This window comes from Drosophila miranda, chromosome 3 (genome assembly GCF_003369915.1).
Source record: "Drosophila miranda strain MSH22 chromosome 3, D.miranda_PacBio2.1, whole genome shotgun sequence".
In the NCBI taxonomy this organism is placed as follows: Eukaryota; Metazoa; Arthropoda; class Insecta; order Diptera; family Drosophilidae; genus Drosophila; species Drosophila miranda.
In genome coordinates, this window is record NC_046676.1 from 5,283,465 (window position 1) to 5,427,643 (window position 144,179).

Here is a 144,179-nt window from a genome sequence, read left to right on the forward strand (position 1 = left end):
CAGCATTTGATCTTGTGGCAAATGATCCCGTATCTGGTCTAGTTGGTCTATTAGTTGCTCGGGAGACACCAGCGTGGAGCTTATTCTCCGATGATGAATACCGATTAGGACATCAGTTATGTCGGACTGCATTCGTTGGAGAGTTGTTGTGAGCAGGGTTAATTGTGCTATTATTCCTAAGTACGCTTGAGTCAGATGATCGCTGTGATATGACCCTCTTTCTCGGTTGATAGTAGCCATATGCTGTTCCAAAATTTTTAGGCGATTATCAGTTGTTACTTTGTCTTTTCTGACTACGTTTATTGTCGCGTCGACAATTGATGTTTGGTTTTGGAGCAGATTTAGTAGAAAGTCTTCATTGGTTTTCACTTTCTCAATTACTTGAGTCATCTCTTCTGCGTATTTTGCGTCGAGAACACCAAAAAGACTGCTTGCTACATTTCCTATGATGTCCAGCGGCAATCTGCGTTTTCGAGAAGTTTTCATTAAAACGCTTCCTGCTTGTAGCTCGTTATGCACATGTTGAAAGTGTTGAACTATGGAGTTACATGCCGGAACATTTTTTAATTCAGGGCACATGTATCGTAACTCTGAAATTCCAGCAGACATTAGTTGCATATCCTTCCAATATGGGTCCAAGTCATAGTATACGATCATGGTCCACTCAGACGTTGCTATTCTTGATGTTCCAAGTTTCTCATAGAATATTCCAGGCTTGTTTGCGAATTGTGTCACATTTATTGACTGTGACAATGCTAATGGAAGCATGAGCAACAGCACCACTAATGTTGATGTTAATGTAGGTGACAATTTTGTTGTTCGCTGTGTGGGTGGCTCATCAATCACCGTGGTGTCACTGATCACGTTGTGGGAACGTTTGATTGCCACTCGTACGTGGTTGTCCTGTCCAGGATATGTCTTAATGATGCGACCCATTGGCCACTTCATTACAGGAAGGTTGTCTTCCTTAACCAAAACTAATAATCCTCCAGGTACGTTTGGTGAAGCGGTCTTCCATTTATGCCGAGCTTGCAATTCTTGGAGGTATTCTGTAGACCATTGTTTCCAGAATGAATGCTTTAGGCGCGATACCAATTCCCAGCACTTGACCAATGTTCTTCCTTGATGATCAGTATTGACGTCAGGAGGCGTTGTCAATGGTTCACCAATCAAGAAGTGTCCTGGGGTGAGCGCTGTTGTATTAGTGGGATCATTTGACATTGGAGTGATGGGTCGAGAATTGAGAATTGCTTCAATTTCGATTATCACTGTGTTTAGTTCTTCAAATGTCAATGAGGTTGTGTTGGTGGTTGTTATCAACAGCTTTTTTGCTGATTTTACAGCCGCTTCCCAGAGGCCGCCAAACGATGGAGCCCTGGGAGGAATGAATTTAAAATCCACTTGCTTTTTGTTGCAATGATTCGTGATCAGAGCACTTGCCTTTGAGCTGAATATAGAGTCTTCTAATTCTTTAAGCTGGTTGTTTGCACCCACAAAGTTCGTTGCATTGTCGCAATGAATAGTTTGGCACCTCCCACGTCTGCTTAAGAATCGACGCAGGGCGGCCAAGAATGCATCTGTGGTCAGGTCGCTTACCAGCTCCAGGTGTACTGCCTTTGTGGAAAAGCAGCAGAACACGGCGATGTCCGCCTTATCTGGTCTTTTGCCTCGGATCTTATGGTGGATCGAGATTGGTCCACAGTAGTCGACGCCTGCATTAAGAAACGGGCGTGCTTGTGTGACTCGTTGTGCTGGGAGATTGCCCATGATCTGGTGCATCAGCTTTGGTCTAGCCTTGGTGCATCTAACACAGCTGTGGATGATGCTTCTAGCCATTGTCTTGTCATTGATAATCCAATATTGTTGTCTTGCGATTGCCCTTAATGCTTGAGCACCACAATGCATGTTCTCCTCATGTAGCTCCCGCAAAATCATTTTGACGATTGGGTCATTGTAAGGCAGCAAAACTGGGTGTTTTGCGTTGTATGGAAGTACAGCTTCTTCAAGTCTACCACCAACTCGGATGAGCTCATCGTCTCCTAGGAAGGGAGATAACGATATGATCGAGCTCTTTCTATCCACAGTCTTATAGCGTTGGAACTGTTTTAACTCTGCTGTAAGCTCGACTTGTTGTATGGTTCGCAGGATTATAGTGCGGGCGTGAGTCAGTTCTTCTGCGCAGAGCGTCGTGGTGTTCGCTCTGTTGGTTTTGTAGCAGAAGCGTAACATATATGCCACAATGCGTTGCAGTTTGTGAAACGAGTTGCTATGTCTGCAAGTATATAATTCATCCCCAAGTGCGCTAGGTGTGATTGGCAAGCTTACATGCTTAGCTTTTCTCTCAAGATTGCTGGGTTCTATGTTGGGTGCCTTCGTCCAGTTGTCTCGAGATCCGTGCAGGAATAATGGTCCATATAACCACAGATTGTGATCTGCCAGTCTGCTTGCTGCGATTCCTCTCGACAGGACATCGGCTGCGTTGTTGGCCGATGACACGTGACGCCATTGTGACTGGTTTGTTAATGCCTGGATTTTGGCTATTCGATTTGCCACAAAGGTATGGTATGTTGATGACGATGCGTTTATCCAGGATAACTCAACGGTGGAATCACTCCAAAACCATCCTGAAACCGTGTTAATGTCCATGTGCAGATCCTGTCGGACTCGGTTTGTGAGCTCGGCACCGAGGACTGCAGCACAAAGTTCTAACCGTGGTAGCGATTGTTTGGCTGTCGGCGCCACACGTGATTTCGAACAGAGCAGTCTTACTGACACTTGGTTGTTTTTGTATGTAGCGCGTACATATACTGCTGCGCCATATGCTCGTTTTGATGCATCTACAAATGTATGGAGTTCTTGGGTAACTGGAATTTTACCATCGTAGATATGCCGGGGAATTTGCATTTTGTTCAATGTTTGTAAGTCGTCCCGGTATTCTTTCCATTCGATTTGGTGTTGTAATGGTAATTCGTCATCCCAATCCAGTTTGAGCTCCCAAAGTTGTTGCATGAAGATTTTTGCCTTTACTACCACCGGTGCAAAGAGTCCTAGTGGGTCAAAGATTTGGGCCAGTTCGGAACATACCACCCGTTTGGTGATGCGTGTAGCCTGACTTTTCTGTGTTCGTCCACACAATGTATCCTTCTTCCGCATCCAGATGAGACCCAGAGTTTTCACGCTGTAGTGCTCTAGTGTCTCTCCTAATTTAACATCGGTTACAATATCCTCTTTGGGGATTCCTTGGAGAAGTTGCTCATTGTTGGAGCACCACTTGCGCAATTTGAATCCGGACGGTAGCAATATCTTATTTAGTTCTTGTCGAACATGAATTGCCTCTGGAATCGTGTTTGCTCCAGTTACACAGTCGTCAACATAGAAATCTGTTTTTAATGTTGTAGATCCTACTGGTAGTCTGTCTTTGTATTGTATTGCCAAATGATCCAGACATTTCGTTGCTAGGAACGGAGCAGCTGTTGTCCCATATGTTACTGTTTTCAGGCGATAGTACCTGATCTCTTCGGATGGATTGTTTCTCCAGACTATCATCTGATGGAATTGATCCTCCGGATTCATCCACACTTGCCGGTACATCTTTTCTATGTCCGCTGTGAATACGTACTTATGAATTCGAAATCGTAGCAGAATGGACATAAGTTCGCTCTGAACGGTGGGTCCAGCCTGCAGAATGTCGTTCAAAGATTTCCCGCTTGTTGATTTGCATGAGGCATCGAATACTACACGAAGCTTTGTGGTGGTGCTCTCAGATTTGAGTACACAATGATGTGGAATGAAGTAGTGCCTTTTGGGAACTTTTGATGCTGGCACAATCTTCATATGTCCTAGTCCTTCATACTCTTCAATGAAGTCCACATAACTCTTCCAAGTTTCTGTTGAGCTTCGCCGCTCCAACGCTAGGAATCTTTTTGTTGCGGTTTCCAATGACTCCCCCAAGGCTGAAGGGTGTTCGGAAAATGGGAGCTTTACAATAAAACGGCCGTCTGAAGCTGTCTGAAGATTTTCTATAAAATGAGTTTCACACCGTGCTTCCACTGGAGTGCGTGGTTTGTCTTCCGTCTCTAGATTGTCCAGAGTCCAGAATCTTTCCATGAGCTCGTTTACTCCCGTTGCACAAATGGGTGAGGAATTGTGGGCAGATTTGACTTTTCCTGCCACAATCCATCCCAGTTTCGTGTTTTGTAGCAACGGGCCTCCTGTCCTTAGCTGCTGTTGATCTGGTAGCAGCAGCGAGTAGTAATGCTCGGCTCCGATTAGCATGTCGATTTTGCCTGGCTTATGGAAGTTTGGGTCTGCCAGTGAGATCTTGCTTGGTATGTTTAAGCTATCTTAATCGAGTGCCTGAGCTGGTTGATCAGCTATTATCTGTGGTAATACGAAAGCTTCAATTCTTTGCGTAAAACCATTGTGAAGGGATTTCATGAGCACATTTACTCGTGCTCTGCTGGTCTTTGATTGACCTCCAATTCCTTCGATCCGTAATGTTGTGTCTTTTAGTTTGAGTGACAACATTGATGCCATTCGTTCAGAGATCAAGTTTATCTGTGATCCTGAATCTAGCAGTGCTCTGAAATTAGCAACCTGCCCGTTGTTGGCTTCTACTGCCACCTTTGCTGTGGCCAGAAGATTGTAACTATTGTTACTTGCTGCACCAACCGTCGGGCCTCTTGATTCTGTAGCTGCGCCTGATGCTGTTTCCAAATGTAGCATCGTGTTGTGCTTCTTGCCACACTTGAAGCAGTTTCGACCAGGGCATGCGTTTGTTTTGTGATTTGTTCTAAAACAATTAACGCACATTTTTTGTTTTTGTACCCAATTTAGTCGTTCTGATGGAGATTTGGAGCGAAATTCTTCGCATCCGTAGAGCCAATGGCTTGCTTTTTTGCAGAATGTGCATAAGGGTGCTCGCGTTCTCCCTGTGTTTGCTGACGCACATGTCGTGCCTTTTGGCTCTCTCCTTGATGCTGGTGGCTTCTTACTGGTTCCTAGAACCCGAATTCTTTGCTCCAAGAACTGAAGCATCGTATCCAGCGCCTGAATGTTCTTTGAGCTTCCCAATGATTGCTCATACAAGGCCTTATTTGTTACATCCAGTTTGTTTCTGATAATGGCAATCAATATCGGATCCCATGTAGATATATTGATGCCCAATCCCTTTAGTGATGCAAGGGATTCTATGGTTGTTATATACAACTCTTTTAATGACTTGGGATCGTCATTAATTGTTTGGTGATTGAGGAAGCGGTTCAGTACCGTGTTCGAAACATCTCTGGGATTGTTGTATGCGTCAACTAGTATTTCCCAAGCGGCTTCATAATTTTCTTCCTTTAGATCGATATGTCGAATCAATCTTTCTGCCTCGCCGGTAACGGTGGTTTTAAGATACCACATCTTTTTCACCGTAGGCATGTTGGTCTCATGCACCATGCATGAGAACAGATCGAAGAACTGGGTCCATTTTAATAGATCCCCATCAAACTTTGGGATGCTGATGCGTGGAAGATGCACGTTATCCGTGTTTGGTGTGGCTGATTTTGTCAATGCTCTTTGGACCTTACTTTCCAGTGTTAGGTAGGATTCCATGTCATATCCTCCTTCCACTGGGTCCTCGTATTTCTCATGAATTGTGAAGTGGACTTCCTGCGCTTGAGTCCATAGTGATTTTATCAAATCACTTGATGTGCGTCCTTCCGCCTCTGAAAGTTGTTCCAGATTGCGTTTAACGGACTCTACTATGGCCTTTTGTCGGCGACATAGTGAAAGCAGTTTGCTGTAATCCTTCGAGGGCTGCTGGATCAGACCGCTTTCTTTGGGATCTACTGGAGGATTCTCATGCTTTTCTTTAAAGATGATTTGACGTTCCCCACGAGCACTAGACGTCTGTGATAGCTTATCCATGCATTCGGTAAAGATCGTAATGTGTTGCTTACATGTTGTACGTAAGTCTTCACGGAATTTTACGTATTCATCCGTTTTGTCTGTATCGCGAAGTTTGGAGTCGTTTTTGTTGAAGCGATTCCACGCATTTTCGAGTGCTGATATTTTGGCTTGAAAATAAGAGGCCGTTTGCTTTCGTTCTTGGGAATCTTTTTTAAAGTTCCGAATGCACCTCGATATTTCCTCACCAATCTCTTGCTGCACATCCATTGCCATTGTAGCGGCAGCTTCTGCCTCCATATGTGTATCCATTCTATCTGTTTGTACTTATTACTTTTGACCCGTTGGGAGTGTTTTATTTGCTTTGCAGCTGGATACGCTCCGAATCGCAACCGTTGTTGGTCAGAAAGGTACAGGTGATGTGTTGGATGGAGGGATTTGTGCTGTTTCCAATTTATGGAACGCACGGAACAACAAAAATTTATTGCCTTGGTGGTAATGGAATTCTATAGCTGTTTTTCTGTTGGCTGATAACCTGAATATGTCCGATTTGCCAAAGTGATACTTATTGGTAGGAGATGCTACCGTAAGTGTATGGCCTGATGCCAAATTTTTATTGAAGATGTCCTGTTGACTGCTTCAATCTGATGTCCAGATCGAATCCTTTCACTGTAGCTTGTTAGACAGTTTGAAAGGATGACCAAGGTCGGGGTCACCAAATGTTAATGTGTGTGTGTGTGTGTAGGAAGCTGGGTTGCATACGGTACATAAACCGTCTACAGTTTGGTCGTCGCAACTAGAACTTGAACCAGTTGGACTGCGGAGTGGGTATCCTACGGTGCGCAAGTGAGGATCTGAAGACACGGCGACAGCCTCTGATGATTGCGATGGAAGATGAGTGACAGGCAGCTATGGTACTGTTTCTGATACTGATTTTTATTGAACAAATGCATCTCCTTATATAGCTAGCAGTGGTATTCTTATTCTATGGGAAGGAACGCACAGGCTCCTTGTGAGTGTATTTTTAGATTGGGTACACTTACTCTGTGCGGGGGTTATATTTCAGTGCATTTACTTAGGTACTTGGCGGCAATAAAGTAGATAGTTTATTGCTTGATCCCTTTTGGTGGGTTCGAGTTTACAAGTGCTATTGTCTATTCTTAGTTGCTAATGTATTTTTCGTGTCGTCATATTCAGTTACATGAAATGACATGGACAATTTTATTTATGAGTATTTGTGTATAAGATTGAACTGTATATTCCTAATATTCATTAAATACATGTCTGTGGCTGAACATTCTCCCGGCCGTTGAACTGGTGTTCAACCATCGCTCAAGTCGACGGCAAACCGGCGTGCAGGTGGTATAGGGGGTGATGACATGGCTGGATCGGGATTTGATGGCCTTGGTTTCCATAGTTGATACTTCTCTCGGAAAATGAAGGCAATGATCAATAAAATTAATATTGCTAGGGTTGCGTAAGCAGCGAGTTGATGGTGCTGCACGGTGGTGAGATGGTGTGGCAGCTCGTGATGATTGATGGTTGATAGTTGCTGGCGTAGATCATCAAGTTCTTGAAGAAAGTCTGATGTCTGGTTCTTCAGTTGCCACATTGGTGGCGAGGGTGATGTCTCCGGTGGGCTCACGTCACCAAACCGAGTGTAAGTCGATTTTACTTCGCTGATTGTGGTGCTGAAGGTGCTGATGCTTACTTTAGTATTGCGAGCAGTGCAATGGATATGGAGAGTAGACCAGTTCCTTCCAGTGTTATGGTTGACGGAACTCCGTTGCATACTGCTTGAAGTTTAGTTGTAGAATGCGTTGCGAAGATCCATTTATTTGGATGCTGAGTTTTTAGCCACACCGTATCAGCCTTTGTGTGTGTTACCTGACACAGTGCTTCTGTTTTATTGTTAAACAGTTGAAACTCACAGCAATTGTCCACATTGAAGATCGCCTGATGGTCAAAGCAGATGAACTCCTCGTTGTGTACTTTAAGACAACGTCGGAATTTCTCTTGGGTAGTGCCCATGAACTGGTCTCGATGGATGTTCACCGTTATTATGGTGGTTCTGAGGTCAAATAGACTCCAGCTTGTTGAATCCCAAAACGGAATTGGGATGATGCTGAAAACTTCGAGCTGAGCTGTTGAAACCAGCGGTAGCGTCAGCTTGGAGATGACGTGTTTTGCAGTCGGGGTTCCTTCGGCTCGCATGATTCTGTATAGTTGAATCACCTCCTTCGTTGTGACCGGCAGCATTTGATCTTGTGGCAAATGATCCCGTATCTGGTCTAGTTGGTCTATTAGTTGCTCGGGAGACACCAGCGTGGAGCTTATTCTCCGATGATGAATACCGATTAGGACATCAGATATGTCGGACTGCATTCGTTGGAGAGTTGTTGTGAGCAGGGTTAATTGTGCTATTATTCCTAAGTACGCTTGAGTCAGATGATCGCTGTGATATGACCCTCTTTCTCGGTTGATAGTAGCCATATGCTGTTCCAAAATTTTTAGGCGATTATCAGTTGTTACTTTGTCTTTTCTGACTACGTTTATTGTCGCGTCGACAATTGATGTTTGGTTTTGGAGCAGATTTAGTAGAAAGTCTTCATTGGTTTTCACTTTCTCAATTACTTGAGTCATCTCTTCTGCGTATTTTGCGTCGAGAACACCAAAAAGACTGCTTGCTACATTTCCTATGATGTCCAGCGGCAATCTGCGTTTTCGAGAAGTTTTCATTAAAACGCTTCCTGCTTGTAGCTCGTTATGCACATGTTGAAAGTGTTGAACTATGGAGTTACATGCCGGAACATTTTTTAATTCAGGGCACATGTATCGTAACTCTGAAATTCCAGCAGACATTAGTTGCATATCCTTCCAATATGGGTCCAAGTCATAGTATACGATCATGGTCCACTCAGACGTTGCTATTCTTGATGTTCCAAGTTTCTCATAGAATATTCCAGGCTTGTTTGCGAATTGTGTCACATTTATTGACTGTGACAATGCTAATGGAAGCATGAGCAACAGCACCACTAATGTTGATGTTAATGTAGGTGACAATTTTGTTGTTCGCTGTGTGGGTGGCTCATCAATCACCGTGGTGTCACTGATCACGTTGTGGGAACGTTTGATTGCCACATCTTTTGGAAAGAGCGGCGCTAGACGAGTGATCGGGCGTTTGTATACGCCAGATGCTGTCTTAACGTCAACCACTCGTACGTGGTTGTCCTGTCCAGGATATGTCTTAATGATGCGACCCATTGGCCACTTCATTACAGGAAGGTTGTCTTCCTTAACCAAAACTAATAATCCTTCAGGTACGTTTGGTGAAGCGGTCTTCCATTTATGCCGAGCTTGCAATTCTTGGAGGTATTCTGTAGACCATTGTTTCCAGAATGAATGCTTTAGGCGCGATACCAATTCCCAGCGCTTGACCAATGTTCTTCCTTGATGATCAGTATTGACGTCAGGAGGCGTTGTCAATGGTTCACCAATCAAGAAGTGTCCTGGGGTGAGCGCTGTTGTATTAGTGGGATCATTTGACATTGGAGTGATGGGTCGAGAATTGAGAATTGCTTCAATTTCGATTATCACTGTGTTTAGTTCTTCAAATGTCAATGAGGTTGTGTTGGTGGTTGTTATCAACAGCTTTTTTGCTGATTTTACAGCCGCTTCCCAGAGGCCGCCAAACGATGGAGCCCTGGGAGGAATGAATTTAAAATCCACTTGCTTTTTGTTGCAATGATTCGTGATCAGAGCACTTGCCTTTGAGCTGAATATAGAGTCTTCTAATTCTTTAAGCTGGTTGTTTGCACCCACAAAGTTCGTTGCATTGTCGCAATGAATAGTTTGGCACCTCCCACGTCTGCTTAAGAATCGACGCAGGGCGGCCAAGAATGCATCTGTGGTCAGGTCGCTTACCAGCTCCAGGTGTACTGCCTTTGTGGAAAAGCAGCAGAACACGGCGATGTCCGCCTTATCTGGTCTTTTGCCTCGGATCTTATGGTGGATCGAGATTGGTCCACAGTAGTCGACGCCTGCATTAAGAAACGGGCGTGCTTGTGTGACTCGTTGTGCTGGGAGATTGCCCATGATCTGGTGCATCAGCTTTGGTCTAGCCTTGGTGCATCTAACACAGCTGTGGATGATGCTTCTAGCCATTGTCTTGTCATTGATAATCCAATATTGTTGTCTTGCGATTGCCCTTAATGCTTGAGCACCACAATGCATGTTCTCCTCATGTAGCTCCCGCAAAATCATTTTGACGATTGGGTCATTGTAAGGCAGCAAAACTGGGTGTTTTGCGTTGTATGGAAGTACAGCTTCTTCAAGTCTACCACCAACTCGGATGAGCTCATCGTCTCCTAGGAAGGGAGATAACGATATGATCGAGCTCTTTCTATCCACAGTCTTATAGCGTTGGAACTGTTTTAACTCTGCTGTAAGCTCGACTTGTTGTATGGTTCGCAGGATTATAGTGCGGGCGTGAGTCAGTTCTTCTGCGCAGAGCGTCGTGGTGTTCGCTCTGTTGGTTTTGTAGCAGAAGCGTAACATATATGCCACAATGCGTTGCAGTTTGTGAAACGAGTTGCTATGTCTGCAAGTATATAATTCATCCCCAAGTGCGCTAGGTGTGATTGGCAAGCTTACATGTTTAGCTTTTCTCTCAAGATTGCTGGGTTCTATGTTGGGTGCCTTCGTCCAGTTGTCTCGAGATCCGTGCAGGAATAATGGTCCATATAACCACAGATTGTGATCTGCCAGTCTGCTTGCTGCGATTCCTCTCGACAGGACATCGGCTGCGTTGTTGGCCGATGACACGTGACGCCATTGTGACTGGTTTGTTAATGCCTGGATTTTGGCTATTCGATTTGCCACAAAGGTATGGTATGTTGATGACGATGCGTTTATCCAGGATAACTCAACGGTGGAATCACTCCAAAACCATCCTGAAACCGTGTTAATGTCCATGTGCAGATCCTGTCGGACTCGGTTTGTGAGCTCGGCACCGAGGACTGCAGCACAAAGTTCTAACCGTGGTAGCGATTGTTTGGCTGTCGGCGCCACACGTGATTTCGAACAGAGCAGTCTTACTGACACTTGGTTGTTTTTGTATGTAGCGCGTACATATACTGCTGCGCCATATGCTCGTTCTGATGCATCTACAAATGTATGGAGTTCTTGGGTAACTGGAATTTTACCATCGTAGATATGCCGGGGAATTTGCATTTTGTTCAATGTTTGTAAGTCGTCCCGGTATTCTTTCCATTCGATTTGGTGTTGTAATGGTAATTCGTCATCCCAATCGAGTTTGAGCTCCCAAAGTTGTTGCATGAAGATTTTTGCCTTTACTACCACCGGTGCAAAGAGTCCTAGTGGGTCAAAGATTTGGGCCAGTTCGGAACATACCACCCGTTTGGTGATGCGTGTAGCCTGACTTTTCTGTGTTCGTCCACACAATGTATCCTTCTTCCGCATCCAGATGAGACCCAGAGTTTTCACGCTGTAGTGCTCTAGTGTCTCTCCTAATTTAACATCGGTTACAATATCCTCTTTGGGGATTCCTTGGAGAAGTTGCTCATTGTTGGAGCACCACTTGCGCAATTTGAATCCGGACGGTAGCAATATCTTATTTAGTTCTTGTCGAACATGAATTGCCTCTGGAATCGTGTTTGCTCCAGTTACACAGTCGTCAACATAGAAATCTGTTTTTAATGTTGTTGATCCTACTGGTAGTCTGTCTTTGTATTGTATTGCCAAATGATCCAGACATTTCGTTGCTAGGAACGGAGCAGCTGTTGTCCCATATGTTACTGTTTTCAGGCGATAGTACCTGATCTCTTCGGATGGATTGTTTCTCCAGACTATCATCTGATGGAATTGATCCTCCGGATTCATCCACACTTGCCGGTACATCTTTTCTATGTCCGCTGTGAATACGTACTTATGAATTCGAAATCGTAGCAGAATGGACATAAGTTCGCTCTGAACGGTGGGTCCAGCCTGCAGAATGTCGTTCAAAGATTTCCCGCTTGTTGATTTGCATGAGGCATCGAATACTACACGAAGCTTTGTGGTGGTGCTCTCAGATTTGAGTACACAATGATGTGGAATGAAGTAGTGCCTTTTGGGAACTTTTGATGCTGGCACAATCTTCATATGTCCTAGTCCTTCATACTCTTCCATGAAGTCCACATAACTCTTCCAAGTTTCTGTTGAGCTTCGCCGCTCCAACGCTAGGAATCTTTTTGTTGCGGTTTCCAATGACTCCCCCAAGGCTGAAGGGTGTTCGGAAAATGGGAGCTTTACAATAAAACGGCCGTCTGAAGCTGTCTGAAGATTTTCTATAAAATGAGTTTCACACCGTGCTTCCACTGGAGTGCGTGGTTTGTCTTCCGTCTCTAGATTGTCCAGAGTCCAGAATCTTTCCATGAGCTCGTTTACTCCCGTTGCACAAATGGGTGAGGAATTGTGGGCAGATTTGACTTTTCCTGCCACAATCCATCCCAGTTTCGTGTTTTGTAGCAACGGGCCTCCTGTCCTTAGCTGCTGTTGATCTGGTAGCAGCAGCGAGTAGTAATGCTCGGCTCCGATTAGCATGTCGATTTTGCCTGGCTTATGGAAGTTTGGATCTGCCAGTGAGATCTTGCTTGGTATGTTTAAGCTATCTTAATCGAGTGCCTGAGCTGGTTGATCAGCTATTATCTGTGGTAATACGAAAGCTTCAATTCTTTGCGTAAAACCATTGTGAAGGGATTTCATGAGCACATTTACTCGTGCTCTGCTGGTCTTTGATTGACCTCCAATTCCTTCGATCCGTAATGTTGTGTCTTTTAGTTTGAGTGACAACATTGATGCCATTCGTTCAGAGATCAAGTTTATCTGTGATCCTGAATCTAGCAGTGCTCTGAAATTAGCAACCTGCCCGTTGTTGGCTTCTACTGCCACCTTTGCTGTGGCCAGAAGATTGTAACTATTGTTACTAGCTGCACCAACCGTCGGGCCTCTTGATTCTGTAGCTGCGCCTGATGCTGTTTCCAAATGTAGCATCGTGTTGTGCTTCTTGTCACACTTGAAGCAGTTTCGACCAGGGCATGCGTTTGTTTTGTGATTTGTTCTAAAACAATTAACGCACATTTTTTGTTTTTGTACCCAATTTAGTCGTTCTGATGGAGATTTGGAGCGAAATTCTTCGCATCCGTAGAGCCAATGGCTTGCTTTTTTGCAGAATGTGCATAAGGGTGCTCGCGTTCTCCCTGTGTTTGCTGACGCACATGTCGTGCCTTTTGGCTCTCTCCTTGATGCTGGTGGCTTCTTACTGGTTCCTAGAACCCGAATTCTTTGCTCCAAGAACTGAAGCATCGTATCCAGCGCCTGAATGTTCTTTGAGCTTCCCAATGATTGCTCATACAAGGCCTTATTTGTTACATCCAGTTTGTTTCTGATAATGGCAATCAATATCGGATCCCATGTAGATATATTGATGCCCAATCCCTTTAGTGATGCAAGGGATTCTATGGTTGTTATATACAACTCTTTTAATGACTTGGGATCGTCATTAATTGTTTGGTGATTGAGGAAGCGGTTCAGTACCGTGTTCGAAACATCTCTGGGATTGTTGTATGCGTCAACTAGTATTTCCCAAGCGGCTTCATAATTTTCTTCCTTTAGATCGATATGTCGAATCAATCTTTCTGCCTCGCCGGTAACGGTGGTTTTAAGATACCACATCTTTTTCACCGTAGGCATGTTGGTCTCATGCACCATGCATGAGAACAGATCGAAGAACTGGGTCCATTTTAATAGATCCCCATCAAACTTTGGGATGCTGATGCGTGGAAGATGCACGTTATCCGTGTTTGGTGTGGCTGATTTTGTCAATGCTCTTTGGACCTTACTTTCCAGTGTTAGGTAGGATTCCATGTCATATCCTCCTTCCACTGGGTCCTCGTATTCCTCATGAATTGTGAAGTGGACTTCCTGCGCTTGAGTCCATAGTGATTTTATCAAATCACTTGATGTGCGTCCTTCCGCCTCTGAAAGTTGTTCCAGATTGCGTTTAACGGACTCTACTATGGCCTTTTGTCGGCGACATAGTGAAAGCAGTTTGCTGTAATCCTTCGAGGGCTGCTGGATCAGACCGCTTTCTTTGGGATCTACTGGAGGATTCTCATGCTTTTCTTTAAAGATGATTTGACGTTCCCCACGAGCACTAGACGTCTGTGATAGCTTATCCATGCATTCGGTAAAGATCGTAATGTGTTGCTTACATGTTGTACGTAAGTCTTCACGGAATTTTACGTATTCATCCGTTTTGTCTGTATCGCGAAGTTTGGAGTCGTTTTTGTTGAAGCGATTCCACGCATTTTCGAGTGCTGATATTTTGGCTTGAAAATAAGAGGCCGTTTGCTTTCGTTCTTGGGAATCTTTTTTAAAGTTCCGAATGCACCTCGATATTTCCTCACCAATCTCTTGCTGCACATCCATTGCCATTGTAGCGGCAGCTTCTGCCTCCATATGTGTATCCATTCTATCTGTTTGTACTTATTACTTTTGACCCGTTGGGAGTGTTTTATTTGCTTTGCAGCTGGATACGCTCCGAATCGCAACCGTTGTTGGTCAGAAAGGTACAGGTGATGTGTTGGATGGAGGGATTTGTGCTGTTTCCAATTTATGGAACGCAAGGAACAACAAAAATTTATTGCCTTGGTGGTAATGGAATTCTATAGCTGTTTTTCTGTTGGCTGATAACCTGAATATGTCCGATTTGCCAAAGTGATACTTATTGGTAGGAGATGCTACCGTAAGTGTATGGCCTGATGCCAAATTTTTATTGAAGATGTCCTGTTGACTGCTTCAATCTGATGTCCAGATCGAATCCTTTCACTGTAGCTTGTTAGACAGTTTGAAAGGATGACCAAGGTCGGGGTCACCAAATGTTAATGTGTGTGTGTGTGTGTGTGTGTAGGAAGCTGGGTTGCATACGGTACATAAACCGTCTACAGTTTGGTCGTCGCAACTAGAACTTGAACCAGTTGGACTGCGGAGTGGGTATCCTACGGTGCGCAAGTGAGGATCTGAAGACACGGCGACAGCCTCTGATGATTGCGATGGAAGATGAGTGACAGGCAGCTATGGTACTGTTTCTGATACTGATTTTTATTGAACAAATGCATCTCCTTATATAGCTAGCAGTGGTATTCTTATTCTATGGGAAGGAACGCACAGGCTCCTTGTGAGTGTATTTTTAGATTGGGTACACTTACTCTGTGCGGGGGTTATATTTCAGTGCATTTACTTAGGTACTTGGCGGCAATAAAGTAGATAGTTTATTGCTTGATCCCTTTTGGTGGGTTCGAGTTTACAAGTGCTATTGTCTATTCTTAGTTGCTAATGTATTTTTCGTGTCGTCATATTCAGTTACATGAAATGACATGGACAATTTTATTTATTAGTATTTGTGTATAAGATTGAACTGTATATTCCTAATATTCATTAAATACATGTCTGTGGCTGAACAACGAAGGTTTAAGCAAGTGAGTATAAAAAGTAACGCAATTGAGTATGGATGTAACGAAATTTTTTACATTTTGGTGGTATTTGTTGCTTGTCAACCGGTGTCTGGACATTTTTCTACTTTATTTCGTTATTTTCAAAGATAGAAGAAGCTTGCACGGAATATCAAATTGTGGAATATGTATAATAGAGCTTGAACTCGTCAAAATATTTTTGGTATATTTTTAAAATTAAACGGTATATATTGGTATATTTCTGAGGGTCGGACGGTATATTTGATGGATAAGTCCGCGGTCACACTGGTCAAACGAGAAAAAAAGAAATTTGTTTAAATTTGTGTAGATTCTCATTTGTGCCAAATGGATGATATGTTGGATATAATGGAGCCGCTGTCGCGGATGCAGCTGAAACTGGAGGAAATCCGGAAGGTATTTTTTCGGCTGCAATGGACATAGAACACGGCGATCAATATGGCGGCGCGCTTGTTTTTTTTTTGCAGGCTCACTTTAAAGAGCTGGAAGAACTATTCTACGGCGTCAAGACCAAAGATGCCAAGGCTGCGGACAATGCCCCGGCGCAGAGCGAAACCTCCGCGGTGACACCACAGCAGACCCAGAAGCGTCCCAAATGGCTGACCGCTCTGACTGAGAACACAGATGATTCCCAACGTGAGTTGTGCTGTGGGCTAAAAGAGACCAAGACTCACCTTGCACTCTCCCCAGATGCCCCTGATGTCACATCAGAGTCCTCGGGCCGCCAAAGTGCGCGGTTGAGCAACTCCCAGCTTTTGGCCATTGCCGAGGTGGAGAACCTGAACAGCATAGCCTCGTTAATGCCGCCGCTACCGGCACCGACTCTAGCCGACACCACCATGAGCTCGGGCCGGCCGCAGCGGGCTGCCAAATTGAAAACGGGAAAGCTGCTCAAGGAGCCCTCTCTCATCCGAAAGATGCGTCGCCCCAGCGAAGAGGATTCGATCCGGGTGAAGGTGGAGAGCGAACAGCGCGTCTCGCAGGTCAACGGCAGGACGCACAACATAGCACCGGATCCCAAACCGTCAGTTGTGGAGGAGACACAGCCACAGGAGCCACCACCAACACTACCAATAGAGCCCATCAAGAAGCCAGCCGAAGTCTTCGCCTCCAAGAATGTGTGCGTCAAAGTCAAGCGGGAGAAGTTTACCGGCGAGATGCCGCCGCCCCTACCGGCCACAGATACCACATCCACAATTTTGGAGACGGATGCTACCAGGTGGGATGAGACTGCATTCAGCAATACTACAACGGCATCCGAGATGTCCAAGAAGGGGCGAAAGAAGAAGAAGGATGGCGCCTGCCATCGGCCCATCAAGGTGGAGCGATTTAGTGAAATTGATAAAAACTCGCCCGTCTCCTCGCGGACACGCAAAAACAGCACCGAGTCGCGCAACCAGGAGCGCTCCCACCGATGAAAGCCCCAACATTGCACCGGCCGACGCCACCTTCGAAGTTATTACTAGCAAGAAGGGGCCACCAAAGCCAGTGTCAGAGCCAAGGCGGGACAGTCTCCTGACAGAGGATGAGTCGCTGGACGACAGGGTACCAGTGGCGAAATTTCTCTCGAATGTGAAGACCATGAAGCTGCCCGGCCGCACCCATGAGCTGTTTAAGTGAGTATGAGTAAAATCTGGAGACTATTTGAATTGGAGCATCAATACTTCCCTTTTGACCTGCCCACAGTCCGCTCTTGCAGAGTCCAGTGAAGATGCGCGTGGAGGCCTTCGAAAATGCGGCCATTGCCCAGAGCAACTTACGCTCCCAGCGAGCCAAGGATACGGTAAGAGTGCAGTGCTCTCCCTCGTTTGTTCGGGAATTGATGATTGATGTTCCTTTTTCAGGGCACGAACACGAGCAACACGCCCAAGATTGGCAAGTTGCAGCCACCAACTGTGGGGCGCTTTTATACGCCCACTCAGACCTCAAGTCAATTGCCCGTGAGCTCGGCCCAGCCCAAGAAGGGCCCCATGAGTGCCTCGAAGGCAACGACGCTGCTGAAGACTGCCACCGGGACCAACCTGAAGTCCACCAGTTCTGCATCCACCAAGAGCCTGTTACGCGAGAACAGCGGCGAAGACTTCCGCAAGGGTCTGCACAGCCTGGCCGAGGAGCGCAAGAAGCTGCGTGAGCAGAAGCATCAGCAAGCCGCCCAGCAGCGAGAGGCAAAGGAGCGGGAGCGAGCCGAACGCATTGCCAAGCAGACCGCGGAACGCGCCAAGAAACAGGAGGAACGAAAGAAGCTGGAGGAGCGCAAGCGGCTGGAGGTTGAGGAGCTGAATCGTAAGATGCGCCAGAAGGAGGAGGCCGAGGCCCTCAGGAAAGCCAAGATCCGGGAGCTGGAGAATCAAAAGCTGGCACAGTTGACCGGGGCCAAGAAGAAGATTCTGCCACCGCCGCCGAAGACAAAATACACATGGGACATGCTGCACGAGCCACCGATGACGAGGGCAAGGTCACCCACAAGCGTCCGCCAGCACCCACCTGGAGTCGCAGTAAGTTAGCGTTTTCTTTAGCCAGTGTCTGATCTAATCTAAAATTTTGTGACCCATTTTCAGGCCATGTACGCGGCGTAGCGATTGCCATGCAGAGCCACTGTCCCACCGATGTCATCGACAGCTTCTTCTCGGTGGCCCCCACCACTCCGGACCTGAAACTGATTTTCCCCAACATCGATCCCAGCCAGCTGAAGCGCAACTCCAGCGTGCTCTGGTCCACGCCCCCACGCTATTCGGAGCTCCCAAAATACTAGTTATACACAAACACGTATGTATATAAAATAATCCCCTGTTTTTCTTTCTGTTTCGTTCTATGGAAATATAAATGAAGTTTAAATTAAATAAATGTATTTGCGAAAAGTAATGCAAGATACCGCACGATACCACTTCCATTCCACTTGATTCCCTCTGACACTAATACCCAACTGCTTAAGAACTATTAAAGCCGCCGGCGTGCTCAATTCAATTTGGGTTCGTTGGTATGGTCCGGCGATCCGCAATCGTCGGCTATGATACCTAGTAATGTACATTTGCCGAACGAGATTCTTTTCCTAGATGACTGTTTTAGTATGGGCTTATCCCAAGTAAATAATGTTTTTAATAGGCTAAATAAGATTTTAGACTTAATTTTTGTTAGTTCGGATATAGATTGCCATGTTACATGTTGCGAACTCCCCATCGCGGAATGTGACATGCATCATATGCCGTTGGAATTCTTAGTCAATTTCCATTTTTATTCGCCCTGGGCGGAACCATATTATGAATGCTTCTTTTCTAGTGTAAGCCTGAATGCTTGTGTGGTTCGGTTGTCCTTCTTGAAGATAATTTAATTTTTATTGGGCCAACATCGAAAATAAATGAAACAGAGATAAACAGATAAAGGTACATAAAATAAAATCAAACATAAAACGCAAATAAAAATTCCAAATTCCAAAAATATAGGTACATTTTAGTAGTAATTTCGATAGATAATCTCATCGTGGATTCGGCCACATGCGACTTTCACCCGTCGCCGGGTTGCTTCAATTGATTGCCAAATCGAGGCCTCTCCTCCTGATTGACCGCCTGCTTTGACGGTGTGTTGGCGGCCGACGCCACCGAATTGTGGTTTACGAGGACATGGCGAATTCGTGGCACAGCCACGCGATTGCGCTGATGCTGAGCCCCGCCGACGGGCAGCACTGAGGAGCGACTCGTGGGCACAAATTCGTCATAGGAGATCCCGGCTTCGCGGTCATTTTCAGTGCCCAATCCCCCGCTGCGACGCAATGTGTTGTCCAGGACGCGGACCCGCTTTAGTGGCGACTTGGACGCCTTCAGCTGGCTGTTGGCCAGCCGATACCCCGAAGAGCTGGCGGCTGCTGATGGATTTAGTCGCTTGTGCAGATTCCCAGTGCTCTTGGTCATATTGGGAGTGATCAGCTGGATTGTTGGGGTCTTGCGCAACGACATTGTCGAGGTCGACATTGAGGACATGTTCTTCAAAGTTCGGGGCGTGCGAGGGGCCGTTGAACCGGCAGTCGGCGGTGGCATCATCAATTTGCTGCTGCTGCCCGTCCTCGTGGTGGGCGGGGCCTTCTTGCGGGCCGAGCTCTGCTTGGCCTGCCGATAGTTCTCCCATTCGCCAGCCATCAGCTCCAGTATGTTCTCGCCATAAACCAGAAACGGGCCATGCGATTGCACCTCATAGGCGTGCACCAGTTCAGTGATCTGCTGCTCAATCTTGGGCAGCTTCGAGATGGCCTTGCGTTCCTTTTCCTCTTTAAGGAGCTGGCCGCCACGATTTTTGAAACGATTCGGCTCGTTGGCCTTTGCCTCTAGAGCCTGCATGCGGGACCAAAGTTCTGCACGGCTCTCGTACAGATCGAAAATCTCCTTGTTGCACGTGTAGAAGCTCTTCAGATCATCCAGCTCCAGCTCGTGCAGCTCCAACAGGTCTTCGTTGTAATACTTATTGTAGTAGTTGAAGAAACGCTTGCGCTTCTGCTGGCTCTTGAGCGTTAGATCCCACCACTTGCTTATCTCGACGCGCAGCTGCTCGATGAACGTCTTGGGGTTCTGGCTGCGCAGTGCCTGGCAGCGCTGCAGCTCCGAATGGAGGATGTCATAGGTGCGCTGCGTATTCTCGGTGCACTCGCGCACTCGTCGCATGGCGCTCTCGTCCGTCTCCTGGAGGCGATCCCACAGCACGTAGATCTTCTCGCGCATGTCATGGATTTTGGAGCGCAGCTCCTGGATCTGCTCGGCATAACTGTTGCGCATCTGCCGCAGCCGCTCTAGTGTCTCTGGTGTTAGATTGTGGCTCAGATCGTTCAGTAGGCGATCCTCTGCATCGGTCTGGGGCATCAGCTCGAGCATCTTCATGTCATGCTTGATGGCCTTGCGCAGCTGGTCCAGCTCCGTCTGGCGCACTGCGCGCTGAGAGCGCAGGTTGTCGAGATGGTCGCGAAAGCCGTCCATCTCATCGGGCAGGGGCAGCGGGTCCGCCAGTAGAGGGAGCGGCAGTGCGCCCAGCTCTTCGCAGAGCTGCTCCTGCTGGAGCAGCAGCTCCCCGATCTCCGCCCGACGTTTCGAGAGCTCCTCGCGCAGATGCTCAATGCTTTTGTCCAGCTTCAGCTGCCATATGATCAGTGGCACATCGTCGGGCCTCTGACCAATGTCCACCGTCTCATGAAGGAGTCGGGTGAGGTCGCTGGCCTCGGCTCGGAGTGCGGCTATGTCATCCAGGATGGCCGCCTGCTTCTCCCGCGACTCGGTCAGCAGATCCGTATAGAAATTATCCGCGTGCGCCTTGAGTTTGTGCAGAAAGTCCTCGCATGTCTTCGGCTCGAACATGAGGGACCACATTGAATGGAGCTGCTCCACATGCTCGCCAGTCATCTCAAGGATCTCTCTCTTGATGGAGGTTGGGTCAACCATAGCCAATAGTAATGGGTCTTGTATTCGCGAATGGAAGGAATTTATGTGATGTGTGCAGGATTTCGATTGCACAATGTGTTGCTCAAGGAAAATGCCTCCGCACAGATAAGTGACGCCTCTCGTGTTGGCACAAATTGCACAATGAAAATTTTGTGTGCTTGATTTGACTCATGCCTCAAAGCACAAAACAAGTTGATTCTGATTGATGTGCGGCCAAAAAAACACCTACTTTATATTGCAAATAAGTTCCTTCAAGGTTTTCCAGTTGTAAAGATAATTTAGGATGAGAAATGTGTTTACTAAAGCAGAATGCCACCGCACAGACTCGAATGACGCCAGACAAAATTTCGGTAAATTCAAAATGATGCTATTAGGGATAATATGTTAAATGTTAATTGGGCTTCTGTTCTCTCGCATCCTAGTGTAGACACGTCCTATAATGTTTTCCTGCATACGGTCCGTCGTATTATTGGTAACAATGCTTCCAAAAGGGTGCATGGCTCCTATAGACTGCCGTGGTATACGAAGGGTCTTATGAAATATAAGAATCTTCGTAATAAGTACTTTAAACGATTTGGTAAGACCCGGGACCCTGTAGATTGCGCAAGGTATGTGCAACATAAGAGGGAGTTTGCTTTTTTAGGCAAATTTTTGTATAACCAATATATTGCCGACGTTGAGAGGGAACTTTAAGTCAATCCCAGGTCTTTTTGGCATTTTATAAAGTCCAAAAGGTCAACGAGCTCTCTTCCTTCCGTTATGAACCTGGGCAGCTTGAGCGCTAATACGGATAATGGTATAGCAAACCTTTTTTCTTCTTTCTTTAGCTCAAATTTTGAGCCATACGCAGCTTGGCACAGTTTCGATGTCTTAAACTCTATACCCTCGGTGGTCAATATTGGTACACTCGATGTATCGGAAGAGGACATTTTGGTGGCAATTGATGAATTCGATAATTCTAATAAACCCGACTGTGATGGCATTTCTGCCTTCCTGCTTCGCAACTGTGTTGTAGCGTTCTGTGAACCTCTCAAAATTCTATTCACAAATTCGCTGTTAACGGGTCAGTTTATTGGTAAGTGGAAAGCTGCCACGATTACGCCAATTTTTAAGAGAGGTACCAAAAATCTCATTTCCAATTATAGACCAATTGCCAAACTCAGCAATGTTTCAAAACTTCTAGAGCGAATCATTGCCAGAAAAATCACCTTCCTCATGAAATCCTACATTAGCCCAAATCAGCATGGTTTTATGCCGGGTAGATCAACAACCACTAATCTCATTGCTTTCAGTAATTTCTGCACTCGTGTCTTTGAAATGCACTCTCAAGTCGACGTTGTGTATACTGACTTTGCTAAAGCCTTTGACAAAGTCTCCCACTGGGCTTTAATAGCCAAGCTGCATCGGTTGGGGATTCATTCCTGCCTGCTCAGTTGGTTTAGGTCGTATCTTGAGCGGCGAGAGTATGTCGTATTGATAAATGGAAAGCCTTCGGCCCCATTCTTGGCTACTTCCGGCCTTCCACAGGGAAGTGCACTTGGTCCACTTCTGTTCTTAATTTTTATTAACGACATATGTCTCAGCATTCAAGCTTCTGAGCATCTGCTTTATGCTGATGATCTTAAAATCTTCCGATCTGTCAAAACCTTAGGCGATAGTATCCTTCTGCAGCGCGACCTGGATAGAGTTGCTCGTTGGTGCAGACTTAATTCGCTCCCACTCAACATTAGTAAATGTTACTTTGTTTCTTTTAGCAAGCGTGTCTTTAATGTGCTGGCCTCATATTCAATAGATGGCCATCCTCTCTTAAAGCAGACGGAGATACTTGACCTCGGGGTCTTATTTGACTCTAGATTTCTGTTTGCAGGGCACATGAATTTAATATTGCCAAAAGCCTATGCAATGTTCGGCTTTGTTAAGCGCAATTCATCCCAATTCAAGGACCCATATACAAGGCTCAGTCTGTACGCATTCCTTGTGCGCTCGCTCCTTTAATACGCTTCCATGGTCTGGAATCCCACCGGGGTCGTCCAAATTTCGCGCATCGAACGACTCCAAAGAAAGTTTCTGAAATTTGCACTCCAGCCTCTGCCATTTTCCATTCCGATGCCGTCCTATGAGTGCAGATGTCGCCTCGTGCATCTCTCCTCTCTCGAGGATCGTAGGACCATTGCGGCTCAAATATTTATTTTTGACCTTTTAGTGGGTAATATCGATTGCCCTGACCTACTTAGTAGGATTAGCTTCACTACGCCCGCCAGGAGCCTCAGGACCCATGCACCCTTTGCAGTTGATCTCCACCGGACCAATTATGGCTTTCATGAGCCCATCAGTAGGGCGCTTCGGCAGCACAATGCGCTGCCAGCTGGAATGCGCTTTGACTTTTGCCAGGGGAAGGGAGCCGTCAGACGGTTGCTTGTGGATTTCTTCCTGCTACATAATTAATTTACTAATGTTATTTTTTTTATTTGTTAATATAGAAATAAGTTAGCCTAGCCAGTTAAGGATTTTTTGATTCCGTTGGCGAATAATAAATAAATAAATAAATTCTTGGTCTCTGTGATAAAACAATAAACTGAAAAATTTCGTTGTGATAGCCTTAAACAGATACTGACTAGACTCTGCATTCATTGGCGACTTAGATGACAAATATTTCTTAAATTCTATAATATCCTTTTCCCCAGTGTATGCAGAATGTGTCCCATTCCGTTCCATGTTATGTAATGGTAATGATTGGAACTGCAATGTTCTGCGAAAATTAGCCCTACCATCCCGGCTGAGCCACTTTAATAGCCGAAAGCTGAAGACATTCGGACAGTCGCTAAAAGTAAAATACAAATACAAAAAAAACCGCAATTATTGGGCAATATCAACAAGACACATCCGGACATGCTTGTCGCAGCCGTTTTCTGTCCATCAAAATACTTGGCAGGGTACTCGCCATGTTTGGTCAGTTTAACGTACCCGGACTTGTACTAAATTTTGTATTGATGAGTAACTTTTAATATGTGTTTGATATAGACCACATGTTAGTCGGGTACCCTTTTCCACAGCTTCAAATAAGTCGTACGGAAAAATATGGAAACGGGTTTGGTAACTGAATCGGGTTGGAAACGGAAACGGCCAATAATAAAATCGTCAAAAGTGTGTTTCAATGTTATTATCCTCAAATTCGATGCGCCGCATTTTCTTTTTTAAAATCGTTTCAAATCTGCTTGGATAACAGAATTTGAATATTAATTCAATTAAATTAAATTAAATATAAATATTTTCACACGTATTCTGCGAGCAGTGGCTCTGGCATGTGGCCTTTGTAGCTCCTGCTGTTGCTGCAGTGGGTACTGCGGGCAGTGCGTGGGCCACGGCTGGTATGTTCACCGTGTTGTGCGATACTTTGGTATAGCAATTCGATTCCTACTATAGTTTAATTTTTTCTTATCCCGCGCCGCAGGACGGCCACTCGTGGGCCACCTCTCCTTGGGCTCTCCAGGAAAGAGATCAAGTACCTCCCTCATGCCTCCTGCAATCTGTGAACGGGAGATCGAATTCCAATGTGTTGTAATAAGTTCGTACTCCGTCGCAGATCAGCCTTTTGTGTGGCTCTCTCACCGGCATTCGAGTCTTGCTAAATTGTTTGCACACACGTTTGGTCCGGGGGAAGACAGCAATATTTTCAGCAGGGGGGAAGCCCTGCCGTGTGCCGTTCCGAGTCGTGCCCCAGTTTTTGGAGAGGCGACGTCGGTGCTACCGTGAGTGCCTGCTGGTCTTGCAGTTGCAATTGCTGGGGCGTCTGCTGTTGGTTCCTGCTTCTGCTTCCTCCAGAGCGTCCTCCCAGGATATCGTTGATGGAATGCTTTGTGTTCATCTGCTGCTGCTGGTGGTGGCTCCCACATGGGATGTGTGGTGGCAGACCAGGCCACCAGGGCACTCCATCGACGGGATAGAGGGGATGCTGGCCAGGGACCTGCGGCCAGGTAAGGGCTGTCCAGGAGTGAAGGGGCGGCGGCGTCCAGGTGTTGGAGCTGCTGCGACAGACCGGAAGTCAACAAGTTCAACACAGACTAAAGAGGATTCTCAAACAAAAGGTTCGTTTCTTTTATTAACTTCAACTTTATGCGAATGAGCCGTTCGTTTTAATCCTCGACGAGCTGCATGTTTGTTAGGAAAGGGAATGCTGCCAATGCCCTGTGCTGTGGGACAGCATTGACCCGCGCAAAAATTTGGCGAAGGAGAACACTGAAACTTAGGATGGATTTGGGGCCACTGCTGATCTATGGCAACAACAGATATTTAAACATAAGCTTGATTCATATTTATTTCGAAGGATGATATGATGCGATGCGAGTGCAGAAAGTCCACGCCGGTTAGGAGCTCACGCGAGAGACGCTACCATGATCGGGATACCACACAATAGCTAGATAATGCTCATGGCAGGAAGTGGGACATGTGGACGCGGTAAGGGAACCGTTTTCCCAGATTCGTAGATCTGGTAGATACGGTTATTCTCATAAATCTGCGCTTTTAGTTTTCTCGTATCATTTAACTAGATACTGGATACAAAATTAAGTTTCTCTAGCCTTTAAAGTCTCTGGGATCTAGGCGCTCATCGGTTCGCACAGACGGACATACATACATGGCTAAATCCATTCGGCTATTGATGCTGATCAAGAATATAGATACTTTATGAGGTCGGAAAAAATTAAAATTATCTAGCCTTGAAGGAAAGTGATTCATCAATCGGATAAAATTATGAGTTCGGAACTGAGGGTTATTCTTCATCGGCTTAACTCAGGCTGTTGAGCTGTTTCAATTGAGGGTTTTATTGGTAGATTAAGTGGGTTCAGGTGAAGAGGCGACTCTGAGTAAATGCTTAAAGTACGCTTGTAAACATCAAATAAAACTTCCCATTACATTTGTATACCCGATACACAAAATGAGTATTGGGGTATATTAGATTTGTGGTAAAAGTGGATGTGTGTAACGTCCAGAAGAAATCGTTTCCGACCCCATAAAGTATATATATTCTTGATCAGCATCAATAGCCGAGTCGATTGAGCCCTGTCTGTCTGTTTGTCTGTCCGTCCGTCCGTCTGTCCGTCCCTATCAGCGCCTACTGCTCAAAGACTATAAAAGCTAGAGCAACGACGTTTTATATCCGGTCTTCTGTGATATGTCACTGCAACAAGTATATTTCAAAACTTTGCCCCGCCCCCTTCCGCCCCCACGAAGGGCGAAAATCTGTGGCATCCACAAATTCAAAGATACGAGAAAACAGAAAACGCAGAATCGTAGGAAATGTCCATATCTTCTAGAGAGCAAAATCTGAACCAGATCGTATAATTATTATAGCCAGAATCAAGAAAACAATTTCATTCTTTCTCGCTCTGTCTCTCTCTAACACACAGGTTTCATGGTCGGTTTTGCGAATTGCAAAATATGAGTTCAGGGATCTCAGAACCTATAAAAGCCAGAGCAACCAAATTTGGTATCCACACTCCTGTGATATCGGACCTTGACCGTTTCGTTTCAAAATTTCGCCACACCCCCTTCCGCCCCCGCAAAGGATGAAAATCTGTGGCATCCACAAATCTCAGAGACTATTAAGGCTAGAGTAACCAAATTTGGTACACACACTCCTTTAAGATGTCACTATAAAACGTATATCTCAAAATTTCGCCCCACCCCCTTCCGCCCACACAAAGGACGAAAATCTGTTGCATCCACAATATTGCAGATTCGAGAAAACTAAAAACGCAGAATCATAGATAATCATAGATCATAGATCTATCAGATTGCTGAATCTGGATCAGATCAGATCATTATTATAGCCAAAAGGAACAAATAAATTTGCAGTGGCTAAGCAGCGCCCGACGTCACGCTAAGACTGATTTTCTGTCTCTCTCGCACGCACTCTTTGTCGTGTCGTTCAGTATTAGCGGCGTCTGCCAGAGGAGAGCCATACTGACTAAGTATCGGGTATAAATGTAGAGTTGCGGTGTCCGCAGCAACTCACAACGTTCCCCCTCGTTTAGTTTTAGGAAAGATGGCATGGATCTACAAGAAGGATTTACAATCAGTAACTTTTCCGCCATTTACCTAAAATCGATCAACTGTTTAAATAGAGGGACCCAAGTGGGCTAAGTTCGATTATTCATCGGTATATATTTTGGTATATTTCTGAGGGTCAGACCGTATATTTCAGCACTTAGTCCGAGGTCACACAAATTCTCTTGCCCCCGTTGACCGATTTTGCTTAAACCGTATTTTGTAAGCAATGCAATAAAGATAAAAACTGAAATTTAAACGGTGTTGTAAAAAATTAATGAAGTAATTGGATAATAATACGAGTATTCCACGAGTATATATCAGAAGTCAGACGTATATTTCGGTATATTTTTGTGGGTCGGACGGTATATTTGAGCGATAGGTCCGCGGTCACATTGCAGACGCGCGTCGCCAGGTTAACCGTCTACGGTATTTTTAATACTTTTCGGTATTTTTTCGGTCACAATTGAACCGACGGAATATTTACGGTGTATCGGTATATAATGGTATATTTTGTCAATTTAATCAATCTATTAATTTTTCTGTCTCTCGTTTGATATTAGCGGCGCCTGCCGTTCAACTTTATATAGCAATCCAATATTGCACGGAATATGAAAAACGTGGAATATGTATAATAGAGCTTGAGCTCGTCACAATATATATTTGGTATATTTTTAAAATTAAACGGTATATATTGGTATATTTCTGCGGGTCGGACGGTATATTTGAGGGATAAGTCCGCGGTCACACTGCAGACGCGCGTCGCATTGCCGCCATTTGAAAAGAACGAGAAAAAAAGGAATTTGTTTAAATTTGTGTAGATTCTCATTTGTGCCAAATGGATGATATGTTGGATATATTGGAGCCGCTGTCGCGGATGCAGCTGAAACTGGAGGAAATCCGGAAGGTATTTTTTCGGCTGCAATGGACATAGAACACGGCGATCAATATGGCGGCGCGCTTTTTTTTTTTTTTTGCAGGCTCACTTTAAAGAGCTGGAAGAACTATTCTACGGCGTCAAGACCAAAGATGCCAAGGCTGCGGACAATGCCCCGGCGCAGAGCGAAACCTCCGCGGTGACACCACAGCAGACCCAGAAGCGTCCCAAACGGCTGACCGCTCTGACTGAGAACACAGATGATTCCCAAGGTGAGTTGTGCTGTGGGCTAAAAGAGACCAAGACTCACCTTGCACTCTCCCCAGATGCCCCTGATGTCACATCAGAGTCCTCGGGCCGCCAAAGTGCGCGGTTGAGCAACTCCCAGCTTTTGGCCATTGCCGAGGTGGAGAACCTGAACAGCATAGCCTCGTTAATGCCGCCGCTACCGGCACCGACTCTAGCCGACACCACCATGAGCTCGGGCCGGCCGCAGCGGGCTGCCAAATTGAAAACGGGAAAGCTGCTCAAGGAGCCCTCTCTCATCCGAAAGATGCGTCGCCCCAGCGAAGAGGATTCGATCCGGGTGAAGGTGGAGAGCGAACAGCGCGTCTCGCAGGTCAACGGCAGGACGCACAACATAGCACCGGATCCCAAACCGTCAGTTGTGGAGGAGACACAGCCACAGGAGCCACCACCAACACTACCAATAGAGCCCATCAAGAAGCCAGCCGAAGTCTTCGCCTCCAAGAATGTGTGCGTCAAAGTCAAGCGGGAGAAGTTTACCGGCGAGATGCCGCCGCCCCTACCGGCCACAGATACCACATCCACAATTTTGGAGACGGATGCTACCAGGTGGGATGAGACTGCATTCAGCAATACTACAACGGCATCCGAGATGTCCAAGAAGGGGCGAAAGAAGAAGAAGGATGGCGCCTGCCATCGGCCCATCAAGGTGGAGCGATTTAGTGAAATTGATAAAAACTCGCCCGTCTCCTCGCGGACACGCAAAAACAGCACCGAGGTGGCGCAACCAGGAGCGCTCCATCTACAAAGACGCCCTCGAGGGGCCGCCCATCGAAGAACAGCAGCAGCAGGCTTCTGCTGGCGCCGCCATTAATGAAACGAACACCTTGTCCAACGCCACAATGGTGCTGGGTCCGGCTCCCACCGATGAAAGCCCCAACATTGCACCGGCCGACGCCACCTTCGAAGTTATTACTAGCAAGAAGGGGCCACCAAAGCCAGTGTCAGAGCCAAGGCGGGACAGTCTCCTGACAGAGGATGAGTCGCTGGACGACAGGGTACCAGTGGCGAAATTTCTCTCGAATGTGAAGACCATGAAGCTGCCCGGCCGCACCCATGAGCTGTTTAAGTGAGTATGAGTAAAATCTGGAGACTATTTGAATTGGAGCATCAATACTTCCCTTTTGACCTGCCCACAGTCCGCTCTTGCAGAGTCCAGTGAAGATGCGCGTGGAGGCCTTCGAAAATGCGGCCATTGCCCAGAGCAACTTACGCTCCCAGCGAGCCAAGGATACGGTAAGAGTGCAGTGCTCTCCCTCGTTTGTTCGGGAATTGATGATTGATGTTCCTTTTTCAGGGCACGAACACGAGCAACACGCCCAAGATTGGCAAGTTGCAGCCACCAACTGTGGGGCGCTTTTATACGCCCACTCAGACCTCAAGTCAATTGCCCGTGAGCTCGGCCCAGCCCAAGAAGGGCCCCATGAGTGCCTCGAAGGCAACGACGCTGCTGAAGACTGCCACCGGGACCAACCTGAAGTCCACCAGTTCTGCATCCACCAAGAGCCTGTTACGCGAGAACAGCGGCGAAGACTTCCGCAAGGGTCTGCACAGCCTGGCCGAGGAGCGCAAGAAGCTGCGTGAGCAGAAGCATCAGCAAGCCGCCCAGCAGCGAGAGGCAAAGGAGCGGGAGCGAGCCGAACGCATTGCCAAGCAGACCGCGGAACGCGCCAAGAAACAGGAGGAACGAAAGAAGCTGGAGGAGCGCAAGCGGCTGGAGGTTGAGGAGCTGAATCGTAAGATGCGCCAGAAGGAGGAGGCCGAGGCCCTCAGGAAAGCCAAGATCCGGGAGCTGGAGAATCAGAAGCTGGCACAGTTGACCGGGGCCAAGAAGAAGATTCTGCCACCGCCGCCGAAGACAAAATACACATGGGACATGCTGCACGAGCCACCGATGACGAGGGCAAGGTCACCCACAAGCGTCCGCCAGCACCCACCTGGAGTCGCAGTAAGTTAGCGTTTTCTTTAGCCAGTGTCTGATCTAATCTAAAATTTGGCGACCCATTTTTAGGCCATGTACGCGGCGAAGCGATTGCCATGCAGAGCCACTGTCCCACCGATGTCATCGACAGCTTCTTCTCGGTGGCCCCCACCACTCCGGACCTGAAACGGATTTTCCCCAACATCGATCCCAGCCAGCTGAAGCGCAACTCCAGCGTGCTCTGGTCCACGCCCCCACGCTATTCGGAGCTCCCAAAATACTAGTTATACACAAACACGTATGTATATAAAATAATCCCCAGTGTCAGTCTATACTCCGTCAAGTAAAGACGCGCCAAATCTAAGCAGCAGCGAGCGCACCGAAATCCAACACACAAAACCTAACACAAAAACATTGAAGTGCACAAAGCAAACTCCAAAAAAAACCAAAAACAAACACACCTAACGAACAGTTACAAAATTAAGTGCAGCGGGCGTCAGCCCTAGCCTACCTGAAATGTCGCGACCACCAGACCCAAAATTCCACGCACCGTGGGACAAATCATCGTTTCTCGAACCTAAATATATAACAATAAACAGAACAGACAATAAAACCTTCGAAAACGTGTCCCCCTTCATTATCAAAAAAGTCATTGACTTCCAATGCGGAGGGGAAGTTGACTCAGTCAAGAAAATCAGGGACGGTTCACTTCTCATTAAAACAAAAGGAACAGCCCAGGCAACAAAGCTCCTGAAAATCGTAAAATTCCACGACTTTCCTGTGAAAGCATCAGAGCACAAAACCCTTAACTCCTCCAAAGGTGTCATCTACTCCAACGATCTACGCAACATAGAAATAGAAATCATCAAAAGCGAACTCAAAACACAAAAGGTCATTGACGCAACTAAAATTCACAAACAGAAAGATGGCTTACTCCAAGAAACCGGACTGATTATCCTCACATTCGATACACCAACACTCCCACAGCATATTATGATAGGATACGAACGAGTAAACGTTCGCCCCCAAACGCCTCGCCCCCTCAAATGCAATAACTGCCAGAAATTCGGTCACCCAACCAAATACTGCACAACCACCAAAATCTGCAAAAACTGCTCCGTAGTACACCCCGCCGACGACGATCTATGCTCCAAGCCCAAATTCTGCAGCAACTGCAAACACAACACCAACATCCAAAACAACCACAGCCCACTAGACCCCAAATGTCCGGAATTTCTCAAGCAAAAAGAGATCGCAATTATCAAATCTTCCGAGAAAGTAGACTTCTTAACCGCAAAAAAAATATATTTTCAACGCAACACACACCAATCCACACCATACGCCGAGATAGTTGCAAAAACACAAACAGTAACATCGACCCCCAACCACCCTTCATCATCATACAACACTCAGACCACACACTACCAAAGGCCTATTACTAACTACGCAGACATCTCAGACTCAAACACACACCCATCCAAACCAACACAGCAACCCACCCAAGAAGAAATGGACATGGACACAGACCTCGAGGCAACAACTAAAACCAAAAACACCAAAACCATCCCAGATACCGACCGCAAACTCCGAAGCTGGACTAAAGAAAAGGACAAACTCAACCTAGTCACCAAGCCACTCAAGGCAAAAGATAAATCCGAAAAAACAAAAACTACAAACCTAGCGTCACTATCCAACAACACCCTTCCTAGCCAAATATACAACGAAGAAGAACTCTAAATAATAACAATAGTATTAACATTCATTTTAAGCCCCTTAGTAGAAAATACCAACACTAGTATGCAACTTAAAATTATGCAATGGAACATACACGGCTACAAAAACAACTACATTGAATTACAAAGTCTCATGAAATCATATAACCCCCTAATCGTTGCCCTACAAGAAACCCACATATCCAACCCCAACTATCTCCCTATCCCAACCAACTATTCAATATACTGCAGCTATAACCAGCTTAATGCTTTTGGAGGCACAGCCATCCTCATACACAACTCCATACCCCCACCCAAATCCCTCTCAACTCCGACTTTGACGCAGTAGGTGTCAACATCAAATCCAAATCCAAAGTCAACATCATATCCTCATACATCTCCCCAAACAAACCCTTCAACGCCCGCAATCTACATAACGTCCTGACCCTAACCACAAACGACCCCACCCTAGTCCTAGGAGACTTTAATAGCTGGCACCCCTACTGGGGCTCACCTAAGGCCAACCCAAGAGGGAAAACTTTAGCCTCCTTCCTAGACCATTCCAACTACATCCTCCTAAACGACAAATCCCCCACCCACTTCTCAACACACAAGACATTCACCCACATTGACCTCTCCCTAGCATCAGCAACTATTGCTCCAGAACTCCTCTGGGAAGTAATAGACGACCTCCACGGTAGCGACCACTTCCCCATACTAATCTCTCTCTTCAACAACCCATCCCTCCCAAACTTTACCTCTAAACCGTCCTTCAAACTGAAAAGAGCCGACTGGGACCTATACCAAAAACACATCCATAAACTCAACTCCACTACCCAAACAAGCGACAACGTCAACAGGGAAAACGCTCTAATTAAAAAAATAATAATCCATAGCGCCCACCTTTCCATCCCCCAAAACACCACTTTCTCCCTCCCCCGTACCGTTCCCTGGTGGAACAAAGAACTAGCAATCCTTAAAAGTTTAAAAATCACTAAATGGAAAAAGCTCAAACGAGACATAAACAACACCACCTACATAGAATATAAACGAGGGGGAACGTTGTGAGTTGCTGCGGAGACCGCAACTCTACAGTTATACCCGATACTAAGTCAGTATGGCTCTCCTCCGGCAGACGCCGCTAATATTAAACGACACGACAAGGAGTGCGTGCGAGAGAGACAGAAAATCAGTCTGAGCGTGACGTCGGGGGCTGCGTAGCCAGTGCAAATTGATTTGTTCCTTTTGGCTATAAAAATGATCTGATCTGATCCAGATTCAGCAATCTGATAGATATGATCATTATCTATGATTCTGCGTTTTTAGTTTTCTCGAATGTGCAATATTGTGGATGCAACAGATTTTCGTCCTTTGTGGGGGCGGAAAAGGGTGGGGCGAAATTCTGAGATATACGTTTTTTAGTGAGATCTAACAGAAGTGCGGATACCAAATTTGGTTACTCTAGCCTTAATAGTCTCTGAGATTTGTGGATGCCCCAGATTTTCGTCCTTTGCGGGGGCGGAAGGGGGTGTGGCGAAATTTGGACACGAAACGGTCAAGGTCCGATATCACAGGAGTGTGGATACCAAATTTGGTTGCTCTGGCTCTTATAGGTTCTGAGATCCTTGAACTCATATTTTGCAATTGACAAAACCGACCATGAAACCTGCGTGTTAGAGAGAGACAGAGCGAGAAAGAATGAAATTGTTTTCTTGATTCTGGCTATAATCATTATTCGATCTAAATCAGATTTTGCACTGTAGAAGATATGGTCATCTTCACCGATTCTGCGTTTTTGGTTTTATCGTATCTTTAAAAATGTGGATGCCACAGATTTTCGTCCTTTGTGGGGGCGGAAGTGGGCGGGGCGAAGTTTTGAAATATTTTTGTAGCAGTGACATATCACAGAAGTCTGGATCCAAAACATCGTTGCTCTAGCTCTTATAGTCTTTGAGCACTAGGCGCTAAAGGGGACGGACGGACGGACGGACGGACGGACGGACAGACAGACAGACAGGGCTCAATCGACTCGGCTATTGATGCTGATCAAGAATATATATACTTTATGGGGTCGGAAACGATTCCTTCTGGACGTTACACACATCCACTTTTACCACAAATCTAATATACCCCAATACTCATTTTGAGTATCGGGTATAAAAAGCAAATGCCAAATTCAAAAGAGCAATCAGGGAAGCTAAACAGAAATCGATTCTTGATTTCACAGCCCAAATACACCCTACCTCTGACACATCCTCAACATGGTCTAACATCAGACGACTATGCGGACTTTACCCTGTCAAAAACATTCACAATATCTTTAACCCCCACACCCAAACAGACACAACCAACCAAACCGAAATAGCCAACTCCTTCGCCCACACGTGGTCAGAAGAAGCTCATGATCGTAATTTCTCCCCAACATTCCGTTCGAACAAATCCCAAACAGACTCTCTTATTAACTATACCCCAACTCCATCAGCATTTGAAATCGAAAAGGACATTACATTCATAGAATTCTCATCAGCTCTGTACTCCCTGAAAGGCCACACCCCCGGCCTCGACCGAATCTCATACTCCATGATAAAAAACGCACCCCCCACCCTCAAAATCAGAATAATAAACCACTTTAACAAAATACTTGACTCATACATCCCTCAATCGCTCAAACTCAGCCTAGTCCTCCCGATCCTAAAACCACAAAAACCACTAACAGACATAAAATCCTACAGACCCATATCACTTAATTCATGCCTAGCCAAAACGCTCGATAAGATAGTGGCAAAAAGGTTGTGGTGGTTTGTTTTAAACAACAAATTAATTCACAACAGCCAACTAGGTTTTAAAAGAGGCAAATCGGTAATAGATAGTCTACTCTACGTAGACCACCTAGCTACCAGAGCCATCGCCCTAAAAAAACATCTCACCTTAATATCCCTTGACTTCACCAAAGCTTTCGACAAAATAGGAATCCACTCCATCATCCAACAACTAAAAAAATGGAAAGTAGGTCCACGAATATTACAATACGTCATAAACTTCATGTCAAAGAGGAAAATCCTGGTGAAAAGTGGCTCGAACCTCTCGAACACCTTCCCTCTCCCCAACGGCATACCCCAAGGCTCCCCCATCTCAGTTATCCTTTTTCTTATAGCGTACAACCCCTCTCTCCGAAATCTTATCCTCTCACAAGCAGATCAAATTCAGTGCATACGCCGACGACTTCCTCCTTATCATCCAACACAGCAAAAGGAAAAGCCCCACAACCGACATCCAAACAATCCTCAACCAAATAAACAGCTGGTGCACTCAGTCAGGTGCAGACCTATCCAAAGACAAAAGCCAACTTCTACACATATGTCGCAAACATAACTGCAAACCTAAATTCATTACTGGCAACACATCCATCAACCAAAACAACTCACTCAGACTACTAGGCCTCACACTTAACTCTAGATACAACTGGAACTCACATATCAAAAAACTCAAAATAGACCTTGCCAAGCCACTGGGCATTATCAAACACCTCTCGTCCTTAAAATACAACTGCCACACCTCATCACTTGTACAAATTATCAAATCTCTAATCATATCCAAAGTCGACTTCTGCCTCCCCATATACGGTTACGCACCAAAAAGCCAGCTTAACCGCCTGAAATCTACGATTAACGCAGCACCAAGAGCCGCCCTGGGTGCATTCCGCACCACACCCACTAACAACCTTCTATCCGAAGCCAACCTTCACACCTTGGAAAACAAGCGAGATTTTCTAACTGGCAAAATATTTAAAAACCTCATCCACGCTAAAGACACCCCCCTAAACTCACTCCCAAAAAACCAAAAAAAAAAAAAAACACAGACTGCTTGGCACGATTGACAGAGCCAAACAAATATCCCAGAATAACCTCATACCGTTCTCCCCGATTAAAACCTCCAACACCAATAAATTCAACATGACAACCATCCTTAAAGCAACCAACATCACCCTATCCAAACACGATAAAAACACCACCCCCAAAATAGTCTTCCACCAACTCTTCCACTCCATCAAATCCAACCTCCACCAACACACCTTCCTATACACAGACGGGTCCAAAGCAGCAGGCATTACCAGCTATAGCATCTGCAATGAGACATCAACCATAAAATCCGGACTACTTCCACAGTACTCCTCAGTCCTTTCCAGCGAAATCATAGCTATCCACGAAGCTATTCTACTAAGCCGCAACAAACGCGGAAGATACGCTATCTGCACTGATTCACTCTCCTCTATATCCGCAATTACCAATCCCAACAATTCCTCGTACTACCCCACCACAATCCGTAACCTCGTCACCAAACTTTTCCCAAAAATAACAATTATATGGATACCTAGCCACATTGGCATAAAAGGGAACGAAATTGCTGACATCGCAGCCAAAACTACCTCCAAACTACCCCTCATATATACCCCCAATCATAATTCTAACGACATCTCACTATACCTTAAGAAAATCCTCATATCTAAACAAACAGACCTCCTCACTAAGACTTCCCCCTGGTACCAACAAGTTATCAACCTATCTTCCACTCATCCTCCCCCCAAAAACCTAAACAACCTTAACAGAAGACACCAAGTCATCCTAAATAGATTGAGACTAGGGCACACAAGATTCACCAATGCCCACTACATGGATAAAACATCCTCCAACGCATGCCCACTGTGCCACAACCCAACCATAGACATAAGACACATACTATACACATGCTCCGCCCTCTCTCTTCAAAGATCCTTAATATTCCATAACACCGACCCCATGCAATACATCTCCAACCCTAACACCAAAAACGCAAAAATAATCCTCAACTATCTAGACCAATCTAAAATCATTCACTACATATAACCTCATAAACAATCATCCCTGTACATATACATATACACAATTAGTATTTTAGATAATAATTCCTCCACAACATATAATAACGTATAGAACCAACCCTGTACATATGTATATAAGTACATACATCCTCAAACGTATAATAATACTATAGTGAGCTTAAGGCCTCAGCAGCTATAGCCCCATACCCTGTTAATACCTAGTTTTAACTATTTATTAGCTTTATATAATAATAATAATAATAATAATAAAATAATCCCCTGTTTTTCTTTCTGTTTCGTTCTATGGAAATATAAATGAAGTTTAAATTAAATAAATGTATTTGCGAAAAGTAATGCAAGATACCGCACGATACCACTTCCATTCCACTTGATTCCCTGTGACACTAATACCCAACTGCTTAAGAACTATTAAAGCCGCCGGCGTGCTCAATTCAATTTGGGTTCGTTGGTATGGTCCGGCGATCCGCAATCGTCGGCTATGATACCTAGTAATGTACATTTGCCGAACGAGATTCTTTTCCTAGATGACTGTTTTAGTATGGGCTTATCCCAAGTAAATAATGTTTTTAATAGGCTAAATAAGATTTTAGACTTAATTTTTGTTAGTTCGGATATAGATTGCCATGTTACATGTTGCGAACTCCCCATCGCGGAATGTGACATGCATCATATGCCGTTGGAATTCTTAGTCAATTTCCATTTTTATTCGCCCTGGGTGGAACCATATTATGAATGCTTCTTTTCTAGTGTAAGCCTGAATGCTTGTGTGGTTCGGTTGTCCTTGTGGAAGATAATTTAATTTTTATTGGGCCAACATCGAAAATAAATGAAACAGAGATAAACAGATAAAGGTACATAAAATAAAATCAAACATAAAACGGAAATAAAAATTCCAAATTCCAAAAATATAGGTACATTTTAGTAGTAATTTCGATAGATAATCTCATCGTGGATTCGGCCACATGCGACTTTCACCCGTCGCCGGGTTGCTTCAATTGATTGCCAAATCGAGGCCTCTCCTCCTGATTGACCGCCTGCTTTGACGGTGTGTTGGCGGCCGACGCCACCGAATTGTGGTTTACGAGGACATGGCGAATTCGTGGCACAGCCACGCGATTGCGCTGATGCTGAGCCCCGCCGACGGGCAGCACTGAGGAGCGACTCGTGGGCACAAATTCGTCATATGAGATCCCGGCTTCGCGGTCATTTTCAGTGCCCAATCCCCCGCTGCGACGCAATGTGTTGTCCAGGACGCGGACCCGCTTTAGTGGCGACTTGGACGCCTTCAGCTGGCTGTTGGCCAGCCGATACCCCGAAGAGCTGGCGGCTGCTGATGGATTTAGTCGCTTGTGCAGATTCCCAGTGCTCTTGGTCATATTGGGAGTGATCAGCTGGATTGTTGGGGTCTTGCGCAACGACATTGTCGAGGTCGACATTGAGGACATGTTCTTCAAAGTTCGGGGCGTGCGAGGGGCCGTTGAACCGGCAGTCGGCGGTGGCATCATCAATTTGCTGCTGCTGCCCGTCCTCGTGGTGGGCGGGGCCTTCTTGCGGGCCGAGCTCTGCTTGGCCTGCCGATAGTTCTCCCATTCGCCAGCCATCAGCTCCAGTATGTTCTCGCCATAAACCAGAAACGGGCCATGCGATTGCACCTCATAGGCGTGCACCAGTTCAGTGATCTGCTGCTCAATCTTGGGCAGCTTCGAGATGGCCTTGCGTTCCTTTTCCTCTTTAAGGAGCTGGCCGCCACGATTTTTGAAACGATTCGGCTCGTTGGCCTTTGCCTCTAGAGCCTGCATGCGGGACCAAAGTTCTGCACGGCTCTCGTACAGATCGAAAATCTCCTTGTTGCACGTGTAGAAGCTCTTCAGATCATCCAGCTCCAGCTCGTGCAGCTCCAACAGGTCTTCGTTGTAATACTTATTGTAGTAGTTGGAGAAACGCTTGCGCTCCTGCTGGCTCTTGAGCGTTAGATCCCACCACTTGCTTATCTCGACGCGCAGCTGCTCGATGAACGTCTTGGGGTTCTGGCTGCGCAGTGCCTGGCAGCGCTGCAGCTCCGAATGGAGGATGTCATAGGTGCGCTGCGTATTCTCGGTGCACTCGCGCACTCGTCGCATGGCGCTCTCGTCCGTCTCCTGGAGGCGATCCCACAGCACGTAGATCTTCTCGCGCATGTCATGGATTTTGGAGCGCAGCTCCTGGATCTGCTCGGCATAACTGTTGCGCATCTGCCGCAGCCGCTCTAGTGTCTCTGGTGTTAGATTGTGGCTCAGATCGTTCAGTAGGCGATCCTCTGCATCGGTCTGGGGCATCAGCTCGAGCATCTTCATGTCATGCTTGATGGCCTTGCGCAGCTGGTCCAGCTCCGTCTGGCGCACTGCGCGCTGAGAGCGCAGGTTGTCGAGATGGTCGCGAAAGCCGTCCATCTCATCGGGCAGGGGCAGCGGGTCCGCCAGTAGAGGGAGCGGCAGTGCGCCCAGCTCTTCGCAGAGCTGCTCCTGCTGGAGCAGCAGCTCCCCGATCTCCGCCCGACGTTTCGAGAGCTCCTCGCGCAGATGCTCAATGCTTTTGTCCAGCTTCAGCTGCCATATGATCAGTGGCACATCGTCGGGCCTCTGACCAATGTCCACCGTCTCATGGAGGAGTCGGGTGAGGTCGCTGGCCTCGGCTCGGAGTGCGGCTATGTCATCCAGGATGGCCGCCTGCTTCTCCCGCGACTCGGTCAGCAGATCCGTATAGAAATTATCCGCGTGCGCCTTGAGTTTGTGCAGAAAGTCCTCGCATGTCTTCGGCTCGAACATGAGGGACCACATTGAATGGAGCTGCTCCACATGCTCGCCAGTCATCTCAAGGATCTCTCCCTTGATGGAGGTTGGGTCAACCATAGCCAATAGGAATGGGTCTTGTATTCGCGAATGGAAGGAATTTATGTGATGTGTGCAGGATTTCGATTGCACAATGTGTTGCTCAAGGAAAATGCCTCCGCACAGATAAGTGACGCCTCTCGTGTTGGCACAAATTGCACAATGAAAATTTTGTGTGCTTGATTTGACTCATGCCTCAAAGCACAAAACAAGTTGATTCTGATTGATGTGCGGCCAAAAAAACACCTACTTTATATTGCAAATAAGTTCCTTCAAGGTTTTCCAGTTGTAAAGATAATTTAGGATGAGAAATGTGTTTACTAAAGCAGAATGCCACCGCACAGACTAGACTCGAATGACGCCAGACAAAATTTCGGTAAATTCAAAAATGATGCTATTAGGGATAATATGTTAAATGTTAATTAGGATGTGTACTGCAATGAGCAGATAATCTGATGTTAATTGGGCTTCTGTTCTCTCGCATCCTAGTGTAGATACGTCCTATAATGTTTTCCTGCATACGGTCCGTCGTATTATTGGTAACAATGCTTCCAAAAGGGTGCATGGCTCCTATAGACTGCCGTGGTATACGAAGGGTCTTATGAAATATAAGAATCTTCGTAATAAGTACTTTAAACGATTTGGTAAGACCCGGGACCCTGTAGATTGCGCAAGGTATGTGCAACATAAGAGGGAGTTTGCTTTTTTAGGCAAATTTTTGTATAACCAATATATTGCCGACGTTGAGAGGGAACTTTAAGTCAATCCCAGGTCTTTTTGGCATTTTATAAAGTCCAAAAGGTCAACGAGCTCTCTTCCTTCCGTTATGAACCTGGGCAGCTTGAGCGCTAATACGGATAATGGTATAGCAAACCTTTTTTCTTCTTTCTTTAGCTCAAATTTTGAGCCATACGCAGCTTGGCACAGTTTCGATGTCTTAAACTCTATACCCTCGGTGGTCAATATTGGTACACTCGATGTATCGGAAGAGGACATTTTGGTGGCAATTGATGAATTCGATAATTCTAATAAACCCGACTGTGATAGCATTTCTGCCTTCCTGCTTCGCAACTGTATTGTAGCGTTCTGTGAACCTCTCAAAACTCTATTCACAAATTCGCTGTTAACGGGTCAGTTTATTGGTAAGTGGAAAGCTGCCACGATTACGCCAATTTTTAAGAGAGGTACCAAAAATCTCATTTCCAATTATAGACCAATTGCCAAACTCAGCAATGTTTCAAAACTTCTAGAGCGAATCATTGCCAGAAAAATCACCTTCCTCATGAAATCCTACATTAGCCCAAATCAGCATGGTTTTATGCCGGGTAGATCAACAACCACTAATCTCATTGCTTTCAGTAATTTCTGCACTCGTGTCTTTGAAATGCACTCTCAAGTCGACGTTGTGTATACTGACTTTGCTAAAGCCTTTGACAAAGTCTCCCACTGGGCTTTAATAGCCAAGCTGCATCGGTTGGGGATTCATTCCTGCCTGCTCAGTTGGTTTAGGTCGTATCTTGAGCGGCGAGAGTATGTCGTATTGATAAATGGAAAGCCTTCGGCCCCATTCTTGGCTACTTCCGGCCTTTCACAGGGAAGTGCACTTGGTCCACTTCTGTTCTTAATTTTTATTAACGACATATGTCTCAGCATTCAAGCTTCTGAGCATCTGCTTTATGCTGATGATCTTAAAATCTTTCGATCTGTCAAAACCTTAGGCGAAAGTATCCTTCTGCAGCGCGACCTGGATAGAGTTGCTCGTTGGTGCAGACTTAATTCGCTCCCACTCAACATTAGTAAATGTTACTTTGTTTCTTTTAGCAAGCGTGTCTTTAATGTGCTGGCCTCATATTCAACAGATGGCCATCCTCTCTTAAAGCAGACGGAGATACTTGACCTCGGGGTCTTATTTGACTCTAGATTTCTGTTTGCAGGGCACATGAATTTAATATTGCCAAAAGCCTATGCAATGTTCGGCTTTGTTAAGCGCAATTCATCCCAATTCAAGGACCCATATACAAGACTCAGTCTGTACGCATTCCTTGTGCGCTCGCTCCTTTAATACGCTTCCATGGTCTGGAATCCCACCGGGGTCGTCCAAATTTCGCGCATCGAACGACTCCAAAGAAAGTTTCTGAAATTTGCACTCCAGCCTCTGCCATTTTCCATTCCGATGCCGTCCTATGAGTGCAGATGTCGCCTCGTGCATCTCTCCTCTCTCGAGGATCGTAGGACCATTGCGGCTCAAATATTTATTTTTGACCTTTTAGTGGGTAATATCGATTGCCCTGACCTACTTAGTAGGATTAGCTTCACTACGCCCGCCAGGAGCCTCAGGACCCATGCACCCTTTGCAGTTGATCTCCACCGGACCAATTATGGCTTTCATGAGCCCATCAGTAGGGCGCTTCGGCAGCACAATGCGCTGCCAGCTGGAATGCGCTTTGACTTTTGCCAGGGGAAGGGAGCCGTCAGACGGTTGCTTGTGGATTTCTTCCTGCTACATAATTAATTTACTAATGTTATTTTTTTTATTTGTTAATATAGAAATAAGTTAGCCTAGCCAGTTAAGGATTTTTTGATTCCGTTGGCGAATAATAAATAAATAAATAAATTCTTGGTCTCTGTGATAAAACAATAAACAGAAAAATTTCGTTGTGATAGCCTTAAACAGATACTGACTAGATTCTGCATTCATTGGCGACTTAGATGACAAATATTTCTTCAATTCTATAATATCCTTTTCCCCAGTGTGTGCAGAATGTTGCCCATTCCGTTCCATGTTATGTAATGGTAATTGGTCCGTGGGAAGACAGCAATGTTTTCAGCAGGGGGGAAGCCCTGCCGTGTGCCGTTCCGAGTCGTGCCCCAGTTTTTGGAGAGGCGACGTCGGTGCTACCGTGAGTGCCTGCTGGTCTTGCAGTTGCAATTGCTGGGGCGTCTGCTGTTGGTTCCTGCTTCTGCTTCCTCCAGAGCGTCCTCCCAGGATATCGTTGTTGGAATGCTTTGTGTTCATCTGCTGCTGCTGGTGGTGGCTCCCACATGGGATGTGTGGTGGCAGACCAGGCCACCAGGGCACTCCATCGACGGGATAGAGGGGATGCTGGCCAGGGACCTGCGGCCAGGTAAGGGCTGTCCAGGAGTGAAGGGGCGGCGGCGTCCAGGTGTTGGAGCTGCTGCGGCAGACCGGAAGTCAACAAGTTCAACACAGACTAAAGAAGATTCTCGAACAAAAGGTTCGTTTCTTTTATTAACTTCAACTTTATGCGAATGAGCCGTTCGTTTTAATCCTCGACGAGCTGCATGTTTGTTAGGAAAGGGAATGCTGCCAATGCCCTGTGCTGTGGGACAGCATTGACCCGCGCAAAAATTTGGCGAAGGAGTACACTGAAACTTAGGATGGATTTGGGGCCACTGCTGATCTATGGCAACAACAGAGATTTAAACATAAGCTTGATTCATATTTATTTCGAAGGATGATATGATGCGATGCGAGTGCAGAAAGTCCACGCCGGTTAGGAGCTCACGCGAGAGACGCTACCACGATCGGGATCCCACACAATAGCTAGATAATGCTCATGGCAGGAAGTGGGACATGTGGACGCGGTAAGGGAACCGTTTTCCCAGATTCGTAGATCTGGTAGATACGGTTATTCTCAATAATTCTGCGCTTTTAGTTTTCTCGTATCATTTAACTAGATACTGGATACAAAATTAAGTTTCTCTAGCCTTTAAAGTCTCTGGGATCTAGGCGCTCATCGGTTCGCACAGACGGACATACATACATGGCTAAATCCATTCGGCTATTGATGCTGATCAAGAATATAAATACTTTATGAGGTCGGAAAAAAAATAAAATTATCTAGCCTTGAAGGAAAGTGATTCATCAATCGGATAAAATTATGAGTTCGGAACTAAGGGTTATTCTTCATCGGCTTAACTCAGGCTGTTGAGCTGTTTCAATTGAGGGTTTTATTGGTAGATTAAGTGGGTTCAGGTGAAGAGGCGACTCTGAGTAAATGCTTAAAGTACGCTTGTAAACATCAAATAAAACTTCCCATTACATTTTTATACCCGATACACAAAATGAGTATTGGGGTATATTAGATTTGTGGTAAAAGTGGATGTGTGTAACGTCCAGAAGAAATCGTTTCCGACCCCATAAAGTATATATATTCTTGATCAGCATCAATAGCCGAGTCGATTGAGCCCTGTCTGTCTGTTTGTCTGTCCGTCCGTCCGTCTGTCCGTCCCTATCAGCGCCTACTGCTCAAAGACTATAAAAGCTAGAGCAACGACGTTTTATATCCGGTCTTCTGTGATATGTCACTGCAACAAGTATATTTCAAAACTTTGCCCCGCCCCCTTCCGCCCCCACGAAGGGCGAAAATCTGTGGCATCCACAAATTCAAAGATACGAGAAAACAGAAAACGCAGAATCGTAGGAAATGTCCATATCTTCTAGAGAGCAAAATCTGAACCAGATCGTATAATTATTATAGCCAGAATCAAGAAAACAATTTCATTCTTTCTCGCTCTGTCTCTCTCTAACACACAGGTTTCATGGTCGGTTTTGCGAATTGCAAAATATGAGTTCAGGGATCTCAGAACCTATAAAAGCCAGAGCAACCAAATTTGGTATCCACACTCCTGTGATATCGGACCTTGACCGTTTCGTTTCAAAATTTCGCCACACCCCCTTCCGCCCCCGCAAAGGATGAAAATCTGTGGCATCCACAAATCTCAGAGACTATTAAGGCTAGAGTAACCAAATTTGGTACACACACTCCTTTAAGATGTCACTATAAAACGTATATCTCAAAATTTCGCCCCACCCCCTTCCGCCCACACAAAGGACGAAAATCTGTTGCATCCACAATATTGCAGATTCGAGAAAACTAAAAACGCAGAATCATAGATAATCATAGATCATAGATCTATCAGATTGCTGAATCTGGATCAGATCAGATCATTATTATAGCCAAAAGGAACAAATAAATTTGCAGTGGCTAAGCAGCGCCCGACGTCACGCTAAGACTGATTTTCTGTCTCTCTCGCACGCACTCTTTGTCGTGTCGTTCAGTATTAGCGGCGTCTGCCAGAGGAGAGCCATACTGACTAAGTATCGGGTATAAATGTAGAGTTGCGGTGTCCGCAGCAACTCACAACGTTCCCCCTCGTTTAGTTTTAGGAAAGATGGCATGGATCTACAAGAAGGATTTACAATCAGTAACTTTTCCGCCATTTACCTAAAATCGATCAACTGTTTAAATAGAGGGACCCAAGTGGGCTAAGTTCGATTACTCATCGGTATATATTTTGGTATATTTCTGAGGGTCAGACCGTATATTTGAGCACTTAGTCCGAGGTCACACAAATTCTCTTGCCCCCGTTGACCGATTTTGCTTAAACCGTATTTTGTAAGCAATGCAATAAAGATAAAAACTGAAATTTAAACGGTGTTGTAAAAAATTAATGAAGTAATTGGATAATAATACGAGTATTCCACGAGTATATATCAGAAGTCAGACGTATATTTCGGTATATTTTTGTGGGTCGGACGGTATATTTGAGCGATAGGTCCGCGGTCACATTGCAGACGCGCGTCGCCAGGTTAACCGTCTACGGTATTTTTAATACTTTTCGGTATTTTTTCGGTCAAATTGAACCGACGGAATATTTACGGTATATCGGTATATAATGGTATATTTTGTCAATTTAATCAATCTATTAATTTTTCTGTCTCTCGTTTGATATTAGCGGCGCCTGCCGTTCAACTTTATATAGCAATCCAATATTGCACGGAATATGAAAAACGTGGAATATGTTTAATAGAGCTTGAGCTCGTCACAATATATATTTGGTATATTTTTAAAAGTAAACGGTATATATTGGTATATTTCTGAGGGTCGGACGGTATATTTGAGGGATAAGTCCGCGGTCACACTGTAGACCCGCGTCGCATTGCCGCCATTTGAAAAGAACGAGAAAAAAAGGAATTTGTTTAAATTTGTGTAGATTCTCATTTGTGCCAAATGGATGATATGTTGGATATATTGGAGCCGCTGTCGCGGATGCAGCTGAAACTGGAGGAAATCCGGAAGGTATTTTTTCGGCTGCAATGGACATAGAACACGGCGATCAATATGGCGGCGCGCTTTTTTTTTTTTTTTGCAGGCTCACTTTAAAGAGCTGGAATAACTATTCTACGGCGTCAAGACCAAAGATGCCAAGGCTGCGGACAATGCCCCGGCGCGGAGCGAAACCTCCGCGGTGACACCACAGCAGACCCAGAAGCGTCCCAAACGGCTGACCGCTCTGACTGAGAACACAGATGATTCCCAAGGTGAGTTGTGCTGTGGGCTAAAAGAGACCAAGACTCACCTTGCACTCTCCCCAGATGCCCCCGATGTCACGGCAGAGTCCTCGGGCCGCCAAAGTGCGCGGTTGAGCAACTCCCAGCTTTTGGCCATTGCCGAGGTGGAGAACCTGAACAGCATAGCCTCGTTAATGCCACCGCTACCGGCACCGACTCTAGCCGACACCACCATGAGCTCGGGCCGGCCGCAGCGGGCTGCCAAATTGAAAACGGAAAAGCTGCTCAAGGAGCCCTCTCTCATCCGAAAGATGCGTCGCCCCAGCGAAATGGATTCGATCCGGGTGAAGGTGGAGAGCGAACAGCGCGTCTCGCAGGTCAACGGCAGGACGCACAACATAGCACCGGATCCCAAACCGTCAGTTGTGGAGGAGACACAGCCACAGGAGCCACCACCAACACTACCAATAGAGCCCATCAAAAAGCCAGCCGAAGTCTTCGCCTCCAAGAATGTGTGCGTCAAAGTCAAGCGGGAGAAGTTTACCGGCGAGATGCCGCCGCCCCTACCGGCCACAGATACCACATCCACAATTTTGGAGACGGATGCTACCAGGTGGGATGAGACTGCATTCAGCAATACTACAACGGCATCCGAGATGTCCAAGAAGGGGCGAAAGAAGAAGAAGGATGGCGCCTGCCATCGGCCCATCAAGGTGGAGCGATTTAGTGAAATTGATAAAAACTCGCCCGTCTCCTCGCGGACACGCAAAAACAGCACCGAGTCGCGCAACCAGGAGCGCTCCATCTACAAAGACGCCCTCGAGGGGCCGCCCATCGAAGAACAGCAGCAGCAGGCTTCTGCTGGCGCCGCCATTAATGAAACGAACACCTTGTCCAACGCCACAATGGTGCTGGGTCCGGCTCCCACCGATGAAAGCCCCAACATTGCACCGGCCGACGCCACCTTCGAAGTTATTACTAGCAAGAAGGGGCCACCAAAGCCAGTGTCAGAGCCAAGGCGGGACAGTCTCCTGACAGAGGATGAGTCGCTGGACGACAGGGTACCAGTGGCGAAATTTCTCTCGAATGTGAAGACCATGAAGCTGCCCGGCCGCACCCATGAGCTGTTTAAGTGAGTATGAGTAAAATCTGGAGACTATTTGAATTGGAGCATCAATACTTCCCTTTTGACCTGCCCACAGTCCGCTCTTGCAGAGTCCAGTGAAGATGCGCGTGGAGGCCTTCGAAAATGCGGCCATTGCCCAGAGCAACTTACGCTCCCAGCGAGCCAAGGATACGGTAAGAGTGCAGTGCTCTCCCTCGTTTGTTCGGGAATTGATGATTGATGTTCCTTTTTCAGGGCACGAGCACAAGCAACACGCCCAAGATTGGCAAGTTGCAGCCACCGACTGTGGGGCGCTTTTATACGCCCACTCAGACCTCAAGTCTATTGCCCGTGAGCTCGGCCCAGCCCAAGAAGGGCCCCATGAGTGCCTCGAAGGCAACGACGCTGCTGAAGACTGCCACCGGGACCAACCTGAAGTCCACCAGTTCTGCATCCACCAAGAGCCTGTTACGCGAGAACAGCGGCGAAGACTTCCGCAAGGGTCTGCACAGCCTGGCCGAGGAGCGCAAGAAGCTGCGTGAGCAGAAGCATCAGCAAGCCGCCCAGCAGCGAGAGGCAAAGGAGCGGGAGCGAGCCGAACGCATTGCCAAGCAGACCGCGGAACGCGCCAAGAAACAGGAGGAACGAAAGAAGCTGGAGGAGCGCAAGCGGCTGGAGGTTGAGGAGCTGAATCGTAAGATGCGCCAGAAGGAGGAGGCCGAGGCCCTCAGGAAAGCCAAGATCCGGGAGCTGGAGAATCAGAAGCTGGCACAGTTGACCGGGGCCAAGAAGAAGATTCTGCCACCGCCGCCGAAGACAAAATACACATGGGACATGCTGCACGAGGATGACTCCACCGATGACGAGAGCAAGGTCACCCACAAGCGTCCGCCAGCACCCACCTAGAGTCGCAGTAAGTTAGCGTTTTCTTTAGCCAGTGTCTGATCTAATCTAAAATTTTGTGACCCATTCTCAGGCCATGTACGCGGCGTAGCGATTGCCATGCAGAGCCACTGTCCCACCGATGTCATCGACAGCTTCTTCTCGGTGGCCCCCACCACTCCGGACCTGAAACTGATTTTCCCCAACATCGATCCCAGCCAGCTGAAGCGCAACTCCAGCGTGCTCTGGTCCACGCCCCCACGCTACTCGGAGCTCCCAAAATACTAGTTATACACAAACACGTATGTATATAAAATAATCCCCTGTTTTTCTTTCTGTTTCGTTCTATGGAAATATAAATGAAGTTTAAATTAAATAAATGTATTTGCGAAAAGTAATGCAAGATACCGCACGATACCACTTCCATTCCACTTGATTCCCTCTGACACTAATACCCAACTGCTTAAGAACTATTAAAGCCGCCGGCGTGCTCAATTCAATTTGGGTTCGTTGGTATGGTCCGGCGATCCGCAATCGTCGGCTATGATACCTAGTAATGTACATTTGCCGAACGAGATTCTTTTCCTAGATGACTGTTTTAGTATGGGCTTATCCCAAGTAAATAATGTTTTTAATAGGCTAAATAAGATTTTAGACTTAATTTTTGTTAGTTCGGATATAGATTGCCATGTTACATGTTGCGAACTCCCCATCGCGGAATGTGACATGCATCATATGCCGTTGGAATTCTTAGTCAATTTCCATTTTTATTCGCCCTGGGCGGAACCATATTATGAATGCTTCTTTTCTAGTGTAAGCCTGAATGCTTGTGTGGTTCGGTTGTCCTTCTTGAAGATAATTTAATTTTTATTGGGCCAACATCGAAAATAAATGAAACAGAGATAAACAGATAAAGGTACATAAAATAAAATCAAACATAAAACGCAAATAAAAATTCCAAATTCCAAAAATATAGGTACATTTTAGTAGTAATTTCGATAGATAATCTCATCGTGGATTCGGCCACATGCGACTTTCACCCGTCGCCGGGTTGCTTCAATTGATTGCCAAATCGAGGCCTCTCCTCCTGATTGACCGCCTGCTTTGACGGTGTGTTGGCGGCCGACGCCACCGAATTGTGGTTTACGAGGATATGGCGAATTCGTGGCACAGCCACGCGATTGCGCTGATGCTGAGCCCCGCCGACGGGCAGCACTGAGGAGCGACTCGTGGGCACAAATTCGTCATAGGAGATCCCGGCTTCGCGGTCATTTTCAGTGCCCAATCCCCCGCTGCGACGCAATGTGTTGTCCAGGACGCGGACCCGCTTTAGTGGCGACTTGGACGCCTTCAGCTGGCTGTTGGCCAGCCGATACCCCGAAGAGCTGGCGGCTGCTGATGGATTTAGTCGCTTGTGCAGATTCCCAGTGCTCTTGGTCATATTGGGAGTGATCAGCTGGATTGTTGGGGTCTTGCGCAACGACATTGTCGAGGTCGACATTGAGGACATGTTCTTCAAAGTTCGGGGCGTGCGAGGGGCCGTTGAACCGGCAGTCGGCGGTGGCATCATCAATTTGCTGCTGCTGCCCGTCCTCGTGGTGGGCGGGGCCTTCTTGCGGGCCGAGCTCTGCTTGGCCTGCCGATAGTTCTCCCATTCGCCAGCCATCAGCTCCAGTATGTTCTCGCCATAAACCAGAAACGGGCCATGCGATTGCACCTCATAGGCGTGCACCAGTTCAGTGATCTGCTGCTCAATCTTGGGCAGCTTCGAGATGGCCTTGCGTTCCTTTTCCTCTTTAAGGAGCTGGCCGCCACGATTTTTGAAACGATTCGGCTCGTTGGCCTTTGCCTCTAGAGCCTGCATGCGGGACCAAAGTTCTGCACGGCTCTCGTACAGATCGAAAATCTCCTTGTTGCACGTGTAGAAGCTCTTCAGATCATCCAGCTCCAGCTCGTGCAGCTCCAACAGGTCTTCGTTGTAATACTTATTGTAGTAGTTGAAGAAACGCTTGCGCTCCTGCTGGCTCTTGAGCGTTAGATCCCACCACTTGCTTATCTCGACGCGCAGCTGCTCGATGAACGTCTTGGGGTTCTGGCTGCGCAGTGCCTGGCAGCGCTGCAGCTCCGAATGGAGGATGTCATAGGTGCGCTGCGTATTCTCGGTGCACTCGCGCACTCGTCGCATGGCGCTCTCGTCCGTCTCCTGGAGGCGATCCCACAGCACGTAGATCTTCTCGCGCATGTCATGGATTTTGGAGCGCAGCTCCTGGATCTGCTCGGCATAACTGTTGCGCATCTGCCGCAGCCGCTCTAGTGTCTCTGGTGTTAGATTGTGGCTCAGATCGTTCAGTAGGCGATCCTCTGCATCGGTCTGGGGCATCAGCTCGAGCATCTTCATGTCATGCTTGATGGCCTTGCGCAGCTGGTCCAGCTCCGTCTGGCGCACTGCGCGCTGAGAGCGCAGGTTGTCGAGATGGTCGCGAAAGCCGTCCATCTCATCGGGCAGGGGCAGCGGGTCCGCCAGTAGAGGGAGCGGCAGTGCGCCCAGCTCTTCGCAGAGCTGCTCCTGCTGGAGCAGCAGCTCCCCGATCTCCGCCCGACGTTTCGAGAGCTCCTCGCGCAGATGCTCAATGCTTTTGTCCAGCTTCAGCTGCCATATGATCAGTGGCACATCGTCGGGCCTCTGACCAATGTCCACCGTCTCATGGAGGAGTCGGGTGAGGTCGCTGGCCTCGGCTCGGAGTGCGGCTATGTCATCCAGGATGGCCGCCTGCTTCTCCCGCGACTCGGTCAGCAGATCCGTATAGAAATTATCCGCGTGCGCCTTGAGTTTGTGCAGAAAGTCCTCGCATGTCTTCGGCTCGAACATGAGGGACCACATTGAATGGAGCTGCTCCACATGCTCGCCAGTCATCTCAAGGATCTCTCCCTTGATGGAGGTTGGGTCAACCATAGCCAATAGGAATGGGTCTTGTATTCGCGAATGGAAGGAATTTATGTGATGTGTGCAGGATTTCGATTGCACAATGTGTTGCTCAAGGAAAATGCCTCCGCACAGATAAGTGACGCCTCTCGTGTTGGCACAAATTGCACAATGAAAATTTTGTGTGCTTGATTTGACTCATGCCTCAAAGCACAAAACAAGTTGATTCTGATTGATGTGCGGCCAAAAAAACACCTACTTTATATTGCAAATAAGTTCCTTCAAGGTTTTCCAGTTGTAAAGATAATTTAGGATGAGAAATGTGTTTACTAAAGCAGAATGTTACCGCACAGACTCGAATGACGCCAGACAAAATTTCGGTAAATTCAAAATGATGCTATTAGGGATAATATGTTAAATGTTAATTGGGCTTCTGTTCTCTCGCATCCTAGTGTAGACACGTCCTATAATGTTTTCCTGCATACGGTCCGTCGTATTATTGGTAACAATGCTTCCAAAAGGGTGCATGGCTCCTATAGACTGCCGTGGTATACGAAGGGTCTTATGAAATATAAGAATCTTCGTAATAAGTACTTTAAACGATTTGGTAAGACCCGGGACCCTGTAGATTGGGCAAGGTATGTGCAACATAAGAGGGAGTTTGCTTTTTTAGGCAAATTTTTGTATAACCAATATATTGCCGACGTTGAGAGGGAACTTTAAGTCAATCCCAGGTCTTTTTGGCATTTTATAAAGTCCAAAAGGTCAACGAGCTCTCTTCCTTCCGTTATGAACCTGGGCAGCTTGAGCGCTTATACGGATAATGGTATAGCAAACCTTTTTATACCCGATACTCAAAATGAGTATTGGGGTATATTAGATTTGTGGTAAAAGTGGATGTGTGTAACGTCCAGAAGGAATCGTTTCCGACCCCATAAAGTATATATATTCTTGATCAGCATCAATAGCCGAGTCGATTGGGCCCTGTCTGTCTGTCTGTCCGTCTGTCCGTCTGTCCGTCCGTCCGTCTGTCCGTCCCCTTCAGCGCCTAGTGCTCAAAGACTATAAAAGCTAGAGCAACGATGTTTTGGATCCAGACTTCTGTGATATGTCACTGCTACAAAAATATTTCAAAACTTCGCCCCGCCCACTTCCGCCCCCACAAAAGACGAAAATCTGTGGCATCCACAATTTTAAAGATATGAGAAAACCAAAAACGTAGAATTGTAGAGAATGACCATATCTTTAAGACTGCGGAATCTGAATTGGATCGTATTATTATTATAGCCAGCATCAAGAAAACAATTTAATTTTTTCTCGCCCTGTCTCTCTCTAACACACACGTAGCATAGCCGGCTTTGCTTAGAGTAAAACATTAGCGCCTAGATCTCAGAGACTATAAAAGCTAGAGCAACCAAATTTGGTATCCACACTCCTAATATATCGGACCGAGACGAGTTTGTTTCAAAATTTCGCCACACCCCCTTCCGCCCCCGCAAAGGATGAAAATCTGGGGATATTCACAAATCTCAGAGACTATTAAGGCTAGAGTAACCAAATTTGGTATCCGCACTCCTGTTAGATCTCACTTTGAAACGTTTATCTCAAAATTTCGCCCCACCCCCTTCCGCCCCCACAAAAGACGAAAATCTGTTGCATCCACAATATTGAGGTTACGAGAAAACTAAAAACGCAGAATCATAGATAATGATCATATATATCAGATTGCTGAATCTGGATCAGATCAGATCATTTTTATAGCCAAAAGGAACAAATCAATTTGCACTGGCTACGCAGCGCCCGACGTCACGCTCAGACTGATTTTCTGTCTCTCTCGCACGCACTCTTTGTCGTGTCGTTCAATATTAGCGGCGTCTGCCGGAGGAGAGCCATACTGACTAAGTATCGGGTATAACTGTAGAGTTGCGGTGTCCGCAGCAACTCACAACGTTCCCCCTCGTTTCTTCTTTCTTTAGCTCAAATTTTGAGCCATACGCAGCTTGGCACAGTTTCGATGTCTTAAACTCTATACCCTCGGGGGTCAATATTGGTACACTCGATGTATCGGAAGAGGACATTTTGGTGGCAATTGATGATTTCGATAATTCTAATAAACCCGACTGTGATGGCATTTCTGCCTTCCTGCTTCGCAACTGTGTTGTAGCGTTCTGTGAACCTCTCAAAATTCTATTCACATATTCGCTGTTAACGGGTCAGTTTATTGGTAAGTGGAAGGCTGCCACGATTACGCCAATTTTTAAGAGAGGTACCAAAAATCTCATTTCCAATTATAGACCAATTGCCAAACTCAGCAATGTTTCAAAACTTCTAGAGCGAATCATTGCCAGAAAAATCACCTTCCTCATGAAATCCTACATTAGCCCAAATCAGCATGGTTTTATGCCGGGTAGATCAACAACCACTAATCTCAATGCTTTCAGTAATTTCTGCACTCGTGTCTTCGAAATGCACTCTCAAGTCGACGTTGTGTATACTGACTTTGCTAAAGCCTTTGACAAAGTCTCCCACTGGGCTTTAATAGCCAAGCTGCATAATTCATTCCTGCCTGCTCAGTTGGTTTAGGTCGTATCTTGAGCGGCGAGAGTATGTCGTATTGATAAATGGAAAGCCTTCGGCCCCATTCTTGGCTACTTCCGGCCTTCCACAGGGAAGTGCACTGGTCCACTTCTGTTCTTAATTTTTATTAACGACATATGTCTCAGCATTCAAGCTTCTGAGCATCTGCTTTATGCTGATGATCTTAAAATCTTTCGATCTGTCAAAACCTTAGGCGATAGTATCCTTTTGCAGCGCGACCTGGATAGAGTTGCTCGTTGGTGCAGACTTAATTCGCTCCCACTCAACATTAGTAAATGTTACTTTGTTTCTTTTAGCAAGCGTGTCTTTAATGTGCTGGCCTCATATTCAATAGATGGCCATCCTCTCTTAAAGCAGACGGAGATACTTGACCTCGGGGTCTTATTTGACTCTAGATTTCTGTTTGCAGGGCATATGAATTTAATATTGCCAAAAGCCTATGCAATGTTCGGCTTTGTTAAGCGCAATTCATCCCAATTCAAGGACCCATATACAAGGCTCAGTCTGTACGCATTCCTTGTGCGCTCGCTCCTTGAGTACGCTTCCATGGTCTGGAATCCCACCGGGGTCGTCCAAATTTCGCGCATCGAACGACTCCAAAGAAAGTTTCTGAAATTTGCACTCCAGCCTCTGCCATTTTCCATTCCGATGCCGTCCTATGAGTGCAGATGTCGCCTCGTGCATCTCTCCTCTCTCGAGGATCGTAGGACCATTGCGGCTCAAATATTTATTTTTGACCTTTTAGTGGGTAATATCGATTGCCCTGACCTACTTAGTAGGATTAGCTTCACTACGCCCGCCAGGAGCCTCAGGACCCATGCACCCTTTGCAGTTGATCTCCACCGGACCAATTATGGCTTTCATGAGCCCATCAGTAGGGCGCTTCGGCAGCACAATGCGCTGCCAGCTGGAATGCGCTTTGACTTTTGCCAGGGGAAGGGAGCCGTCAGACGGTTGCTTGTGGATTTCTTCCTGCTACATAATTAATTTACTAATGTTATTTTTTTTATTTGTTAATATAGAAATAAGTTAGCCTAGCCAGTTAAGGATTTTTTGATTCCGTTGGCGAATAATAAATAAATAAATAAATTCTTGGTCTCTGTGATAAAACAATAAACTGAAAAATTTCGTTGTGATAGCCTTAAACAGATACTGACTAGATTCTGCATTCATTGGCGACTTAGATGACAAATATTTCTTCAATTCTATAATATCCTTTTCCCCAGTGTATGCAGAATGTTGCCCATTCCGTTCCATGTTATGTAATGGTAATGATTGGAACTGCAATGTTCTGCGAAAATTAGCCCTACCATCCCGGCTGAGCCACTTTAACAGCCGAAAGCTGAAGACATTCGGACAGTCGCTAAAAGTGAAATACAAATACAAAAAAAACCGCAATTATTATGCAATATCAACAAGACACATCCCGACATGCTTGTCACAGCCGTTTTCTGTCCATCAAAATACTTGGCAGGGTACTCGCCATGTTTGGTCAGTTTAACGTACCCGGACTTGCACTAAATTTTGTATTGATGAGTAACTTTTAATATGTGTTTGATATAGACCACATGTTAGTCGGGTACCCTTTTCCACAGCTTTAAATAAGTCGTACGGAAAAATATGGAAACGGGTTTGGTAACTGAATCGGGTTGGAAACGGAAACGGCCAATAATAAAATCGTCAAAAGTGTGTTTCAATGTTATTATCCTCAAATTCGATGCGCCGCATTTTCTTTTTTAAAATCGTTTCAAATCTGCTTGGATAACAGAATTTGAATATTAATTCAATTAAATTAAATTAAATATAAATATTTTCACACGTATTCTGCGAGCAGTGGCTCTGGCATGTGGCCTTTGTAGCTCCTGCTGTTGCTGCAGTGGGTACTGCGGGCAGTGCGTGGGCCACGGCTGGTATGTTCACCGTGTTGTGCGATACTTTGGTATAGCAATTCGATTCCTACTATAGTTTAATTTTTTCTTATCCCGCGCCGCAGGACGGCCACTCGTGGGCCACCTCTCCTTGGGCTCTCCAGGAAAGAGATCAAGTACCTCCCTCATGCCTCCTGCAATCTGTGAACGGGAGATCGAATTCCAATGTGTTGTAATAAGTTCGTACTCCGTCGCAGATCAGCCTTTTGTGTGGCTCTCTCACCGGCATTCGAGTCTTGCTAAATTGTTTGCACACACGTTTGGTCCGGGGGAAGACAGCAATGTTTTCAGCAGGGGGGAAGCCCTGCCGTGTGCCGTTCCGAGTCGTGCCCCAGTTTTTGGAGAGGCGACGTCGGTGCTACCGTGAGTGCCTGCTGGTCTTGCAGTTGCAATTGCTGGGGCATCTGCTGTTGGTTCCTGCTTCTGCTTCCTCCAGAGCGTCCTCCCAGGATATCGTTGATGGAATGCTTTGTGTTCATCTGCTGCTGCTGGTGGTGGCTCCCACATGGGATGTGTGGTGGCAGACCAGGCCACCAGGGCACTCCATCGACGGGATAGAGGGGATGCTGGCCAGGGACCTGCGGCCAGGTAAGGGCTGTCCAGGAGTGAAGGGGCGGCGGCGTCCAGGTGTTGGAGCTGCTGCGGCAGACCGGAAGTCAACAAGTTCAACACAGACTAAAGAAGATTCTCGAACAAAAGGTTCGTTTCTTTTATTAACTTCAACTTTATGCGAATGAGCCGTTCGTTTTAATCCTCGACGAGCTGCATGTTTGTTAGGAAAGGGAATGCTGCCAATGCCCTGTGCTGTGGGACAGCATTGACCCGCGCAAAAATTTGGCGAAGGAGTACACTGAAACTTAGGATGGATTTGGGGCCACTGCTGATCTATGGCAACAACAGATATTTAAACATAAGCTTGATTCATATTTATTTCGAAGGATGATATGATGCGATGCGAGTGCAGAAAGTCCACGCCGGTTAGGAGCTCACGCGAGAGACGCTCCATGATCGGGATCCCACACAATAGCTAGATAATGCTCATGGCAGGAAGTGGGACATGTGGACGCGGTAAGGGAACCGTTTTCCCAGATTCGTAGATCTGGTAGATACGGTTATTCTCAATAATTCTGCGCTTTTAGTTTTCTCGTATCATTTAACTAGATACTGGATACAAAATTAAGTTTCTCTAGCCTTTAAAGTCTCTGGGATCTAGGCGCTCATCGGTTCGCACAGACGGACATACATACATGGCTAAATCCATTCGGCTATTGATGCTGATCAAGAATATAAATACTTTATGAGGTCGGAAAAAATTAAAATTATCTAGCCTTGAAGGAAAGTGATTCATCAATCGGATAAAATTATGAGTTCGGAACTGAGGGTTATTCTTCATCGGCTTAACTCAGGCTGTTGAGCTGTTTCAATTGAGGGTTTTATTGGTAGATTAAGTGGGTTCAGGTGAAGAGGCGACTCTGAGTAAATGCTTAAAGTCCGCTTGTAAACATCAAATAAAACTTCCCATTACATTTTTATTCCCGATACACAAAATGAGTATTGGGGTATATTAGATTTGTGGTAAAAGTGGATGTGTGTAACGTCCAGAAGGAATCGTTTCCGACCCCATAAAGTATATATATTCTTGATCAGCATCAATAGCCGAGTCGATTGAGCCCTGTCTGTCTGTTTGTCTGTCCGTCTGTCCGTCCGTCCGTCTGTCCGTCCCTATCAGCGCCTAGTGCTCAAAGACTATAAAAGCTAGAGCAACGACGTTTTATATCCGGTCTTCTGTGATATGTCACTGCCCCGCCCCCTTCCGCCCCCACGAAGGGCGAAAATCTGTGGCATCCAAAAATTCAAAGATACGAGAAAACAGAAAACGCAGAATCGTAGGAGATGTCCATATCTTCTAGAGAGCAAAATCTGAACCAGATCGTATTATAATTATAGCCAGAATCAAGAAAACAATTTCATTCTTTCTCGCTCTGTCTCTCTCTAACACACACGTAGCATAGGCGGCTTTGCTTAGAGTAAAACATTAGCGCCTAGATCTCAGAGACTATAAAAGCTAGAGCAACCAAATTTGGTATCCACACTCCTAATATATCGGACCGAGACGAGTTTGTTTCAAAATTTTGCCACACCCCCTTCCGCCCCCGCAAAGGATGAAAATCTGGGGATATTCACAAATCTCAGAGACTATTAAAGCTAGAGTAACCAAATTTGGTATCCGCACTCCTGTTAGATCTCACTATAAAACGTATATCTCAAAATTTCAACCCACCCCCTTCCGCCCCCACAAAGAACGAAAATCTGTTGCATCCACAATATTGAGGATACGAGAAAACTAAAAACGCAGAATCATAGATAATGATCATATATATCAGACTGCTGAATCTGGATCAGATCAGATCATTTTTATAGCCAAAAGGAACAAATCAATTTGCACTGGCTACGCAGCACCCGACGTCACGCTCAGACTGATTTTCTGTCTCTCTCGCACGCACTCCTTGTCGTGTCGTTTAATATTAGCGGCGTCTGCCGGAGGAGAGCCATACTGACTTAGTATCGGGTATAACTGTAGAGTTGCGGTCTCCGCAGCAACTCACAACGTTCCCCCTCGTTCTTTCTGTTTTGTTCTATGGAAATATAAATGAATTTGGGTCAGTTCAATTTGGGTTCGTTGGTATGGTCCGGCGATCCGCAATCGTCGGCTATGATACCTAGTAATGTACATTTGCCGAACGAGATTCTTTTCCTAGATGACTGTTTTAGTATGGGCTTATCCCAAGTAAATAATGTTTTTAATAGGCTAAATAAGATTTTAGACTTAATTTTTGTTAGTTCGGATATAGATTGCCATGTTACATGTTGCGAACTCCCCATCACGGAATGTGACATGCATCATATGCCGTTGGAATTCTTAGTCAATTTCCATTTTTATTCGCCCTGGGCGGAACCATATTATGAATGCTTCTTTTCTAGTGTAAGCCTGAATGCTTGTGTGGTTGTAGTGGTCGCTTGTCGGGCGGATAGGAAAGCATATTTGTGTTCTTCGCCTGAAAGTATGCCCGATGGTATTTGTACAATTTATATATTTATGTACATAATATATATATAAATATATTTATATATATTATATTGTTTATACAAGTATATATCACACCTCACCGAGATACTTATTAATTATTAAGTTTAGTCCCCATAGTTAGTGTATAGTTAGGTTGGCTTAATTTCTTGTTGTGGTGTTACATGTTAAATGTTCCTGGTCGTGTGAGGGCTAGCGCCATCTAGGGTTGACATTAAGAATATGCTTAAAAACGAACAAAAATCTCCCCACCATGTCCATAACCATTCAAGGTGAATGGCGAAGGATCGTGCAAAGGCAGATCCGGAGAACAAAATTTTTGTTGGTCAGTAGATCCGCCCAAATCTTTCTTTCTCCTCGTGGCCGTACAAGCATTCAGTTGCGCGGTGAGAAAAAAAAAATAATAAAAATAAAATTAAACCGCCGTAAATAACCGTGGTGTGAAACCAAAGTGCACTCGATCGGGAAAAAAGAACCCAAGAAAGCAGATTGGGCTCTAATCGAAAACGTGAGTACCGGCCTTCGACAGTGCTAGGAGCCTCGAAGTTAGATTTTCCGACTTTTTCTGTAGTTTCCGCTTGGAGGTGAGCAGCCCCAACACAAAAAAAAAAAAACACCTGGAGAAAGAAGGAATTAGCACCTCAACCCCATCCCCCTATTTTCGCAGTGCCAGTTCCAACCGGGTAAATATGTGCATGGAGTAACTGTTAGAAAAAGTAGCCTGATCAGTATTTTCAAATTCCACATTAGAATCGGCACTTAGTTTGGGAATTATCCAAAAGCTGCAGCCCGAGCTTTAAGCCCCCACACTACGAACCAGCTGATCCACCAAGTCGCGGGCAGTGAACTTTGGCTGCGCGAGACGAGGACAGCCGTCTGAACGGGCTTAGTGCGGCGAAGTGGCGTAACCGTTTCGCATTCAAAACCGGGCCAAGAAACGGAAACCGGTGCTTGCAGTCAGCGTAGGACCGAAGCCGCTTAAATGTTCCTACCGGGGGGGAAAAAAATAGTGCACCACGTGTGTACATAACCTCCCGGCGACCCCTAGTGGTATCGCCTCTCTTGTTCTTCTCGTGATTCGGCCTTACTGTTCCAAACGTTTATTTAAGGTGCAGTGGAGGCCAGCGTTTGTCTTATGTGCACGTTAGTGTCTGAATGGCTGAATGAAAACTGTAAGAGATGTGCTCACATACATATGTATACACCGCCCACTGAAAGCCACTGAGGCCAGTAAGATCCCACCGTGACTCGCATTCCCTTGAACCTCGCAGTCCGTTGATATGTCTGTTTTTGTGTAGTTGGATATACTTGGTGTTAATTGTAACAGAAAAAAAAACCAGAAAAAAAACCCACCAACACATGGAAAGTTTGAAAATGCATTTGATAAAAGCTTAAAAGTTTGAGCTTAAAAGCGTCCGCTCGTCCGGGTCCCCTCCGCGAGCTTATGCCATGCAGCACGCGCTGTACGATTTTGTTTTTGGTTTGCAGGTAAAAGTTTAATGCACCCACACACAGCCACACGCCCAGCTACGAAAGATCTTTCGCCGCGGGAACACAAACAAAAACTGAGTGAGCTTTATAATATACCAACAACATTGAATTTTATTGCCTCCCAAAATTCCGCGAGCGTGGCAAAAGCTTCGTTCTTTTTTGCTAGAGCTGTTTGTCGGTCGTTGACCTCACACTTTTAAAGTAGTCACAGCTGATTGGCCTTCTGCCTTTACAATACGCTTGGTAGAACGAATAGTATGTCCAACTACTCCCTGAAGCCGATGTGCTGGGACATGTGTACCTATATTGCGCTATAGTATTATCTTTCTATCTAAGGAAAAATCATTAGTTTATATCGCACTATAAAATATCGTATATGCACTTATAACTATTTACACTTATCGTATTTATTTATCTAAATATTCCCTAGTAATAATAGCTATATCTCTTGTGACGCTTTTCGTTCCTCCTTTTGTCCATTTAGCCTTGTCTTGGAGTTCTCGGTTAGTGTTTCTTTTTTTCTTGTAACATGAATATAGTATCTGAATATAGTTTCTAATAAAATGATTGTTAAGATGAATATGTGCTAGACGTTACCGCAGTTGGGGGAACCATGCCGCTCGTGAGCGAAATAGGATGACCAATACCGGACACTCCAGGGATCCTGATATTATTATTGGCTCTTTCAGGATCATGGTAGGGTGGGCGTGGCACAACTCCGTGCCAGCAAAACAGAGATGTCCGCCGCGGTGGTAGATCCCTACTCCTTCTCTGCACTATCTTTGCCCCACTATACTTTCCGTACCCCTAACGATCCTTTCCTTGTCTGTCCCCCTCCCATTCCCAAAAAGAGTACGCGAATTTTAATAAAATAATACCAGCAGGAGCGAAGCAACCTAACTGGAGGGTTACCCCAAAGAACCCATCCCCATTTCCGACCAGAGATCAGCCGTGGAAGCGAGCGCGTACTCCTTCTCAGTTAGCCGACCACCAGCTTCATCGTGCGAAGATTCTCTTCGTTACTCGTTACATGGTTCGGTTGTCCTTCTTGAAGATAATTTAATTTTTATTGGGCCAACATCGAAAATAAATGAAACAGAGATAAACAGATAAAGGTACATAAAATAAAATCAAACATAAAACGCCAATAAAAATTCCAAATTCCAAAAATATAGGTACATTTTAGTAGTAATTTCGATAGATAATCTCATCGTGGATTCGGCCACATGCGACTTTCACGTGGCGACGGGAGCTTCAATTGATTGCCAAATCGAGGCCTCTCCTCCTGATTGACCGCCTGCTTTGACGGTGTGTTGGCGGCCGACGCCACCGAATTGTGGTTTACGAGGACATGGCGAATTCGTGGCACAGCCACGCGATTGCGCTGATGCTGAGCCCCGCCGACGGGCAGCACTGAGGAGCGACTCGTGGGCACAAATTCGTCATAGGAGATCCCGGCTTCGCGGTCATTTTTAGTGGTCTCATCGGTCATATACTCGGAATCGCTGGGCGATCTTGTATCCGGCACCGCTGATTTTGTGCGTGGCTTCTTTTTCGAGCGTGTGCCAAGGCTGCGTCTGCCCAATCCCCGCGGACCCGCTTTAGTGGCGACTTGGACGCCTTCAGCTGGCTGTTGGCCAGCCGATACCCCGAAGAGCTGGCGGCTGCTGATAGATTTAGTCGCTTGTGCAGATTCCCAGTGCTCTTGGTCATATTGGGAGTGATCAGCTGGATTGTTGGGGTCTTGCGCAACGACATTGTCGAGGTCGACATTGAGGACATGTTCTTCAAAGTTCGGGGCGTGCGAGGGGCCGTTGAACCGGCAGTCGGCGGTGGCATCATCAATTTGCTGCCGGCTTCTTGCGGGCCGAGCTCTGCTTGGCCTGCCGATAGTTCTCCCATTCGCCAGCCATCAGCTCCAGTATGTTCTCGCCATAAACCAGAAACGGGCCATGCGATTGCACCTCATAGGCGTGCACCAGTTCAGTGATCTGCTGCTCAATCTTGGGCAGCTTCGAGATGGCCTTGCGTTCCTTTTCCTCTTTAAGGAGCTGGCCGCCACGATTTTTGAAACGATTCGGCTCGTTGGCCTTTGCCTCTAGAGCCTGCATGCGGGACCAAAGTTCTGCACGGCTCTCGTACAGATCGAAAATCTCCTTGTTGCACGTGTAGAAGCTCTTCAGATCATCCAGCTCCAGCTCGTGCAGCTCCAACAGGTCTTCGTTGTAATACTTATTGTAGTAGTTGAAGAAACGCTTGCGCTCCTGCTGGCTCTTGAGCGTTAGATCCCACCACTTGCTTATCTCGACGCGCAGCTGCTCGATGAACGTCTTGGGGTTCTGGCTGCGCAGTGCCTGGCAGCGCTGCAGCTCCGAATGGAGGATGTCATAGGTGCGCTGCGTATTCTCGGTGCACTCGCGCACTCGTCGCATGGCGCTCTCGTCCGTCTCCTGGAGGCGATCCCACAGCACGTAGATCTTCTCGCGCATGTCATGGATTTTGGAGCGCAGCTCCTGGATCTGCTCGGCATAACTGTTGCGCATCTGCCGCAGCCGCTCTAGTGTCTCTGGTGTTAGATTGTGGCTCAGATCGTTCAGTAGGCGATCCTCTGCATCGGTCTGGGGCATCAGCTCGAGCATCTTCATGTCATGCTTGATGGCCTTGCGCAGCTGGTCCAGCTCCGTCTGGCGCACTGCGCGCTGAGAGCGCAGGTTGTCGAGATGGTCGCGAAAGCCGTCCATCTCATCGGGCAGGGGCAGCGGGTCCGCCAGTAGAGGGAGCGGCAGTGCGCCCAGCTCTTCGCAGAGCTGCTCCTGCTGGAGCAGCAGCTCCCCGATCTCCGCCCGACGTTTCGAGAGCTCCTCGCGCAGATGCTCAATGCTTTTGTCCAGCTTCAGCTGCCATATGATCAGTGGCACATCGTCGGGCCTCTGACCAATGTCCACCGTCTCATGAAGGAGTCGGGTGAGGTCGCTGGCCTCGGCTCGGAGTGCGGCTATGTCATCCAGGATGGCCGCCTGCTTCTCCCGCGACTCGGTCAGCAGATCCGTATAGAAATTATCCGCGTGCGCCTTGAGTTTGTGCAGAAAGTCCTCGCATGTCTTCGGCTCGAACATGAGGGACCACATTGAATGGAGCTGCTCCACATGCTCGCCAGTCATCTCAAGGATCTCTCCCTTGATGGAGGTTGGGTCAACCATAGCCAATAGGAATGGGTCTTGTATTCGCGAATGGAAGGAATTTATGTGATGTGTGCAGGATTTCGATTGCACAATGTGTTGCTCAAGGAAAATGCCTCCGCACAGATAAGTGACGCCTCTCGTGTTGGCACAAATTGCACAATGAAAATTTTGTGTGCTTGATTTGACTCATGCCTCAAAGCACAAAACAAGTTGATTCTGATTGATGTGCGGCCAAAAAAACACCTACTTTATATTGCAAATAAGTTCCTTCAAGGTTTTCCAGTTGTAAAGATAATTTAGGATGAGAAATGTGTTTACTAAAGCAGAATGCCACCGCACAGACTCGAATGACGCCAGACAAAATTTCGGTAAATTCAAAATGATGCTATTAGGGATAATATGTTAAATGTTAATTGGGCTTCTGTTCTCTCGCATCTTAGTGTAGACACGTCCTATAATGTTTTCCTGCATACGGTCCGTCGGGTTATTGGTAACAATGCTTCCAAAAGGGTGCATGGCTCCTATAGACTGCCGTGGTATACGAAGGGTCTTATGAAATATAAGAATCTTCGTAATAAGTACTTTAAACGATTTGGTAAGACCCGGGACCCTGTAGATTGCGCAAGGTATGTGCAACATAAGAGGGAGTTTGCTTTTTTAGGCAAATTTTTGTATAACCAATATATTGCCGACGTTGAGAGGGAACTTTAAGTCAATCCCAGGTCTTTTTGGCATTTTATAAAGTCCAAAAGGTCAACGAGCTCTCTTCCTTCCGTTATGAACCTGGGCAGCTTGAGCGCTAATACGGATAATGGTATAGCAAACCTTTTTTCTTCTTTCTTTAGCTCAAATTTTGAGCCATACGCAGCTTGGCACAGTTTCGATGTCTTAAACTCTATACCCTCGGTGGTCAATATTGGTACACTCGATGTATCGGAAGAGGACATTTTGGTGGCAATTGATGAATTCGATAATTCTAATAAACCCGACTGTGATGGCATTTCTGCCTTCCTGCTTCGCAACTGTGTTGTAGCGTTCTGTGAACCTCTCAAAATTCTATTCACAAATTCGCTGTTAACGGGTCAGTTTATTGGTAAGCGGAAAGCTGCCACGATTACGCCAATTTTTAAGAGAGGTACCAAAAATCTCATTTCCAATTATAGACCAATTGCCAAACTCAGCAATGTTTCAAAACTTCTAGAGCGAATCATTGCCAGAAAAATCACCTTCCTCATGAAATCCTACATTAGCCCAAATCAGCATGGTTTTATGCCGGGTAGATCAACAACCACTAATCTCATTGCTTCCAGTAATTTCTGCACTCGTGTCTTTGAAATGCACTCTCAAGTCGACGTTGTGTATACTGACTTTGCTAAAGCCTTTGAAAAAGTCTCCCACTGGGCTTTAATAGCCAAGCTGCATCGGTTGGGGATTCAATCCTGCCTGCTAAGTTGGTTTAGGTCGTATCTTGAGCGGCGAGAGTATGTCGTATTGATAAATGGAAAGCCTTCGGCCCCTTAGGGCCGGTCGGTGAGTGAGAGGGAGAAGTGCCCACTCGAATTGGTTTCGTAACATTACGGAGTCAGCAAGCAAGTTAGTTTGTCCATTTCGGACTTATTTAGTATATCGTTTGTATGACACATAGCCAAGTATTTGTAAGAATTTTTATACATATATTTCATTTAGCTACTCTTTTAATGTGGGTGATTATATTATGGTATTTGCGGGTAATGTTAGTGTTTTAGCCAGTAAGTGAATAAACTTTATAATGTATTAATCTACCGCTTTGCTTTCGCTGGCAAATTCCCCATGTAGGACGCCCCGGACAGAGGGGCCATTCCGTCATTAAATCGAACGGTTTGGAATGGCCATGGTAGGGTGGGCGACACGACCTCGACAACACCAGAGGCGGAGTTGAGATACCTTTCCAGCACACATCCACAATTCTATTCAGGGATAAACAGTGTCTCCCGGTTAAGCATTTTCGTCGTGACACGCTACTTCATTCGCGGTATAATGCGTATAGGCCACCAGCAGGAGGGGGGCAAGAACATCACTCCAATAGCCGACGAGCAGAGGCCGGAAACCCAAAGCGTGTGCTTCCCTTCGCTGAATGACAGCTAGCCTGGCAGGATTTATATACACAGACGTGCGTAGATGACACGTTACATTTATGATTCATAGATATAGTATTATAACTAAAAATTGGCGCCCAACGTTGGGCCACACCTATTCAGGTGTGACACCATCAACACTGTGACATCCTTTTTTTTTGTCTTTAAAACTTCCCGATTCAGCATAGACGGCATTGACCAAAATTGTTTCTCTGGAAGTGGTCATTGCTCAAGAATATCTTCTTTTCTCAACACCAAGTAGAGGGCTTGTCAGACGATTCGGAAAACGGAAGCAGAAGTTTTGACTTTTCATCCGGCCACGTCTGAGGAGCGTTTCGAAAAGTGCATCGATCTTAATAATACCCTACTTTTTCTGAGGCAGGAGTCTTAAACATGGTCTTTCGGGCGCATAGGACTGCAGAGGGAATCTCGTTTACTTACGGAACCCTGCCCACGGCTGAAGGACTGTGCGGAAGGCTTAGCCATTGCTGCTGATGAGCTTTAGCGCGTTGGACATACTCGGATTAATCTTGATTATAGAACTCCGTTGGCCACGAGTGAAAAATCAGAAGCAGCATGCTCATTTCAAGTGTAGAGTGCCGAGCCGAGATGTTTGGACGACAGCGGCGCGAATCAAAGCAGCAGCTGGCCACGGCTCGCGCATGCAGTTGTTGTTGGTTTTGATTTTTTTTTTTTTGTGGACGTTGACATGCAATGACTGCATCTTTCAAGAGGCGATGCAGTTACTGCACCGTCAAGTGGCCCGTGTGACACCAGCAGAAGGCTGTTACGCGCGGATCCCAGGCAAAATGCAGCCCTCCTCCCGCCCAACCGACCGAGGGGCGCTGCCGATTAGACAGCGACAAGTGCAAGGCGTCTGCGCGCGTACACATTCTTGTCATTTTCTTTTGTGCTTAGGAATTGGGGTCTCAATTAGCATAGGGTCCGTTTCGCATGGGAATTAGCTATGCGTAAGGCAAAAATTTTTATGACTTTATTTTATCGTATCATATTCTTTGCGTTCTATTCTTGAGGCTTACATTCCATGTGTGTTATTTGGTAGGGCTGTTGATTTGCTAGCTCTCTCGCTGTACAAGGGAAGCGAGACTTGAGAACAGCTGTGCCGTTTGCTGGGCCATTGACCCTAAGTTGGCAACGTAGGAAGCTATGAATTATAACACGAGGAATCAGTTCTCTTTGCAATTTGAGTTCACGTACAATTACTTATTATTTTTGAATTTTTAGGTCATCTTAGGTTTGCTAGCATAAGTTATCTGACTTTTAACTAGAATACTTAATTTAGTTTTACTATTAACACATTTTTAACTTTGGTTTTGTCTGCGTTTGACAAGTAAGTGTTTAGGTTTTGTCGTGTAGTTTTTGTGGGACATATTTTTGTCAGGACAGTTAGCAATTAAGTTTGATTTATTTTTTTTTACAATGGAGAACCCCGATAACGAGCCTGAACCGGCTCCGGCGCTAAAATGCCAGTTGTGTGGGAAAACTTTGGCTTCGGCTCCTACATTGAAAACAAAGTGCAGCCACGAGTTTCACAAAACTTGTATTGAGTCACATGTCAAGACCCATACTACCTGTCCCACATGCAAGACGCTATGCGTCGATAGAAGTACTCCTCATAATACCAGGTCCCAGGCCAGGCAAAACGATGCAGCAGCCATAACCGCTGAAAGAGTTAGTAGCATGGTTACACAGGCCATCAGCACGATGCAAAACGAGGTGGTAGCCCAGCTCACGGACAAAATGGCTCAAATCATTCAGTCCAGCATAGCAGCACATTTCCAAGAGACTGGCAATAGCATTCCTCAAGGGAATAGACGTGGGGAAGCGGATAATCCGGTCCAACAAAATATTGACAGAGAAGGGGAGGAAACATTCCGACAGGGACTGAATAGTCAGTATTCAGCACAGTTTCCGAGCTACGACCGTCCAAGCAGTGCAGTCTCAGATCTGAGTCAGCGACCGGACAAAGTCGCCCATATCCTCAATAGTTGGAAATTACGTTTTAATGGGACCCAAGAAGGATTGAGCATTGATAATTTTCTCTATAGGGTAGAGGCTTTGACGCAAAAGACTCTCGAGGGAAATTTTCCAGTTCTGTGCAGTAACGCCAGTCTGCTTTTTGACGGAAAGGCCAGAGATTTTTATTGGCGTTACCACAAGACTTCCGGATCGATGAGATGGGACCGGTTATGCCAAGCCCTAAGAAAGCAGTTTAGGGATTCTCGAACCGATGTGGATATCAGAGAAGCGATAAGGGACAGGAAGCAAAAAGAACGAGTGGGAACGTTGTGAGTTGCTGCGGACACCGCAACTCTACGGTTATACCCGATACTAAGTCAGTATAACTCTCCTCCGGCAGACGCCGCTTATATTAAACGACACGACAAAGAGTGCGTGCGAGAGAGACAGAAAATCAGTCTGAGCGTGACGTCGGGCGCTGCGTAGCCACTGCAAATTGATTTGTTCCTATTGGCTATAAAAATGATCTGATAGATATGGTCATTATCTATGATTCTGCGTTTTTAGTTTTCTCGAATGTGCAATATTGTGGATGCAACAGATTTTCGTCTTTTGTGGGGGCGGAAGGGGGTGGGGCGAAATTCTGAGATATACGTATTATAGTGAGATCTAACAGAAGTGCGGATACCAAATTTGGTTACTCTAGCCTTAATAGTCTCTGAGATTTGTGGATGCCCCAGATTTTCGTCCTTTGCGGGGGCGGAAGGGGGTGTGGCGAAATTTGGACACGAAACGGTCAAGGTCCGATATCACAGGAGTGTGGATACCAAATTTGGTTGCTCTGGCTCTTATAGGTTCTGAGATCCTTGAACTCATATTTTGCAATTGACAAAACCGACCATGAAACCTGTGTGTTAGAGAGAGACAGAGCGAGAAAGAATGAAATGGTTTTCTTGATTCTGGCTATAATCATTATTCGATCTGGTTCAGATTTTGCACTGTAGAAGATATGGTCATCCTCACCGATTCTGCGTTTTTGGTTTTATCGTATCTTTAAAAATGTGGATGCCACATCCACAATGTGGATGTCGGACGGACGGACGGACGGACGGACGGACGGACAGACGGACAGACAGACAGGGCTCAATCGACTCGGCTATTGATGCTGATCAAGAATATATATACTTTATGGGGTCGGAAACGATTCCTTCTGGACGTTACACACATCCACTTTTACCACAAATCTAATATACCCCAATACTCATTTGGAGTATCGGGTATAAAAAGAAAATTTCGATTCCTTCCACGACGCCCTGATACAGCTGATGGATGATTTGGAAACTCCCATGTCAGAGAAAGCGATTGTGGAAACTTTACGGCGCAATTTGCGACCTGAAATTAGACATGAGCTCCTGAATGTCCAAATCGACTCCGTAGAACGTTTGAGAGAAGTCTGTCGTAGAAGGGAGGGTTTTTTCGACGACGTTAGGCGGAGTCATGGGTACCAGAAATTGATTCCTTTCCGGAAACAGGTTGCGGAATTGGTAGAGGAAGCCCAATTAGAGGAGGCCTCCGAATTCTCGGATGTAGAAGAAGAGGACGAGGTGGCAGCCATGGCACTGATTTGCTGGAACTGCCGAAAGGAGGGGCATCGCTACCACGATTGCGATAGCAAAAGGAAAATTTTTTGCTTTGGGTGCACCTAATAAATATAAGCCGTCGTGTAGCAAATGCCAAAAAAACGGCAAAGTGAACACCCAGCCTCGCCAGCCGGTCAGTGTTCAGCGCAAGCAGTCGAGTGCAGAGGCGAAATCCCAGTAGGGATACTTAAAACTACCGCCCAGCTTCCGTCTTAGAAACAGAATCCGACATACACCAAGCTTTAGTCTGGCCACAACTAGTCCATGCCAGATCCCATTCGCTTTTCACCAACGACCAACCCAGTAATAAGTCCCTCACAAGGAGTGCAAGAAGGATGAGAGCGTTCCGGCAGGCGGCGAAAGCGATAAATTGCATTCGTTACAAGCAGAAGGACAAGCGTCCATATGCGGAAGTTCGCCTGTTGGATCAAACGGTCCTTGGTCTATTGGACACCGGAGCAGCTATGAGTGTTATAGGCGGAAAGTTAGCAGAACGCGTAATCCAAAGCCGAATTCATTTTAAGAGAGGAGTTGTAAATGCTTCCACTGCGGATGGACGGTGGCAAGAGGTAGTGGGACGACTGCGGACACCGGTGCAGTATAAGGGTGCAGTGAAGGACCTTGAGCTGCACATTATTCCATCGCTCAGCCAGGACTTGTATTTAGGGATCGACTTTTGGTCAAGCTTTGATTTATTACCACCCAGCATGTCGCTGGCAGAGATAGTTCATGAACCGCTGAACCTCAGCCGAGGGGAAATGGACCAGTTGCAAGTGACCATCAATTTATTTCCTTCGTTTTCCGTTTCCGGTCTAGGAAAGACGGCTCTGCTTTCGCATTCAATTGATGTAGGTGATGCAAAAGCCGTGAAGCAGAGACACTTCCCTGTATCTCCTGCGGTAGAGAAATTGTTATATGCGGAGATAGAGCGGATGCTCAGCTTAGGGGTGATAGAGGAATCCGATAGTGCGTGGTCATCACCGGTAGTATTGGTGCAGAAGCCAGGAAAGGTGAGGCTATGTTTAGATAGTAGGAAAGTTAACGCGGTGACCAAAAAAGACGCGTATCCGTTACCACAAATTGATGGGATTCTAGGACGTCTTCCTAAGGCGTTGTTTATTTCGAGCCTGGATCTTAAGGATGCCTATTGGCAAGTTCCCTTAGAGCCGAGCTCACGCGATAAAACAGCGTTCACGGTTCCGGGGAAACCTCTCTACCAGTATAAGGTAATGCCTTTTGGTCTCACTAATGCTTCGCAGACCATGACAAGGTTGATGGACAAGGTAATTCCGGCCAGTTTAAGAAATGAAGTTTTTGTGTACCTGGACGACCTTTTGATTGTGTCGGACAGTTTTGAGTCACATCGGGGGGTGTTGAGTGAAGTGGCAAGTTACATAAAAGCGGCAGGGTTAACGCTGAATGTGGAGAAAAGCAAGTTTTGCATGAAGTCAGTGCGGTATTTGAGGCATATAGCAGGCGAAGGGGTGATTCGTACAGATCCGGATAAGATTTCGGCCATGTCCGATTTTCCTTTGCCAAAATCCCTAAAGTCTCTGCGTCGCTTCCTAGGTATGGTAGGCTGGTACAGGAAGTTTATAAGCAACTTCGCATCGGTAGCCGCGCCTCTCACGGACTTGCTCAAGCCCAGACAGAAATTTTCAATGACTCCAGAGGGTCAGGAGGCTTTTGAAAAGTTGAAGGAGATGCTTTGCTCAGCGACAGTTTTGCGTAGTCCTGATTTTAGCAAACCATTCTATGTTCACTGCGACGCTAGCAAGACAGGCGTTGGGGGAGTGCTGGTGCAGAAGACGCCGGAGGGGGACGAATATCCGATTGCGTTTGTATCGAAAAAACTCAACAAAGCCCAAAAGAATTATTCGGTCACCGAACAAGAATGTCTGGCCGCAATAGTTTGCATAAATAGGTTCAGAGCTTATATCGAGGGGCATGAATTTACTGTAATCACTGATCACGCCTCTTTAAAGTGGCTCATGTCACAAACTGACTTACACTCACGTCTAGCCCGATGGGCATTAAAGCTGCAGAGTTTCTCGTTTAAAATCGAGCATCGTAGCGGCAGGCTTAATGTGGTTCCGGATGCTCTTTCTCGCGTAAATGAGGAGGAAGTGGCGACTCTAGACGCGAGCAATGGGTTGTTGGTGGATTTGGAATCGCCAGAATTCAAGGCAGAAGATTACGTGGAGATCGTAGAAAGGGTTAGGGCCAATATTGATAAGTTGCCAGATCTCAAAATTGTAGATAACTTGTTGTATCGTAGGTCAGATCACGCAACAGGAGAGGTGCTACATGATGTGTTCATTTGGAAACTCTGGATTCCTCAAGGGTTAGTGGTTGACGTTTTGCGTAACGCGCACGACAATCCACTGGCTTCCCATGGCGGCATTCACAAAACCCTAGAAAGGATACGGCGGTATTATTACTGGCCTGGTTTGGTTGCCGATGTGAAGAAGTATATCCAGGCTTGTGATGTCTGCAAGACTACCAAGGCCCCCAATACAATCCAGAGACCGAAGATTGGAATTGCGCCCGAGTCACAACGTTTCTTCCAGAAATTATATGTAGATTTCCTGGGGCCATATCCCCGTTCAAGAAGTGGACATATAGGCATCTTTATCGTCCTCGATCACTATTCTAAATAGTGTTTAAATAGCGGCGTCTGCCAGAGGAGAGCCATACTGACTAAGAAGCTGGTACAGTTGACCGGGGCCAAGAAGAAGATTCTGCCACCGCCGCCGAAGACAAAATACACATGGGACATGCTGCGCGAGCCACCGATGACGAGGGCAAGGTCACCCACAAGCGTCCGCCAGCACCCACCTGGAGTCGCAGTAAGTTAGCGTTTTCTTTAGCCAGTGTCTGATCAAATCTAAAATTTTGTGACCCATTTTCAGGCCATGTACGCGGCGAAGCGATTGCCATGCAGAGCCACTGTCCCACCGATGTCATCGACAGCTTCTTCTCGGTGGCCCCCACCACTCCGGACCTGAAACTGATTTTCCCCAACATCGATCCCAGCCAGCTGAAGCGCAACTCCAGCGTGCTCTGGTCCACGCCCCCACGCTACTCGGAGCTCCCAAAATACTAGTTATACACAAACACATATGTATATAAAAAAATAATCCCCTGTTTTTATACCCGATACTCAAAATGAGTATTGGGGTATATTAGATTTGTGGTAAAAGTGGATGTGTGTAACGTCCAAAAGGAATCGTTTCCGACCCCATAAAGTATATATATTCTTGATCAGCATCAATAGCCGAGTCGATTGAGCCATGTCTGTCTGTCCGTCTGTCCGTCTGTCCGTCCCCTTCAGCGCCTAGTGCTCAAAGACTATAAGAGCGAGAGCAACGATATTTTGGATCCAGACTTCTGTGATATGTCACTGCTACAAGAATATTTCAAAACTTTGCCCCGCCCACTTCCGCAACCACAAAAGGCGAAAATCTGTGGCATCCACAATTTCGACGATACGAGAAAACTAAAAACGCAGAATCGTAGAAGATGACTATATCTTCTAGAGTGCAAAATCTGAACCAGATCGTATAATTATTATAGCCAGAATCAAGAAAACAATTTTATTTTTTCTCGCCCTGTCTCTCTCTAACACACACGTAGCATAGGCGGCTTTGCTTAGAGTAAAACATTAGCGCCTAGATCTCAGAGACTATAAAAGCTAGAGCAACCAAATTTGGTATCCACACTCCTAATATATCGGACCGAGACGAGTTTGTTTCAAAATTTTGCCACACCCCCTTCCGCCCCCGCAAAGGATGAAAATCTGGGGATATTCACAAATCTCAGAGACTATTAAAGCTAGAGTAACCAAATTTGGTATCCGCACTCCTGTTAGATCTCACTATAAAACGTATATCTCAAAATTTCAACCCACCCCCTTCCGCCCCCACAAAGAACGAAAATCTGTTGCATCCACAATATTGAGGATACGAGAAAACTAAAAACGCAGAATCATAGATAATGATCATATATATCAGACTGCTGAATCTGGATCAGATCAGATCATTTTTATAGCCAAAAGGAACAAATCAATTTGCACTGGCTACGCAGCACCCGACGTCACGCTCAGACTGATTTTCTGTCTCTCTCGCACGCACTCCTTGTCGTGTCGTTTAATATTAGCGGCGTCTGCCGGAGGAGAGCCATACTGACTTAGTATCGGGTATAACTGTAGAGTTGCGGTCTCCGCAGCAACTCACAACGTTCCCCCTCGTTCTTTCTGTTTTGTTCTATGGAAATATAAATGAATTTGGGTCAATTCAATTTGGGTTCGTTGGTATGGTCCGGCGATCCGCAATCGTCGGCTATGATACCTAGTAATGTACATTTGCCGAACGAGATTCTTTTCCTAGATGACTGTTTTAGTATGGGCTTATCCCAAGTAAATAATGTTTTTAATAGGCTAAATAAGATTTTAGACTTAATTTTTGTTAGTTCGGATATAGATTGCCATGTTACATGTTGCGAACTCCCCATCACGGAATGTGACATGCATCATATGCCGTTGGAATTCTTAGTCAATTTCCATTTTTATTCGCCCTGGGCGGAACCATATTATGAATGCTTCTTTTCTAGTGTAAGCCTGAATGCTTGTGTGGTTGTAGTGGTCGCTTGTCGGGCGGATAGGAAAGCATATTTGTGTTCTTCGCCTGAAAGTATGCCCGATGGTATTTGTACAATTTATATATTTATGTACATAATATATATATAAATATATTTATATATATTATATTGTTTATACAAGTATATATCACACCTCACCGAGATACTTATTAATTATTAAGTTTAGTCCCCATAGTTAGTGTATAGTTAGGTTGGCTTAATTTCTTGTTGTGGTGTTACATGTTAAATGTTCCTGGTCGTGTGAGGGCTAGCGCCATCTAGGGTTGACATTAAGAATATGCTTAAAAACGAACAAAAATCTCCCCACCATGTCCATAACCATTCAAGGTGAATGGCGAAGGATCGTGCAAAGGCAGATCCGGAGAACAAAATTTTTGTTGGTCAGTAGATCCGCCCAAATCTTTCTTTCTCCTCGTGGCCGTACAAGCATTCAGTTGCGCGGTGAGAAAAAAAAAATAATAAAAATAAAATTAAACCGCCGTAAATAACCGTGGTGTGAAACCAAAGTGCACTCGATCGGGAAAAAAGAACCCAAGAAAGCAGATTGGGCTCTAATCGAAAACGTGAGTACCGGCCTTCGACAGTGCTAGGAGCCTCGAAGTTAGATTTTCCGACTTTTTCTGTAGTTTCCGCTTGGAGGTGAGCAGCCCCAACACAAAAAAAAAAAAACACCTGGAGAAAGAAGGAATTAGCACCTCAACCCCATCCCCCTATTTTCGCAGTGCCAGTTCCAACCGGGTAAATATGTGCATGGAGTAACTGTTAGAAAAAGTAGCCTGATCAGTATTTTCAAATTCCACATTAGAATCGGCACTTAGTTTGGGAATTATCCAAAAGCTGCAGCCCGAGCTTTAAGCCCCCACACTACGAACCAGCTGATCCACCAAGTCGCGGGCAGTGAACTTTGGCTGCGCGAGACGAGGACAGCCGTCTGAACGGGCTTAGTGCGGCGAAGTGGCGTAACCGTTTCGCATTCAAAACCGGGCCAAGAAACGGAAACCGGTGCTTGCAGTCAGCGTAGGACCGAAGCCGCTTAAATGTTCCTACCGGGGGGGAAAAAAATAGTGCACCACGTGTGTACATAACCTCCCGGCGACCCCTAGTGGTATCGCCTCTCTTGTTCTTCTCGTGATTCGGCCTTACTGTTCCAAACGTTTATTTAAGGTGCAGTGGAGGCCAGCGTTTGTCTTATGTGCACGTTAGTGTCTGAATGGCTGAATGAAAACTGTAAGAGATGTGCTCACATACATATGTATACACCGCCCACTGAAAGCCACTGAGGCCAGTAAGATCCCACCGTGACTCGCATTCCCTTGAACCTCGCAGTCCGTTGATATGTCTGTTTTTGTGTAGTTGGATATACTTGGTGTTAATTGTAACAGAAAAAAAAACCAGAAAAAAAACCCACCAACACATGGAAAGTTTGAAAATGCATTTGATAAAAGCTTAAAAGTTTGAGCTTAAAAGCGTCCGCTCGTCCGGGTCCCCTCCGCGAGCTTATGCCATGCAGCACGCGCTGTACGATTTTGTTTTTGGTTTGCAGGTAAAAGTTTAATGCACCCACACACAGCCACACGCCCAGCTACGAAAGATCTTTCGCCGCGGGAACACAAACAAAAACTGAGTGAGCTTTATAATATACCAACAACATTGAATTTTATTGCCTCCCAAAATTCCGCGAGCGTGGCAAAAGCTTCGTTCTTTTTTGCTAGAGCTGTTTGTCGGTCGTTGACCTCACACTTTTAAAGAAGTCACAGCTGATTGGCCTTCTGCCTTTACAATACGCTTGGTAGAACGAATAGTATGTCCAACTACTCCCTGAAGCCGATGTGCTGGGACATGTGTACCTATATTGCGCTATAGTATTATCTTTCTATCTAAGGAAAAATCATTAGTTTATATCGCACTATAAAATATCGTATATGCACTTATAACTATTTACACTTATCGTATTTATTTATCTAAATATTCCCTAGTAATAATAGCTATATCTCTTGTGACGCTTTTCGTTCCTCCTTTTGTCCATTTAGCCTTGTCTTGGAGTTCTCGGTTAGTGTTTCTTTTTTTCTTGTAACATGAATATAGTATCTGAATATAGTTTCTAATAAAATGATTGTTAAGATGAATATGTGCTAGACGTTACCGCAGTTGGGGGAACCATGCCGCTCGTGAGCGAAATAGGATGACCAATACCGGACACTCCAGGGATCCTGATATTATTATTGGCTCTTTCAGGATCATGGTAGGGTGGGCGTGGCACGACTCCGTGCCAGCAAAACAGAGATGTCCGCCGCGGTGGTAGATCCCTACTCCTTCTCTGCACTATCTTTGCCCCACTATACTTTCCGTACCCCTAACGATCCTTTCCTTGTCTGTCCCCCTCCCATTCCCAAAAAGAGTACGCGAATTTTAATAAAATAATACCAGCAGGAGCGAAGCAACCTAACTGGAGGGTTACCCCATCCCCATCCCCATTTCCGACCAGAGATCAGCCGTGGAAGCGAGCGCGTACTCCTTCTCAGTTAGCCGACCACCAGCTTCATCGTGCGAAGATTCTCTTCGTTACTCGTTACATGGTTCGGTTGTCCTTCTTGAAGATAATTTAATTTTTATTGGGCCAACATCGAAAATAAATGAAACAGAGATAAACAGATAAAGGTACATAAAATAAAATCAAACATAAAACGCCAATAAAAATTCCAAATTCCAAAAATATAGGTACATTTTAGTAGTAATTTCGATAGATAATCTCATCGTGGATTCGGCCACATGCGACTTTCACGTGGCGACGGGAGCTTCAATTGATTGCCAAATCGAGGCCTCTCCTCCTGATTGACCGCCTGCTTTGACGGTGTGTTGGCGGCCGACGCCACCGAATTGTGGTTTACGAGGACATGGCGAATTCGTGGCACAGCCACGCGATTGCGCTGATGCTGAGCCCCGCCGACGGGCAGCACTGAGGAGCGACTCGTGGGCACAAATTCGTCATAGGAGATCCCGGCTTCGCGGTCATTTTCAGTGGTCTCATCGGTCATATACTCGGAATCGCTGGGCGATCTTGTATCCGGCACCGCTGATTTTGTGCGTGGCTTCTTTTTCGAGCGTGTGCCAAGGCTGCGTCTGCCCAATCCCCTGCTGCGACGCAATGTGTTGTCCAGGACGCGGACCCGCTTTAGTGGCGACTTGGACGCCTTCAGCTGGCTGTTGGCCAGCCGATACCCCGAAGAGCTGGCGGCAGCTGATGGATTTAGTCGCTTGTGCAGATTCCCAGTGCTCTTGGTCATATTGGGAGTGATCAGCTGGATTGTTGGGGTCTTGCGCAACGACATTGTCGAGGTCGACATTGAGGACATGTTCTTCAAAGTTCGGGGCGTGCGAGGGGCCGTTGAACCGGCAGTCGGCGGTGGCATCATCAATTTGCTTCTGCTGCCCGTCCTCGTGGTGGGCGGGGCCTTCTTGCGGGCCGAGCTCTGCTTGGCCTGCCGATAGTTCTCCCATTCGCCAGCCATCAGCTCCAGTATGTTCTCGCCATAAACCAGAAACGGGCCATGCGATTGCACCTCATAGGCGTGCACCAGTTCAGTGATCTGCTGCTCAATCTTGGGCAGCTTCGAGATGGCCTTGCGTTCCTTTTCCTCTTTAAGGAGCTGGCCGCCACGATTTTTGAAACGATTCGGCTCGTTGGCCTTTGCCTCTAGAGCCTGCATGCGGGACCAAAGTTCTGCACGGCTCTCGTACAGATCGAAAATCTCCTTGTTGCACGTGTAGAAGCTCTTCAGATCATGCAGCTCCAGCTCGTGCAGCTCCAACAGGTCTTCGTTGTAATACTTATTGTAGTAGTTGGAGAAACGCTTGCGCTCCTGCTGGCTCTTGAGCGTTAGATCCCACCACTTGCTTATCTCGACGCGCAGCTGCTCGATGAACGTCTTGAGGTTCTGGCTGCGCAGTGCCTGGCAGCGCTGCAGCTCCGAATGGAGGATGTCATAGGTGCGCTGCGTATTCTCGGTGCACTCGCGCACTCGACGCATTGTGGCTCAGATCGTTCAGTAGGCGATCCTCTGCATCGGTCTGGGGCATCAGCTCAAGCATCTTCATGTCATGCTTGATGGCCTTGCGCAGCTGGTCCAGCTCCGTCTGGCGCACTGCGCGCTGAGAGCGCAGGTTGTCGAGATGGTCGCGAAAGCCGTCCATCTCATCGGGCAGGGGCAGCGGGTCCGCCAGTAGAGGGAGCGGCAGTGCGCCCAGCTCTTCGCAGAGCTGCTCCTGCTGGAGCAGCAGCTCCCCGATCTCCGCCCGACGTTTCGAGAGCTCCTCGCGCAGATGCTCAATGCTTTTGTCCAGCTTCAGCTGCCATATGATCAGTGGCACATCGTCGGGTCTCTGACCAATGTCCACCGTCTCATGGAGGAGTCGGGTGAGGTCGCTGGCCTCGGCTCGGAGTGCGGCTATGTCATCCAGGATGGCCCCCCCAGGATGCTTCTCCCGCGACTCGGTCAGCAGATCCGTATAAAAATTATCCGCGTGCGCCTTGAGTTTATGCAGAAAGTCCTCGCATGTCTTCGGCTCGAACATGAGGGACCACATTGAATGGAGCTGCTCCACATGCTCGCCAGTCATCTCAAGGATCTCTCCCTTGATGGAGGTTGGGTCAACCATAGCCAATAGGAATGGGTCTTGTATTCGCGAATGGAAGGAATTTATGTGATGTGTGCAGGATTTCGATTGCACAATGTGTTGCTCAAGGAAAATGCCTCCGCACAGATAAGTGACGCCTCTCGTGTTGGCACAAATTGCACAATGAAAATTTTGTGTGCTTGATTTGACTCATGCCTCAAAGCACAAAACAAGTTAATTCTGATTGATGTGCGGCCAAAAAAACACCTACTTTATATTGCAAATAAGTTCCTTCAAGGTTTTCCAGTTGTAAAGATAATTAAGGATGAGAAATGTGTTTACTAAAGCAGAATGCCACCGCACAGACTCGAATGACGCCAGACAAAATTTCGGTAAATTCAAAATGATGCTATTAGGGATAATATGTTAAATGTTAATTGGGCTTCTGTTCTCTCGCATCCTAGTGTAGACACGTCCTATAATGTTTTCCTGCATACGGTCCGTCGTATTATTGGTAACAATGCTTCCAAAAGGGTGCATGGCTCCTATAGACTGCCGTGGTATACGAAGGGTCTTATGAAATATAAGAATCTTCGTAATAAGTACTTTAAACGATTTGGTAAGACCCGGGACCCTGTAGATTGGGCAAGGTATGTGCAACATAAGAGGGAGTTTGCTTTTTTAGGCAAATTTTTGTATAACCAATATATTGCCGACGTTGAGAGGGAACTTTAAGTCAATCCCAGGTCTTTTTGGCATTTTATAAAGTCCAAAAGGTCAACGAGCTCTCTTCCTTCCGTTATGAACCTGGGCAGCTTGAGCGCTAATACGGATAATGGTATAGCAAACCTTTTTATACCCGATACTCCAAATGAGTATTGGGGTATATTAGATTTGTGGTAAAAGTGGATGTGTGTAACGTCCAGAAGGAATCGTTTCCGACCCCATAAAGTATATATATTCTTGATCAGCATCAATAGCCGAGTCGATTGAGCCCTGTCTGTCTGTCCGTCTGTCCGTCCGTCCGTCCGTCCGTCCGTCCGTCCGTCCGTCCGTCCCCTTCAGCGCCTAGTGCTCAAAGACTATAAGAGCTAGAGCAACGATGTTTTGGATCCAGACATCTGTGATATGTCACTGCTACAAAAATATTTCAAAACTTTGCCCCGCCCACTTCCGCCCCCACAAAGAACGAAAATCTGTGGCATCCACATTTTTAAAGATACGATAAAACCAAAAACGCAGAATCGTAGAGGATGACTATATGTTCTACAGTGTAAAATCTCAACCAGATCGTAAAATGATTATAGCCAGAATCAAGAAAACAATTTCATTCTTTCTCGCTCTGTCTCTCTCTAACACACAGGTTTCATGGTCGGCTTTGCCAATTGCAAAATATGAGTTCAAGGATCTCAGAACCTATAAGATCCAGAGCAACCAAATTTGGTATCCACACTCCTGTGATATCGGACCTTGACCGTTTCGTGTCCAAATTTCGCCACACCCCCTTCCGCCCCCGCAAAGGACGAAAATCTGGGGCATCCACAAATCTCAGAGACTATTAAGGCTAGAGTAACCAAATTTGGTATCCGCACTTCTGTTAGATCTCACTATAAAACGTATATCTCAGAATTTCGCCCACCCCCTTCCGCCCCCACAAAGGACGAAAATCTGTTGCATCCACAATATTGCACATTCGAGAAAACTAAAAACGCAGAATCATAGATAATGACTATATCTATCAGATTGCTGAATCTGGATTAGATCGGATCATTTTTGTAGCCAAAAGCAAGAAATCAATTTGCAGTGGCCACGCAGCGCCCGACGTCACGCTCAGACTGATTTTCTGTCTCTCTCGCACGCACTCTTTGTCGTGTGGTTCAATATTAGCGGCGTCTGCCGCAGGAGAGCCATACTGACTTAGTATCGGGTATAACTGTAGAGTTGCGGTGTACGCAGCAACTCACAACGTTCCCCCTCGTTTCTTCTTTTTATACCCGATACTCAAAATGAGTATTGGGGTATATTAGATTTGTGGTAAAAGTGGATGTGTGTAACGTCCAGAAGGAATCGTTTCCGACCCCATAAAGTATATATATTCTTGATCAGCATCAATAGCCGAGTCGATTGAGCCCTGTCTGTCTGTCCGTCCGTCCGTCCGTCCGTCCGTCCGTCCGTCCGTCCGTCCGTCCCCTTCAGCGCCTAGTGCTCAAAGACTATAAGAGCTAGAGCAACGATGTTTTGGATCCAGACTTCTGTGAAATGTCACTGCTACAAAAATATTTCAAAACTTCGCCCCGCCCACTTCCGCCCCCACAAAGGACGAAAATCTGTGGCATCTACATTTTTAAAGATACGATAAAACCAAAATCGCAGAATCGTAGAAAATGACTATATGTTCTAGAGTGTAAAATCTCAACTAGATCGTATAATTATTATAGCCAGAATCAAGAAAACAATTTCATTCTTTCTCGCTCTGTCTCTCTCTAACACACAGGTTTCATGGTCGGTCTTGCCAATTGCAAAATATGAGTTCAAGGATCTCAGAACCTATAAAGCCAGAGCAACCAAATTTGGTACCCACACTCCTGTGATATCGGACCTTGACCGTTTCGTGTCCAAATTTCGCCACACCCCCTTCCGCCCCCGCAAAGGACGAAAATCTGGGGCATCCACAAATCTCAGAGACTATTAAGGCTAGAGTAACGAAATTTGGTATCCGCACTTCTGTTAGATTTCACTACAAAACGTATATCTCAGAATTTCGCCCCACCCCCTTCCGCCCCCACAAAAGACGAAAATCTGTTGCATCCACAATATTGCACATTCGAGAAAACTAAAAACGCAGAATCATAGATAATGACTATATCTATCAGATTGCTGAATCTGGATCAGATCGGATCATTTTTGTAGCCAAAAGCAAGAAATCAATTTGCAGTGGCCACGCAGCGCCCGACGTCACGCTCAGACTGATTTTCTGTCTCTCTCGCACGCACTCTTTGTCGTGTGGTTCAATATTAGCGGCGTCTGCCGCAGGAGAGCCATACTGACTTAGTATCGGGTATAACTGTAGAGTTGCGGTGTACGCAGCAACTCACAACGTTCCCCCTCGATTTAGCTCAAATTTTGAGCCATACGCAGCTTGGCACAGTTTGGATGTCTTAAACTCTATACCCTCGGTGGTCAATATTGGTACACTCGATGTATCGGAAGAGGACATTTTGGTGGCAATTGATGAATTCGATAATTCTAATAAATGTAGTGGCCAGTGAAGCAAACCCAGATTAAATTCCCTAATAATTTCCCAGATATAAAGCAGATTCAAATCACGCGCCAACTTGATTAGTTCGAACACCAAGGCTTTAAAAACAGCTACTTCGAATATGGAGCTTTAATTCCTCGAATGTTCTTTTTCGTCTCTCGAGACCGAATTCCATGGAAGGGTCCCGTTAAAGCTCGTCTATGCCGCTTAAGCCGACAGCGACGGTGAACACGCGGATCAATTCCATTTTTCTCCCAAAACACTTCGGTTGTGCCTGTGCCAATAGTGGCAAACTCTAGTGGAAGTTCACGTGTCCCTGTATTACATAATACATACCAAATTACATAACTGCAAGTCGGCGGAGAATCGACTAAAAAGCAAGATCAAGCTATATTGTGTGGTGAAAGTGCAAAGTGCTACGTAGAGAAAAAGAAGGTGATTATAGAGGAAAGCAGGTTTGGTACATTTACTGAATTCCGAATCTATTACAGAATCTCTTGGTCACTGGAGGTCTGCCGTGCTTTGGCGCTCTCACGCCTAACCCCCCCACGCAACCTCCAGTGTCTTATTTTTGGCCGCTTCGAATTACCAGCGTTTCCGTTGTACGGACGATCTGTATCGACCTTTGAATGCCCTATAAGCGTATCCTGCGAGATGCAACTCAACATCCTTGATGCGGAATCGACAACGCCTAGGAATTAAAGTGGAAATTTATGTCAGCTAAAATTGTGCAGAAGATGTGAATACAAGATCAGGAATCGGAATTTAGGGTGACCTGGGTCGTGGACAACATGTGATCATCGATTCGTGAGTACGAACATACCCGCGAAATAGCAGGGTATAGCAGCGGTGCAGCGTAATGAAAGGGAGAGCATGATAGCTCACACGCCAAGAGCGAGCTTTCGTTCGAAGAGAATTCGGACATATGCGTGCGTATGCACACACATATAAACGTGCATTAATTTGATCATCGACATTCTCTTTGCTTTGTCTTGTTCTTTTCTTTTGCTTGCATTCTTGTGTTTGCACTTCAATTTAATTTGACTTTAAATGAAAAATCATATAAACTTATACAGTTATATTAAGGAATATCTTTCCTATAGAATTAATTTCTTTATCATATGTCTTAAGTCCTTTCCTAATCCACTCAATGTTAAGCCTTGATTCACTCTGGCAATGTCGGCCAAAATATCATTCTTTAATTTTTTACTATTTTTATATAATTAATATTGTTCCACAGCTACCGAAGCAGTTCATTGGGCCCAGCGAGCTCGTCAAGGAAAGTGTTTGAATTTGGTAATGATCATTAATTTCGTATTGAATGGAAATGCTGACCTTCGTGAGTAAAAAGGATCAGTTTTGCTATGAATTGTATTTTATATTCTTAAGTTAATGAACCTTTTGTTATATATGAATCTTTTGAATCTTGATTAATAGAACTATTTTGAATTAACATGAATTTGGAATAAATAACAACCATTCTGTCTAAGTACATAATGCCAATGATGCATCGAGTGTAATAATGCAGCGGTAGTTACGTTAGGGGCCATGCCAACATCGTTCCACGCATTGCCGAAGGTAGGGAGGGTATAGAGGAACTAGTGATCTCCTACAAATAGGATCACTAAATTAAATACGCGACTACCGGATTCCTTCTTGCCATCTATGCCGACCGGGGATTGATTACATTTGTTTTTTTTTGTTTTGATCAAAGTAGATTCTGTGTCAGTGCACTTATATTTTTATAATATGGCGAGAACAAGGAAGTATAGGGATAGGAAAGACCCTGATCCGGCGAGCTGAGCCCAGAGCGCAGTATAGTGCACTAACCCCGATTCCCTTTCCTGCTGAGGCTGCATTGCCAACAAGATTTAACCAGCCCGTAGCCGTAACATTATAAAATGGCGCCCAACGTGGGGCCGAAGACGAAACGACGTGTTATAATCGGAAAAGTGTAGAAAAGATACGATTATTTCCAGATGAGGATAATTCCGAACGGTTGGAGTAACCTTCGTGCTTCACGGTTAAGCTCTGTTAATACATCCATTAGCCTGTTAATTAGAAAATTCGGTATATCGTGTAGACGTGTAGTCAGCTTTTGGAATGGAGATTTCAATTCGACTGAGTAGGGATTGGTCTACCAAGAAATGACGGCGTGAACTGTATAGATGTCTGAAGAAAATATTTTAGTAGAATAAAGATGTTAGTGCCGTGTATCTGAGCTGTGGAATTTGCGATTGCAATTCAGGATTTTGTATTGATCGACCCAACCAGACGCACGACCACTTTCAACTTTATAGGAACATGACTTGTTCGGTACTTGGAATGGCGGGTCTTAGAGAAACTTTGAGTTCCCGACGAGTATCAGACATAGTCTAATAGGAACCTTTAATATCCATTTAATTCAATAATCATAGAGGCAGAAGAGAGGAGATACACATCGATGTAGAATTGGCATTTGTGGAAAAGACAGAAAATATTTTGCTGATTGAAAAAAAAAATTAAGAGGAAATATGGCCAGTAAAGATAATAGCTTTGAAACTGCATTAAATCAGCATGGCTATTGTCGCATTTGCCACGATAAACTTGAGAAAGATCAATTGTTTGCCACGACACCGTGTCAACATCAATTTCACCATTCCTGTTTGACCGATTGGCTTAAGAGTTCACCGAGTTGTCCAACCTGTCGCGGACTATGCACTACAGAATTGTTAGTTCGGGGAAATGTTGATTTGGCGACGGAATTAAATAACGCGGACCTTGCAGAGGTAGGAGATTCGAACACCTTGAGGAGCCTGAACCAATAATATCAGCGATCATGCGTAATAAGATGTCCTGCTGGAATTGTGATAAGATAGGGCATAGATGGGATGATTGTGTGGAACCTAGAAGAATATTTTGTTACGGGTGTGGAACCAAGAATGTTTACAAGCCACGTTGCTCTAAGTGCCATCCTTCGGAAAACCGGCTGCGGGATGTGTCAACGAACCCGCACATCCGTACCAGAACATAGCGAAAGCATCAGTCAGACTATAGATGAGGGTGTAGCTAAAACCGCTATGGACTCAGGATTTTTATCGGATAAACGACCAACTAGATATTTACCCTTACATGTAAGACTGTCAAATTACAAGAAAGCTAGAAATATGATATTTGGCGATCTTTGTACCATATCAACTACGACAAAATCTAAAAGATCTACCCTTCGATTACGCAAATTTTGGAAAACAGTTGTTAGCACTCGACAATGCTTAATTGCTTCCATATTCAGTACGGGAGATAACCGTCTGTACACACCCATCACGATTGAAGACAAGGTTTACAACGCCTTGTTAGATTCTGGAGCGTCGGTTAGTTGCGTTGGCAACAATGCCGCCCGTGCTCTCCTTAACCATCCGAAATCACGTAAGTGTTCGGGAAGGGGTAAAACAGCCAGCGGAACCAAATGCTCGGTTGAGGGCATTTTCACAGCGACTATTACATATCGTAGTCTCACGGAAAGTATAGATTTTTTCATCATACCAAACTTAACCCAAGAGGTTTACTTAGGAATTGACTTTTTTAGGAAATTTAAACTTGCTGATCGACTCATGAGCGAAAGTGTCTCTGAGTTAGATATAGGTCCCACGGAAGATGAAGAAAGCTCACCCAAGTTACACAAACTTTCTAGTAAAGAGCAGGAGAGACTGCAAGGTGTCGTCGAAATTTTTCCTTCGTACGAACGAGACGGATTGGGCAGAACCAGCATTATTTCGCACTCGATCGACGTAGGTGGTGCTCAGGCGATTAAACAAAGACACTGGCCAATCTCCCCTGCGCGCGAAAAACTTATGTTTGCTGAGGTAGATAACATGTTAGCTCTCGATATCATAGAACCTTCTTGCAGTCCTTGGAGTAGTAATTGTGTTCTTGTTCAAAAAGGTGATAAGGTTCGGTTGTGTTTAGACTCTCGCGAGATCAATAAATACACGAGGAAGGATGCTTACCCCTTACCACATATTGACGGGATCTTAAGCCGCTTACCTCCAGCGCGGTATATAACTGGTCTTGATATGAAACATGCTTTCTGGCAAATACCATTGGACGAACCATCACGACCGTATACTGCGTTTACCGTTCCGAATCGTCCACTGTACCAATATAAGGTCATGCCATTTGGTCTGACAAATGCACCTCAGACCTTATGCCGCTTAATGGACCATGTCATACCCCCACATTTACGGAATCGAGTTTTTGTATATCTCGATGACTTGCTTGTTCTATCGGATGACTTTGATTCGCACTTGATTCTTTTGCAAGAAATCGCACTATGCTTAAGAAAAGCGAATATCACCATCAACGTTCGAAAATCTAAATTCTGCATGAGAGAGATTAAATATCTCGGTTTCATAATTTCGGATGGTCAGATCAAGACTGATTCATTTAAGATTCAGGCAATCAACGACTTCCCAATTCCAACAACGGTAAAGCAGTTACGACGGTTTCTCGGTTTATCCGGATGGTATCGACGTTTCGTCGAGAATTATGCCTCCGTGAGCTATCCATTGACCGAGATGCTTAAGAAACAGAATACTTCCTTAATATGGAATGAAACCGCAACCAATGCTTTTGAAGAATTGAAACGAAGATTAACATCAGCTCCAATCCTCAGAACTCCTGATTTTTCTAAGAAATTCATCTTATTGTGTGATGCTAGTTCTTTTGGTCTCGGGTGCGTCCTAGCTCAAGAGAATGAAGAAGGCTTCGAAATGCCAATTGGATACATGTCGGTTAAGTTATCCAAAGCTCAACGGAATTATTCCGTTACAGAACTAGAATGTCTAGCAGTTATTAAGGGAATTAAGAAATTTCGAGCTTACATAGAAGGCCAGGAATTCTTAGTAATAACCGACCATGCAGCATTACAGTGGTTGATGCGACAAAAGGATTTGTCTGGAAGGCTCGCGCGATGGGCTATACAGTTACAGGGTTTTGATTTTCGCATTGAACACCGGAAGGGTTCACAAAATGTTATTGCTGACACTCTGTCAAGGCAAAATGAATCGTCAGTAGATGAGTTTATAGATCTAGGGCCGATCATCGATTTAGAGTCCGAGCATTTCACTTCGTTGGAATATCTTGATTTAATTGAACGCATTCAGCAGAACCAAGAGAAACTTCCAGATTTAAAAATAACAGATGGCTATGCATACAAACGCACCGAAGCTTTGATTGGAGATTCTGAATCTGACCACCAGTCGTGGAAATTATGGGTACCCTCTGGCCTAGTCAGTAGTGTTATCAAACAAGCCCATGATTCTCCTAGCGCATCACATGGCGGGATGGGTAAAACCGTTGAAAAACTTAAGAGATACCTGTTCTGGCCCAAGATGTTGGTTCAAATCCGAGAGTATGTGAATAATTGTGTCATTTGTAAACAGACCAAAAGTCCCAATATAGTATTACGACCACCATTGCGAAAGCCAATGCAATCAGAGAGACCGTTTCAACGACTCTACATGGATCTGTTAGGTCCATACCCTCGTTCAAAGGCAGGGAATATCGGATTATTAATAATCGTGGATCATTGTACAAAATTCCATTTCCTCTGTCCAGTGAAACGATTCACTTCCGGAAAGATTTGCGAGTACTTAGAAAATTCCATTTTCTTTACGTTTGGAGTTTGGAGATCAGGATTCTTTGAGGCTTTTCTAACTCGATTTTCAATTAAACATATTTGTACCGCTTTTTATTCGCCTCAAGCGAATGCAAGCGAGCGCTTAAACCGATCGGTTTTGGCGGCGATCCGTGCGTACGTGGGGAAAGATCACACTACCTGGGATCAACGACTGAATGAGATTAACGGTGCTATTCGATCCAGTCTACATACAATCACCGGATATTCTCCTTACTTCCTTACGTTTGGGCAAAACATGATTTTGAATGGCAAGGATTACGAATTGCTCAGGAAACTTAACTTGCTATCAGATGATTCTAGAGTTAATTACCCCGATGCTCTGCAGTTGGCAAGGTATGCAGCAAAGGTCAACAATGCAAAGGCTCATGCAACCAACGCGAGGGTATACAATTTGAGAAGTAGAAACATACAATTCAACGTCGGAGATCAGGTTTACGTTCGCAATTTCTCCCAAAGCAACGCGTCTAAACAATTCAGCCATAAATTAGCGCAGGTGTTTGTGACAGCAACAGTAACGAAAAAGCTAAGTCCTGTTTATTACGAATTATCGAACGAGAAAGGAAAGAAAATGGGAGCATACCACGTAAAGGATATTCAAACCCGCTAATTCACTGTCCTTCTTTTCTTTTCGATTACGATCCCTGTCGATCACTCCGGGACATAATCTGGTGGTGGAGAGTGTAGTGGCCAGTGAAGCAAACCCAGATTAAATTCCCTAATAATTTCCCAGATATAAAGCAGATTCAAATCACGCGCCAACTTGATTAGTTCGAACACCAAGGCTTTAAAAACAGCTACTTCGAATATGGAGCTTTAACTGCTCGAATGTTCTTTTTCGTCTCTCGAGACCGAATTCCATGGAAGGGTCCCGTTTAAGCTCGTCTATGCCGCTTAAGCCGACAGCGACGGTGAACACGCGGATCAATTCCATTTTTCTCCCAAAACACTTCGGTTGTGCCTGTGCAAACTCTAGTGGAAGTTCACGTGTCCCTGTATTACATAATACATACCAAATTACATAACTGCAAGTCGGCGGAGAATCGACTAAAAAGCAAGGTCAAGCTATATTGTGTGGTGAAAGTGCAAAGTGCTACGTAGAGAAAAAGAAGGTGATTATAGAGGAAAGCAGGTTTGGTACATTCACTGAATTCCGAATCTATTACAGAATCTCTTGGTCACTGGAGGTCTGCCGTGCTTTGGCGCTCTCACGCCTAACCCCCCCACGCAACCTCCAGTGTCTTATTTTTGGCCGCTTCGAATTACCAGCGTTTCCGTTGTACGGACGATCTGTATCGACCTTTGAATGCCCTATAAGCGTATCTTGCGAGATGCAACTCAACATCCTTGATGCGGAATCGACAACGCCTAGGAATTAAAGTGGAAATTTATGTCAGCTAAAATTGTGCAGAAGATGTGAATACAAGATCAGGAATCGGAATTTAGGGTGACCTGGGTCGTGGACAACATGTGATCATCGATTCGTGAGTACGAACATACCCGCGAAATAGCAGGGTATAGCAGCGGTGCAGCGTAATGAAAGGGAGAGCGTGATAGCTCACACGCCAAGAGCGAGCTTTCGTTCGAAGAGAATTCGGACATATGCGTGCGTATGCACACACATATAAACGTGCATTAATTTGATCATCGACATTCTCTTTGCTTTGTCTTGTTCTTTTCTTTTGCTTGCATTCTTGTGTTTGCACTTCAATTTAATTTGACTTTAAATGAAAAATCATATAAACTTATACAGTTATATTAAGGAATATCTTTCCTATAGAATTAATTGTATTTTATATTCTTAAGTTAATGAACCTTTTGTTATATATGAATCTTTTGAATCTTGATTAATAGAACTATTTTGAATTAACATGAATTTGGAATAAATAACAACCATTCTGTCTAAGTACATAATGCCAATGATGCATCGAGTGTAATAATGCAGCGGTAGTTACGTTAGGGGCCATGCCAACATCGTTCCACGCATTGCCGAAGGTAGGGAGGGTATAGAGGAACTAGTGATCTCCTACAAATAGGATCACTAAATTAAATACGCGACTACCGGATTCCTTCTTGCCATCTATGCCGACCGGGGATTGATTACATTTGTTTTTTTTTGTTTTGATCAAAGTAGATTCTGTGTCAGTGCACTTAAATTTTTATAATATGGCGAGAACAAGGAAGTATAGGGATAGGATAGGATAGGATAGTATAGTGCACTAACCCCGATTCCCTTTCCTGCTGAGGCTGCATTGCCAACAAGATTTAACCAGCCCGTAGCCGTAACATTATATAAACCCGACTGTGATGGCATTTCTGCCTTCCTGCTTCGCAACTGTGTTGTAGCGTTCTGTGAACCTCTCAAAATTCTATTCACAAATTCGCTGTTAACGGGTCAGTTTATTGGTAAGTGGAAAGCTGCCACGATTACGCCAATTTTTAAGAGAGGTACCAAAAATCTCATTTCCAATTATAGACCAATTGCCAAACTCAGCAATGTTTCAAAACTTCTAGAGCGAATCATTGCCAGAAAAATCACCTTCCTCATGAAATCCTACATTAGCCCAAATCAGCATGGTTTTATGCCGGGTAGATCAACAACCACTAATCTCATTGCTTTCAGTAATTTCTGCACTCGTGTCTTTGAAATGCACTCTCAAGTCGACGTTGTGTATACTGACTTTGCTAAAGCCTTTGACAAAGTCTCCCATTGGGCTTTAATAGCCAAGCTGCATCGGTTGGGGATTCATTCCTGCCTGCTCAGTTGGTTTAGGTCGTATCTTGAGCGGCGAGAGTATGTCGTATTGATAAATGGAAAGCCTTCGGCCCCATTCTTGGCTACTTCCGGCCTTCCACAGGGAAGTGCACTTGGTCCACTTCTGTTCTTAATTATACCCGATACTCAAAATGAGTATTGGGGTATATTAGATTTGTGGTAAAAGTGGATGTGTGTAACGTCCAGAAGGAATCGTTTCCGACCCCATAAAGTATATATTCTTGATCAGCATCAATAGCCGAGTCGATTGAGCCCTGTCTGTCTGTCCGTCTGTCCGTCCGTCCGTCCGTCCCCTTCAGCGCCTAGTGCTCAAAGACTATAAGAGCTAGAACAACGATGTTTTGGATCCAGACTTCTGTGATATGTCACTGCTACAAAAATATTTCAAAACTTCGCCCCGCCCACTTCCGCCCCCACAAAAGACGAAAATCTGTGGCATCCACATTTTTAAAGGTACGATAAAACCAAAAACGCAGAATCGGTGAGGATGACCATATCTTCTACAGTGCAAAATCTGAACCAGATCGTTTAATGATTATAGCCAGAATCAAGAAAACAATTTCATTCTTTCTCGCTCTGTCTCTATCTAACACACAGGTTTCATGGTCGGTTTTGTCAATTGCAAAATATGAGTTCAAGGATCACAGAACCCATAAGAGCCAGAGCAACCAAATTTGGTATCCACACTCCTGTGATATCGGACCTTGACCGTTTCGTGTCCAAATTTCGCCACACCCCCTTCCGCCCCCGCAAAGGACGAAAATCTGGGGCATCCACAAATCTCAGAGACTATTAAGGCTAGAGTAACCAAATTTGGTATCCACACTTCTGTTAGATCTCACTATAAAACGTATATCTCAGAATTTCGCCCCACCCCCTTCCGCCCCCACAAAAGACGAAAATCTGTTGCATCTACAATATTGCACATTCGAGAAAACTAAAAACGCAGAATCATAGATAATGACCATATCTATCAGATTGCTGAATCTGGATCAGATCGGATCATTTTTGAAGCCAAAAGCAAGAAGTCAATTTTCAGTGGCTACGCAGCGCCCGACGTCACGCTCAGATTGATTTTCTGTCTCTCTCGCACGCACTCTTTGTCGTGTGGTTCAATATTAGCGGCGTCTGCCGCAGGAGAGCCATACTGACTTAGTATCGGGTATAACTGTAGAGTTGCGGTGTCCGCAGCAACTCACAACGTTCCACCTCGTTTTTATTTGTTAATATAGAAATAAGTTAGCCTAGCCAGTTAAGGATTTTTGGATTCCGTTGGCGAATAATAAATAAATAAATAAATTCTTGGTCTCTGTGATAAAACAATAAACTGAAAAATTTCGTTGTGATAGCCTTAAACAGATACTGACTAGATTCTGCATTCATTGGCGACTTAGATGACAAATATTTCTTCAATTCTATAATATCCTTTTCCCCAGTGTATGCAGAATGTTGCCCATTCCGTTCCATGTTATGTAATGGTAATGATTGGAACTGCAATGTTCTGCGAAAATTAGCCCTACCATCCCGGCTGAGCCACTTTAATAGCCGAAAGCTGAAGACATTCGGACAGTCGCTAAAAGTGAAATACAAATACAAAAAAAACCGTCAATTATTGGGCAATATCAACAAGACACATCCGGACATGCTTGTCGCAGCCGTTTTCTGTCCATCAAAATACTTGGCAGGGTACTCGCCATGTTTGGTCAGTTTAACGTACCCGGACTTGTACTAAATTTTGTATTGATGAGTAACGTTTAATATGTGTTTGATATAGACCACATGTTAGTCGGGTACCCTTTTCCACAGCTTTAAATAAGTCGTACGGACAAATATGGAAACGGGTTTGGTAACTGAATCGGGTTGGAAACGGAAACGGCCAATAATAAAATCGTCAAAAGTGTGTTTCAATGTTATTATCCTCAAATTCAATGCTCCGCATTTTCTTTTTTAAAATCGTTTCAAATCTGCTTGGATAACAGAATTTGAATATTAATTCAATTAAATTAAATTAAATATAAATATTTTCACACGTATTCTGCGAGCAGTGGCTCTGGCATGTGGCCTTTGTAGCTCCTGCTGTGGCTGCAGTGGGTACTGCGGGCAGTGCGTGGGCCACGGCTGGTATGTTCACCGTGTTGTGCGATACTTTGGTATAGCAATTCGATTCCTACTATAGTTTAATTTTTTCTTATCCCGCGCCGCAGGACGGCCACTCGTGGGCCACTTCTCCTTGGGCTCTCCAGGAAAGAGATCAAGTACCTCCCTCTTGCCTCCTGCAATCTGTGAACGGGAGATCGAATTCCAATGTGTTGTAATAAGTTCGTACTCCGTCGCAGATCAGCCTTTTGTGTGGCTCTCTCACCGGCATTCGAGTCTTGCTAAATTGCTTGCACACACGTTTGGTCCGGGGGAAGACAGCAATATTTTCAGCAGGGGGGAAGCCCTGCCGTGTGCCGTTCCGAGTCGTGCCCCAGTTTTTGGAGAGGCGACGTCGGTGCTACCGTGAGTGCCTGCTGGTCTTGCAGTTGCAATTGCTGGGGCGTCTGCTGTTGGTTCCTGCTTCTGCTTCCTCCAGAGCGTCCTCCCAGGATATCGTTGATGGAATGCTTTGTGTTCATCTGCTGCTGCTGGTGGTGGCTCCCACATGGGATGTGTGGTGGCAGACCAGGCCACCAGGGCACTCCATCGACGGGATAGAGGGGATGCTGGCCAGGGACCTGCGGCCAGGTAAGGGCTGTCCAGGAGTGAAGGGGCGGCGGCGTCCAGGTGTTGGAGCTGCTGCGGCAGACCGGAAGTCAACAAGTTCAACACAGACTAAAGAAGATTCTCGAACAAAAGGTTCGTTTTTATACCCGATACTCAAAATGAGTATTGGGGTATATTAGATTTGTGGTAAAAGTGGATGTGTGTAACGTCCAGAAGGAATCGTTTCCGACCCCATAAAGTATATATATTCTTGATCAGCATCAATAGCCGAGTCGATTGGGCCCTGTCTGTCTGTCTGTCTGTCCGTCTGTCCGTCTGTCCGTCCGTCCGTCTGTCCGTCCCCTTCAGCGTCTAGTGCTCAAAGTCTATAAGAGCTAGAGCAACGATGTTTTGGATCCAGACTTCTGTGATATGTCACTGCTACAAAAATATTTCAAAACTTCGCCCCGCCCACTTCCGCCCCCACAAAGGACGAAAATCTGTGGCATCCACAATTTTAAAGATATGAGAAAACCAAAAACGTAGAATTGTAGAGAATGACCATATCTTTAAGACTGCGGAATCTGAATTGGATCGTATTATTATTATAGCCAGCATCAAGAAAACAATTTCATTTTTTCTCGCCCTGTCTCTCTCTAACACACACGTAGCATAGCCGACTTTGCTTAGAGTAAAACATTAGCGCCTAGATCTCAGAGACTATAAAAGCTAGAGCAACCAAATTTGGTATCCACACTCCTAATATATCGGACCGAGACGAGTTTGTTTCAAAATTTCGCCACACCCTCTTCCGCCCCCGCAAAGGATGAAAATCTGGGGATATTCACAAATCTCAGAGACTATTAAGGCTAGAGTAACCGAATTTGGTATCCGCACTCCTGTTAGATCTCACTATAAAACGTTTATCTCAAAATTTCGCCCCACCCCCTTCCGCCCCCACAAAAGACGAAAATCTGTTGCATCCACAATATTGAGGATACGAGAAAACTAAAAACGCAGAATCATAGATAATGACCATATCTATCAGATTGCTGAATCTGGATCAGATCAGATCATTTTTATAGCCAAAAGGAACAAATCAATTTGCACTGGCTACGCAGCGCCCGACGTCACGCTCAGACTGATTTTCTGTCTCTCTCGCATGCACTCTTTGTCGTGTCGTTCAATATTAGCGGCGTCTGCCGGAGGAGAGCCATACTGACTAAGTATCGGGTATAACTGTAGAGTTGCGGTGTCCGCAGCAACTCACAACGTTCCCCCTCGTTTCTTCTTTCTTTAGCTCAAATTTTGAGCCATACGCAGCTTGGCACAGTTTCGATGTCTTAAACTCTATACCCTCGGTGGTCAATATTGGTACACTCGATGTATCGGAAGAGGACATTTTGGTGGCAATTGATGAATTCGATAATTCTAATAAACCCGACTGTGATGGCATTTCTGCCTTCCTGCTTCGCAACTGTGTTGTAGCGTTCTGTGAACCTCTCAAAATTCTATTCACAAATTCGCTGTTAACGGGTCAGTTTATTGGTAAGTGGAAGGCTGCCACGATTACGCCAATTTTTAAGAGAGGTACCAAAAATCTCATTTCCAATTATAGACCAATTGCCAAACTCAGCAATGTTTCAAAACTTCTAAAGCGAATCATTGCCAGAAAAATCACCTTCCTCATGAAATCCTACATTAGCCCAAATCAGCATGGTTTTATGCCGGGTAGATCAACAACCACTAATCTCATTGCTTTCAGTAATTTCTGCACTCGTGTCTTCGAAATGCACTCTCAAGTCAACGTTGTGTATACTGACTTTGCTAAAGCCTTTGACAAAGTCTCCCACTGGGCTTTAATAGCCAAGCTGCATCGGTTGGGGATTCATTCCTGCCTGCTCAGTTGGTTTAGGTCGTATCTTGAGCGGCGAGAGTATGTCGTATTGATAAATGGAAAGCCTTCGGCCCCATTCTTGGCTACTTCCGGCCTTCCACAGGGAAGTGCACTTGGTCCACTTCTGTTCTTAATTTTTATTAACGACATATGTCTCAGCATTCAAGCTTCTGAGCATCTGCTTTATGCTGATGATCTTAAAATCTTTCGATCTGTCAAAACCTTAGGCGATAGTATCCTTCTGCAGCGCGACCTGGATAGAGTTGCTCGTTGGTGCAGACTTAATTCGCTCCCACTCAACATTAGTAAATGTTACTTTGTTTCTTTTAGCAAGCGTGTCTTTAATGTGCTGGCCTCATATTCAATAGATGGCCATCCTCTCTTAAAGCAGACGGAGATACTTGACCTCGGGGTCTTATTTGACTCTAGATTTCTGTTTGCAGGGCATATGAATTTAATATTGCCAAAAGCCTATGCAATGTTCGGCTTTGTTAAGCGCAATTCATCCCAATTCAAGGACCCATATACAAGGCTCAGTCTGTACGCATTCCTTGTGCGCTCGCTCCTTGAGTACGCTTCCATGGTCTGGAATCCCACCGGGGTCGTCCAAATTTCGCGCATCGAACGACTCCAAAGAAAGTTTCTGAAATTTGCACTCCAGCCTCTGCCATTTTCCATTCCGATGCCGTCCTATGAGTGCAGATGTCGCCTCGTGCATCTCTCCTCTCTCGAGGATCGTTGGACCATTGCGGCTCAAATATTTATTTTTGACCTTTTAGTGGGTAATATCGATTGCCCTGACCTACTTAGTAGGATTAGCTTCACTACGCCCGCCAGGAGCCTAAGGACCCATGCACCCTTTGCAGTTGATCTCCACCGGACCAATTATGGCTTTCATGAGCCCATCAGTAGGGCGCTTCGGCAGCACAATGCGCTGCCAGCTGGAATGCGCTTTGACTTTTGCCAGGGGAAGGGAGCCGTCAGACGGTTGCTTGTGGATTTCTTCCTGCTACATAATTAATTTACTAATGTTATTTTTTTTATTTGTTAATATAGAAATAAGTTAGCCTAGCCAGTTAAGGATTTTTTGATTCCGTTGGCGAATAATAAATAAATAAATAAATTCTTGGTCTCTGTGATAAAACAATAAACTGAAAAATTTCGTTGTGATAGCCTTAAACAGATACTGACTAGATTCTGCATTCATTGGCGACTTAGATGACAAATATTTCTTCAATTCTATAATATCCTTTTCCCCAGTGTATGCAGAATGTTGCCCATTCCGTTCCATGTTATGTAATGGTAATGATTGGAACTGCAATGTTCTGCGAAAATTAGCCCTACCATCCCGGCTGAGCCACTTTTATAGCCGAAAGCTGAAGACATTCGGACAGTCGCTAAAAGTGAAATACAAATACAAACGAGGGGGAACGTTGTGAGTTGCTGCGGAGACCGCAACTCTAAATTTATACCCGATACTAAGTCAGTACGGCTCTCCTCCGGCAGACGCCGCTAATATTAAACGACACGACAAAAAGTGCGTGCGAGAGAGACAGAAAATCAGTCTGAGCGTGACGTCGGGGGCTGCGTAGCCAGTGCAAATTGATTTGTTGCGTTTGGCTATAAAAATTATCTGATCTGATCCAGATTCAGCAATCTGATAGATATGGTCATTATCTATGATTCTGCGTTTTTAGTTTTCTCGAATGTGCAATATTGTGGATGCGACAGATTTTCGTTCTTTGTGGGGGCGGAAAAGGGTGGGGCGAAATTCTGAGATATACGTTTTATAGTGAGATCTAACAGAAGTGCGGATACCAAATTTGGTTACTCTAGCCTTAATAGTCTCTGAGATTTGTGGATGCCCCAGATTTTCGTCCTTTGCGGGGCGGAAGGGGGTGTGGCGAAATTTGGACACGAAACGGTCAAGGTCCGATATCACAGGAGTGTGGATACCAAATTTGGTTGCTCTGGCTCTTATAGGTTCTGAGATCCTTGAACTCATATTTTGCAATTGACAAAACCGACCATGAAACCTGTGTGTTAGAGAGAGACAGAGCGAGAAAGAATGAAATTGTTTTCTTGATTCTGGCTATAATCATTATACGATCTGGTTCAGATTTTGCACTGTAGAAGATATGGTCATCCTCACCGATTCTGCGTTTTTGGTTTTATCGTATCTTTAAAAATGTGGATGCCACAGATTTTCGTAATTTGTGGGGGCGGAAGTGGGCGGGGCGAAGTTTTGAAATATTTTTGTAGCAGTGACATATCACAGAAGTCTGGATCCAAAACATCGTTGCTCTAGCTCTTATAGTCTTTGAGCACTAGGCGCTGAAGGGGACGGACAGAATACTCATTTTGAGTATCGGGTATAATAATCCCCTGTTTTTATACCCGATACTCAAAATGAGTATTGGGGTATATTAGATTTGTGGTAAAAGTGGATGTGTGTAACGTCCAGAAGGAATCGTTTCCGACCCCATAAAGTATATATATTCTTGATCAGCATCAATAGCCGAGTCGATTGGGCCCTGTCTGTCTGTCTGTCTGTCCGTCTGTCCGTCTGTCCGTCCGTCCGTCTGTCCGTCCCCTTCAGCGTCTAGTGCTCAAAGTCTATAAGAGCTAGAGCAACGATGTTTTGGATCCAGACTTCTGTGATATGTCACTGCTACAAAAATATTTCAAAACTTCGCCCCGCCCACTTCCGCCCCCACAAAGGACGAAAATCTGTGGCATCCACAATTTTAAAGATATGAGAAAACCAAAAACGTAGAATTGTAGAGAATGACCATATCTTTAAGACTGCGGAATCTGAATTGGATCGTATTATTATTATAGCCAGCATCAAGAAAACAATTTCATTTTTTCTCGCCCTGTCTCTCTCTAAGACACACGTAGCATAGCCGGCTTTGCTTAGAGTAAAACATTAGCGCCTAGATCTCAGAGACTATAAAAGCTAGAGCAACCAAATTTGGTATCCACACTCCTAATATATCGGACCGAGACGAGTTTGTTTCAAAATTTCGCCACACCCCCTTCCGCCCCCGCAAAGGATGAAAATCTGGGGATATTCACAAATCTCAGAGACTATTAAGGCTAGAGTAACCAAATTTGGTATCCGCACTCCTGTTAGATCTCACTATAAAACGTTTATCTCAAAATTTCGCCCCACCCCCTTCCGCCCCCACAAAAGACGAAAATCTGTTGCATCCACAATATTGAGGATACGAGAAAACTAAAAACGCAGAATCATAGATAATGATCATATCTATCAGATTGCTGAATCTGGATCAGATCAGATCATTTTTATAGCCAAAAGGAACAAATCAATTTGCACTGGCTACGCAGCGCCCGACGTCACGCTCAGACTGATTTTCTGTCTCTCTCGCATGCACTCTTTGTCGTGTCGTTCAATATTAGCGGCGTCTGCCGGAGGAGAGCCATACTGACTAAGTATCGGGTATAACTGTAGAGTTGCGGTGTCCGCAGCAACTCACAACGTTCCCCCTCGTTTCTTCTTTCTTTAGCTCAAATTTTGAGCCATACGCAGCTTGGCACAGTTTCGATGTCTTAAACTCTATACCCTCGGTGGTCAATATTGGTACACTCGATGTATCGGAAGAGGACATTTTGGTGGCAATTGATGAATTCGATAATTCTAATAAACCCGACTGTGATGGCATTTCTGCCTTCCTGCTTCGCAACTGTGTTGTAGCGTTCTGTGAACCTCTCAAAATTCTATTCACAAATTCGCTGTTAACGGGTCAGTTTATTGGTAAGTGGAAGGCTGCCACGATTACGCCAATTTTTAAGAGAGGTACCAAAAATCTCATTTCCAATTATAGACCAATTGCCAAACTCAGCAATGTTTCAAAACTTCTAAAGCGAATCATTGCCAGAAAAATCACCTTCCTCATGAAATCCTACATTAGCCCAAATCAGCATGGTTTTATGCCGGGTAGATCAACAACCACTAATCTCATTGCTTTCAGTAATTTCTGCACTCGTGTCTTCGAAATGCACTCTCAAGTCAACGTTGTGTATACTGACTTTGCTAAAGCCTTTGACAAAGTCTCCCACTGGGCTTTAATAGCCAAGCTGCATCGGTTGGGGATTCATTCCTGCCTGCTCAGTTGGTTTAGGTCGTATCTTGAGCGGCGAGAGTATGTCGTATTGATAAATGGAAAGCCTTCGGCCCCATTCTTGGCTACTTCCGGCCTTCCACAGGGAAGTGCACTTGGTCCACTTCTGTTCTTAATTTTTATTAACGACATATGTCTCAGCATTCAAGCTTCTGAGCATCTGCTTTATGCTGATGATCTTAAAATCTTTCGATCTGTCAAAACCTTAGGCGATAGTATCCTTCTGCAGCGCGACCTGGATAGAGTTGCTCGTTGGTGCAGACTTAATTCGCTCCCACTCAACATTAGTAAATGTTACTTTGTTTCTTTTAGCAAGCGTGTCTTTAATGTGCTGGCCTCATATTCAATAGATGGCCATCCTCTCTTAAAGCAGACGGAGATACTTGACCTCGGGGTCTTATTTGACTCTAGATTTCTGTTTGCAGGGCATATGAATTTAATATTGCCAAAAGCCTATGCAATGTTCGGCTTTGTTAAGCGCAATTCATCCCAATTCAAGGACCCATATACAAGGCTCAGTCTGTACGCATTCCTTGTGCGCTCGCTCCTTGAGTACGCTTCCATGGTCTGGAATCCCACCGGGGTCGTCCAAATTTCGCGCATCGAACGACTCCAAAGAAAGTTTCTGAAATTTGCACTCCAGCCTCTGCCATTTTCCATTCCGATGCCGTCCTATGAGTGCAGATGTCGCCTCGTGCATCTCTCCTCTCTCGAGGATCGTAGGACCATTGCGGCTCAAATATTTATTTTTGACCTTTTAGTGGGTAATATCGATTGCCCTGACCTACTTAGTAGGATTAGCTTCACTACGCCCGCCAGGAGCCTCAGGACCCATGCACCCTTTGCAGTTGATCTCCACCGGACCAATTATGGCTTTCATGAGCCCATCAGTAGGGCGCTTCGGCAGCACAATGCGCTGCCAGCTGGAATGCGCTTTGACTTTTGCCAGGGGAAGGGAGCCGTCAGACGGTTGCTTGTGGATTTTGTAACGGTTGCGGTTGGACAATACCGATGCAAAATAGGTTATCGCTATGGTGCTCGGATATCGCATGCAATAACCTTGGGCCAATTATCGCTGCAGGGCATAGTATAGTTGGGGTGGGTGCAAGCAAGCTCGAGGTAGGGAACAGCTGAGCTGAGCTGCCGTAAGTGCTGTGCAGCGCATCGCAACGGAGCTTTCGAAGCCGAGCTTTAAGATCGGTAAGCTCTTATTTAAGCAGTGCAAAAGCACCAGAACGTTCTCTTTCGAAAATTTGAATCTGTGCAGCCGGTGGCTATCTCCGCGTCGGTAGCAAATATATAACTAAATCGACCACGTGTAAGCCCAAAAGAAAAGAAAAGTAACCCAAATAAGTGCCACAAAGACAAACCGAAAAGAAATAAAACGGAACGGGGAAAATCCCACACGGTGGGCGCGCCGCAAAAATCGGTCGAAAATTAATAATCGTGCGCCGAGAAAACTGGCAAGAAACTACCCTGGCGAAAAGTGCATATTTGCCTCGCCTCGCCAGCAAGTGTTGTTCTTGTTGCAAACCCGTGCGTCCCGCAGCTCTGCCAGGAGAACCCAACGCTCGTGTCTCCGTGGAAAAGTCCGAAAAACTGGGCCCTGGCCCCGAGCGGTAGCCACCCGGCTCTCCCCAAAGTTCTGCCCCACCCACACCAAACTCCCACCCTTGACGGGAGTACTCTTCGGCGTCGACCTTGGTGTGGGGCGGAGATTTTTTGTCCCTTTTGGAGTCGTTGAAGCATCCACCTGCCCGGCGACATAACCTCCACCGGCCATCACCCTGGCGCCATATCTAACGTATGCGCATAGAGGGCATAGAGGGCATAGAGATCACCCCCCCCTATGCGCCGCTAACTCGCTGTCTGCGACGGCCTAGAAGACGCCGCCACGGATCCGGACCCAGATTTCGTAGCATAGTGTAGTTTTAATTGTAATTTTTTTTGGTTCCTTCTGAGCACTTATATGACTATGTAACTTTCCTTAACTCTGCGTCACAGTCCTACCTCGATAGGCGGGAATGTGAAAGTTCTCAAAGCGGAATTTATTTTTTCGGGTTGGAAAAACTTAATCATAAAGTAACAGACTACAAAAAAAAAAAAAAAAAAACAAAAAACCTTTTTCATACCCCCCCTATTTACCAATCCCCCTTCGCCCTGGGCACACATTAACATGGTTTCCACAGCTCCACAACGAAAGGCGCCTTTCAGCGAGGGACCACTGTATTAAAGCCGTAAGTGACCCAATTTCAATTTTCTCCTTTGCGCCTGTCTTCGTCAAAACCTAAAACGCATGAGCAGCGGCCAGCCGCTGCTGATAAGAGAGCGGAACGCTTGCGTTCCACACGCTCGAAGCTTTTCGGTCTCTTCGGTGCCATTCTGCTAAGCTTGCCTTGCTCGCATTCCCTGCATTCTTTTAATGCATGGAAACGTAGCCAAGCTATACACTAACCAACATAGAAAAAAACATCTCCTCAACCCAGAAAAAAAAAAATAAAATAAATTTATAATGTTTAATTAAATTTCGTTTTGGCTCACCATTGCTGATCGCTGGTATGACCCCCGCTGCTTTTGAAAATTTTTTTGATTTTTATTTTTTTTCCTTTATACATACCTAATTTACTTATTTCGAATATCCTATATTATATTCCTATCTTTTTTATTTATACTCCACCGTTTATATATACCTATATTTATAAAATTTTTTTTCTCCTTAGGGATTAAGCCTCCTATTTTTTTTTCATTCCACTAAAAATTTTTTTTTGAGTTGCCTGCTGATTGTAGTTTAATACTTGTGTTATTTTTGGAAGTGAAACTTGGTTTGCTAGGTTTTGATTGAAGCAACATGTCTATGATGAAGTACAACGAAATATATTGAATGTTATTAGCAATGAACATGGAGTAGACTTATAATTTCCAAGGGACAGGGTGACGTAATGGGGTAGGGTAAGAATTTTAGGGATTTCCAGAACCTTCGCACCACTGGAAATCATGGAAGGGTGGGTATAGAATCGTGTGGGTCGACTTCCATCGCAAGACCTCACGCCCGCGAGAGTTTGGAACACGCCGACGAAAGCCACTAGTACTTTTCGGGTAAGCCCTATGATTGTGCCATTTAATGTCCGTTATGCTCGGAATAGGCATAGTGTTGTTTTCGGAGTTCGCTCCCGGTAGAGTCACGGGATTCTAAAAAATTTAAAGTTTATGTAGTAGGAGTCGAGACGCGGTCAAACGAACCCCCCCAAGTTACCGAATGAGCACGGAACCAAAGAATCCCCCCCCGGCCGTGACCTCGACATCCCCTCCAATCCATCCCCTACTCACGGATAGAAATATATCGTGGAAATGTTTACATAAATTTTTGGCGCCCAACGTGGGGCCCTAGCCAAAGTTATAGTGACAGTAAAAAGTATTGGTAACTTTAGCAACAAAATCAGCTATTGGCTCGTCCCACCTATTGCTCGTTTGTATTCATATGCTTAATGCTGACTTTAGTTTTCTCTAAACGATCTGGTCATTGCTCCGATACAATTTCAGAATATTGCGGATTCTGCTTGGATCCTAATACTGGTTGTTCCTCTGAGTTTTAGGGGGAGGTCGTCGAGTCTACGACGAAGGGAAGCTTAAGTGATCATCCGGAATTGAGAAAGTAGTTCCCATGTTGACGCATCCTGTCGGGCTAGTCAAACTTGTTGTCTGGAATGTGTATATATGCTGCTTGCGTATTCATACCGAACAAGCGAGATTGGTTTAGGTCGCGTCCTCCAAGCTACAGTTAATTCAGCGGATATTAGTTTCAATAGATTGAATTGTGAGGTTGATTCGGATTTGGTATTGTTACTCTTTGCGCATAGCATACGGTTGCATACAATTGCAGAATATTGCATATTTGGTTTCGGCCGGATATCAGTACTGATTGTCCCTGTACGGGTGATGGAAGCACAGAGATGGCGGTCCCAGATTTGGTCTTCACTCATACCCTTACCATTGGCGGGTATTATTCCAGCGGCAGCGGTGGCTGCATATGGTTGTCTGGAACTAGCGCGTATGCTGCTTGCGTATCCTTGCCGAATCATATGTGGACACTTAAACCAGTGCACTGATACTAAGACAATGCAAATTAGAAACCATAGCCCAAACAAAATCAATTCTTTTGTCGCTGTTCCAAAGATTCGCAACTCCTATCCCTATCTTATTATGTCACCCATTAAATGTCACCCTAGGAAAAATTTGGTAGAATATAGAAAAAAAATAAAATAAAAAATAAAACTTAATAAAAATGCCGCTGCGACATAGTCCTCAGCAAAACAATCCGCTGAGTTCGGAAAACTTTTGCGGCATTTGTTGCTCCGAAATGTCCAATACTCAGCCGTGTTTTTGTACTCCGTGCAATCACGTTTTCCATAAAGCATGTCTGGAAGAATGGTTCCCTCATCACGATGATTGTCCGAACTGTAGCCGAGTATGTACGTTATCTCAAGCAAAACTAGTTGTTGGCAATTGTTCTCCAAACAAGCCGCAGCCGGAACCAACAGAATTACCCGGTCCCTCGGGAATTACTACTCGAAGTCTTGCCAAAGCTTTGGAGGTCGTACAGACCCCGGCAAATGGACATTGTCAGCCAGAGACGGGAAAGATATCCGAGGGAAATGGCAAGAATACCCAATTGAGCCAACTTCCAACGGTAGGTTCAGTCCCGGGAGAACGAACCACTAGGCCAACTCGTTCCAAAAGAACTCGAGCACCAGCCAAAAAGCAGGTCCCGAAGTTCCCGCCAGGTCGATCTTCCGGACCGGAAGTAGTGTGTTTGTCGGGATTGGATGCTAGCCGTAGCTCCAATCAGACTGAAGCTCCGTCAGCTAAGGTCGCCACTCACTCTAGCCCTTGGGAAGCACCCAACGCACGGACAGCCCCTCTTAGCCAAGGGTTGGACTTGGATGTCCTCCAACAGATAATTGAGCGCACTGTGGCCAGAGCCATATCCACTTTGCAGATTCAGCCGCCAGCGAGTCCGCAGGAAGGGTATGCGAGGCCAAATATCCCAACACCAGTTTCATGTATAAACAGCATGACTAGCCTGCGAACGGCCAAGACGGCCAACATTATGCAAAAGTGGAATGTTCCTTTTGATGGTTCTACCGAAGGTTTAGGGGTAGAAGAATTCATTTACCGAGTCAAAACATTAACCGATGAAACCTTGGATAGCGATTTTCTCGGCCTTTGCAAACATTTGCACATCTTGCTGGTTGGCAAAGCGCGCGATTGGTATTGGAGATACCACAAGCAGGTAGATCGCATCGTTTGGACAGAATTTTGTGCAGCTCTTAGACAACAATATAAAGACTATCGTTCGGAGTTTATGAGCAAGGAATTGATTCGAGCTCGAAAGCAACACGTCGGAGAACCCTTCGTCGCTTTTCACGACGCCGTGGCTGGTCTTATAGATAAATTTGGCATTAAAATGGCGGAAGAGGAATTAATAGAAATATTAAAAGCAAATTTGCTTCCCGAAACCCGTCACAAAATCTTATATCAGTCCATTAGCTCAGTTGGTCAATTGAGAAGATTAGTACAGATGCATGAAAATCTAGTGCAGGAGTTACAGAAATCTGACAAGTCTCGGCCACCGGTCGGCCGTCGTTCGATACATAGTCTGGAGGAATCGCGCCCTGAAAGCGATCAAGAAGAGTATGAGGATATCAGCGTAGAGGCCATTCAAAGTTCGACGGCTAAGCGTTCTTGTTGGAATTGTGAGGAGCTTGGACATGTGTGGGAAAATTGTATGGCAGATAGGCGGATATTTTGTTACGGCTGTGGAGCTCCGAATGTCTATAAGCCGCAGTGCCAAACATGCATTCGTAGAGCTTCGGAAAACCGTCAGAAGGGTGCATCCAATAACAGCCGGATGCCCCCAAAAAACCACCATTAATCTTGCCCGTTGACTTAGAGCGAGACAAGAAGAGTTTGGCTTCTTGTTGTGAGAAAAGAAAGGAAACGAATACGATCGTAAAGAGAAGTTGTCGGTTTTTACCCTATCCCGAACGGATTCATAAATATTTAGAGGTTCGAAACAGAATTTTTAATGAAAAACCACATGAAGCCCCAAAACGAATCCAGCGTTTAAGAAAATATTATGATAAGGTCAAAAATAACCGTAGACTGTTAGTTTCCGCTATTATTAATAGTCCCAAGGATATGCGCAGTTATGCCGAAGTATCCTTTCTGGGTCGAACAGAACAGGGGCTGTTAGACACCGGCGCAAGTATCAGCTGTATAGGTGCTGAAGTAGCTCAGACTGATTTTTCATCCTTTTCTGAATATAAACTAATAAAAGCCACTGCAAAAACTGCAGATGGCCAAAGTCAACCGATACTGGGGGTATTAAATGTCATCATGCGTTATCGAACTATCGAGAAACCCATGAAGTTATATATAATTCCATCCCTGACACAAAATCTAATCCTAGGTCACGATTTTTGGAGATCCTTTTCGCTGGCCCCAGACATCATTGCAGCTGTCGAGATAAGTTCGAAAGACGATGAGGCAGCTGAACCAGATCCCTTACGGTATCCTTTAACTAGGCAGCAAAACCAACAACTCGAGGTAGTTAAACAGTTATTTCCCAACGCGACGGAGGGACTAGGGCGTACGGCCTTGCTTAAGCATCATATCGATGTAGGTCAGGCCGCCCCCGTAAAACAACGCTTTTACCCGGTTAGCCCAGCGGTGGAAAAGTTGCTTTATGCTGAGGTAGATCGCATGCTCCAACTAGGCGTTATCGAACCGTCATCCAGTGCTTGGAGTTCGCCAATGCGACTGGTTCTCAAGCCCAACAAAGTCCGTCTGTGTCTCGATGCTCGAAGACTGAATGAAGTCACCCGTAAGGATGCCTACCCATTACCAAGTATCGATGGTATTTTTGCCCGGTTGCCCAAGGCAAATATCATAACCAAGCTGGACCTAAAAGATGCATATTGGCAGATCGAACTCTCTGAGGATTCCAAGTCACTAACTGCTTTTACGGTCCCGGGAAGGCCTTTATATCAGTTTAAGGTTATGCCTTTTGGCCTGTGTAACGCTCCATCCACTATGTGTCGTTTGATGGATGAGATCACTCCCCCGGATTTGCGTTACTGCGTCTTTGGATACTTGGACGATCTCTGCATCGTATCAGCAGATTTCTCTTCCCATCTAGCCGTGCTGGTACGACTTGCTGAACAGTTCAGAAAAGCCAACCTGACTCTGAATATTAAGAAGAGTCAGTTCTGTGTCACCAGCGTAAATTATCTTGGATACGTCATCAGTAATGGAGGTATTTGCACTGATCCCTCCAAAGTAGCTTGTATAGTGAACTGGCCACCGCCAAGGAATCTAAAACAGGTTCGCGGTTTTCTTGGGGTCTGTGGCTGGTACCGGAGATTCATCCAGAATTTCTCTGAGCTATCCTGTCCTATCACCGAGCTTCTTTCCAACAAAAAGAAATTTATTTGGACCCCGGAAGCACAAGTCGCAATGGACTCTTTAAAAACCGTGTTGACTTCTGCTCCAGTGCTCGAAAACCCAGACTTCGAACAGAAATTTTTCCTCCACTGTGATGCTAGTGATTTTGGTATAGGAGCCGTGCTCGTGCAATTGGTGGATCTGCAGGAAAAGCCAATAGCGTTTATGTCGAAAAAACTAAGTCGTGCGCAACGTAACTATAGCGTTACGGAGCGCGAGTGCTTGGCCGTAATTCTGGCCATCGAAAAGTTCCGTTGCTATCTGGAACTGCAGGAACTCGAAGTGGTTACTGATCATTCCAGTTTGTTGTGGCTAATGCGCCAGCAAAACGTGTCGGGGAGGCTAGCTCGATGGATTTTTAGATTGCAGCAATTTAAATTTTCGATATCGCACCGAAAAGGAAAAGATCACATTGTCCCCGATGCTCTTTCCCGATTACATGAACCTAAAGTATCCGCAGTAGTGATGAGTCCTGTGATAGATCTCGAATCCGATGCCTTTCAGGATGAGAGCTACCAACAGTTAAAAGAACAGTATCAGAAAAATTCCTCTCAACTGCCCGATCTGAAGATTATCGACCAATTTCTGTACATTCGAACCGAACACGCAGATGGAAAGGCGGAGCAAGACAGTCGAACTTGGAAGTTATGGGTTCCCGAGCGATTGAAGACCGACGTTCTTAAACAAGCTCATGACAATCCTACTTCAGCGCATGCCGGCATGCAAAAGACCATAGAAAAAGTTCGAAGAAGTCTGTTTTGGCCCGGCTTAGCTAAAGATGTTCGAGAGTATATTCGTAGTTGTGAGGTGTGCAAAGCATGCAAAGCTCCTAATTATACTCTGCGGCCACCCATGGGAAACCACATACCAACTTGTCGACCATTTCAACGATTATACATAGATCTGCTTGGACCTTATCCACGCAGCAAAAATGGACATGTTGGTTTGCTAATTGTCTTGGATCACTTCAGTAAATACCATTGGCTACACCCCCTGAAGAAATTTACTTCCGTAGTAATCCAAGAATTTCTGCTAAAGCATATCTTTCATGCATATGGGGTGCCTGAAACTATTGTTAGCGACAATGGAAAACAATTCAAAGCTACAGAATTCAACGCATTCTTGACACAGCTGGGAATTAAACATATGTACACGGCACTATACTCTCCCCAAAGTAATGCGGCGGAACGAGTAAATCGTTCATTGTTAGCTGCCGTGCGAGCATATCTTCAGCAGGATCAGACATACTGGGATCAGCATCTCTCAAGTATATCTTGTTCGCTGCGATCGTCACTACATCAGTCCTTAGGTTGTTCACCATATCGAGCCCTGTTTGGCTTAGATATGCTCACTCATGGGACGGATTATAAGCTTCTGAAGGATTTAGACTTGCTGGAAGAACCCGTTGTCCCGGTAGCTAGGTCAGACAATTTAGCTCTAATTCGAAAAGATATACAGGGCAATATTAAGAAAGCGTATGAGCGCAACGTTGCTCAATACAATTTACGAGCCAAGCCTGTGTCGTTCCGAGAAGGTCAGGAAGTATTTCACCGAAATTTTTCCTTGAGCAAATTCACGCAAAATTTTAATGCCAAATTGGCTCCTAAATTTCTGAAATGTCGCGTGCGGAAAAAACTGGGTAATTGTTTCTACCTCCTGGAAAATCTGCAGGGCCGAGAAATAGGAACCTTTCATGCGAAAGACATTCGATCCTGATTCCCGCTAATATTCCGTCTAACGGTGGCATATTATCGGGTGGTGTAACGGTTGCGGTTGGACAATACCGATGCAAAATAGGTTATCGCTATGGTGCTCGGATATCGCATGCAATAACCTTGGGCCAATTATCGCTGCAGGGCATAGTATAGTTGGGGTGGGTGCAAGCAAGCTCGAGGTAGGGAACAGCTGAGCTGAGCTGCCGTAAGTGCTGTGCAGCGCATCGCAACGGAGCTTTCGAAGCCGAGCTTTAAGATCGGTAAGCTCTTATTTAAGCAGTGCAAAAGCACCAGAACGTTCTCTTTCGAAAATTTGAATCTGTGCAGCCGGTGGCTATCTCCGCGTCGGTAGCAAATATATAACTAAATCGACCACGTGTAAGCCCAAAAGAAAAGAAAAGTAACCCAAATAAGTGCCACAAAGACAAACCGAAAAGAAATAAAACGGAACGGGGAAAATCCCACACGGTGGGCGCGCCGCAAAAATCGGTCGAAAATTAATAATCGTGCGCCGAGAAAACTGGCAAGAAACTACCCTGGCGAAAAGTGCATATTTGCCTCGCCTCGCCAGCAAGTGTTGTTCTTGTTGCAAACCCGTGCGTCCCGCAGCTCTGCCAGGAGAACCCAACGCTCGTGTCTCCGTGGAAAAGTCCGAAAAACTGGGCCCTGGCCCCGAGCGGTAGCCACCCGGCTCTCCCAAAGTTCTGCCCCACCCACACCAAACTCCCACCCTTGACGGGAGTACTCTTCGGAGTCGACCTTGGTGTGGGGCGGAGATTTTTTGTCCCTTTTGGAGTCGTTGAAGCATCCACCTGCCCGGCGACATAACCTCCACCGGCCATCACCCTGGCGCCATATCTAACGTATGCGCATAGAGGGCATAGAGGGCATAGAGATCACCCCCCCTATGCGCCGCTAACTCGCTGTCTGCGACGGCCTAGAAGACGCCGCCACGGATCCGGACCCAGATTTCGTAGCATAGTGTAGTTTTAATTGTAATTTTTTTTGGTTCCTTCTGAGCACTTATATGACTATGTAACTTTCCTTAACTCTGCGTCACAGTCCTACCTCGATAGGCGGGAATGTGAAAGTTCTCAAAGCGGAATTTATTTTTTCGGGTTGGGGACCGAAAAACTTAATCATAAAGTAACAGACTACAAAAAAAAAAAAAAAAAAAAAAACAAAAAACCTTTTTCATACCCCCCCTATTTACCAATCCCCCTTCGCCCTGGGCACACATTAACATGGTTTCCACAGCTCCACAACGAAAGGCGCCTTTCAGCGAGGGACCACTGTATTAAAGCCGTAAGTGACCCAATTTCAATTTTCTCCTTTGCGCCTGTCTTCGTCAAAACCTAAAACGCATGAGCAGCGGCCAGCCGCTGCTGATAAGAGAGCGCAACGCTTGCGTTCCACACGCTCGAAGCTTTTCGGTCTCTTCGGTGCCATTCTGCTAAGCTTGCCTTGCTCGCATTCCCTGCATTCTTTTAATGCATGGAAACGTAGCCAAGCTATACACTAACCAACATAGAAAAAAACATCTCCTCAACCCAGAAAAAAAAAAATAAAATAAATTTATAATGTTTAATTAAATTTCGTTTTGGCTCACCATTGCTGATCGCTGGTATGACCCCCGCTGCTTTTGAAAATTTTTTTGATTTTTATTTTTTTTCCTTTATACATACCTAATTTACTTATTTCGAATATCCTATATTATATTCCTATCTTTTTTATTTATACTCCACCGTTTATATATACCTATATTTATAAAATTTTTTTTCTCCTTAGGGATTAAGCCTCCTATTTTTTTTTTCATTCCACTAAAAATTTTTTTTTGAGTTGCCTGCTGATTGTAGTTTAATACTTGTGTTATTTTTGGAAGTGAAACTTGGTTTGCTAGGTTTTGATTGAAGCAACATGTCTATGATGAAGTACAACGAAATATATTGAATGTTATTAGCAATGAACATGGAGTAGACTTATAATTTCCAAGGGACAGGGTGACGTAATGGGGTAGGGTAAGAATTTTAGGGATTTCCAGAACCTTCGCACCACTGGAAATCATGGAAGGGTGGGTATAGAATCGTGTGGGTCGACTTCCATCGCAAGACCTCACGCCCGCGAGAGTTTGGAACACGCCGACGAAAGCCACTAGTACTTTTCGGGTAAGCCCTATGATTGTGCCATTTAATGTCCGTTATGCTCGGAATAGGCATAGTGTTGTTTTCGGAGTTCGCTCCCGGTAGAGTCACGGGATTCTAAAAAATTTAAAGTTTATGTAGTAGGAGTCGAGACGCGGTCAAACGAACCCCCCCAAGTTACCGAATGAGCACGGAACCAAAGAATCCCCCCCCGGCCGTGACCTCGACATCCCCTCCAATCCATCCCCTACTCACGGATAGAAATATATCGTGGAAATGTTTACAATTTCTTCCTGCTACATAATTAATTTACTAATGTTATTTTTTTTATTTGTTAATATAGAAATAAGTTAGCCTAGCCAGTTAAGGATTTTTTGATTCCGTTGGCGAATAATAAATAAATAAATAAATTCTTGGTCTCTGTGATAAAACAATAAACTGAAAAATTTCGTTGTGATAGCCTTAAACAGATACTGACTAGATTCTGCATTCATTGGCGACTTAGATGACAAATATTTCTTCAATTCTATAATATCCTTTTCCCCAGTGTATGCAGAATGTTGCCCATTCCGTTCCATGTTATGTAATGGTAATGATTGGAACTGCAATGTTCTGCGAAAATTAGCCCTACCATCCCGGCTGAGCCACTTTAATAGCCGAAAGCTGAAGACATTCGGACAGTCGCTAAAAGTGAAATACAAATACAAACGAGGGGGAACGTTGTGAGTTGCTGCGGAGACCGCAACTCTAAATTTATACCCGATACTAAGTCAGTACGGCTCTCCTCCGGCAGACGCCGCTAATATTAAACGATACGACAAAAAGTGCGTGCGAGAGAGACAGAAAATCAGTCTGAGCGTGACGTCGGGGGCTGCGTAGCCAGTGCAAATTGATTTGTTCCTTTTGGCTATAAAAATTATCTGATCTGATCCAGATTCAGCAATCTTATAGATATGGTCATTATCTATGATTCTGCGTTTTTAGTTTTCTCGAATGTGCAATATTGTGGATGCGACAGATTTTCGTTCTTTGTGGGGGCGGAAAAGGGTGGGGCGAAATTCTGAGATATACGTTTTATAGTGAGATCTAACAGAAGTGCGGATACCAAATTTGGTTACTCTAGCCTTAATAGTCTCTGAGATTTGTGGATGCCCCAGATTTTCGTCCTTTGCGGGGGCGGAAGGGGGTGTGGCGAAATTTGGACACGAAATGGTCAAGGTCCGATATCACAGGAGTGTGGATACCAAATTTGGTTGCTCTGGCTCTTATAGGTTCTGAGATCCTTGAACTCATATTTTGCAATTGACAAAACCGACCATGAAACCTGTGTGTTAGAGAGAGACAGAGCGAGAAAGAATGAAATTGTTTTCTTGATTCTGGCTATAATCATTATACGATCTGGTTCAGATTTTGCACTGTAGAAGATATGGTCATCCATACCGATTCTGCGTTTTTGGTTTTATCGTATCTTTAAAAATGTGGATGCCACAGATTTTCGTCCTTTGTGGGGGCGGAGGTGGGCGGGGCGAAGTTTTGAAATATTTTTGAACCAGTGACATATCACAGAAGTCTGGATCCAAAACATCGTTGCTCTAGCTCTTATAGTCTTTGAGCACTAGGCGCTGAAGGGGACGGACAGAATACTCATTTTGAGTATCGGGTATAATAATCCCCTGTTTTTATACCCGATACTCAAAATGAGTATTGGGGTATATTAGATTTGTGGTAAAAGTGGATGTGTGTAACGTCCAGAAGGAATCGTTTCCGACCCCATAAAGTATATATATTCTTGATCAGCATCAATAGCCGAGTCGATTGGGCCCTGTCTGTCTGTCTGTCTGTCCGTCTGTCCGTCTGTCCGTCCGTCCGTCTGTCCGTCCCCTTCAGCGTCTAGTGCTCAAAGTCTATAAGAGCTAGAGCAACGATGTTTTGGATCCAGACTTCTGTGATATGTCACTGCTACAAAAATATTTCAAAACTTCGCCCCGCTCACTTCCGCCCCCACAAAGGACGAAAATCTGTGGCATCCACAATTTTAAAGATATGAGAAAACCAAAAACGTAGAATTGTAGAGAATGACCATATCTTTAAGACTGCGGAATCTGAATTGGATCGTATTATTATTATAGCCAGCATCAAGAAAACAATTTCATTTTTTCTCGCCCTGTCTCTCTCTAAGACACACGTAGCATAGCCGGCTTTGCTTAGAGTAAAACATTAGCGCCTAGATCTCAGAGACTATAAAAGCTAGAGCAACCAAATTTGGTATCCACACTCCTAATATATCGGACCGAGACGAGTTTGTTTCAAAATTTCGCCACACCCCCTTCCGCCCCCGCAAAGGATGAAAATCTGGGGATATTCACAAATCTCAGAGACTATTAAGGCTAGAGTAACCAAATTTGGTATCCGCACTCCTGTTAGATCTCACTATAAAACGTTTATCTCAAAATTTCGCCCCACCCCCTTCCGCCCCCACAAAAGACGAAAATCTGTTGCATCCACAATATTGAGGATACGAGAAAACTAAAAACGCAGAATCATAGATAATGATCATATCTATCAGATTGCTGAATCTGGATCAGATCAGATCATTTTTATAGCCAAAAGGAACAAATCAATTTGCACTGGCTACGCAGCGCCCGACGTCACGCTCAGACTGATTTTCTGTCTCTCTCGCATGCACTCTTTGTCGTGTCGTTCAATATTAGCGGCGTCTGCCGGAGGAGAGCCATACTGACTAAGTATCGGGTATAACTGTAGAGTTGCGGTGTCCGCAGCAACTCACAACGTTCCCCCTCGTTTCTTCTTTCTTTAGCTCAAATTTTGAGCCATACGCAGCTTGGCACAGTTTCGATGTCTTAAACTCTATACCCTCGGTGGTCAATATTGGTACACTCGATGTATCGGAAGAGGACATTTTGGTGGCAATTGATGAATTCGATAATTCTAATAAACCCGACTGTGATGGCATTTCTGCCTTCCTGCTTCGCAACTGTGTTGTAGCGTTCTGTGAACCTCTCAAAATTCTATTCACAAATTCGCTGTTAACGGGTCAGTTTATTGGTAAGTGGAAGGCTGCCACGATTACGCCAATTTTTAAGAGAGGTACCAAAAATCTCATTTCCAATTATAGACCAATTGCCAAACTCAGCAATGTTTCAAAACTTCTAGAGCGAATCATTGCCAGAAAAATCACCTTCCTCATGAAATCCTACATTAGCCCAAATCAGCATGGTTTTATGCCGGGTAGATCAACAACCACTAATCTCAATGCTTTCAGTAATTTCTGCACTCGTGTCTTCGAAATGCACTCTCAAGTCAACGTTGTGTATACTGACTTTGCTAAAGCCTTTGACAAAGTCTCCCACTGGGCTTTAATAGCCAAGCTGCATCGGTTGGGGATTCATTCCTGCCTGCTCAGTTGGTTTAGGTCGTATCTTGAGCGGCGAGAGTATGTCGTATTGATAAATGGAAAGCCTTCGGCCCCATTCTTGGCTACTTCCGGCCTTCCACAGGGAAGTGCACTTGGTCCACTTCTGTTCTTAATTTTTATTAACGACATATGTCTCAGCATTCAAGCTTCTGAGCATCTGCTTTATGCTGATGATCTTAAAATCTTTCGATCTGTCAAAACCTTAGGCGATAGTATCCTTCTGCAGCGCGACTTGGATAGAGTTGCTCGTTGGTGCAGACTTAATTCGCTCCCACTCAACATTAGTAAATGTTACTTTGTTTCTTTTAGCAAGCGTGTCTTTAATGTGCTGGCCTCATATTCAATAGATGGCCATCCTCTCTTAAAGCAGACGGAGATACTTGACCTCGGGGTCTTATTTGACTCTAGATTTCTGTTTGCAGGGCATATGAATTTAATATTGCCAAAAGCCTATGCAATGTTCGGCTTTGTTAAGCGCAATTCATCCCAATTCAAGGACCCATATACAAGGCTCAGTCTGTACGCATTCCTTGTGCGCTCGCTCCTTGAGTACGCTTCCATGGTCTGGAATCCCACCGGGGTCGTCCAAATTTCGCGCATCGAACGACTCCAAAGAAAGTTTCTGAAATTTGCACTCCAGCCTCTGCCATTTTCCATTCCGATGCCGTCCTATGAGTGCAGATGTCGCCTCGTGCATCTCTCCTCTCTCGAGGATCGTAGGACCATTGCGGCTCAAATATTTATTTTTGACCTTTTAGTGGGTAATATCGATTGCCCTGACCTACTTAGTAGGATTAGCTTCACTACGCCCGCCAGGAGCCTAAGGACCCATGCACCCTTTGCAGTTGATCTCCACCGGACCAATTATGGCTTTCATGAGCCCATCAGTAGGGCGCTTCGGCAGCACAATGCGCTGCCAGCTGGAATGCGCTTTGACTTTTGCCAGGGGAAGGGAGCCGTCAGACGGTTGCTTGTGGATTTCTTCCTGCTACATAATTAATTTACTAATGCTATTTTTCTTATTTGTTAATATAGAAATAAGTTAGCCTAGCCAGTTAAGGATTTTTTGATTCCGTTGGCGAATAATAAATAAATAAATAAATTCTTGGTCTCTGTGATAAAACAATAAACTGAAAAATTTCGTTGTGATAGCCTTAAACAGATACTGACTAGATTCTGCATTCATTGGCGACTTAGATGACAAATATTTCTTCAATTCTATAATATCCTTTTCCCCAGTGTATGCAGAATGTTGCCCATTCCGTTCCATGTTATGTAATGGTAATGATTGGAACTGCAATGTTCTGCGAAAATTAGCCCTACCATCCCGGCTGAGCCACTTTAATAGCCGAAAGCTGAAGACATTCGGACAGTCGCTAAAAGTGAAATACAAATACAAACGAGGGGGAACGTTGTGAGTTGCTGCGGAGACCGCAACTCTAAATTTATACCCGATACTAAGTCAGTACGGCTCTCCTCCGGCAGACGCCGCTAATATTAAACGACACGACAAAAAGTGCGTGCGAGAGAGACAGAAAATCAGTCTGAGCGTGACGTCGGGGGCTGCGTAGCCAGTGCAAATTGATTTGTTCCTTTTGGCTATAAAAATTATCTGATCTGATCCAGATTCAGCAATCTGATAGATATGGTCATTATCTATGATTCTGCGTTTTTAGTTTTCTCGAATGTGCAATATTGTGGATGCGACAGATTTTCGTCCTTTGTGGGGGCGGAAAAGGGTGGGGCGAAATTCTGAGATATACGTTTTATAGTGAGATCTAACAGAAGTGCGGATACCAAATTTGGTTACTCTAGCCTTAATAGTCTCTGAGATTTGTGGATGCCCCAGATTTTCGTCCTTTGCGGGGGCGGAAGGGGGTGTGGCGAAATTTGGACACGAAATGGTCAAGGTCCGATATCACAGGAGTGTGGATACCAAATTTGGTTGCTCTGGCTCTTATAGGTTCTGAGATCCTTGAACTCATATTTTGCAATTGACAAAACTGACCATGAAACCTGTGTGTTAGAGAGAGACAGAGCGAGAAAGAATGAAATTGTTTTCTTGATTCTGGCTATAATCATTATACGATCTGGTTCAGATTTTGCACTGTAGAAGATATGGTCATCCTCACCGATTCTGCGTTTTTGGTTTTATCTTATCTTTAAAAATGTGGATGCCACAGATTTTCGTCCTTTGTGGGGGCGGAGGTGGGCGGGGCGAAGTTTTGAAATATTTTTGTAGCAGTGACATATCACAGAAGTCTGGATCCAAAACATCGTTGCTCTAGCTCTTATAGTCTTTGAGCACTAGGCGCTGAAGGGGACGGACAGAATACTCATTTTGAGTATCGGGTATAATAATCCCCTGTTTTTATACCCGATACTCAAAATGAGTATTGGGGTATATTAGATTTGTGGTAAAAGTGGATGTGTGTAACGTCCAAAAGGAATCGTTTCCGACCCCATAAAGTATATATATTCTTGATCAGCATCAATAGCCGAGTCGATTGAGCCATGTCTGTCTGTCCGTCTGTCCGTCTGTCCGTCCGTCCGTCTGTCCGTCTGTCCGTCCCCTTCAGCGCCTAGTGCTCAAAGACTATAAGAGCGAGAGCAACGATGTTTTGGATCCAGACTTCTGTGATATGTCACTGCTACAAGAATATTTCAAAACTTTGCCCCGCCCACTTCCGCCCCCACAAAGGGCGAAAATCTGTGGCATCCACAATTTCGACGATACGAGAAAACTAAAAACGCAGAATCGTAGACGATGACTATATCTTCTAGAGTGCAAAATCTGAACCAGATCGTATAATTATTATAGCCAGAATCAAGAAAACAATTTCATTTTTTCTCGCCCTGTCTCTCTCTAACACACACGTAGCATAGGCGGCTTTGCTTAGAGTAAAACATTAGCGCCTAGATCTCAGAGACTATAAAAGCTAGAGCAACGATGTTTTGGATCCAAACTTCTGTGATATGTCACTGCTACAAAAATATTTCAAAACTTCGCCCCGCCCACTTCCGCCCCCACAAAGGGCGAAAATCTGTGGCATCCACAAATCTCAGAGACTATTAAGGCTAGAGTAACCAAATTTGGTACACACACTTCTTTAAGATGTCACTATAAAACGTATATCTCAAAATTTCGCCCCACCTCCTTCCGCCCACACAAAGGACGAAAATCTGTTGCATCCACAATATTGCAGATTCGAGAAAACTAAAAACGCAGAATCATAGATAATCATAGATCATAGATCTATCAGATTGCTGAATCTGGATCAGATCAGATCATTATTAGAGCCAAAAGGAACAAATCAATTTGCAGTGGCTAAGCAGCGCCCGACGTCACGCTAAGACTGATTTTCTGTCTCTCTCGCACGCACTCTTTGTCGTGTCGTTCAATATTAGCGGCGTCTGCCAGAGGAGAGCCATACTGACTAAGAAGCTGGTACAGTTGACCGGGGCCAAGAAGAAGATCCTGCCACCGCCGCCGAAGACAAAATACACATGGGACATGCTGCACGAGGATGACTCCACCGATGACGAGGGCAAGGTCACCCACAAGCGTCCGCCAGCACCCACCTGGAGTCGCAGTAAGTTAGCGTTTTCTTTAGCCAGTGTCTGATCTAATCTAAAATTTTGTGACCCATTTTCAGGCCATGTACGCGGCGAAGCGATTGCCATGCAGAGCCACTGTCCCACCGATGTCATCGACAGCTTCTTCTCGGTGGCCCCCACCACTCCGGACCTGAAACTGATTTTCCCCAACATCGATCCCAGCCAGCTGAAGCGCAACTCCAGCGTGCTCTGGTCCACGCCCCCATGCTACTCGGAGCTCCCAAAATACTAGTTATACACAAACACGTATGTATATAAAATAATCCCCTGTTTTTATACCCGATACTCAAAATGAGTATTGGGGTATATTAGATTTGTGGTAAAAGTGGATGTGTGTAACGTCCAAAAGGAATCGTTTCCGACCCCATAAAGTATATATATTCTTGATCAGCATCAATAGCCGAGTCGATTGAGCCATGTCTGTCTGTCCGTCTGTCCGTCCGTCCGTCTGTCCGTCTGTCCGTCCCCTACAGCGCCTAGTGCTCAAAGACTATAAGAGCTAGAGCAACGATGTTTTGGATCCAAACTTCTGTGATATGTCACTGCTACAAAAATATTTCAAAACTTCGCCCCGCCCACTTCCGCCCCCACAAAGAGCGAAAATCTGTGGCATCCACAATTTCGACGATACGAGAAAACTAAAAACCCAGAATCGTAGAAAATGACTATATCTTCTAGAGTGCAAAATCTGAACCAGATCGTATAATTATTATAGCCAGAATCAAGAAAACAATTTCATTTTTTCTCGCCCTGTCTCTCTCTTACACACACGTAGCATAGGCGGCTTTGCTTAGAGTAAAACATTAGCGCCTAGATCTCAGAGACTATTAAAGCTAGAGCAACCAAATTTGGTATCCACAATCCTAATATATCGGACCGAAACGAGTTTGTTTCAAAATTTCGCCACACCCCCTCCCGCCCCCGCAAAGGATGAAAATCTGGGGATATTCACAAATCTCAGAGACTATTACGGCTAGAGTAACCAAATTTGGTATCCGCACTCCTGTTAGATCTCACTATAAAACGTATATCTCAAAATTTCGCCCCACTCCCTTCCGCCCCTACAAGGGACGAAAATCTGTTGCATCCACAATATTGAGGATACGAGAAAACTAAAAACGCAGAATCATAGATAATGATCATATATATCAGATCTCTGAATCTGGATCAGATCAGATCATTTTTATAGCCAAAAGGAACAAATCAATTTGCACTGGCTACGCAGCACCCGACGTCACGCTCAGACTGATTTTCTGTCTCTCTCGCACGCACTCCTTGTCGTGTCGTTTAATATTAGCGGCGTCTGCCGGAGGAGAGCCATACTGACTTAGTATCGGGTATAACTGTAGAGTTGCGGTCTCCACAGCAACTCACAACGTTCCCCTCGTTCTTTCTGTTTTGTTCTATGGAAATATAAATGAAGTTTAAATGTATTTGCGAAAAGTAATGCAAGATACCGCACGATACCACTTCCATTCCACTTGATTCCCTCTGACACTAATACCCAACTGCTTAAGAACTATTAAAGCCGCCGGCGTGCTCAATTCAATTTGGGTTCGCTGGTATGGTCCGGCGATCCGCAATCGTCGGCTATGATACCTAGTAATGTACATTTGCCGAACGAGATTCTTTTCCTAGATGACTGTTTTAGTATGGGCTTATCCCAAGTAAATAATGTTTTTAATAGGCTAAATAAGATTTTAGACTTAATTTTTGTTAGTTCGGATATAGATTGCCATGTTACATGTTGCGAACTCCCCATCGCGGAATGTGACATGCATCATATGCCGTTGGAATTCTTAGTCAATTTCCATTTTTATTCGCCCTGGGCGGAACTATATTATGAATGCTTCTTTTCTAGTGTAAGCCTGAATGCTTGTGTGGTTCGGTTGTCCTTCTTGAAGATAATTTAATTTTTATTGGGCCAACATCGAAAGTAAATGAAACAGAGATAAACAGATAAAGGTACATAAAATAAAATCAAACATAAAACGCAAATAAAAATTCCAAATTCCAAAAATATAGGTACATTTTAGTAGTAATTTCGATAGATAATCTCATCGTGGATTCGGCCACATGCGACTTTCACGTGGCGACGGGAGCTTCAATTGATCGCCAAATCGAGGCCTCTCCTCCTGATTGACCGCCTGCTTTGACGTTGTGTTGGCGGCCGACGCCACCGAATTGTGGTTTACGAGGACATGGCGAATTCGTGGCACAGCCACGCGATTGCGCTGATGCTGAGCCCCGCCGACGGGCAGCACTGAGGAGCGACTCGTGGCCACAAATTCGTCATAGGAGATCCCGGCTTCGCGGTCATTTTCAGTGGTCTCATCGGTCATATACTCGGAATCGCTGGGCGATCTTGTATCCGGCACCGCTGATTTTGTGCGTGGCTTCTTTTTCGAGCGTGTGCCAAGGCTGCGTCTGCCCAATACCCCGCTGCGACGCAATGTGTTGTCCAGGACGCGGACCCGCTTTAGTGCCGACTTGAACGCCTTCAGCTGGCTGTTGGCCAGCCGATACCCCGAAGAGCTGGCGGCTGCTGATGGATTTAGTCGCTTGTGCAGATTCCCAGTGCTCTTGGTCATATTGGGAGTGATCAGCTGGATTGTTGGGGTCTTGCGCAACGACATTGTCGAGGTCGACATTGAGGACATGTTCTTCAAAGTTCGGGGCGTGCGAGGGGCCGTTGAACCGGCAGTCGGCGGTGGTATCATCAATTTGCTGCTGCTGCCCGTCCTCGTGGTGGGCGGGGCCTTCTTGCGGGCCGAGCTCTGCTTGGCCTGCCGATAGTTCTCCCATTCGCCAGCCATCAGCTCCAGTATGTTCTCGCCATAAACCAGAAACGGGCCATGCGATTGCACCTCATAGGCGTGCACCAGTTCAGTGATCTGCTGCTCAATCTTGGGCAGCTTCGAGATGGCCTTGCGTTCCTTTTCCTCTTTAAGGAGCTGGCCGCCACGATTTTTGAAACGATTCGGCTCGTTGGCCTTTGCCTCTAGAGCCTGCATGCGGGACCAAAGTTCTGCACGGCTCTCGTACAGATCGAAAATCTCCTTGTTGCACGTTGCTCTTCAGATCATCCAGCTCCAGCTCGTGCAGCTCCAACAGGTCTTCGTTGTAATACTTATTGTAGTAGTTGGAGAAACGCTTGCGCTCCTGCTGGCTCTTGAGCGTTAGATCCCACCACTTGCTTATCTCGACGCGCAGCTGCTCGATGAACGTCTTGAGGTTCTGGGTGCGCAGTGCCTGGCAGCGCTGCAGCTCCGAATGGAGGATGTCATAGGTGCGCTGCGTATTCTCGGTGCACTCGCGCACTCGTCGCATGGCGCTCTCGTCCTTCTCCTGGAGGCGATCCCACAGCACGTAGATCTTCTCGCGCATGTCATGGATTTTGGAGCGCAGCTCCTGGATCTGCTCGGCATAACTGTTGCGCATCTGCCGCAGCCGCTCTAGTGTCTCTGGTGTTAGATTGTGGCTCAGATCGTTCAGTAGGCGATCCTCTGCATCGGTCTGGGGCATCAGCTCGAGCATCTTCATGTCATGCTTGATGGCCTTGCGCAGCTGGTCCAGCTCCGTCTGGCGCACTGCGCGCTGAGAGCGCAGGTTGTCGAGATGGTCGCAAAAGCCGTCCATCTCATCGGGCAGGGGCAGCGGGTCCGCCAGTAGAGGGAACGGCAGTGCGCCCAGCTCTTCGCAGAGCTGCTCCTGCTGGAGCAGCAGCTCCCCGATCTCCGCCCGACGTTTCGAGAGCTCCTCGCGCAGATGCTCAATGCTTTTGTCCAGCTTCAGCTGCCATATGATCAGTGGCACATCGTCGTCTGACCAATGTCCACCGTCTCATGGAGGAGTCGGGTGAGGTCGCTGGCCTCGGCTCGGAGTGCGGCTATGTCATCCAGGATGGCCGCCTGCTTCTCCCGCGACTCGGTCAGCAGATCCGTATAGAAATTATCCGCGTGCGCCTTGAGTTTGTGCAGAAAGTCTTCGCATGTCTTCGGCTCGAACATGAGGGACCACATTGAATGGAGCTGCTCCACATGCTCGCCAGTCATCTCAAGGATCTCTCCCTTGATGGAGGTTGGGTCAACCATAGCCAATAGGAATGGGTCTTGTATTCGCGAATGGAAGGAATTTATGTGATGTGCGCAGGATTTCGATTGAACAATGTGTTGCTCAAGGAAAATGCCTCCGCACAGATAAGTGACGCCTCTCGTGTTGGCACAAATTGCACAATGAAAATTTTGTGTGCTTGATTTGACTCATGCCTCAAAGCACAAAACAAGTTGATTCTGATTGATGTGCGGCCAAAAAAACACCTACTTTATATTGCAAATAAGTTCCTTCAAGGTTTTCCAGTTGTAAAGATAATTTAGGATAAGAAATGTGTTTACTAAAGCAGAATGCCACCGCACAGACTCGAATGACGCCAGACAAAATTTCGGTAAATTCAAAATGATGCTATTAGGGATAATATGTTAAATGTTAATTGGGCTTCTGTTCTCTCGCATCCTAGTGTAGACACGTCCTATAATGTTTTCCTGCATACGGTCCGTCGTATTATTTGTAACAATGCTTCCAAAAGGGTGCATGGCTCCTATAGACTGCCGTGGTATACGAAGGGTCTTATGAAATATAAGAATCTTCGTAATAAGTACTTTAAACGATTTGGTAAGACCCGGGACCCTGTAGATTGGGCAAGGTATGTGCAACATAAGAGGGATTTTGCTTTTTTAGGCAAATTTTTGTATAACCAATATATTGCCGACGTTGAGAGGGAACTTTAAGTCAATCCCAGGTCTTTTTGGCATTTTATAAAGTCCAAAAGGTCAACGAGCTCTCTTCCTTCCGTTATGAACCTGGGCAGCTTGAGCGCTAATACGGATAATGGTATAGCAAACCTTTTTATACCCGATACTCAAAATGAGTATTGGGGTATATTAGATTTGTGGTAAAAGTGGATGTGTGTAACGTCCAGAAGGAATCGTTTCCGACCCCATAAAGTATATATATTCTTGATCAGCATCAATAGCCGAGTCGATTGAGCCATGTCTGTGCCTAGTGCTCAAAGACTATAAGAGCTAGAGCAACGATGTTTTGGATCCAGACTTCTGTGATATGTCACTGCTACAAAAATATTTCAAAACTTCGCAAAGGACGAAAATCTGTGGCATCCACAAATCTCAGAGACTATTAAGGCTAGAGTAACCAAATTTGGTACACACACTCCTTTAAGATGTCACTATAAAACGTATATCTCAAAATTTCGCCCCACCTCCTTCCGCCCACACAAAGGACGAAAATTTGTTGCATCCACAATATTGCAGATTCGAGAAAACTAAAAACGCAGAATCATAGATAATCATAGATCATAGATCTATCAGATTGCTGAATCTGGATCAGATCAGATCATTATTAGAGCCAAAAGGAACAAATCAATTTGCAGTGGCTAAGCAGCGCCCGACGTCACGCTAAGACTGATTTTCTGTCTCTCTCGCACGCACTCTTTGTCGTGTCGTTCAATATTAGCGGCGTCTGCCAGAGGAGAGCCATACTGACTAAGAAGCTGGTACAGTTGACCGGGGCCAAGAAGAAGATTCTGCCACCGCCGCCGAAGACAAAATACACATGGGACATGCTGCACGAGGATGACTCCACCGATGACGAGGGCAAGGTCACCCACAAGCGTCCGCCAGCACCCACCTGGAGTCGCAGTAAGTTAGCGTTTTCTTTAGCCAGTGTCTGATCTAATCTAAAATTTTGTGACCCATTTTCAGGCCATGTACGCGGCGAAGCGATTGCCATGCAGAGCCACTGTCCCACCGATGTCATCGACAGCTTCTTCTCGGTGGCCCCCACCACTCCGGACCTGAAACTGATTTTCCCCAACATCGATCCCAGCCAGCTGAAGCGCAACTCCAGCGTGCTCTGGTCCACGCCCCCACGCTACTCGGAGCTCCCAAAATACTAGTTATACACAAACACGTATGTATATAAAATAATCCCCTGTTTTTATACCCGATACTCAAAATGAGTATTGGGGTATATTAGATTTGTGGTAAAAGTGGATGTGTGTAACGTCCAAAAGGAATCGTTTCCGACCCCATAAAGAATATATATTCTTGATCAGCATCAATAGCCGAGTCGATTGAGCCATGTCTGTGCCTAGTGCTCAAAGACTATAAGAGCGAGAGCAACGATGTTTTGGATCCAGACTTCTGTGATATGTCACTGCTACAAAAATATTTCAAAACTTCGCCCCGCCCACTTCCGCCCCCACAAAGGACGAAAATCTGTGGCATCTACATTTTTAAAAATACGATAAAACCAAAATCGCAGAATCGTAGAAAATGACTATATGTTCTAGAGTGTAAAATCTCAACCAGATCGTATAATTATTATAGCCAGAATCAAATATGAGTTCAAGGATCTCAGAACCTATAAGAGCCAGAGCAACCAAATTTGGTATCCACACTCCTGTGATATCGGACCTTGACCGTTTCGTGTCCAAATTTCGCCACACCCCCTTCCGCCCCCGCAAAGGACGAAAATCTGGGGCATCCACAGATCTCAGCGACTATTAAGGCTAGAGTAACCAAATTTGGTATCCGCACTTCTGTTAGATCTCACTATAAAACGTATATCTCCGAATTTCGCCCCACCCTCTTCCGCCCCAACACAAAAAACGAAAATCTGTTGCATCCACAATATTGCACATTTGAGAAAACTAAAAACGCAGAATCATAGATAACGACCATATCTATCAGATTGCTGAATCTGGACCAGATCAGATAATTTTTATAGCCAAAAGGAACAAATCAATTTGCACTGGCTACGCAGCGCCCGACGTCACGCTCAGACTGATTTTCTGTCTCTCTCGCACGCACTCCTTGTCGTGTCGTTTAATATTAGCAGCGTCTGCCGGAGGAGAGCCGTACTGACTTAGTATCGGGTATAACTGTAGAGTTGCGGTCTCCACAGCAACTCACAACGTTCCCCCTCGTTGAATTTGTTATCGGTTGATTCGCTTTAATTTCTTCTTTCTTTAGCTCAAATTTTGAGCCATACGCAGGTTGGCACAGTTTCGATGTCTTAAACTCTATACCCTCGGTGGTCAATATTGGTACACTCGATGTATCGGAAGAGGACATTTTGGTGGCAATTGATGAATTCGATAATTCTAATAAACCCGACTGTGATGGCATTTCTGCCTTCCTGCTTCGCAACTGTGTTGTAGCGTTCTGTGAACCTCTCAAAATTCTATTCACAAATTCGCTGTTAACGGGTCAGTTTATTGGTAAGTGGAAAGCTGCCACGATTAATTTACTAATGTTATTTTTATACCCGATACTCAAAATGAGTATTGGGGTATATTAGATTTGTGGTAAAAGTGGATGTGTGTAACGTCCAGAAGGAATCGTTTCCGACCCCATAAAGTATATATATTCTTGATCAGCATCAATAGCCGAGTCGATTGAGCCCTGTCTGTCTGTCCGTCTGTCCGTCCGTCCGTCCGTTCGTCTGTCCGTCTGTCCGTCCCCTTCAGCGCCTAGTGCTCAAAGACTATAAGAGCTAGAGCAACGATGTTTTGGATCCAGACTTCTGTGATATGTCACTGCTACAAAAATATTTCAAAACTTCGCCCCGCCCACTTCCGCCCCCACAAAGGACGAAAGTCTGTGGCATCCACAATTTTAAAGATATGAGAAAACCAAAAACGTAGAATTGTAGAGAATGACCATTTAAGACTGCGGAATCTGAATTGGATCGTATTATTATTATAGCCAGCATCAAGAAAACAATTTCATTTTTTCTCGCCCTGTCTCTCTCTAACACACACGTAGCATAGGCGGCTTTGCTTAGAGTAAAACATTAGCGCCTAGATCTCAGAGACTACAAAAGCTAGAGCAACCAAATTTGGTATCCACACTCCTAATATATCGGACCGAGACGAGTTTGTTTCAAAATTTCGCCACACCCCCTGTTCGGAGCAGAACCCAGCCGATTAGCTGCTTGCCAAATAGCACCTAATTCTTGGCCCTCAGCCGCTTATTTTGTTTGTTACTTATGTCTATGTCACTCATTTGTTTGTTAAAGCTCTGCGCTTGCTTGCCCTGCTAAACGCTCTCTGCCAGCTCGCTCTTCGCTATCTCCGCTTTACGTCTGCCTACCGACGTCGGCCGAGCGAAGCTGCGCTTAGCGATCGGAGCGGCAATGTAAAGGGCAGGCAAGCCACACTTGCAATTTGGATATCACGCATTAAAGAACATATCGTAATTTTATTTCTGCGCCGAGTTTTATTTAATTCGAAATAATTAGTCGGCCGATTGGGGATAAAAAACATTATCTCCACATAAAATTTGGTGACCCCGATGTGATCTCTGAGTTGCAGTGTCAACTAATAATCATTCGCGATCGACATTCGTTAGCCCTAGCAAATTTTCGGCGATTAAGCACAATTCGGTGATAAAACACACTTACATACACCTACATACACGCATTGCTGGCTATTAATTTCTCTGTCGCGACAATTCGGTCAGTGCAGTGCGGTAGACAGTGCAGCGAACTCACTAATACACACAAGCGGAGTACAAAGCGGAATCGGACAGCTCGCACAGCCGCACAGCTAAAGGCATTAGCTGTAATCCCTTTGCTTTCGGTTCCCACGTTTATACGTATACAGGGTGTCTTTTTCGGTCGTGCTGAGTGACTCTTTTAAAACCTCAACATGGCAGCACCTGAGCATACCAATGTCGCGAACGCAGCAATGCCGAGTGATGTAGATTTCTACAAGCACAAGGCCGAGTCCATCGCGCGCCAACTAAAGGCCATGGATCGCTTTCTCACCAAGAAAGAGCTTGCCGAGTTAGATGAGGCAGAACTTCAAGCTCGCTTAGAGCAGATCGAGCGAATGAATGCGGATTTCGATGCCGCTCAAACGAGCCTTGAAAGGCTGTATTTCCTGCAGTTAGCCCATGATGCCCGGCTGGACTTTTCGAATGTTTATGTCAAGGTTAGGTCCAGGCTGTCGCGGGAGTTGATGGCTGCTCGCACGGTAAATGTTGCCAATTCAACGGCTCGGCATACTCTCGAGGGGAATTCGTCGTTGTTCGCCTATAATAGTATAGGCCGTTCTCGAATGCCCGAGTTGCAGCTTCCGCGATTCGGTGGGAGCTACATGGATTGGCCAGAATTCCACGCGATGTTTTCGACAATGGTGCACAAAGACCATCGTATACCAATCATCGAAAAATTCCAATATCTTCGTGGATGTCTAGATGGTGCTGCGCTGGATACGATTCGTTCCTTGGAACTTTCTGAGGAGAATTACGACAAGGCGTTGAATTTACTAATGTTGCGATTCGATAATAAACTGTTACATTTTCAGGCACACGTCAAGTCTATTTTCGGGCTGCAAGGGGTGGAGAAGGGCTCGGCTATCGGCTTGCGCGCGCTCAGCGATAAAATCAATTCGCACTTGCGTGCACTTCAGACCTTGGCGACCCCGCAGGAGATTTCCGATGGGTTGCTGATCTTCATCATAGGCACGAAATTGGACCACAAGACCAAGGAGAAATGGGAAGAGAACTTGCCGACGTCAGGATTGCCTCGGTGGTCAAGCATGGCCTCATTCTTGGAAGCAAGATGTCGGATGCTGGAAAATTTGGGATCGGCTATGGTAACAATTCCTAGCCAGCAGGTGGGAGAAAGTAAACCTAGCACCCTAATCACCTCCATTAACGATCATAATAGCTCAACATGCAAGTATTGCCAGGCATTTATAGATCTCCCTGTTTTTTCTCGATACAAGGAGGTGAAGAAGCGCCATTTATGTCTAAACTGCCTCAACGAAGGCCATTCATTGCAACGCTGCAAGTCAGGGGCATGTAGAAATTGCCAAGCCAAGCATCACACACTGCTCCACATGCAGTCGGGCGCTGACGCTGAGTTGCCGTCGCCGAGCACGGAATCGACCCAGCATGATCCTGCAAGTGCCCTAGTAGCAAGCAAATATATTAGCCCTCCCCCCTCGAGTCAAAAATCTCTGCCTAGCCAAAACGTGCTGCTAGCTACTGCAATCGTATATGTCAGGGGCCGTTTTGGATCGCTTATTCCATGTCGTGCCATTTTAGATTCCGCTTCTCAGGTTAACTTTATAACATCGAGACTCGCCAATCAGCTGCAGTTAGATCCTCACCCGTCTCACGTTAAAATCGCCGGTATTGGAGAGTCAATTCTACCATCCAGAAAGGCTGTGGACATCGTCCTGCAATCTCAAGAAGAAAGCTATCGCGGTTTCCTCTCTGAAATTATCACTGCCTCAATCACAGGAATGCAGCCTAACTTCGGCCTAGACGCAAAGGATTGGCCAATGCCAAATAATCTAAAACTGGCTGATCCTAATTTCGCCAAGCCCCAGCGTGTCGATCTGTTGATAGGTGCTGGTTTGTTTTTCGAATTAATGTGCGTTGGACAGATTCGACTGTCAGACCAATTGCCAACATTGCAGAAGACGAAACTTGGCTGGATAGTGTCAGGAAGTATTAAAAACTCTGAGAAAGCCCTTGCGGCGCTAGCAGCCGTTGAAGATCCCCCTGCCATCTCCGCTTGCGAGACTAATTTGTGCGATATTGTAAGGCGGTTTTGGGAAGTCGATGGAGATTATTCGCCCTCATCAATTTCGGAGGAAGATGTTCATTGCGAACAGCATTTCGTCACAAACTGCATTCGCCTAGAGTCCGGAGCTTACTCCGTGCGTTTGCCAACCAAATTCAGTCTAGAGGAATTAGGAGAATCGTATCAGCAGGCGCTACGTAGATTTCTCAATTTGGAGAGGAAGCTAGCAAAAAATGCACAGCTTAAGGCAAAATATATGGAGTTTCTCCAGGAGTATCGTGATTTAGGACACATGTCGCCAGCTTCGCGGCGGTCAGACCTCCCGCAGTACTTCTTGCCTCACCATTGCGTCCACAAGCAGGATAGTACAACCACCAAATTACGCGTAGTGTTCGATGGATCTGCCAAAACAGCGTCTGGAGTATCACTGAATGATGCGCTAATGGCTGGACCCACCATCCAACCTAAAATTCTGACAACTCTGCTTCGTTTCCGCTTTTTTAAAGTCGCCTTGTGTGGCGATATCTGCAAAATGTACCGCTGTGTACGCGTTTCCCATCCCGATACGCACGTGCAGTGCATCCCATGGCGCAATGACCCGAAGGAGGAGATTCAGGTGTTCAAGTTGGAGACTGTTACTTACGGAACCAAACCTGCCGCTTTCTTAGCAATTCGTGCTATGCATCAATTGGCAAATGATGAAGAGTTGCGTTTTCCGCTTGGCGCTGATGTTGTTCGAAGAGATTTCTATGTCGATGATCTCATATCTGGAGGGGACAGCATGGATTCTGTCATCAAGATTCGTCAGCAGGTAAAGGAGCTACTTTCGAAAGGATGTTTTCCCATACGTAAATGGTGTTCCAATGAACCCGCTGCTTTGGAAGGCGTATCGGAGGCGGATCGCGAAAAGTTCCTTACCTTTCATGACGGGACTGAAGTAACCAAGGCGCTTGGTCTAGTTTGGGATCCCACCACGGACAATCTTCTGTTTAGCTTCGCTCACGTCGGAACCGCTGCAGGCCCAATATCGAAGCGTTCGGTCCTGTCTACACTATGTAGGTTCTACGATCCTCTAGGGCTCATCTCTCCCATCATCACAAAAGCTAAAATATTTATGCAGTCGCTATGGAACGAAAGCCTAAAGTTGAACTGGGACGAAAGCCTGCCCCAGGATCTACATACGACTTGGATTGAGCTGACCTCGCAGTTGTCGATGGTTAAAAACTTTAAGTTTCCACGTTACGTGCTTCGGCAGCAAGCCAGATTAGAAATGCACGCGTTTTGTGATGCGAGCCAAGCAGCATATGGCGCCTGTGTATACATGCGTTCGGAAGCTCTTGGCATTGTGCAAAGTCATCTCTTATGCTCTAAATCCAGAGTCGCGCCCTTGAAAAGTATGACTATCCCCAAGCTTGAGCTGTCCGCTGCCCTCGTATTAGCCGAACTAGTGTCCACCATAGTTAAGGGATTATCAGCTCCATGCCAAATACATTGCTGGTCGGATTCGTCCATAGCCCTTGCCTGGATTCGAGAATCACCATTGAATTTTAATATATTTGTTTCTAATCGAGTTCAGCGGATTCAGGAGCTCACCGCTGGAATAACTTGGCATCACGTGCCCACAAAGTTGAATCCTGCCGACATCATATCACGTGGATCCACGCCCGCTGAATTAATGGATAGCAGCCTTTGGATCTCTGGACCACCATTCTTGCGTCTTGAGAGCTCAGAGTGGCCTGCAGGCTTGCAATTGCCGACCGATGTACCAGAACGTCGTCATGCAGCATTGGTTGTTTCAAACGAAAGGGATGTATCGTACGGTTGCAAATTTCAAAACTCATTCGGATCCATGCAGCGCGTCTTTGCTTACATATATCGATTCTACATTCTCAAGGACAAAGGCATAGCGCGGTCGAAGGGTCAACTTACCGTAATCGACATCAAAAATGGTACGCATTTGCTCATAAGGGCAATACAGCAGCAACAATTTTCGGAAGAGATAAGGGCCCTCGCCAGCAAACAGGCCCTACCCCCAAAAAGCACGATGGCCTCACTGAATCCATTTCTGGATAGCTTTGGATTGCTGCGTGTTGGAGGCCGCCTCCAAAATGCCGAATTGGACTACGACGCGAAGCACCCGATCCTGCTTCCTAAGGGACATCCTGTCACTGTCTCTATTATTATCTTCTTTCACGAAAGGTTTCTCCACGCAGGAGCTCAAGGATTGCTCGGACTGCTTCGGCAAAAATTCTGGCCTATTGGACGCAAATATGTTGCGGGAATCATTCGCAAATGTGTTAGATGCTTTCGTTTGAAGCCAGTGCTGAGGGAACATATCATGGGAAACTTGCCTGCGGATCGCGTAAGGACTAATCCAGCATTCCACACAACGGGCGTTGATTTTTGCGGACCCTTTTATCACAAGTCGGAAGTCAGAAGCAGGCCTCCTATCAAATGTTACATCGCTGTCTTCGTATGCTTTAGCACCAAAGCAACTCATTTGGAAGTCGTTCGGGATCTATCTACAGAATCCTTTCTGGCAGCATTAAGGCGTTTTATAAGTCTACGTCCCAAACCTCGAATCATCTGGTCAGACAACGCTACAAATTTTGTAGGAGCAAAAAATGAGCTTTTGGAGCTTCGGCAAATGTTCCTCAGCGATCCTCATACGTCGGCTGTGTCACATCTCTGCGTTTCTAGTGGAATCGACTGGAAATTCATCCCCCTCGCTCACCTCATTTGGGGGTTTGTGGGAGGCGGCTGTTAAAGCAGCTAAATATCATTTTCATCGCATCGTCGGGACCTACATTTTTACTCTTGATGAAATTCAGACCTTGGCTTGTGAAATCTCTGCTTTGTTAAATTCCCGTCCGCTTTATGCAATTACAGAAAGTCCCGATGATCTAGATGTGCTCACGCCAAACCACTTTCTCAATGGAGCCCCGAAAGCTGCATTCGACGAGCCAGATGCCAGTCGATGGCAGCGGCTGTGTCAAATGAAGCAGGCGTTTTGGAGAAAATGGAGCACGGCGTATCTTTCGATTCTTCAGGAGCGGAGCAAGTGGCGGTCATCGTCTCCAAACATCAAGCTAGGAGCGCTCGTCATGATCAAGGAGGAAACGCTGCCACCATTAAGGTGGCCGCTTGGCCGCATTGAGAGCGTCATCCCAGGAAAAGATGGAACCATCAGAGTAGCCGTCATCCGCACTCAAAAAGACCTTTTCAAGAGGGCCGTTGGAAAAATAGCGGTTCTGCCCCTTCAGGATGGATCTGTTGAAAGCCTTTGCCTTCCAACGGGGGGTGAATGTTCGGAGCAGAACCCAGCCGATTAGCTGCTTGCCAAATAGCACCTAATTCTTGGCCCTCAGCCGCTTATTTTGTTTGTTACTTATGTATGTCTATGTCACTCATTTGTTTGTTAAAGCTCTGCGCTTGCTTGCCCTGCTAAACGCTCTCTGCCAGCTCGCTCTTCGCTATCTCCGCTTTGCGTCTGCCTACCGACGTCGGCTGAGCGAAGCTGCGCTTTGCGATCGGAGCCGCAATGTAAAGGGCAGGCAAGCCGAGTTTTCTTTAATTCGAAATAATTAGTCGGCCGACTGGGGATAAAAAACATTATCTCCACAAAATTGTTTTCTTGATTCTGGCTATAATAATAATACGATCTGGTTCAGATTTTGCTTTCTAGAAGATATGGACATCTCCTACGATTCTGCGTTTTCTGTTTTCTCGTATCTATGAATTTGTGGATGCCACAGATTTTCGCCTTTCGTGGGGGCGGAAGGGGGCGGGGCAAAGTTTTGAAATATACTTGTAGCAGTGACATATCACAGAAGACCGGATATAAAACGTCGTTGCTCTAGCTTTTATAGTCTTTGAGCACTAGGCGCTGATAGGGACGGACAGACGGACGGACGGACAGACGGACAGACAAACAGACAGACAGGGCTCAATCGACTCGGCTATTGATGCTGATCAAGAATATATATACTTTATGGGGTCGGAAACGATTCCTTATGGACGTTACACACATCCACTTTTACCACAAATCTAATATACCCCAATACTCATTTTGTGTATCGGGTATAAAAATGTAATGGGAAGTTTTATTTGATGTTTACAAGCGTACTTTAAGCATTTACTCAGAGTCGCCTCTTCACCTGAACCCACTTAATCTACCAATAAAACCCTCAATTGAAACAGCTCAACAGCCTGAGTTAAGCCGATGAAGAATAACCCTCAGTTCCGAACTCATAATTTCATCCGATTGATGAATCACTTTCCTTCAAGGCTAGATAATTGTAATTTTTTCCGACCTCATAAAGTATTTATATTCTTGATCAGCATCAATAGCCGAATGGATTTAGCCATGTACGTATGTCCGTCTGTGCAAACCGATGAGCGCCTAGATCCCAGAGACTTTAAGGGCTAGAGAAACTTAATTTTGTATCCAGTATCAAGTTAAATGATACGAGAAAACTAAAAGCGCAGAATTATTGAGAATAACCGTATCTACCAGATCTACGAATCTGGGAAAACGGTTCCCTTACCGCGTCCACATGTCCCACTTCCTGCCATGAGCATTATCTAGCTATTGTGTGGGATCCCGATCATGGTAGCGTCTCTCGCGTGAGCTCCTAACCGGCGTGGACTTTCTGCACTCGCATCGCATCATATCATGCTTCGAAATAAATATGAATCAAGCTTATGTTTAAATCTCTGTTGTTGCCATAGATCAGCAGTGGCCCCAAATCCATCCTAAGTTTCAGTGTACTCCTTCGCCAAATTTTTGCGCGGATCAATGCTGTCCCACAGCACAGGGCATTGGCAGCATTCCCTTTCCTAACAAACATGCAGCTCGTCGAGGATTAAAACGAACGGCTCATTCGCATAAAGTTGAAGTTAATAAAAAAAACGAACCTTTTGTTCGAGAATCTTCTTTAGTCTGTGTTGAACTTGTTGACTTCCGGTCTGCCGCAGCAGCTCCAACACCTGGACGCCGCCGCCCCTTCACTCCTGGACAGCCCTTACCTGGCCGCAGGTCCCTGGCCAGCATCCCCTCTATCCCGTCGATGGAGTGCCCTGGTGGCCTGGTCTGCCACCACACATCCCATGTGGGAGCCACCACCAGCAGCAGCAGATGAACACAAAGCATTCCATCAACGATATCCTGGGAGGACGCTCTGGAGGAAGCAGAAGCAGGAACCAACAGCAGACGCCCCAGCAATTGCAACTGCAAGACCAGCAGGCACTCACGGTAGCACCGACGTCGCCTCTCCAAAAACTGGGGCACGACTCGGAACGGCACACGGCAGGGCTTCCCCCCTGCTAAAAATATTGCTGTCTTCCCCCGGACCAAACGTGTGTGCAAACAATTTAGCAAGACTCGAATGCCGGTGAGAGAGCCACACAAAAGGCTGATCTGCGACGGAGCACGAACTTATTACAACACATTGGAATTCGATCTCCCGTTCACAGATTGCAGGAGGCATGAGGGAGGTACTTGATCTCTTTCCTGGAGAGCCCAAGGAGAGGTGGCCCACGAGTGGCCGTCCTACGGCGCGGGATAAGAAAAAAATTAAACTATAGTAGGAATCGAATTGCTATACCAATGTATCGCACAACACGGTGAACATACCAGCCGTGGCCCACGCGCTGCCCGCAGTACCCACTGCAGCAACAGCAGGAGCTACAAATGCCACATGCCAGAGCCACTGCTCGCAGAATACGTGTGAAAATACTTATATTTAATTTAATTTAATTGAATTAATATTCAAATTCTGTTATCCAAGCAGATTTGAAACGATTTTAAAAAAGAAAATGCGGCGCATCGAATTTGAGGATAATAACATTGAAACACACTTTTGACGATTTTATTATTGGCCGTTTCCGTTTCCAACCCGATTCAGTTACCAAACCCGTTTCCATATTTTTCCGTACGACTTATTTGAAGATGTGGAAAAGGGTACCCGACCAACATGTGGTCTATATCAAACACATATTAAAAGTTACTCATCAATACAAAATTTAGTACAAGTCCGGGTACGTTAAACTGACCAAACATGGCGAGTACCCTGCCAAGTATTTTGATGGACAGAAAACGGCTGCGACAAGCATGTCCGGATGTGTCTTGTTGATATTGCCCAATAATTGCGGTTTTTTTTGTATTTGTATTTCACTTTTAGCGACTGTCCGAATGTCTTCAGCTTTCGGCTATTAAAGTGGCTCAGCCGGGATGGTAGGGCTAATTTTCGCAGAACATTGCAGTTACAATCATTACCATTACATAACATGGAACGGAATGGGCAACATTCTGCATACACTGGGGAAAAGGATATTATAGAATTGAAGAAATATTTGTCATCTAAGTCGCCAATGAATGCAGAATCTAGTCAGTATCTGTTTAAGGCTATCACAACGAAATTTTTCAGTTTATTGTTTTATCACAGAGACCAAGAGTTTATTTATTTATTTATTATTCGCCAACGGAATCAAAAAATCCTTAACTGGCTAGGCTAACTTATTTCTATATTAACAAATAAAAAAAATAACATTAGTAAATTAATTATGTAGCAGGAAGAAATCCACAAGCAACCGTCTGACGGCTCCCTTCCCCTGGCAAAAGTCAAAGCGCATTCCAGCTGGCAGCGCATTGTGCTGCCGAAGCGCCCTACTGATGGGCTCATGAAAGCCATAATTGGTCCGGTGGAGATCAACTGCAAAGGGTGCATGGGTCCTGAGGCTCCTGGCGGGCGTAGTGAAGCTAATCCTACTAAGTAGGTCAGGGCAATCGATATTACCCACTAAAAGGTCAAAAATAAATATTTGAGCCGCAATGGTCCTACGATCCTCGAGAGAGGAGAGATGCACGAGGCGACATCTGCACTCATAGGACGGCATCGGAATGGAAAATGGCAGAGGCTGGAGCGCAAATTTCAGAAACTTTCTTTGGAGTCGTTCGATGCGCGAAATTTGGACGACCCCGGTGGGATTCCAGACCATGGAAGCGTACTCAAGGAGCGAGCGCACAAGGAATGCGTACAGACTGAGCCTTGTATATGGGTCCATGAATTGGGATGAATTGCGCTTAACAAAGCCGAACATTGCATAGGCTTTTGGCAATATTAAATTCATATGCCCTGCAAACAGAAATCTAGAGTCAAATAAGACCCCGAGGTCAAGTATCTCCGTCTGCTTTAAGAGAGGATGGCCATCTATTGAATATGAGGCCAGCACATTAAAGACACGCTTGCTAAAAGAAACAAAGTAACATTTACTAATGTTGAGTGGGAGCAAATTAAGTCTGCACCAACGAGCAACTCTATCCAGGTCGCGCTGCAGAAGGATACTATCGCCTAAGGTTTTGACAGATCGAAAGATTTTAAGATCATCAGCATAAAGCAGATGCTCAGAAGCTTGAATGCTGAGACATATGTCGTTAATAAAAACGAGGTGGAACGTTGTGAAATGCTGCGGACACCGCAACTCTACAGTTATACCCGTTACTAAGTCAGTATGGCTCTCCTGCGGCAGACGCCGCTAATATTGAACCACACGACAAAGAGTGCGTGCGAGAGAGACAGAAAATGATCCGATCTGATCCAGATTCAGCAGTCTGATAGATATGGTCATTATCTATGATTCTGCGTTCTTAGTTTTCTCGAATGTGCAATATTGTGGATGCAACAGATTTTCGTTTTTTGTGGGGGCGGAAAAGGGTGGGGCGAAATTCTGAGATATACGTTTTATAGTGAGATCTAACAGAAGTGCGGATACCAAATTTGGTTACTCTAGCCTTAATAGTCTCTGAGATTTGTGGATGCCCCAGATTTTCGTCCTTTGCGGGGGCGGAAAGGGGTGTAGCGAAATTTGAACACGAAACGGTCAAGGTCCGATATCAGAGGAGTGTGGATACCAAATTTGGTTGCTCTGGCTCTTATAGGTTCTGAGATCCTTGAACTCATATTTTGCAATTGGCAAAGCCGACCATGAAACCTGTGTGTTAGAGAGAGACAGAGCGAGAAAGAATGAAATTGTTTTCTTGATTCTGGCTATAATATTTATACGATCTGGTTGAGATTTTACATTCTAAAACATATAGTCATCCTCTATGATTCTGCGTTGGTTTTATCGTATCTTTAAAAATGTGGATGCCACAGATTTTCGTCCTTTGTGGGGGCGGAAGTGGGCGGGGCAAAGTTTTGAAATATTTTTGTAGCAGTGACATATCACAGAAGTCTGGATCCGAAACATCGTTGCTCTAGATCTTATAGTCTTTGAGCACTAGGCGCTGAAGGGGACGGACGGACGGACGGACAGACGGACAGACAGACAGGGCTCAATCGACTCGGCTATTGATGCTGATCAAGAATATATATACTTTATGGGGTCGGAAACGATTCCTTCTGAACGTTACACACATCCACTTTTACCACAAATCTAATATACACAGATCTTTCGTATCTTTCGTAGTGATCAGACGTGTTTTTGTTTTGCGCTCCGCATTTTTTCCTTTTGTTTTGAATAAACAGCCGGTGTTTTCCTAACTAAATTCTAAATTTACTTCCTAACCAGACAACAATCTGGAAACCTATTCTATTACGCGAGTGCATGCCTTTTGATTTGTGTTAAAACATTATTTAACTTTTTATTTTTCGGCGTCGGCTTGTGCTTGTGCTTGTGTTTGTGTTGTTGCAGTGAGTGAGTACGCATTACATTGCATTGCAGTCCGCTCTCGTCTGGTAGCTTTTGTTGTTTTATCACTCTCTCGCTATCACCTCAACTTCAATAACTGTTCTTTCTCTCTCGCTCTTTAAACTTTCTGAGCAATAGCGCTCTCTGCTTAGTAGCTCTCGCTATAACCGCTCTCCACTCTGCTCTCTTTTTTTTACCAATTCCGCTTTGAGCGTTGTCTGGCACATTGGTCTGATACCAATTTGTTTTGCAAATAATAGTATATATATAAATAAATAATAAAATAAAATGGAATACGCTGTGGTCTTTGCCAAAAAAAGCTGTAAGAAGCAGATCACCCACGATCAGCCGAATGTCCCCTGCTGGCTCTGCGACAGCGTAGTGCACGCAAAATGCGCTGGATTTTCTGGCCTCGTGAGTGATGCTATAGCCAAACGTAATGGCTTGCATTACAGTTGCGAGGCATGCCGTGCGGTGGAGAAAGACATGGTGGCTTTCATGAGGCAGACGCGGAGTGGCTTTAAGGAGCTGACCGTTGGTTTTAAAAACCAATACGATCGGCTCCTAGCCATGGAGGCTCAGTTTAGCGGTTTAAAACTGCTGAATGAGTCTCCGAGGCGCAAAAAGGTCACTCCGCGGGATCTGCAATTGCCAACCGTCACTCAGCCGTGCGCCGCCGAAAAACTGACTCCGACCACTCCAAGTGTGCAGCAGTTGATCTCGTTTGCCACTCCAAGGGCAACGACAGCTGCTGGCGACGCAGATTCGGTAGCCGAATTCATCGCCTCGGAGAATGTGCAGCCAAGTACGTCTGCAGCGTCCGTGTCCGTGGTGTCCGCAAGTTCGCTAGTTGTCCCGTCTATACCGATCCCACCAGTAAATAGACGTTCCGGACCTCCGGATATTGCCACCACAGGTACTAGGCCTGTGGTGACTAAACCACTGGTGGGAGTCCCACCAAAACGACAAGTTTTTGTTTCACGGCTGGCCCCTGACCTCACATCTAATGATGTAATTGCTTTTATTCAAAGCAAAATAAAAGCCGTGGGTTTAAAGGTGGAGAAATTTAACTTCTCTTATGCCAGGGAGATAGCCTCGTTTAAGATAAGCATCTCCCCAACTCAATTTGACACCATTTGCTCCGCCAAATTTTGGCCGGAGCATTTGGTGGTGAAGGAGTTTAAGGCTAAGAAGAAGAATAGGCCCCCCATATCCCTTCCAAACCTTTCCAGTGTGCCACCCTCAACCTCAACCTCAACTTCCTCTTCCTCTTCCTCAACTTCCCGTCTTGCTTCCACCTTTCCAAAAAACTAACTTCTCTTTTAGTAACCTATCAGAATGTAAGAGGCTTGCGTAGTAAGCTCAGCATTCTTTTCCGGGATAGTGTTGCATTTGCTTCCCACGTTATTGTGTTTACTGAAACCTGGTTAAAGCCGGACATTCTTAGTTCCGAGGTTTTGGCAGGTCGGTACACAACTTTTAGAAAGGACCGTTCGTCTCGACGGGCAGGGGGGGTTCTAATTGCAGTGGACTCTTACTTCACGTCGGAACACTTCACAGTCCAAGTTCAACAGGAACTGGAATTCCTGTGTGTAAAACTGATTCTTCCCGCTTTCGCTATATTCATTACTTGCTCGTATATCCCACCTTCTTCGGATATTTCAATTTATGAGCAGCACTTGTCCGCTTTAACCGCTGTTTCTTCCTCGCTATCTGATAAAGATCGTATGATAGTTCTTGGTGACTTCAACTTGCCAGGAACTGTTTGGTCTTCGGTAAACGAGTCTAGTATCCTAATGCCCATGTCACGACATGACTTTGTTGACGGCTTGCTTGACCTATCCCTGTCTCAAGTCAACCATGTGAATAATTCCTTGGGTCGATTGCTTGATCTGTGCTTTGTATCGGATCCGACCATAGTGTTGTTAACCCGAGCCCTTCCGCTCACTATACCTGAAGACGCCTACCACCCTACTTTCGAGGTGTCGCTAGATATAGGACCAACTGTATTGGATCGGTCGAGTAGGCTGCCCGAACGTGTCCGCTGCTTTCGTAAAGCCGAGTTTGCGAAGCTTAATAACCTCATTAGGGATTTTGATTGGTCCGCTTTGTACTTGTGCACTGATATCATAAAAGGCACAAATATTTTTTACAATGCTCTTGGCACATTTTTCGATTCTTGTGTCCCGCTTTCTTGTCCGACTAGATCTTGAAAACCCCCTTGGTTTACCAAAGAGTTATCTAGTCTAAAAAACTTAAAATCAAGACTTTATAAAAAATTTCAAGAAGTGGGTTCTCCTACTTCTCACTCTCGCTATGTATTAGCTCGGTCAAACTTTTCAGTTCTTAATGCTCAATGCTATAAGAACTACCTATCTCGATGCAGGATACGTTTTTCTCAGGACCCTAAACAGTTTTACAGCTTCGTAAACAGTAAGCGTAGAACGTCCGCACACCCATCCTCGCTATCATTTTGTAATACGTCGGCAAATAATGATCAGGCAATTGCCGATCTTTTTGCCCAATTCTTCCAAACCACCTATTCTGAGGAAAGCTACTCTGGTCATCCGTACCCATACGGTTTACCGAGGTCGAACGGCATTTTCAGTCCCTTGTTAAATGAATGTTCCCTACTTCATGATCTTCGACTAGTTAAGCCGGTGTTTTCACCGGGTCCAGACGGGGTTCCAGGTTGTGTACTCAGGTACTGCGCCGAGGCTCTGTGTGGACCTTTGCTTAAACTATTCACCCTATCCATTGATTCTTCTTGCTTCCCCCCGATCTGGAAGGAATCGTTTATAATTCCTCTCCATAAAAAAGGTAGCAAGTCTGATGCAAAAAATTATAGAGGTATAGCAAAGTTATCCGCTATTCCTAAAATGTTTGAGAGGGTTTTAACTCCGCACTTGCAACATCTCTGCAAGTCACTTATATCTCCAACTCAGCATGGATTTATAAGGCGGCGATCAACCACCACGAACTTGTTAGAGTTTACCTCTTTCATTATTAAAGGCTTTCAAGGTAACTTACAGACGGATGTTATTTACACCGACTTTAGTAAAGCATTCGACTCTGTAAACCATTCCCTTTTAGCGCATAAACTTGACCTTTTAGGGTTTCCGCCCAACCTCCTGAGATGGATTTCTAGCTATCTTTGTTCTAGGTCTCAAAGAGTCCTCTTCAAAAACTCCCTCTCTTTCCCAGTAAAGGTTTCTTCGGGAGTACCACAAGGCAGCCATCTAGGCCCCTTACTCTTCACACTCTTTATTAATGACTTACCTTCAGTATTAACATACTCTCGAGTACTTATGTATGCGGATGATGTTAAACTCTGTGTCCAGTACAAAGACATTTCATTTCATTCTCGCTTGCAATCCGATCTCAATAACTTTCAGTCATGGTGTTGTGCAAACTTGTTACACCTTAATGCCTCGAAATGCAAAGTTATGACATTTCATCGTTCTAGCCCTTTGTTGGCTCCTTACACCCTATTTGGTGGTTCTCTTGAGAGAATTACCCTGGTGGATGATCTGGGTGTTATGTTAGACCCCAAGTTAAAGTTTTCCGAACACATTTCTACCATGGTAAATAAGGCCATGAGCGTGCTTGGGTTTATAAAGAGGTGGTCAAAGGAATTTGACGACCCCTATATAACAAAGACTCTCTATACCTCGCTTGTTCGTCCGATCTTAGAATACGGCTCCTGTGTATGGTGCCCTCAGTACAAAGTACACCAGGACCGTATAGAATCAGTACAGAAAAACTTTTTACTCTTTGCTCTGCGGGGCCTTAACTGGGATGCGGGTGTAAGACTCCCATCTTACTCTAGTAGACTACTATTAGTAAACCTCCCATCCTTAGTTAACCGTAGAAAAATGCTTGGTGTGATATTTATGCACAACTTGATCAGGGGTGACATAGACAGCCCTGATCTGTTGAGCCGCATAAACTTCACGATTCCTATTAGACTGACTAGAAATTTTATACCGTTGTTCCTTCCACTTTGTAGATCGAATTATTCCTTGCATGAACCGTTTAGGGTCTTATGCTCGGATTATAATTCCCTCTACCATATTATATCCACCACTAATTCTCTTCCTCTTATTAAATTATTAATCCTTACACACCTTTCTATTAATTAGTAACTGTAGTGGTATTTGTACTTTGATTGCATGCTTAGTTTCTTAGTAAGTTTAGTACTAATTTTCCTCGAATGTTAGTCTAATAGCTATCTTTCTTGCATGTTCGCGTTTGGTTCGGCTACGCACCGCGCGTCATGCGGCAGCGCCCCTCGGTCGGTTGGGCGGGAGGAGGGCTGCGTTTTGCCTGGGATCCGCGCGTAACAGCCTTCTGCTGGTGTCACACGGGCCACTTGACGGTGCTGTAACTGCATCGCCTCTTGAAAGATGCAGTCATTGCATGTCAACGTCCACACTATACCCCAATACTCATTTTGAGGTTCGGGTATAAAAAGGTTTGCTATACCATTATCCGTATTAGCGCTCAAGCTGCCCAGGTTCATAACGGAAGGAAGAGAGCTCGTTGACCTTTTGGACTTTATAAAATGCCAAAAAGTCCTGGGATTGACTTAAAGTTCCCTCTCAACGTCGGCAATATATTGGTTATACAAAAATTTGCCTAAAAAAGCAAACTCCCTCTTATGTTGCACATACCTTGCCCAATCTACAGGGTCCCGGGTCTTACCAAATCGTTTAAAGTACTTATTACGAAGATTCTTATATTTACCACGACAGTCTATAGGAGCCATGCACCCTTTTGGAAGCATTGTTACCAATAATACGACGGACCGTATGCAGGAAAACATTATAGGACGTGTCTACACTAGGATGCGAGAGAACAGAAGCCCAATTAACATTTAACATATTATCCCTAATAGCATCATTTTGAATTTACCGAAATTTTGTCTGGCGTCATTCGAGTCTGTGCGGTGGCATTCTGCTTTAGTAAACACATTTCTCATCCTAAATTATCTTTACAACTGGAAAACCTTGAAGGAACTTATTTGCAATATAAAGTAGGTGTTTTTTTGGCCGCACATCAATCAGAATCAACTTGTTTTGTGCTTTGAGGCATGAGTCAAATCAAGCACACAAAATTTTCATTGTGCAATTTGTGCCAACACGAGAGGCGTCGCTTATCTGTGCGGAGGCATTTTCCTTGAGCAACACATTGTGCAATCGAAATCCTGCACACATCACATAAATTCCTTCCATTCGCGAATACAAGACCCATTCCTATTGGCTATGGTTGACCCAACCTCCATCAAGGGAGAGATCCTTGAGATGACTGGCGAGCATGTGGAGCAGCTCCATTCAATGTGGTCCCTCATGTTCGAGCCGAAGACATGCGAGGACTTTCTGCACAAACTCAAGGCGCACGCGGATAATTTCTATACGGATCTGCTGACCGAGTCGCGGGAGAAGCAGGCGGCCATCCTGGATGACATAGCCGCACTCCGAGCCGAGGCCAGCGACCTCACCCGACTCCTCCATGAGACGGTGGACATTGGTCAGAGGCCCGACGATGTGCCACTGATCATATGGCAGCTGAAGCTGGACAAAAGCATTGAGCATCTGCGCGAGGAGCTCTCGAAACGTCGGGCGGAGATCGGGGAGCTGCTGCTCCAGCAGGAGCAGCTCTGCGAAGAGCTGGGCGCACTGCCGCTCCCTCTACTGGCGGACCCGCTGCCCCTGCCCGATGAGATGGACGGCTTTCGCGACCATCTCGACAACCTGCGCTCTCAGCGCGCAGTGCGCCAGACGGAGCTGGACCAGCTGCGCAAGGCCATCAAGCATGACATGAAGATGCTCGAGCTGATGCCCCAGACCGATGCAGAGGATCGCCTACTGAACGATCTGAGCCACAATCTAACACCAGAGACACTAGAGCGGCTGCGGCAGATGCGCAACAGTTATGCCGAGCAGATCCAGGAGCTGCGCTCCAAAATCCATGACATGCGCGAGAAGATCTACGTGCTGTGGGATCGCCTCCAGGAGACGGACGAGAGCGCCATGCGACGAGTGCGCGAGTGCACCGAGAATACGCAGCGCACCTATGACATCCTCCATTCGGAGCTGCAGCGCTGCCAGGCACTGTGCAGCCAGAACCTCAAGACGTTCATCGAGCAGCTGCGCGTCGAGATAAGCAAGTGGTGGGATCTAACGCTCAAGAGCCAGCAGGAGCGCAAGCGTTTCTCCAACTACTACAATAAGTATTACAACGAAGACCTGTTGGAGCTGCACGAGCTGGAGCTGGATGATCTGAAGAGCTTCTACACGTGCAACAAGGAGATTTTCGATCTGTACGAGAGCCGTGCAGAACTTTGGTCCCGCATGCAGGCTCTATAGGCAAAGGCCAACGAGCCGAATCGTTTCAAAAATCGTGGCGGCCAGCTCCTTAAAGAGGAAAAGGAACGCAAGGCCATCTCGAAGCTGCCCAAGATTGAGCAGCAGATCACTGAACTGGTGCACGCCTATGAGGTGCAATCGCATGGCCCGTTTCTGGTTTATGGCGAGAACATACTGGAGCTGATGGCCGGCGAATGGGAGAACTATCGGCAGGCCAAGCAGAGCTCGGCCCGCTAGAAGGCCCCGCCCACCACGAGGACGGGCAGCAGCAGCAAATTGATGATGCCACCGCCGACTGCCGGTTCAACGGCCCCTCGCACGCCCCGAACTTTGAAGAACATGTCCTCAATGTCGACCTCGACAATGTCGTTGCGCAAGACCCCAACAATCCAGCTGATCACTCCCAATATGACCAAGAGCACTGGGAATCTGCACAAGCGACTAAATCCATCAGCAGCCGCCAGCTCTTCGGGGTATCGGCTGGCCAACAGCCAGCTGAAGGCGTCCAAGTCGCCACTAAAGCGGGTCCGCGTCCTGGACAACACATTGCGTCGCAGCGGGGGATTGGGCACTGAAAATGACCGCGAAGCCGGGATCTGCTATGACGAATTTGTGCCCACGAGTCGCTCCTCAGTGCTGCCCGTCGGCGGGGCTCAGCATCAGCGCAATCGCGTGGCTGTGCCACGAATTCGCCATGTCCTCGTAAACCACAATTCGGTGGCGTCGGCCGCCAACACACCGTCAAAGCAGGCGGTCAATCAGGAGGAGAGGCCTCGATTTGGCAATCAATTGAAGCTCCCGTCGCCACGTGAAAGTCGCATGTGGCCGAATCCACGATGAGATTATCTATCGAAATTACTACTAAAATGTACCTATATTTTTGGAATTTGGAATTTGTATTTGCGTTTTATGTTTGATTTTTATACCCGATACTCAAAATGAGTATTGGGGTATATTAGATTTGTGGTAAAAGTGGATGTGTGTAACGTCCAGAGCAGGACGCTGCCTCGGAGATCGAAGCACCCGACGATCACACAGAGATAGACCCAGAGGGCTACTCCACCGATGGCACGCTGAGATGCGACTTCGAGGCGATGTGTTGTCACGAGGAAGTCGAGGACGATCCGGATGCCGACATTACAGTGGTGGAGAACACTAAGGATGTCCTTGAGGCTCCTTCAGATCAATCTCCACCACTGTAAAGCAGCATCCGCTGCTCTTATACTCCGCCTCGAAGAGAGCGGAGCAGACGTAGCCCTGATCCAGGAACCTTGGATAGTGGGAGACAAGGTTTGTGGACTAGGGTCGAAGGAGTACAAGATAATTGTAGCTCAACATGAAGGTAAAACCCGCACCTGCATTCTCGCCAGAAAGCACCTTAATATCTTTCTGCTCCATAACTATAGCGATAGCGACAACACGGCGGCAAGCCTAGAGCTGAAAGGGACACATCTAAGGCTGATGTCGTCCTACATGGCCCATGAGAGAAACGATCCTCCCAACGACCTGGTTCGCAAACTAGCCAGCGACAGCGAGAGGTCGGACATAGACCTATTAATAGGTTGCGATGCCAACGCTCACCACACTCAATGGGGGAGCTCGAACACAAATGTAAGGGTTGAGTCACTTTTCAGCTTCATCCTCAACTCAAATCTATTTATTTGTAATCG

The 144,179-nt window shown here is 45.6% G+C and overlaps 5 protein-coding genes and 3 pseudogenes across 5 annotated transcripts; 5 read left to right on the top strand and 3 right to left on the bottom strand.

Annotated features, from left to right (window-relative positions):
- Positions 1-15,724: 15,724 nt before the first annotated feature.
- Positions 15,725-18,319, top strand: LOC108160241 (histone-lysine N-methyltransferase, H3 lysine-79 specific). The gene is given in 7 exon segments (XM_033392277.1): positions 15,725-15,839; positions 15,911-16,848; positions 16,850-17,059; positions 17,130-17,226; positions 17,288-17,876; positions 17,879-17,938; positions 18,002-18,319. Coding segments are annotated over 7 exon segments (2,157 nt in total). The 5' UTR covers positions 15,725-15,770; the 3' UTR covers positions 18,196-18,319.
- Positions 18,320-19,522: 1,203 nt separating this feature from the next.
- On the bottom strand, positions 19,523-20,824 carry LOC117188419 (protein regulator of cytokinesis 1-like; the record flags this gene model as incomplete). The annotated part of the gene is made up of 1 exon (XM_033392278.1): positions 19,523-20,824. A coding segment is annotated over one exon (1,302 nt), but the record flags the coding sequence as incomplete, so codon positions are not given.
- A 6,832-nt stretch (positions 20,825-27,656) lies between these two features.
- On the top strand, positions 27,657-30,564 carry LOC117188416 (annotated as a pseudogene).
- Positions 30,565-45,425: 14,861 nt separating this feature from the next.
- On the top strand, positions 45,426-48,182 carry LOC117188417 (annotated as a pseudogene).
- Positions 48,183-48,602: 420 nt separating this feature from the next.
- Positions 48,603-76,749, bottom strand: LOC117188420. Its single transcript, XM_033392279.1, has 2 exons — positions 76,384-76,749; positions 48,603-49,042 (listed from the first exon to the last, which is right to left on the bottom strand). Exons 1-2 carry the CDS (start codon positions 76,721-76,723, stop codon positions 48,807-48,809), a joined length of 576 nt encoding a protein of 191 aa, XP_033248170.1. The 5' UTR covers positions 76,724-76,749; the 3' UTR covers positions 48,603-48,806.
- A 79-nt stretch (positions 76,750-76,828) lies between these two features.
- Positions 76,829-78,029, bottom strand: LOC117188418 (annotated as a pseudogene).
- Positions 78,030-116,628: 38,599 nt separating this feature from the next.
- On the top strand, positions 116,629-117,109 carry LOC117188155 (inner centromere protein-like). Its single transcript, XM_033391571.1, has 2 exons — positions 116,629-116,808; positions 116,872-117,109. The coding sequence occupies exons 1-2, from the start codon at positions 116,730-116,732 to the stop codon at positions 117,063-117,065; spliced, it is 273 nt and encodes a 90-aa protein (XP_033247462.1). The 5' UTR covers positions 116,629-116,729; the 3' UTR covers positions 117,066-117,109.
- A 5,259-nt stretch (positions 117,110-122,368) lies between these two features.
- On the top strand, positions 122,369-122,852 carry LOC117188124 (inner centromere protein-like). Its single transcript, XM_033391472.1, has 2 exons — positions 122,369-122,547; positions 122,611-122,852. The coding sequence occupies exons 1-2, from the start codon at positions 122,469-122,471 to the stop codon at positions 122,802-122,804; spliced, it is 273 nt and encodes a 90-aa protein (XP_033247363.1). The 5' UTR covers positions 122,369-122,468; the 3' UTR covers positions 122,805-122,852.
- Positions 122,853-144,179: the final 21,327 nt, after the last annotated feature.

What these genes read in the sequence shown, in the direction of transcription:
- LOC117188420 (XM_033392279.1), bottom strand. Translation starts at nt 76,723, where the DNA reads ATGTCCTCAATGTCGACCTCGACAATGTCGTTGCGCAAGACCCCAACA. An exon ending in GACCGATGAGACCACTGAAA is followed by an intron (nt 49,043 to 76,383) that starts ATGACCGCGAAG and finishes TGGGCACTGAAA; the next exon opens with ATGACCGCGAAGCCGGGATC.
- LOC117188155 (XM_033391571.1), top strand. Translation starts at nt 116,730, where the DNA reads ATGCTGCACGAGGATGACTCCACCGATGACGAGGGCAAGGTCACCCAC. An exon ending in AGCACCCACCTGGAGTCGCA is followed by an intron (nt 116,809 to 116,871) that starts GTAAGTTAGCGT and finishes ACCCATTTTCAG; the next exon opens with GCCATGTACGCGGCGAAGCG.
- LOC117188124 (XM_033391472.1), top strand. Translation starts at nt 122,469, where the DNA reads ATGCTGCACGAGGATGACTCCACCGATGACGAGGGCAAGGTCACCCAC. An exon ending in AGCACCCACCTGGAGTCGCA is followed by an intron (nt 122,548 to 122,610) that starts GTAAGTTAGCGT and finishes ACCCATTTTCAG; the next exon opens with GCCATGTACGCGGCGAAGCG.